The 129,872-nt window shown below is 38.5% G+C and overlaps 1 protein-coding gene across 3 annotated transcripts; it reads right to left on the bottom strand.

Annotated features, from left to right (window-relative positions):
* Positions 1-25,224: 25,224 nt before the first annotated feature.
* LOC5569925 (short-chain dehydrogenase/reductase family 16C member 6) lies at positions 25,225-129,020 on the bottom strand. 3 transcript variants are annotated; one of them, XM_021840187.1, is made up of 5 exons: positions 128,420-129,020; positions 97,715-97,825; positions 26,280-26,582; positions 26,033-26,210; positions 25,225-25,970 (listed from the first exon to the last, which is right to left on the bottom strand). In XM_021840187.1, exons 1-5 carry the CDS (start codon positions 128,476-128,478, stop codon positions 25,527-25,529), a joined length of 1,095 nt encoding a protein of 364 aa, XP_021695879.1. In that variant the 5' UTR covers positions 128,479-129,020; the 3' UTR covers positions 25,225-25,526. The 3 variants fall into 3 exon arrangements, with proteins under 3 accessions (XP_021695879.1, XP_021695873.1, XP_021695890.1); XM_021840181.1 differs by lacking the exons at positions 25,225-25,970; positions 26,033-26,210; positions 26,280-26,582 and adding exons at positions 53,716-54,257; positions 54,326-54,503; positions 54,564-54,872 and having other exon boundaries at positions 128,420-128,944; XM_021840198.1 differs by lacking the exons at positions 25,225-25,970; positions 26,033-26,210; positions 26,280-26,582; positions 97,715-97,825; positions 128,420-129,020 and adding exons at positions 53,716-54,257; positions 54,326-54,503; positions 54,564-54,872; positions 71,525-72,236.
* Between the last annotated feature and the right edge of the window lie 852 nt (positions 129,021-129,872).

The raw sequence follows: 129,872 nt of genomic DNA, 5'->3' as shown, positions 1-129,872 counted from the left end.
ACATCATTTTTGATGACCAGTGTAAATCGACTCAGCTCCTCATTTGACAGATGCTTTTGTTTAATTCTGGATGTGGTGTAAAGACGACTGCATCGAATTTAAAGTTCATTCTAAAATACCGTACCGTAATTTCGGGTGAAATTGATCATTTTTCACGATTTTTCTAGTCTGTTTTCTATAATTTTAACAATGCCAAACAACTAAATGCAGGAAAACAAGTACGAAGGTGAGCCTCATCGACTTATGTTCAGAAATTTTCTAACAAATGTCATTTTAGTGTGAACAAATATCTCTAAAATAAAAAATCAGAGGATCTCATTTCGGGGTGAAATTGATCACTTGTCAATGCCATTATTGTTAGTTTTCAAAACAACTCTACATGATAAATTTGAGCTCCCTGAATCCGAATATGCTTGTCAAATTTCTCACAATGCAATATTTATATATATAACGAATAGCTAAATTTCAAGAATTACGCGGAAAACGCCTAAATGTATGCAATTTCCTAAGGAATTCAATGATATCTGACAGAAATTCAATTATTTAAACCATATGAGCAAATTGGTACGAGTTTTAGTGATGAAATCTTGTTTGGGGATATATCTCAAGCATCCTCACAAACTTTCAGGTTTATACCATGTTCAAATCCTTGCTTATAAATAGAAGTTCATAGGTATTTGTCAATACTGCACCGTGCATGATTTTGAAATTTTATGTTATTTTCATAGTAATAAACATTTTTTAACGCAAAAAACTTCACAACACACAATTTGACAATAGTTACGACAAACAACGTTCATTTACTGCAGCTTACATTGATGTTTGTTCTCCTTTACGAATAAATAAAATCGTGTGATACGATGATCAATTTCACCCTTCTGATCAATTACACCCGATTTTACGGTACCTTAATTTCACTTTGCTTTCATCTATCAAAACTGCTACAACTTTATTTCACGCATATCATTTGAAAAATCCTCTTATCTACCACGAACGATAAAAGTCATGCGTGTTGTGTAAATGCGGGCGCATAAAAGTGATAACATTATGGCTCATGTGGCAATGAGCCTATGCATGCTATAACATGTTTGACTTTTACTATGCGCCCTGTTTTTATGTTGCTCGTGAGAGAGAGCGAGACAGCACCAACACACGGCGCACAGAAATGAGAACAAAAGAATTTATGGCACGTACAGAGGCTCATGATCGTAAAATTTTCCTAAGCCTGAAATAACGTACACCCACAGAATAAGTTCCTTAACTTTAATTTGAGTAAACTGCATCTAGTTTTACCCTCAGTTGGATTGTTTTGCCTCTCTCGCAATAGCAATGTTGTCAAAAACAGAGAGAGACGCACCGACCCAGCGTCGAAGTTCAATGGATTAAGCCAAATTTGAGTTCTTTCGAGTTTACCTAAAGTTAAGTTGTTTTCACCCACTAGGGAGACTTCGAAAGCCAACGCTGGGTAGATTTGTTTGCACTGAGTTGTTATTTTTTCGCTGTTGTCATACAAAAACTACCTAATGAGAGGTATATGCCAGTTAACTCAAATTTGGGTTATCCCACGGAATAGCCGTATTGAGCCATAATGGATCATTGAAGGTAGTTTTTGCAAGTGCTCACCGCATCAAAACAAAGGCGCCACTGTATATGGGATTTAACATTGTGACAGCATTGCTGTTCTGTCAAACACATAAGGCTACGGTGGCGCTATCTATGCTTTCCATAGCGGCCGTTTTGGTTATTTTAATGATCCATTAGTCAAACATAGGTTGATTTGTAGCTCCTAGACATAAATTGTAGAACAGTACAAGAGCTAGGGCAGTGGTCCTCAGCCTAACGGACTATGCGGGCCATCTCAATGCATTCGAAGCATTGCGCGGGCCGCAAGCTTAGTAGGACTGCTACAAATATTAATTTTCTTTATTATCCGAAACAACTTGGAGTAAATCTCACCTTATTATTAAAAATAAATAAGGAACAAAAAAATAGAAATAAAAAGACGTTCATATATTGAGTTGTTATTTTATCTGTTTTTTCTCTCCTTTGAAATTATCGACTTTTCAAAGGGGGTTTGACATGAAATAAAAATAATGTGTGTTTCAGCCTCATGATTAGTATTACTGGCTCCAAATTAAATTGCTAAAATCTGTCTGAAAGAATCAAATTCGAGATCTTTGCATCCTTCAGCAAAGCCCTCTCCAGGGAGATATCATGGCCAAAATAGTGTAGAAAACTATGTTTCAAGCGGTCCATATAAAAATACAGAAGGCCTTAGTATTAGAAGAATTGATGAGAATCATAAACATTTTTTCACGCAATTGAACCGAGTCTTTAACCCCTCTACCGGCAACTTCATTTTTTTAAAGCTAAAAAAATATTCAAATCGCAATAATATTTTTGTTTCTCGATATTTTTGCACCATTTTTCACAAGACTTCTTAAAACTCTTCGAGTTTAAGAATCCGTGTCGATATTAATGATTGGTGATCTAGTTTTGAAGATATTCTTATGTTCCTTGGGGGAATTCCTATATCCCTTGTCCCGACATTCTCCATATCCATATCTCCATATATCAGCGAGTATTTGGTGGCCATTTTGTTTTTGTGTCAATTCATTAAAAAAAAATGTGAGCTTGTGAAAAAATGGTGCAAAAATATCGAGAAACAAAAAAGTTATCATGGTTTGAATATATTTTTAGCGGTAAAAAATAAAGCTGACGGTAGAGGGGTAAATAACCGTGGTATGTATCTCCCCTCCTGCTTTAAAAACGTTTTAAAGATTTGTTCAACTTAGAGAAAATTTCTATACAATGTGAACAAAGTCTAGTTTTTAAAATTAGAGCCCTAAAAAAGTCTGATGTATTAGAACTTCCCTACTAGAAGACTGAGACATTTCTTCAAATTTTGAGGACTGTCAAACAAAAGAGGAAGTTTAGAAGCCAAAAGGTTCCTGTTTGAATTCCAGAGTACTTGAGAATAATAAATTCACGCATGAACAATCTCAAGCGTGAGATATGAGAATTTGAGTTCCTCGCAACACTGCCTATTTGATTAAAACAATCTATTCTCCAGTAATTGTTATTGAAATGTCCGGCACTGATGACATTCAAATAAATTGGCTTTAGAAAATATTCGCTATGATTTTTACAATCAACTTTATACTAACATCAAGTGGGCCACATTATATGATAATTCAAAATTCGTTCGCGGGCCGCACAAAACCTTCTCGAGGGCCGCATTTTGGTGACCACTGAGCTAGGGTAACGTATATAATTTGGATATGCATATAATTTGGACAGGCTAACCGTTTTATGCTTATTTCCAATGAGATGGTGGAGTATACATGTACGGGAAATCATGTATTGTATTGTTAATACACTATGCTACTTATTAATGATGATCATTTTCATAACAATTACAAATTGGCTTCAAAAACATAAAAATTGTAAATTGTATCTACAGAACATGTGAAACCTACGAATACAAGAGGATGTGCATTTCAAGAACATACATTAAATGCAATAATAGCGCTCAGAATTAGCGTTCATAAAAAGTTTGAAAGTGGAAACATGATTAAATATGTCTAAAATTTAAGCTAAGTTTATCTAAAATCTTAACATGAGTATATGTGGCATAAATCAGGGGTTGTCCAAAATAGATTATGGTTTTTGTTCAGTTGATATAATTTGACCATCTGAAGAAACACACTGGAATGTCGCATGCATGCATACTTACAGGCGTTTTTTCGTGGATCTGATGATATTTGCTTACCTTAAATGAAATTATTGATTTTCACTAATTTACACATCCAATAAGCGAAAAAATGCATAAGTCACATGTAAACTCTTACAGTATTATGATATGATCGTCTTTTCAAGAAACCATTGCATGGATATTGAGATAACGCCTCTGTCCAAATTATATTCACATGAGGGTGTCCAAAATGTATATTAGGTGTCCGAAATGTATGTCAGACAGGCTGCCAAAAAACGTTATTTTGGAAGCTAATACTACAGTTTGTAAGCTTTTTCTCCCCAGAAATTCAAGGTACAATGGTACAATAAGCATATAAGCAACATTGCTTCATAAAATACTTAATTTACCCTATTCAGTAAAATGTTTGAAAATTCTCTCTAATTCGTAAATAGAATCTTCTGGAACTGTTTCACAGTGGAGGAAACATTACAACAGCAATTATTCGAAGTTGGAACATTATAACAGCATTAAACCAACATGCTCAATGAAGTATTGTTAGAGCATAGTTGTAGGCGAATCATTAGTACCAATTATGTGTCAATGTTGGATAGTCCTACACTGAGGCAAAAACCTCGCATGATTTTCATAAGATCACACTAATGAACGCGTTTTTTATTAGTTTTTTGTTGGTTCATAAGACGAGATTGAGATTCATACGACTAGTGTATTTTTTGACGTTGGATAACGTCTTACGGCAACATACTGGGGTACAATTTCGAAAAACGAAAAATCGCTCGCGTCACGAAAAGTGGTTAGATTTTGACTGTTAATAACTTACTAATGCCCGGATAGATTTTCTAGATTCTTGCACCAATCGATTGGAAATCTTTCTACGAATCTACTCCAACAATGAAAACTATTGATTCTCATGGCTAAACTATTGAAAAATTGAGAAATATCGAAGCATGTCTTATTTTTCGAAGAAAAGCACATTTTTCCTGTGTATTCCTGACACAGACATCATTTAGAGATATCTTAGCCACTTTCGTCATTCGAAGGGAAACGCCCCTTTCGGTCTTCTTCTTACTTCTCTTTATTATCTCGTGTTCAGTCAAAGCCAATCAAATTCCACTTCACGCGCACGCGCACGACCGCATTTTAATTCAATCGTCTTCGGTAATCTTTTGGAGTGTTTCTGTCTAAGAATGGAATGAAAACCCAGTTCGATGGATTGTGACTACCACCAACCGTCCTTATCAGGACGACAATTTAATTTTGAAGGAGAGTTATGAGAATTTTACACCGTGAAGAGCGACATTACTGGTGAATGAATGTGATGGATTCATATTTCGGTCAGTCATTTGTCGAAACCAAATAAGCGCATAGAGAAAACTGCAAAAATGCTACCGCCGCCCGACGGGAACCTAGCTAAAACTTTGTTTGCCGTTGAAAAACTAATCATCCGAAATTTAAATTGGCAATTAAATAAATTAATTAATTAATAATAGGTGAAATATCTTAAGCCGTAACTCTTTTACGTGGAATTCATTGTTGTGGCTCTGAAAAGGGCCGTTTTGCTTGAAATTGCGTCCTAATTCAATTTAAACTCGTTCGCCACGGATACGACGAGCCAGCTAGAAGGCCTTCGGCATGATGGTGACACGCTTGGCGTGGATCGCGCACATGTTAGTACCCTCAAAGATAGGCCTCGCTCGCTTCCTGCTGGGCCATGACGCCAAGCTGTGTAATCGCAAATCGCTCTTGAAGTCCTGAGCGATTTCACGGACCAGGCGCTGGAAATACAACTTGTCGATCAGCAGCTCCGTAGAATTCTGGTAGCGACGGATCTCACGCAGAGCGACCGTTCCTGGCCGATAGCAATACGGCTTCTTGACTCCTCCGGTGGCTGGGGCGCTCTTGCGAGCGACTTTCGTGACCGGCTGCTTGCGAGGGGCTGCTTTCCAGCCATCGTCGTAGTGGTGTTCTCTGGACGGATTGAAACAAACGAATGATTGAATTTGCGCGGCTGCCGGTCCCTTTTATGACCTTCTCTTGCGAGCGAGCGAGACGAACAGTGAACAGCGAGCGAGCAAGAAGAATTCATCCATCGCGTACCGCATAAAAGCAGCCGAGCCGGCGGCCGAGCATCAGTTTTGTTACAATCGTTGCCGAAGTTAGACCGGCCTCGGAAAAGGAAGCGCCAAGCGTGACAACATCCATTGCATCATCACCAAGCCCGCCATCCGCCGTCTGGCTCGCCGTGGCGACGTCAATCGTACCTCCGGTCTCATCTACGAGGAAACCCGCGGTGTGCTGAAGTCATCCAGAATTCTGTCGGCTACACTCTGAAGTGGCAGCTGTACGCTGTACAGATTTGGAAGCTAAATCGTCCCCATCACCGACAGCAAAACTACCACTGAATTCACAAAACCTGAGCATGAAATGGCGATCGACGATATCCTCACCCAACCGTCCTTTTCAGGACGACAATTTAATTTTGAAAGAGTTTCGAAAATATTTCACGCAACATTATTGGCAATAGTCACAGCAACAGAACTGTCGGTGAATCAAAAATAATAGTTTTGGTGAAATTTTTAGTGATTTGCGGTAAACATTTTACCAAAATCAGTAAAATTCCAACAATATCTACAAATTTTGTTTACCGAATGTTCCGCTGCTGAGTTATTATCAAAATTCGTAACTCACCCTTAGTGTGTGGACAAGAAAACCAGCATCAATAATTTACAATCATTAAGGTGAAGAAGAATCGAAGCCAAACCTCAAATTTTCAAGAGCACGGATCTGGAGAACCGAAAACCCGTTTGAGCTGAAAACTTAATCGATTGGTCACCACTAGCGAGTGACCAATCGATTAAGTTTTCAGCTTAAACGTATGTTTGGTTCTCCAGATCCGTGCTCTTGAAAATTTGAGGTTTGGCTTCGATTCATCTTCACCTTAAGCTGCTGCAAATCCAGTGTCCGGTTTGTGAAATCGCTGGCTACGAGATGGCTGAAGAAAATCAGCTCAAGCCGCTTGTTCAAGCGCCCATCATCATCGCCACCGCAAATCTTATCGGGCGAGGAGGATTTCAACCTGTTCGCTGGCAAAATGTGTCCGCGTTACTCGATTCTCACAGTTCAATCGGCCCTTTTCAGTGCCAACAAATGTGTCCTAAAGAGTTATTTGTGTAATATTTGCTAATGTGTTTACCATATTCTTACATTTATTCATCTCGTAGCATCATACAATATCTGATTAGTTATGAATAATTGACAAAACGACAAATCAAGAATGTTTCCGAGTCGTGCTGTCGGAATGCAATAAATATATTTTCTATTGTTAAGGAATGATTCAAATATTACATAACCCAAAATGTGCCAGTTCTAGACCCCTCCTTCCCCACGTAACAACTTTTGTATGGAAGATTTAAATTGTGTATAAGGGCTGTAACACTATGGAAGACCCTCTCCCTCCCCCTGTGACGGAACGATATATTTGAACGATAAGGCCTGATGTCGTCACTGCGTTCGCATGTTTTCCAATCTCCGTTGTGATGCGCCGTCATTGCCAAAGCCAAGATAAAATTTTCCTCAGTACCGCCAGATGCAATTTCTTCTTAGCAGACGCAAAAGTTATCTTCTTTTTTTGACGTTGGATAACGTCTTACGGCTACATACTGGGGTACAATTTCGAAAAACTAAAAATCGCTCGCGTCACGAAAAGTGGTTAGATTTTGACTGTTAATAACTTACTAACGCCCGCATGGATTTTCAAGATTCTTGCGCCAATCGATTGTAAATCTTTCTACGAATCTACTGCAATAATGAAAACTATTGATTTTCATGACTGAACTATTGAAAAATAGGTAAATATCGAGGCATGTCTTATTTTTCATAGAAAAGCACATTTTTCTTGCTGTTATAAGGTTTTGACGTTTTGTAGTTTACATGTACCGTAATCCGGGGTAACATTGATCATTTTTTTGAGAATTTCTTAAATTTTTCATTTCACAATACAAATGTTACAAGTTTTATATTTTTTAAACAAGTACTGGCACCCACCGCTCCTAACTATATACTTTAATTTGTTTTTCGAAAGATTAAAGCATGCTTAAATAAATGTTTTAAGTGATTTTTTGATTCAGGTGATATGGGGTAACATTGATCACCCAAGTAAACAACGTTCGGTAATATTCAAAATGTCGTTACCTACTAAAATCATGTCCCCTGAAGCCAAAAATGAAGACCAAACTCTTACAAGTCATTTACTTTTTGAGTTATTTCAAAATTAAAAACAACTTGAACCGCGGAATACGCCTAAAAGTAGGCAATTTCCTAAGGAAAGTCTACATTCTTAATAGTAATTAGTTGATGTTCCCTAAATGAATAAACTTATAAAAGATTTGACAACGGAATCGTTTTCAGCGATGCCATATTTTGTAACAAACGTATTTTTCTTGATCACATAGTCTGGAAACCTCATGCGAGACATGAATTTTCGATAGTGTCAGTGAAAACGATAAAAATCATTGTTTCAAAAAGTTGATAAATTTACGCATGAACTAAACGCAATTTTAGCAAAAACCTTAATTTACATAAGCTTATGGATATAAGAAAGAGAAGCACCATTCATGATTCGAAAATGTTTCATCAATAAATATTTATTTCAACTTTTAACCAGATGAGTCATTCCGATCAATGTTACCCCGCTGATCAATGTTACCCCGGATTACGGTACCGTGATTTCGGGTGAAATTGATCATTTTTCATGGTTTTTCTTGTCTGTTTTCAATTACATATGTTCAAAATGCCAAACAACTGAATGCAGGAAAACAAGTACGACGGTCAACTTCTTTGACTCATGTGCCAAAATTTTCTAACAAATGTGTTTTACGTTGGATAACATTCCTCGTACAATTCCAAAAAACGAAAAATTGAGCATGTAATGAAAAATGGTCAGGATGGACCGCCATTTATCGATAGATTTTCAATATTTATCAATCGATCGGAAAATTACCTACGCGTTGATTCAAATGGAGAACACTAATGATTATTAGCAACAAACTATTGAAAAATCGTAAAATGTTGACCCCTTTCTTATCTAACCAATTACGTTCTAGCACATTTTTAGTTTCCGCTTCCCACTACACGGAGCCAAAAATTACGTACGAATTCTATTAGAGAACGCTTGTGAATTGCTTTCTTGACTGGGTTTCCCTCTTTTATAAGATTCTTTTGAAACACAAAACGTCCGAATAATCACAAGAAATTCTTCTCGTTGTTATTAGCGATCTTATAAATATCTCTCTTTGCTTAAATTCAAAGAGCGATTCTCTTAACGTTCAACGCTCCGTCATCGTGATCATCGTCATCATCGAAACTTTAAAAGCAGTTTTTCTGTTCAAAACTGAAAATTATTCGATGAAAATGTGTTCACTTTGTTTCGGTTGGAGAATAGAATACAGTGAACACATTTTCCTGTAAATTTTCTTGATTTTGAACGAAAAAAACTGCCTTTGAAAATCCCGAAATCAATGACGGATCCTGCCTCCTTAATACATAATAATCCTAAAGAATTCCATAATTGAAATCCATGATCTTTCATAAGAGTATCTTATGATATTATACTCATTTGTATTATGAACGCAATGATCGATGGAACTTCACAAGTTTCTTATGAGTCTCATTAGCTGCTTCTTATGTCTTTATTCCATAAGAAATTCGTATGAAATTCCTACGTTTTGATAGGAAGTTGACTCTTTTTTACAAGTGTTACTAATCATTGTCATACGCACACTTATGAATCTCTATCAGTAATATTATTCACTGAGGAAATGGAACGTATGAGGTACATAAGATTTTCTTATGGATTTTCATTCGAGAATCTTATAATATCCCATAAAAGACTTATGAAACAATACTCATAACATAAACAGATATAATTTTATAAGAAACTCTTTTTGGTAATAATATGCATTGATCGTTGGCTTTCATAAGACAATCTAATGAAGTACGATTTTTGTAAAAAAAAATCATGCCTAAATCTTATGAATTACGAGGAGCGATGTCAATAACATAATATTATAAATAGATATTCATAAGTGTGCGTATGACAATGATTAGTAACACTTGTGAAAAAACTTTCTATCAAAAAACACGAAGGAGTTTCATACGAATTTCTAATGGAATAAAGACATAAGAAGCAGCTAATGGGACTCATAAGAAAAACTTGTGAACTTCCATCGATCATTGCGTTCATAATACAAAAGAGTGTAATATCATAAGATACTCTTACGAAGGATTATAGATTTCAATTATGGAATTCTTTAGGACTATTATGTATTTAGAGAATCGCTCTTTGAATTTAATAAAAGAGAGATTTTCATAAGATCTCTAATGACATCGACAAGAACTTCTTGTGATTACCGGACGTTATGTGTTTCATAAGAATCATTCATTATGAAAGAGGGAAACCAATTCAAGAAAGCAATTCACAAGCGTTCTCTTATGAAATTCGTACGTAATTTTTGGCTCCGTGTAGAGGGAAGCGGAAACCAAAAATGTACGAGGATCTAACGTTCAACCGTAATATTTGTATCAAGAGCAAAAGTTACCGCTCATGCTTCTTCTTCCGTCGGCTGGTTCTATTGTTGAAGTGTTAATCGAACCAAACAAACAATAACACAAAATGCCCATTATAGGCCAGAATTGACATGTAACAAATAGTGTGGAAATTGATTAGATTTTTAGCAGTAGAAATCTTTCATAGGTTCGTGACGGTCTCAAACCAGGAAATAGAAGAAACTAACGTTATCCAACGTGAGTTTGGCGGTCGTATCTCGGAAACAACCTCTTACTTTTTCATAACTCAATTGTCAATGTCATAAGAACGCTTATGAACCCCATTGCTCATCATTGTGAAAAACCACGTGGGACGATTTTTTACGTGGGGGTGGGAGGGGTCTAAAATTGACAAATTTCGCGTTACGTAATATTTGAATGAACTCTTACGTTTGATAGAAATTGAATTCAAACGGCTGTTTTAGTGTTATGAAATAGGGGTGTGCGTTTAGCCCCGCGAGTTGATCAAAGTTTGGGTTCTTCGGTGAGCTCTTTTAGGACAAATTTAACATATATTTCAAAAATGAACACATTGTTCGTCCAAATCGAGGGTGGCGCGATTTGCCCCCTATGGGCGAATTACCCCCAATTCCCCTACTTTTAAGTCACTCAAAATAAATCTATTCAGGAAGGATGGGGAATAGATTCACCAATAAGTCTATCAACGGGGTTCTTTAGATATTCCTCCAATTTTTTACCAAAAGTTCCTATTATTTTTTTTTAATTTGCTAAGAAACAATAAGAATTATTAAATGAATTCTATGAAATGTTTCCAAAACTTCTACAAGATATTTATAATGACACCACACATAATCCTTCGGGGCCTTCATTAGCGCTCTGTCCCAGTGGGGACGTTAATGCCAAGAAGAAGAACATATGGTGGGCGTTAAGTCAGAGTGGACCAAGTGACATTTATCATATTTTGAGAGAAATGGGCCTAAAGTCTAACGCTTTGTAATGTTTTAACTCCTTAACCTTCCAGTCGTCGCGCGGTTTGCCAGCGTTCCTTTGGTTCAATATTTATAAACAGCTTGGTGATACTTGCAAACAATATAATGTGAAGTGACAATCATTAAAAATCATAATCCAAACCTATGATAGAACGATTTTTGATGGACTTTGTGTACTTGGTCCACTCTGACTGAACTAAAGACCACCGTCCAGTGAGTTAGTTCTCTCTGACTGAACAATTTCTAGGAAAATAACATGGTCACACTAGGTGCATATCGCAAAGATAAACAGATTATCAAGACCCTTCGACACAAGTATCGTAAATTCTTCAATAATCCATATCGTCAATCCCAAATCAGTGGGATTATGATAGCTTGAAAGTTAAGGTTTTGCTGGGTCGGGCATTGAAGACCAGAGATGTTCAAATATCTGTTCAGTCAGAGTGGATTAAGTGAAAATCTTGAGTACCGACCAAATTCACTAGTCCAATAAGCGGGTACTATCGGAATCTGAAATCGACTCAAAAAATGCAATAATCAATCAGTCAATTGCTTTCCAACACTTGGTCAGCTCTGTCTGTACAGAAATTGTTGCAATTTCTGACCACCCATCCAAATATGGTAAAGGGTCAAACATCAAAATCAAATGCATCGAATTTAGTGATATTTATGAATTTCTATTGATGGATGAAAAGATAAATCATTCGATGTCGAACAATCTGACAAATCTCTTAAAATGTTGTTCATATCCTCGCATTCCTCAGCGCGCTGATCATTTTCGCTGTTATGGTAATAAGCACTTAGTCCACTCTGACTGCACACTTTTATCGATTTTTTTTTGATCATTCAAAGCAAATTTATGACATATCTCCCGCAGTTTACAATATTCATCAAATCTGGTCAAAGTGAAATGGAGATAAGGTAATTTTGCATCTAATGAAAGAATAATTCAATTTTCTCATGTTTTGTACTTGGTCCCCTCTGACTTATCGCCGACCATATAATCCTTAGATCTTCAACAACTTAAGAAAGTTACTTTATTAAGTTTTGCAATACTTTATGCAAAGATTCCTTCGAAACGTTTTATGATCCTTCAAACGATTCTTCCCAGTATTCGTCTTGCAATCATACACGCTGTAAACCAAACTATTGAAATTCATACATTTTTTGTTATGAAAGGTGGAATGGTTATTATAATACGAACGCTTCATGAATCGTTTTAGAATCACCTCACATCGAGGCGTACGCACGGGCCTATTGATCGCAAGATCTTTGGTTCGATTACAGGTTGCCGCGAAAACATTGAATGAGTTTTAACCCGATTTATTGTGGCGAATTTTCATAAGTGGTTGCTATGTATTTCGATAGTGCATTTGCCTGAGTGTACAAATTACATATTATTTACAATTTTTTTTCGAACTCGTCCCAAGAACAACATTTGGAGTTAAGTCAACAATATGTTTATATGTAGATGATTGCTAGCGATTATTTTTTAAGATATATTGCAAATTGCTCCTTGTTAATCGAGAACAACTGATTTAAAAATAATGTCCAGAAAATTGTGATGAAATGGATCCTCTGGTTCGCCATTTCGCCTAAAGAACGTCTATAATTAACCTCGAAAAAAAGAGAATTTTCAAAAATAATTTTCATTTTACTCCTGAAGTTTTCAAAAGTTTTCTGAAATACTTCACTAAATACCTTTACGAGGATGTTTCAATATTATTCTTTTTTTTTAATTAGGTCAGGGAACACCAATTTAATAAGGCCAAACACAATCGTAAAGCACCAAAACGGTTAAAAGGTTTTTAATAAAACTCAACAACAACTTCATCTCACGATAACTCATCTATTTGTTTACGTGTTTTGAAATAAATCCTAAAAAAAATCTATCATAGAAACCTTCAAGCCTTTCTGTAGGTAGGGATTTTCCAAGAATCAGGATGTTTTTAAAGTGTTCCGGCTTGAAATACTCTGGTTATTTGTGAAGTTATTGTTGCTAAAATGTATCTTTATGTTTTCAGGTGTCATCTTTTAAACTTCTGCAAAAATTATTTCTAGCACTCTCTTCACGATGTTTAATTTTCTTTTGAATGTAATTAAGCTTGCATCTTTTCGGGTTCATTCAGGAAATTCTCGATACATCTAAAGAGTTCAACTCAAAAAAATCGATGTAGGAATTTCTTTGAAGGATTCTCATCGATTACACAAGTTTTTTCTAAGAACTTTTCCTCCAGAAAAACATAAAGGAATTTCAAGAATTTGTTTTATTTCTAGTTTTTTCATGTTTTTGGATTCCATTAATTTGTTTGGAAGTTTCCTATCGGTATTATTCGAAAAATTTCGTCTCGATTTCATTCATAATGAATCTACCCCATTACACCGAATGCCATTTCCCCGAATGCACCATTACCCAGAATTACATCACATCGAATGTTATTTCTCCGAATATACAATAACCTTGACATGATGTCATTTATGGCATTTCTCCATGATGTTGGAATCTGGGTAATGTCATTCGGGGATATGGTATTCGGAGTAATGGTATTCGGGTTAATGTCATTCTTGGTAATGGCATTCGGGGTAATGGGGTAGAATACATTCAGAATTTATACCGACGTTTTACCGTAATTTTATGCAGAAGCCGAATTAATTCATCGATTTCCGTAGGAATTCATGGTACCGTAATCCGGGATAACATTGATCAGCTTTTTTTTATATTTATTAAAGATTTAATTTAAAAATGCAAATGTTGCAAGTTTTATATTTTTGAAACAAGTACTAGCACCCATCGTTCGTGACTACATGTTGTATTTTGTTTTTTGAACGATTTAAACATATTTAAAAAAATGTTTTGTGAGAATTTTTGATTAAGCTGCTATGGGGTAACATTGATCACCCAAGTAAACAATGATCGGTAATATTCAAAATGACGTTACTTACTAAAATCATGGCCAAAGCCGAATATGAAAGCCAAACACTGACAATTCATTTAGTTTTTAAGTCGTCGAAAAAATAAAAACACCTTTAACCCTATGGAAATTCTGCATTCGACATAGTAATTCGTCAATGTTGCTGATTTGAAAATACTTATGAAAAGTATGACAACGGAATCGTTTTTGGCGATGTTATAATTAGTAGAAACCAAATTTTCCTTGCTTACATAATATAAAGAACTCAAATGAGACATGAATTTTGCGTTGTGTCATCCATAATCATGGAAAGCATTGATTCAAAAAGTTTAAAAATTTACGCATGAACAAAACTCAATTTTTATAAGAAGCTTACTTTTTATTAGTTCATGAATATATGAAAGCGAGGCACCATACATGCGTTGAAAATTTTTCATCGATTAATTATGATTTGAATTTCTTACTAGGAGAGACATTCCGATCAATGTTACCCCGCTGATCAATGTTACCCCGGATTAGGGTACATTTTTTTTGATGATTTGAGATCAAAAAAAAAAAAATAAAGAAGAACAAGAAGAACAAACAGCGAAGGAGATTCTTGGATTTCATAAAACGTTGCTTAAGAAATTCTGGAGTTATTCTGAAATAAATTCCTTTAAAACCTCTCTATTTTTTCTAGGAGTTCTTGGGTAAATTCATGTGAAAATTGTTGTTTGGACTTAAGTACACTTAAGAGAATCTTCAGAGGCGCTTCTAAGCAAGTTCCTGTTAGTACCCTGAAAGACATTGAGCTTGAAGAAATTCTGGAAAAAATCACTGGAGAAATTTAAGAGACCTGAGAGGTTTATCACTAAAATAGTGACATGTGTTAATTCTAAAGAAAATCTTAAATGTACTGTAATTCGGGGTAACATTGATCAGCGGGGTAACATTGATCAGTGTGACCCTCCCGAGTAACACACATGTTATAATTGTGTATTATCAACTTATATATGACTAGTTTTGGTCATATATCAGTTTATAATACACAATTATAACATGTGTGTTGCTGGGGCTTCTTGTAAAAAGTTCGAATTATCATTTATTTATGGAATATTTTCAAATCATGAATGGTGCCTCTCCTTCTTACATTCATAAGCTAATATAAATTGAGGTTTTTGCGAAAATCGCTTTTCTTTTATGCGTAAATTTGTCAACTTTTTGAATTAATGAATTTTATCACTATGGAAGATTAATTATGAATTTTATCACTACCGAAGATTAATGTCTCACATGAGTTCTGCAAATGGTATGAGCATAGAAAATGCGGTTGTTGCTAAAAATGACAAAGCCGAAAACGATACCGTTGTCAAATTTTTAATAAGTATATTCAATTAAGCAACATTAACGAACCACCGTAATTTCGGGTGAAATTGATCACTTTTCACTGTTTTCTATGATGTTGCCCATTCCAAACAACTTAATGCAGGAAAACAAGTACGACGGTGAGCCTCATTGGTTTATATACTCAAATTTTCATACAGTTGTGATTTTAGTGCTGAAAATCGTCTCTAAAATAAAAAATCAAGGAATTCCATTTCGGGGTGAAATTGATCACCTGTGAAAACAATTATTGTTAGTTTTGAAAACAACTTTACTTATTTAATTTGAGCCTCCTGAATCCAAATATGCTTGCCAAATGTTTAACAATGCAAAATTTATGGAATTAATAAACAATTAATTTTCACCAATTCCAAAGAAAACACCTAAATGTAGGTAATTTCCGAAGGAATCTTTTGATATCTATAAAAAATTCCTTTATTACAACAAAATGAACAAATTGGTACGAATTCCGATGATAGATTCGTTTTGGGGATATATTTCAAGCATCCTTACAAATTTTCAGGTCTACACCATGTCCAAATCCTTGTTTAAAACTAAAAGTTTATTGATGTCTGTCAATACCACACAGAACACGATTATGGAATGTTCTATTATTTTCATAGAAATAAACTTCCTTAACACAAAAAGCTTCACAACATGCAATTCGACAATAGTTAAGACAAACAACGTTCATTTACATAGGTTGCATTGATTTCTGTGCTAGATTTCCTCTAATAGGAAAATACAATCGTGTGACACAGTGATCAATTTCACCCGTCCGAGATGAACAAGCCTCAGGCTGAAAGTCTCGTTAATAAAGATATTAATAATAATAAATTTTACCCGAATTTACGGTACTATTAAGAATGCAGAATTTCCTTAGGAAATTGCCTACCTTTAGGCGTATTACGCGGCTCAGTGATTTTATTTTTGAAATAACTCAAAAAGTAACTTACTTGTATGAGTTTGGTCTTCATATGTTCTGAACGACGAGAAATCAGCACCCCGGTGCGACAGGGTCACACGCGATCCACACACAGGAGAAATCCGTAGTGTATGATATCGACAGCACACATGTATGCGCACCAATCCGTCATGCATAATAAATAGAATCAAATTTGTTTGTTCCTACCTAGTTCATGCAGACACAAGAAGTAAAATTTGCTTACGGCTAGAACACAAAACATTGAATTGCTTAAATATATCCTGAAATTAGTAAAAGTTGAACTTAAAACTAGTGTAAAATTGTTGGGCAGTGGACAAGTTTGCTATTAAGGACTAGAAATGTAAGTAAAACTGATTTTCCATGCAAAATAAGATAATAATTCGTCTCTAATAAATTGCAGCTAAAAAGCTGATTCATGTACACCGTACTTACGATCTTCCGAAGCATCTTTCCGTAGCTGTCCCAACAAAACTTTTTAGATTTCTATGGTGAAATCGCCCGGAGATGTCGAGCTCTACAAATCTCCCCGGCGCTGGGGCACCGTCAACGACGCAGCAGCATCCAGATGGTGTAAACCCACAGCAGGAAGGCGTTCTTAACCTCAACTCCGGCTCTCATCCGGAAGGTTCCGACAAAGGTGTTAGGATGGACACACCCATTGCACCGTCTGTCGGTCGATCAAGACGAAGCCGTTCATCAAAGGTGAGCTCCTGTGCTTTACGCGCTTCGCTAGAACTCCAGCAGCTCGAGGAGCAAAAGCGGGTGGAAATGGAATTCATCGCCAAAAAGTTTGCTATTCTGCAGGCCCAACTGGAGGATGATGATGGAAGCAGTCGCAGCAGCAAGACTCGTCGATCTTCCCATGGCAGTTCGCAGAGAACTCACGACTGGGTTCAGAGCCAGGTAATCCCGACTACGTGTAGTACCACCGAATCCCAAACGATTCCCGTGATCACTCAGTCCCGGACTGGCACCATTCCCAAGGAGATTCCAGCAGTGAGCAATGTCATGGATGAATCGATTGCGCTTGCCATGCAGTCGTTGTCCATCAATCCGGTGGACCGAGTGGAATCAAACGCACCACCAACGGACAGCACCTCTTTCGCTCCAACACGTAGTCGGCTAGCCCATTTGCAGGCCCGAAACAAGGAGAAAACTGCTGTAATGAATAGCGCGACTGATGGCCTTGGGGCTGCAGGTGGATTCACAACGTTTTCCACAGATCACCAGGCGCTTCCGATTGCACCCAACTTTTCCATCTCACCGGAAAACTCGCCGTCGGCACTGATAGAGCAGCTGTGTGACCTACAAAAGCGTGCGGACAGACTCCAGCAGCAGTTGATGGTCGGAACAATCCGTCAGAGCCAAGATTTCGATCGAGTTCCGGAACGAACTCGGCAGTTCCAGCCGACCAAGTCATCGACAGTGGTTCGCATCGCCGCCAACAAGCCATCAGATGAGCAACGACCAGTGCGTAACGCTGCCTACGAGTTCCCAGTCAGCGATGGTAATACCAAGGTTACTAGTTCGGTAAGTCAACCGTGCTCTAGTTCCACCGTTACTTTTGCCCCACAATTAAATATTGTGAGCTCGGTCGATTCGTCACCACCGACCCGAGCTGATGAAATAAATAAAACGCCCCCTCCGAATACGGGACCATGCTTGCTTCCCCCTATTCTGCAATTCGTTCCGGCTCATATGAGAACACCACAAGCCCATTCCACTCCCCCCTCCGTGCACACAGTTTCCTCTCGATTGTCTTCAATCATGTCGTCGATGGTTCCTACATCTGCACCCGTCGTCGCAGCTGTGTCCGCTGCCAATGATGTTACTCGGCGGCAGCTTTTCGGTGGACCCAGCCCACAGCAACTCGCCGCCAGACAAGTCGTGCCCAGGGAGCTTCCTACTTTCTCCGGTGACCCTGTCACGTGGCCGTTGTTCCTGAGCTGCTTCCAAAATACCACCGAGATGTGCGGTTATTCCGATGGGGAAAATCTAATGCGGCTGCAACGGTGCTTGAAGGGGAATGCGTTGGAGGCAGTTCAGAGCTATCTGATGCAACCATCGTCCATACCATTGATCATCGACACGTTGAGAACGTTGTATGGTCGGCCAGAGCAAATCATCAACTCGCTTCTCGCCAAGGTACGGTCAACGCAAACTCCCAAGCCGGAACATCTGGAAAGCCTAGTTGGATTTGGTTTAGCGTGCAAAAACCTTTGCAGCCATCTCCAAGCTGCGGGTCTACACGATCATCTTTCGAATCCGTTGCTTCTTCAGGAGCTAATAAGCAAACTTCCAGCCACTCTCAAGCTCAACTGGTCTCTTTTCAAGCGTCAGCATGTCAACGTCGACCTTACCACGTTCGGCTGCTACATGGACCAAATCGTTTCAGCAGCTAGTGACGTGATCTTTGTCAACTATGCGGACGGACCTGGTGGCAAGCAGGAGAAACCAAAGGCGAAAGAGAAAACTTACATAAACACGCACGCTGTAGAGGAGAAAAGGGAGGAGAACGTTAACAGCGGCGATCGTAAGAACAAGTCTAAGCCCTGTGCCTCCTACCGGAAGGATGGTCACAAAATAAGAGATTGCTACGCCTTCCGCAAGATGACACTAGGAGATCGTTGGAAACTTGTTCGAGAGCAGTACCTGTGTCGTCGCTGCCTGGGTTCCCACGGAAAGTTCCCTTGTAAAGCAAGCATCTGTGGAGAGAACGGTTGTGAGGAGCGCCATCACAAACTTCTTCATCCTGGAAATCCACACACAGCGACCGATCCTCCGAAGACTACAAGCACGGTTACAGTTCATCGCCAATTCAAACAATTCGTTCTATTTAGGATACTTCCAGTTTCTTTACATGGGAACGGCAAAACCATCGAGACGTACGCGTTTCTGGACGACGGTTCCTCCCGGACGCTGGTGGAGACGAAGGTGGCAGAAGAGCTTGGAGTGGTTGGTGACGTCCATCCACTCTGCCTTCAGTGGACGAGTGGTATTGAACGGGTGGAAGACGAATCGCAGCTGATAAAGTTGCAAATTTCAGGTGTCGCAAACGGCACACGACATGACTTGAAGGAAGTTCACACCGTCAAGAGCCTGAACCTTCCAGTTCAATCGTTGGATTTCGGTGAGCTCTGCAAACAGTTTCCGCATCTTCAAGGCCTTCCGGTGCAAAGCTACACCAATGCTGTCCCCACGATGCTAATCGGGTTGGACAACTCGTTCGTCATGGCAACCCGGAAAAGCAGAGAAGGACCCAAGGGTAGCCCGATCGCTGCCAAAACTAGAATTGGATGGACGGTCTAAGGAAGTTCCGTAGCGGAAACTGGGCAGCCAAGCAGTCATCAGCTATTCCACATCTCGGTTCGTTCTCCTGATCAAGAGCTGCACGACCTCGTGAAGGAATTTTTCGCGCTAGAGAGTGTGGGGTCTGGATCTTCTACGATGGAAAGTGATGAAGACCGCCGTGCGAAGCAGATCCTCGAAACTACCACTGTGCGTACAGAGTCTGGCAGGTTTCAGACAGGCTTGCTGTGGAAATACGACAATGTGGAATTTCCGGACAGCAGACCCATGGTGGAAAAGCGATTCCGCTGCCTGGAACGTCGTCTAGCTTCGAAGCCCGAACTGTACGACAACGTAAAGAACCAGATAAATCAGTACCAGGTCAAAGGATACTCGCATAAATCGAGTCCTGATGAGCTAGCCAGTTTCAACCCAAAGCGGACTTGGTATCTCCCGTTGAACGTCGTCACGAACCCCAGGAAGCCGAACAAAGTACGACTGGTGTGGGATGCAGCTGCCAAGGTTCAAGGCCAGTCGTTCAATTCCGCCCTTCTTGCTGGGCCAGATCTTCTCGCTCCGCTGCCAGCAGTATTAAGTTCGTTTAGGCAGTTCGAGGTGGCCATCAGTGCAGATATATGCGAGATGTTCCACCAGATTACGATTAGACCAGAGGACCGGTCGGCACAGTTGTTCCTTTGAAGGGATGATCCGTCCAAACCTTTCGACGTCTTCGTGATGGACGTAGCCACGTTCGGATCCACCTGTTCGCCATCTGCGGCCCAATATGTGAAAAATCGGAATGCCGAGGAGTTTGCCGAACAGTTCCCACGAGCAGCAGAAGCGATCACAAAGCATCATTATGTGGACGATTTCCTATGCAGTTTCCACACGGAGGATGAAGCAGTGGAACTGGCCGAGCAAGTGAGGCTCGTGCACTCAAAGGCTGGATTCACCATTCGAAATTGGCTTTCGAATTCATCCAATGTTCTCACACGGGTCGGGGAACAGCAAACAGAATCGCCGAAAAAACTTCTGGTCGATATGTCGGCCGCATACGAACGTGTCCTGGGCATGATCTGGAAGCCAGAACATGATGTGTTTGTCTTCCAAGGTGTATTCCGGGAAGAACTTCAAGTGCTTTCTTACTCGATTCCGACGAAGAGGGAAGTTTTGCGTGTCGTAATGAGCGTCTTCGACCCCATCGGACTAGTAGCTGTTTTTGTCGTCCACGGAAAGGTGCTCGTTCAGCACATCTGGCGCTCTGGGCTTGGATGGGACGAGCGTATACCAGCCACACTGCTCGAGCAATGGAAGCGATGGATCAAGTTGTTGCAGCAGCTGGATTATGTCGAAATCCCGCGATGCTACTTTCCTGGCTACTCTCCTGAAGACTACCGTGCCGTAGAGCTGCACATTTTCGTGGACGCATCCGAAGAAGCATTTGCTGCGGTAGCGTACTTCCGCATCGTCGAAGGATCCCAAGTACGATGTTCCCTGGTGTCGGCAAAAACAAAGGTGGCGCCTTTAAAGCTGCTGTCTATACCAAGGCTGGAGCTATCGGCAGCTGTTCTCGGCGCAAGATTATCGAAAACCGTTGCCGAGAATCACACGATTCCAATTAGCTGCAAAGTCTTCTCGAGTGATTCGTGCACCTTCGTCTCTTGGTTGCGGTCAGATCCCAGGAAATATCGACAGTTCGTCGCATTCAGGCTAACAGAAATCCACGATCTAACACAGGTCAACGAGTGGCGGTGGGTACCATCCCGCTCGAACGTGGCGGACGAAGCCACAAAGTGGGGAAAAGGTCCCAACATCGCCTCTGACAGCCGCTGGTTCCAAGCACCGACGTTCCTGTACCAACATCCGGACCTTTGGCCTCAGCAAGCAACAAAAGGAGAAGAGAATCAGGAGGAACTTCGCCCAATCCACCTACATTGCGACGTAGTCAAGGAGTAGCTACTGCAGTTTGGAAGATTCTCCAAATGGGAACGTCTGGTCCGAGCTGTTGCGTATGTACACAGGTTCAACGACAATCTGCGATGCAAGGTCAAGAAGCAACCATTAGGTAAACGGGAATTGGTAAGTCGGGATGAGCTGGTCAAGGCGGAAGCAACCATCGACAAGCTGATCCAGCAAGATGCTGTCGGCGATGAACTCGTTATCCTCAAGATTAACCAAGACCTTCCAGTTGGGGAACAAAAGAGGATCGAGAAGACCAGCAAGATAATCAAGCTTTCTCCCTTCCTGGACGAGCAAGGTGTTATCCGGATGGATGGAAGGATTGCAAGCGCGCAGCAGGTCTCATTCGACTTCAAGTTTCCCGTCATTCTTCCCAAAGGACACGAAGGGACGAAACTTCTCGTAGATTGGTACCATCAGCTGTACAAGCATTGCAATGCTGAAACGGCAGTCAACGAGATGCGTCAAAGGTTCCACGTTCCGGAGATGAGAGTTGCCTTGAAGCAAGCCGGAAAGCTTTGTCAGTGGTGCAAGGTCTATAAGGCAGTTCCGGCGATCCCGAGAATGGCTCCACTGCCTGAAGCAAGGACTACATCACACGTTCGGCCGTTCACCTACGTTGGCTTGGACTACTTCGGGCCAATGCTGGTTAAGCAGGGGCGCAACGAAGTTAAGCGTTGGGTCGCGCTGTTTACCTGCTTGACCATACGCGCAGTGCATCTCGAGGTGGTGCACAACCTGACCACGGAGTCCTGCAAGATGGCGGTTAGGCGGTTCATTGCACGGAGGGGGGCGCCGAACGAAATATTCAGCGATCGGGGCACCAACTTTGTGGGGGCTAGCTGGGACTTGAAAGAGGAGATACAACGGATCACTACCAATCTCGCAAGTACGTTCACCAACACCGATACCCAGTGGCGTTTGAATCCACCCTACACGCCGCATATGGGAGGGTCTTGGGAACGCATGGTCCGGTCAGTGAAAAGCGCGCTGGCCTCGTTATCTACCAGCGGCAAGCCCGACGATGAAACACTTCGTACACTCCTGATCGAAGCAGAATCTATCGTGAATTCGAGGCCGCTTACGTACCTGCCGATTGATTCCGAGGAGCAGGAAGCACTCACCCCGAACTGCTTCTTGATGCTGAGCACCAGCGGAGTGAACCAACCGGCTAGAGAGCCGATCGACGAGAGAACAGCGGCACGCTGTAACTGGGACTTGTGCAAAGTCCTACTGGACAAGTTCTAGGCGCGATGGATCAAGGAGTATCTCCCAACAATCACTAAGCGCACGAAGTGGTTCAAGGATCGCAAGCCCATAGAAGTTGAAGATTTGGTGGTTGTGGTTGAGGACCGGATTCGGAACGGATGGCTGAGAGGACGAGTGCTTCGTGTGTTTCCAGGACGTGACGGCCGCGTACGGAATGTGGAAGTCCTGACAGCCAGTGCTGGAATGCTGGTTCGGTCAGTTGCGAAGCTCGCCGTTCTCGAAGTTGGTGGTACAGCTGAAGTAGACTTCAAGCAATACGGGTCGGGGGATGTTCTGAACGACGAGAAATCAGCACCCCGGTGCGACAGGGTCACACGCGATCCACACACAGGAGAAATCCGTAGTGTATGATATCGACAGCACACATGTATGCGCACCAATCCGTCATGCATAATAAATAGAATCAAATTTGTTTGTTCCTACCTAGTTCATGCAGACACAAGAAGTAAAATTTGCTTACGGCTAGAACACAAAACATTGAATTGCTTAAATATATCCTGAAATAAGTAAAAGTTGAACTTAAAACTAGTGTAAAATTGTTGGGCAGTGGACAAGTTTGCTATTAAGGACTAGAAATGTAAGTAAAACTGATTTTCCATGCAAAATAAGATAATAATTCGTCTCTAATAAATTGCAGCTAAAAAGCTGATGCATGTACACCGTACTTACGATCTTCCGAAGCATCTTTCCGTAGCTGTCCCAACATCATATTCGGCTTCAGGGGCCATGATTTAAGTAAGCAACGACATTTTCAACATTACCGAATGTTGTTTGCATGGGTGATCAACGTTACCCCATATAAGCTAAATCAAAAAATCACTTAAAACATTTATTTAAACTTACATAAATATTTTGAAAACTGAAATACAGTATACAGTCACGAGCGGTGGGTGCCAGTACTAAAAATATAAAACTTTCCACATTTGCATATTCAAATGAACAGTTGAAGAAATATCCCAAAAACTGATCAATGTTACCCCGGATTTCGGTACTCTCAAAGATGTAACTTCAGACTAAAGTTTGAATTTACTCTATAATGCAATCACTTGAGAAATTGCTAAGGACAGAGATCCAATAAGACATTAATGGAGCAAAATATCGTGTAAAAGACAAGTGTTATATGAATTTTCATGGATAGTCTTGAAACATTTTGCATTGATTCCTGATAATATACCATATGAGCAATTTTTCTGATATAATTCCTGAATAAAAAGATCCCTAACTGACGAGGGTAAAGTGTCGTTAATAAATAATAATAATAATATCAGATCCATGAAACAGTTTATGGAGGAATCTTTGCTAAAATTCCTCAAAAAAGTCATGAAATTGTTCTATTAATACCTCTGAGGGGATTCTTAGAGGTTTTTGTACCTAGAATAGCCGCAAATTCTTCCCTTGAAGAAATTTTTATAGGATGTCTGCAAAAATTCTGGAACTATTACTGGATGATACTTTGAAAGTTACTACTAAAGGTTGATTTCGGGACTTTTTTAAACCTTCCAAACCTCAAAGAATCTGTTACCTTGTCGAGAAATCTCATCAAGTCGCAAGTTGAGCTCCACTTTAGCCACTGTAACAACAGGAAAAGAGTTTATGGTTCATGCAAAAGTTCACTATAACTAGTCAACCGCAAACAAGAAATGCAAAAGGTGTCAAAAGGTGTCATATTTATAGAAACTGGCGAACAACAGCTTTGAGGTCGTTCGCCCCTCCCTGATTTAAATCCTTGCTACGCCCCTACGCCTATGTAAACCTTATGGAGCGCGGGACAAATATGCGTAGGACGGCAGTATTCCGTTCGATTCACATTTGTCGCTCATTGTTGTTGTCGTTCATAGCTATGACTCATTCGATCAACCCAAAGAACTATTTAAAAATATATATTAAACTGTTCGCTCATCTGTACCGGGATCTTTAACAAGTTCCATTCAATTTGTCTGTCTCGCTATTGCTATGACCCCGATGGGACGTAACATCAGAAAGAAACGATTGCTATGAGCATTGTTGGCATAAAATTTGAATGGTTGGCAAACCTTTGAGCAAATCGAAAGTGGGAATGCGTCGACCGTCATGTAACCTTAAATGCAATCGCATTTGACAGTGCTCGCATAGTAAGCCTAACAATAAACGAGGATAGGTTTCGGCAGCAATACGATACGGCTGCTGATTGAGTATAATGACGTGATTTTACTGATATTCCAAAAAAAAAAAGTATTGAGCTTCTCTTCGTCAAAGAATAATATGTATTTCATCATTCATCGTCGACTACTTCCTAAAAGTACAGTTCATTTACACTTCTCCTCACTATATATCGCTAGTCACTTACAAGTATATCTTTGTGCTGAGTGCTCTATACCTGATGACTCAAGAGTAAAGTAAAAGTTTGTTCAAAAGATCCTTAAAAGTACGACGCTTCTGCATAATGGGCAACTCTACTGCAATCATTGTAACAGGAAACAAATAAATTAGCATTCATCGAACGGATGCTGTGCATTAATGTGATGATGATCATCTATCGATATTCACAGATCGGACTCCACTCCGCTGTCCAGGAAATCCCTCAGCAAGTTGGCCGCCTTGAGCGGGAACAGCCGCACGAATGTGTTCAGATAGAGCAGATACTTTGGAATAGACACGTCGATCAGACCCCGTCGCTGAGCATCGATGATGGCGGCTGCGGCCTCTTCCGGCTTGACCAGTCGCATCAGATTGGGGAAGCGCATGTGCGGCCGCTTGCACAGTCCCGTATCAACCATGTACGGATAGACGCTGGTGAACTTGATGTCCGGTTTGCGGGCGTCCATGCGGATCTCCTCGTGGCAGGCTTCCATGATGCCTCGGACGGCATGCTTGCTGCCACAGTACGGAACGAGGTTGTTCAGACCCACCAGACCGGCGATCGACGAAAGAGCCACGACGAAACCGCGGTTCTTCTGAATCATATCCGGGAGATATGTTTGAAGCATCTGCGGGGGAGTTAGGAATAGGGTTATTGTAGGGATGAGCTGGGAAACGAACAGTAAATTACCCAAAAGTGAGCCATCACGTTGATTTCGAACGTCTTGCGGATCTCACCCTCGGTCTGTTTCAGCAGAGTATGGGTCGGCATGATTCCGGCGTTGTTAACCAGGATGGTAACGACGCCAACCTGCTCCTTGATCTTGGTGGCCGTCTCGATGATCTGCTCCCGGTTCGTCACGTCACACCTGTTCGAAACAAAAAGGGATGTAGATTGCGCGATTCTAGGGGTCCCGATCACAGACTCCGTAACTTACACATAACCAAAAGCGTTGCCCCGTTCCTTCTTGATGCTGGTTACCGTTTCCTGGTTCATCTTGTCGTTGATGTCCAAACAGACAACCGTCGCTCCCAGCTGTGCGTACTGCTGAGCCAAACAGCGTCCGATGCCATGGCCGGCTCCCGTTACCAGAACAACGTCCTTGGCGACGCTTTCCGGCTTCGGGGGCACGACGACCATGTAGAGAGCCTCCAGCGTGTAGAAGATCCATCGGACCAACATCACCAGGATGTCCACGATCAGGATCACCAGGTTGTAGATCTTGACGCCGGCATTAGCTCTGTGGGGAAGGGAAGAAATGGTTATTAGATTGGATCTTGTGCAGTAGTGTTCGGAGGAACACTTCAGAAGTTGTTTCGTCCATGTCCATTCGCATAGCTCGTCCTTGGTCTTATGTCAGGTGATTTTGTTGAGATTCAAATGTCAATATGTGCATGAATTCTTAAATTATTGGATGAGTTGTATCTCGGTCTGGCAGGATTCCTCAATTTTGTTTTGTAAGGCATCTCTAGAATACATGTACATTAGGGCGGTTCAAAATTTAAAAATGTTTGGGAATTCAATCTCCCATTAGTTCCTTACCATAAAAATAGTGTTCTGTGAAATTTTCAGCTTTCTAGGTGGTGATTTAAAGGTGGCCCAAAGACAATGTAGTTTTATATGGAAATTACTATGGAGAAATTTTGAGAAATGTTCCAAACACGCTAGTACTGTAATGCAAATACAAACTTATTATCTAATATTGAAAACTCATTTTTCAAACCATGATAAAGAAGTTTGATGAAGAGAGCAATTCAATCCGACAGATAGCAGAAGAGATATTCATGAGTTTGTTTGCTATTATTTAGTTTGATATGGGATTATAGCCCTGCAACCCTGTACAAAAATCCTAAACAAAATTAGCTCAAAAGGGATTGGTTTCTTCAGCAACATCCGTCATTAAGGTTTGAAGAATGATTTTTCAATATGGGATGATAGGTTTCTACTTACATTACAGTACTAGCGTGTTTGGAACATTTCTCAAAATTTCCTAGTAAATTTCACAGAACACTATTTTTATGGTAAGGATGGTAAGGACCATATGGGAGATTGGATTTTCAAACATTTTTAAAATTTGAATCGCCCTAATTTACATATATGATTGGTGAGGCCTCCACCCAGAAATGCCGAATAAAAGATGATTTCCCATTACAATCGATAATTCAAACTAGATCCAGTCGAACATACCGTACGTGAAAGGGCGTAATTTTTTCTAGAACTATTTTCGCGTATTTGCAGATGTTTTCGAGAAAAAGTCGCATGGATGAATCTGTTGTACAGCACTGGACTTCATAAAGTACGCGTTATCCGTTCATTCATTCATTCATTCATTCAAAATGATAAAGTTTGTACGTTAGGATATCGGCATCTTAAGCCCTGATTGACCTGAAATATTCAGTACATTTTTTAAAATCTTTAAATCAGCTCACTTAAAAATTCTCAGCTTTTCATTAAAAATACATTAGAATCATCGCAAATCTCAAATTATGACAAAAATACCAAAATTTTAAAAAGTATTCAAATGGAAGACATTGTTCCCTGCAAGTTATTGCCCTTCTCCAAGATTGTTTAATATGGTAAAAAACATTTTCCAATTATATTGATTCTTAAAAAAAATCAAATTTGATAAATGTAATTTTCGGCAAAAAAAATTGTACGGACTTAAAAACTTGTGTTTGTATCAATGTGCTTTTTTTGCTAACTGCAATTTATTTCATTTCAAAGATGTCGAGGAAATTTCAGGACAATCGGAACTCTAGAAACTGAGAACCAGATCTCTAAGCTTATTTTAGTTTCCTTAACTGCAAAACGATCCATTTCAAATATCTTAGGTTCAAATGAACTCTCAAAATATGCAACCACTGATCCAGGAAACTTCTTCCAGGGCTTTCATATAGTAACTCTACTGAATATTCTGAGCGTTGCCCTCAGGAATATTTAAGCTATTCCTGGAAGAATGGAAATGGATTACATACACTCTAATTAAGAAAGTAAGAATTTATCTGTCACTCCTATATTAAGAACTCCTCAATTCCCTGAGGGATTTTACCAAAAAAATGCAGCAGAGATTCCGAAAATGTCTTTAAAATTTCACCCAGGTATTTTCGTGAATTTTTTAAGAAGAATTATTCTAGGATTTTTTCAAGAGCCCAGACAAAAATTCCAGGCAGCTTTCCACAAGGGTACGCCAAGAAATCCCTTTGGGAGTTTCACAAGTATTCCTTTGTAAATAATTGCAGGATTTTTCCATGAATTATTAAAGTTATCTCAAATATCCTTCTTGAAAAAGAAAAAGGTTTTTTCTCCAATGCATTCAGGACTACACGCAATTTGAATTTCAAGAATTGGTCCAGCGATCTCACTAGATATTTTTCTAGAAATTGTTCCGAATATTTTTTGAAGAATCTTCCTTTTTTTATATTGGGTGCCCGTGGTTGCTACTCCAGTATCGCCAGATCAGCTGCATTTACACAAGGAACCAACCAGATGACTGCTTGGGATTAACAGACACACTCAGTGTATAAGTGCTGGTGATCTTCTATTTTTAGGCGACAATGGTGCCTGCCACGTCAGAATGCAGACCAATGAGGGGAAGGGGAAGGAGTTGATTATGCATTCAACTGGCTTCCACGGTAGACCGTATATACCACTGCGTCTACGCCAGTTTATGCAGGAAGGGTGGGGTAATTTTTATGGCAGAGATGCTTGCTGGTTTGGTTAGCAAACTGCATATGTAGCAGGCGTAAGGAAAGGCGAGCTATATTGATGAACGAATGGAAGTCTAGGGAAACGGTTTATTTCTGTCCGTCTCACGTTCTAGCTAATGCTATGGAACTATGATAGATCAACTGTGGTATATGAAGAGTGGTAGATAGAATGAAATGAAAGATACAACTATAAAGTACAAGGAAAGGGACGGGCCTGGGATTGAACCCATGACCTTCTGATTATGAAGCAGAAGCGGTAGCCATAAGACCACCAATCCCGTTATTTTTTTTTTTTTTTGAAGAGTCTTCCAAGAGTGACCAAAAGTTTTCGAAGTTTTTTGAAGGTACATAATTGTTCGGTAATAATAGACATGATTTTTTATAAGGCCTTGCTTTCTCAGCATAGAGTCACTGCATTAGTGGCTTGGTACAAATCTACTTTATTTAATTATGTATCTGATTTTTACGATTACGTTTGAAGGGCCCCCAAATTTGCCTCCGCACCGGGCCCCAAAAACTCTGGCTACGCCACTAGGTACGAGATATCTGGCAAGACATCAACATTCTTAGATTTTCAAAACCAGCTACTCCCCCTTTTTCAGGTTCATTAGTATTGCAGGAGGTTAAAGCTTCATACCCACAACGAAACATTTTTGCTGGACATCTTGAAAGTAAAAGCTGGAAGGCCGTTGTAGTGGAAATCTAGTTAGTAGAATCTTTTCCAACTATTTCCTACACATCGTGAAGAACTTCCTCTCCAACAGTTTCTTTAGAGTAGCCCAAAGCAATCTTCTTTTAAAACACCTGGATTTCAGTCATATCGTTTACTTTGTTCCTAATCGTGATAGACGACGTATTCTAATTCATTTAATTTTAAACTTAATTCAAAATTGTTAGAGTGTGATAAAAGATAGGACCACGGTCTTTCGTGTTGCCTCAACTCTGAGAAATTGCTGTTCAGCAATTTCAATGAATGTACTGCGAGTAAGGATTATTGAATCTACTAAGAGTTTCCAACAAACCATGTTCAGAGAGAATCTTTCTCGAAATTCTAATAAACGCTGTGCAGGTTTCTGACCACATTGATTGATCACCTAGCGAGAGTATAGTTCCACTCGATCTAAAAATGCATGCGCCTCAGGATCCATTAGAACTATCGGCTATTTTCGGCTTAATGATCGTTTCAGACTAACGGGATAGAACCCGGAATGTCGTTAGGCCAAAAATGGCCGATAGTTCTAATGGATCCTAGGGTGCATTAATAGATTATCTGCTTTGCTCTTGTCCACAGTTGTTTAGCAGAAGTTTTCTCATTTTTGACGTTGGATAACGTCTTACGGCAACATACTGGGGTACAATTTCGAAAAACGAAAAATCGCTCGCGTCACGAAAAGTGGTTAGATTTTGACTATTAATAACTCACTAACGCTCGTATAGATTTTCAAGATTCTTGCACCAATCGATTGGAAATCTTTCTACGAATTTACTCTATTAATGAAAACTATTGATTTTCATGACTTAACTATTGAAAAAATGGTAAATATCGAGGCATGTCTTATTTTTCATAGAAGAGCACATTTTTCTTGCTGTTATAAGGTTTTGACGTTTTGAAGTTTACATGTACCGTAATTTCGGATGAAATTGATAATTTTTCATGGTTTTTCTTGTCTGTTTTTAATAATGTTGAACACGCCAAACAACTGAATGCAGTAAAACAAGTACGACGGTCAGCCTCTTTGGCTTTATGTGCCAAAATTATCTAACAAATGTGTTTTTAGAGCTAAAAATCATCCTTTAAATAAAAATCAGGGAATCCCATTTCGGGGTGAAATTGATCACTTGCCTATGCGATTATTGTTATTTTTTAAAACGGCTCTACATAATGAATATGAGCTCCCTGAATCCGAATATGTTTGCTAAATTCCTAATAATGAAATATTTAAACAAATAATAAATAGTTATTTTCAAGAATTGCGATGAAAACGCCTAAATGTAGGCAATTTCCTAAGGAAATCCCTGGTATGTAAAATGTTGTTGTTTGAGAGGGACTTAAGATGAAGATGAATCGAAGCCAAACTTCAAATTTTCAAGAGCACGGATCTGAAGAACCAAACATCCGTTTAAGCTGAAAACTTAATCGATTGGTCCCTAGCTGGTGGTGAGCAATCGATTAGGTGTTCAGCTCAAACAGATGTTTGGTTCTCCAGATCCGTGCTCCTGAATATTTGAACTTTGGCTTCGATTCATATTCACCTTAAACCCGAAGGTCATTCGTCCCTCGGTATGTAAAAGAAATTTAATTATTTCAACCGTATGAGGTAATTGGTACGACTTTAGAAGATGAATTCGAGCTCGGGGATATATTTTAAGCATCCTTACAAACTTTACTTACTTTGAATAATGCCTTTGTAATCGTCGCTACCTTCATGTAAATGCACACAGAGAAGACTGCAAATATGCTACCGCCGCCCGACCCGATGAACGACGGGAACCTAGGTACCGTAATTTCGGGTGAAATTGATCATTTTCCACGGTTTTCCATATGTGGTTTCTATAAATTGGCAAGATTATAGCCAAACGACTGAATACAGGAAAACAAGTACGACGGTGAAGTCCATTGGCTCATGTGCCAAAGTTTTCTAACAAATGTGATTTTAGTGCTAAAAAACATGTTTAAAATAAAAAAAAAACCCAAGAAATCTTATTCCGGAGTGAAATTGATCTTTTGTCAATTCCACTAATGTTTGTTTTGAAAATAATTCTACATAACTTATTTGGGATCCCTGAATCCGATTATGCTTGCCAAATTCTAAACAACACTATATTTACTGAAATAATCAATAATTGAATTTAAAGAAAACCTCTGAAAACGCCTAAATGTACGGAATTTTCTAATATTTAACAGAAATTCAATTATTTATACAAAATTAGCAAACTGGTACGAATTTTGATTATGCAATCTGTATTGGGGATAAACTTTAAGCATCCTCACAAGCTTTCAGGCTGATACATGTCCAAATCCTTGTTTAGAATCAAAAGTTTATGGATGTCTGCCAATACCACACCGAACATAGTTCTGAAATTTTATAATATTTTTTATAGAAAAGATCATTCTGTAACACAAAAAACTTCACAGTACACAATTTGACAATAATTGAGACAAATAACGTTCATTTACCATAGGTTACATTGATATTGGTGCTCTATAAGTCAGAAAAAAAACGTGTTACATGGTGATCAATTTCACCCGAATTTACGGTACCTACTACTTTATTTGCCAATCATCTCCGTTGAAAACTATTCAAGCAAAATTATAATTGATAAATAAATAAATTTATTGATCAAATAATAGCAATAGATGATATGTCTCTGGTTGTAACTCTTTTACGTCGAATGCATTGTTGTGACCCAGCATGATGCTGACACGCTTGGCGTGGATCGCGCACAGGTTGGTATTCTCAAACAAACCGATCAGTTAGGCCAATAGAAATATTAGTAGTAGAACGCTAATGGCGGTGTTCCCACAAAACTGAATTAGTTTATTATCACTTTAAACTGTATCTTTTCATTGTTTGGTCGACGCTATGTTGTAGTGGATGATTTTAAAATTTATTTGATACTTTGAGGACCGGTACTCAAGCCGTCAGCGCGTGGCAAACTAGATGTTGGTAACACGAACAGCAACGACATTAGCATTCTTACTTAGGTTAATGCGTCTACTGTTAGGCCACTCGCTTCCTGCAGGACCATGACGGTCGAGCTCTGAAATCGTAGATTTGCCTCTACATTTCCCCTGATACCACGACGAAGCAGAAGAAGTTCTTCATGGTGCGGAACTTCTTCGAGTATCAAAAGGAGATCATGCCAATTATCGTGACTGGAAACTTTAACATCGATTTGAGCAAAGAGGGAACATGGAGCTCGCGGACTTCATGGAGAAGTACCATGCCCACACAGTTACGGATCACCCACAGTGACGGATCACTTTAGCGTTCAACATCGAATAACTTGCCCAAAACATAAACGTTTACGTAAAACATATTTTTCCCATGTTATACTATTTGTCTTCTACCATTTGTAATGTTAAGTACAACATTCAACCGCTAAATAACGGTGTATTTGACAAATGATTAGTTGGTACCACATAGCTATCACTATATGGTCGTTTTCTGTAAGAAGTGCCGTCAGCATTCATAAGCTCCCACAGGTGGTAAACGTCAAATGTTATAGCATAAAACATGCTTGTTCGCTTCGATTCAGTATGAATTCATCATTGGAAAACATTTTTCTTGATTGTTCATTCTAAATACCAAATATTAGCACTTCTAACTAGTGATCCATAATATGGACCAGGAAATGATTGTTTACCACGGTTATGGATCACATCCAAAGAATGTAGATTTCTGCCATTTTAAGCATTGGATTCGACATTTTTAGATGCATTGAGTTGAAAACCTCTTCATTTTGCGCACTGATCCGTAATATGTCACAATTTGATCCATAATATGAAAATTGATCCATAATATGGTTTTCAGAAACCGATACAATTTTTAATTTTTATGCAATCCTATGTAAATATTACACTCAAAACAGTTTACTATACGAAGATCCAATTTGAAACGATTCAATTCGTACTTTTAAATTACAATTATATGTTTTCCATGTCGTTTTATTGAATTTTATAGGTTGGACTCCACACTATTTGATCCATAACTGTGGGGTCATGGTACCTCAACCAAAATTGGCTTCGGAACCTACTGAAGCAACCAATCTAGGTAGATCATGCGTGAACCTAACGTTCGACCGGAGTAGAGTTACCGCTCATGCTTTTTCTTCCATTGACCGATTCTATCGGTGTTGAACCGAACCAACCAAATAAAAATACACAAAATTTCCATAATAGGTCAGAATTGACATACAACAAATAGTATGAAAATTGATTGGATTTTAGAAATAGTAGAAATCTTTCATAAATTCGTGACGGTCTCTAGCCAGGAAATAGAAGAAGCTAACGTTATCCAACGTCAACTTGGCGGTTGTATCTCGGAAACAACCTCTTACTTTTTTTGTATGAGGAAAGGCATCTAACTTCAAAAGTCACGCCTACCAAATATTTTTTCGATTAATGCATTTATTTTACGAGAAATTTGAAATTAGATGCCTTTCCCCATACAAAATAAAACGAGAAAACTTGTGCTTATCAACCATGGACAAGAGCAAAGCAGGTAATCCATTGTTAGGTCAGGATAATTTGATTAACCTAGAAGCCCACAATATCCGCTGTGATATATTACTAGAAAGACTCTACCCCATTACCCCAAATGCCATTACTCCGAATCCCATCACCCCGAATGCTACTTTCCCGAATTTACAGTTATCTTGACATGATGATATTGATGACATTTCTCCATTCCAATATTCGGGGTAATGTCATTCGGGGTGATGGATCGTTCGGGCATTTGGAATTCGGAGTAATGGCGTTCGGGTTAATGTCATTCGGGGTAAGGGGGTAGAATCTACTAGAAAGAACAGCCTTTGTCTAAAAGAAGGAAAAAAATACTGCTGAATGTGAAAAATGGTCAAATGTAATTTCGGCCCAACGGCACTCGGCCTAGCACCATTCGGCATAACGGCATTCAGCCTAACGACCTGCTATCTTCTGAAGCGCATCTAGTTCATCATTAGACGATATGTTTTGAAGATTGCAATTCGATGCAGTTAAGGATTTCCAGTGAATCAAATGAAGGATATCAAGAAAAATCTGCTAGGCATTTCCATTAATGTTCCCTGACATATAATGATAAAGTATTCAAGCATCTTCTCCGTGAGTTCGAAAACATTCTAACCTAAAAAAGAGGAGACAGCTGGCTTAGATTGCGAGCTCCCAAAAGTCAAAGGAACCTGTCACCAACTGTCACTGGAAAACTGCACATTCAAAAAGAGCAGGGCGTGAAAAACCGTCCAAATTCAAGATATTTTTCGATTATTTCACATTTCAAAAAAATGAATACCTAAACATAGTTGTATGTTGGCAAAAAGCTATTAATTTTTATATCATATCATATCATATCCATTTTACAGTGCACGGCAAGAAGTGAATATGAGTAGATGAAAAACCGAATTTAGTACTATACCATTTAATTCCACTAGAGTGGAATTAAATGGTATAGTACTAAATTCGGTTTTTCATCTACTTATAGGTATTCTACTAAACAGCTCGAAAATTTATTATCAAGTGAATATGATTACAACCAAAATAAGTTCATCTCATCGTTGTACACAACCCAAGAATTAAAGAAAGAAGTCAAAGAAGGCAAGAAATCATATCAACTTCAGTAAGCTGTCTCTACTCTCTCAGATTCTAATAAGGGAATCGAAAGTTAACGTGATTTGAAGTCTTTGCATTAGGAATTCAAAACAAGTAATATCCAAGCATCTTCTCTGAGAATTTGAAATCATTTTGTCAAGAAAATCAAAAGTTAAAGTGATTTTTTATATTTACGATTTGATATTCAATCCTCGACTGAGCAACTGAGCGCATGTCTGAGTGACAAAACTAAGCAACATGTCAAACGACAATGCTTAAGCTGTAACGCAGCTTTGCCTTAAGATGGAAATTCAAATTTAATTCAAATCTGTTAAGTTAATTTGTGTCGCAATGATGAAATGAAAGAATCTATGACATTAGTTCCCAAACTTTTCATGTACGCGACCCACCTAGCCATCTGGAGTATTCCTCGAACCCACCAGTAAAAAATTTGTGGAAAAAAAAATGATTTTTGTACTAAAATTTTCAAAATCTGTCGTTACTTTGTCAGGAAAGTGATAGTACATGCTTTCTATTATGTTCATGTTTGCATAGTCAAGGGAAGCGCCGCTGTAATTTTTAGTATACTTTCGTTATTGGAACGACAAGTAGGTGACGAATACATTTAGATTTTCTCCGCACAGGCATCTAGATGACGGTTACAAAGAACTTTCTACTATCGCAACATAGTATTGGAAATCATTCGCTGAAAAATTTAGTTAAAATACTGTAATTGTAAATGGTGCACATGTCGAACACATCGGGCTAGGCAGTATTTCGAAAGCTTGCGGAATTCTTCAATGTTTGATAGGTTTTCGTAGTTTAACAATTTTGAATGAAAAGACTTAATCCAGAATGTATTATGTGTGTGGTTATTAGTATTGGCAAGAAAATATTGTTTGATGGTAGAAATAATACTTTTTTAAAATTTCAAAATATGAGTGACTTTTAAAAATGCTTTTCATTGGCGATGTTCAGTAGTTTTTTCGACTAAAAATCATTTTACACTTATCGTTCTCCGTAACTCTTGTAACTATGATTGATGCTTTATTATAAATATGAAGCTAAAAATTTTCTTAAGTAAGATTTTTAGCAAATACATTTCGAATTACCGGTAAAATTAAGCTGCGTTTGTTTTTATCAAGTTTTTGCTCGACAAAATGCACAAAATTTGGTTTAATCCTTCAGAAAAATTACACAAAATACTTGGAATATACTTTTCAACATCCAATATGATTCCAGTTAGATTAGATCTCAAGCAAATTCAAAAATACAACTACACCCCAACCTCTTTTTACGACCGTTATCGGGGAGTCGTAAAAAAAATCGGTCGTAAAAAAATCAGGGTTATAATTATGTTTTTGAAAAATGCAACGTCTAGATGCGGAAATACTGATTCGAGATATTCGGCAAAGTTGAAGCATGGGTTGAGAACTTTCCAAAATGGCCGTTCAAGTTTTCATATTTTGGTAATAGATGGCAACACTGCTCGATTGTTATCAAAAGAGCCAATTTTATGGGGGTGTGATATGCAAATACCAAAAAATTTTAAAGATGACGATACCGAATGTTCACCAAAGTTGAAGGAAGTGTTGCGTGCCATACAGTCGGTCGAATCAAAAAAGTTCATGTGTCTGGCAACACTGTTTAAGAAGAATCAAGAAAAGATCAAAACCGTAGAATAAGATAGCGATGCAATAAATAGATATGAAAAATGATAAATTATGTTGAAATACTTTTCCTGGTGAAAGAATCATAAATCATCTTGAATTATAAACCCTCATGAATATGCCTTTACTCGGGAACGAAAACGGTCAATTATTCCTCCAATTTGTTTCTTCTTCATTGCTTCATTTTGCTTGCTTCTGATTGGTCGTAATAACTTGTTTTCTAATTGACCGTTTTCGTTCCCGAGTATAGGCATATTCATGAGGGTTTCTAATTCAAGATGATTTATAATTCTTCCACCAGGAAAAGTTTTTCAACATAATTTACCATTTTTCATATCTATTTATTGCATCGCTATCTTATTCTACAAAAACCATAAAACTTGAGCGGAACATAAAAATATAATGTTTAGCAACATAGCAATACTCTACAACTGTAATCCAGTTTTCATGAAGGGTTCAAAATTTCGTCGTAGCTGGCAACACTGCTTAAGTGAAATTACGCCACCAGGCAGTACAAGTGTGCATACAACTATTGTTTTGCGGATATCTCAGGATGACCACTTAGAAAGATGGCGTCTTCGGCAAAGTTGTTCAGTAGCTCAAGGAATATCATTATTCTAGCCAAGAGATTCAAGATTTTTCCACCAGGCGGCGCCAATGAGCATAGAATTTTTGTTTTGTGGGTAGCAGGGATGCCAAGTCAATTTTTCATAAATCTGGAAGATTTTGAAAATTTGTCTGGAAAAGTCTGGATTGCTTATCTCGTATATGGAGAACCTTACAAATTATTTACAAAACCTTACAAATTCGTTTCAAATTTTATCTGCATCTTCCAGATTTTTGTAAAATGGGGCCTCAAAAATCTGGAATATTCCAGACCAAGCTGGAAGGTTGGCAACGCTGGATATGAGTGAAATAAATCGTCACAATTCCTTGACCCTAGGGACTAAATTTTCCTTGTACAGTGTTATATAACTAGGAGATTCGCGGAAAAATTGTCATAATTACTTGATCTTATAATCCCCTATGGGCACAATTTTTTCATGACATGATAGTACTCAGTAAGGGAGAGTGGGTGAAAAATTATTCTTGTGGCATTGGGCGCAAATTCGTAAGATTCTATGTTTCATGAAACATGTATAGGAGGGCGCATTTTCACCTGAATGATATTTCTCAAAACTTAAATAAAAAATTGACAAAATTGTTAAACCATAGGGTCGCATTATTTGGTACATGATTCTACTGAATGAATATGTAGACAATACATATTTAAGGATTAAAGAACCTTTTGAGATGTGAATTAATAGAAATTTAATAATTATTGAACCACAGGGGCGCAATTCTGCGACAAAATATTACTCAATGAGGATATAGATCAATTGTCTTAATTTGTGCACCATGTGGCCGGAATTTTCATCACATGATATATTATGCGTGGCGTGAAAAATTCTCGCGTCGACTATTTTAAAAAACGCTTGTAGATCGCCGCAGGTACCTCAAATCGTTCTGGTGTCTTTTGAGGTTGTTTCCGAGATACGACCGCCAAATTCACGTTGGATAACGTTAATTTCTTCTATTTCCTGGATAGGAACCGTCACGAAACTATGAAAGATTTCTATTGTTAAGAATCAAATCAAATCAACAAATAGTGTTGTTGCATGTCAATTCTGACCTATTATGGACGTTTTGTGTTATTATTTGTTTGGTTCGGTTAACACTTCAACAATAGAACTGGTCGACGGAAGAAGAAGCATGAGCGGTAACTTTTGCTCTTGAAACAAATATTCTGGTTGCACGTTAGATCCACGCACATTTTTGGTTTCCGCTTCCCACTACACGGAGCCAAAAATTTCGTACGAATTCCATAAGAGAACGCTTGTGAATTGCTTTCTTGATTGGGTTTCTCTCTTTCATAAGATTCTTATGAAACATAAAACGTCCGATAATCACAATGTCGTTGTCATTAGAGATCTTATGAATGTTTCTCTTTTCTTAAATTCAAAGAGCGATTCTCTAAATATATAATGGTCCTAATGAATTTCATAATTGAAATCTATGGTCCTTCATAACATAAGAGTATCTTATGATGTTATACTCATTTGTATTATGAACGCAATTATCGATGGAAGTTCACAAGCATTACTTTTGAGTCTCATTAAGTGCTGCTTATGTCTTTATTCCATTATAAATTCGTATGAAATTTCTACGTATGATAGGAAGTTGACTCTTTTTTTTTTGTGTTACTAATCATTGTCATACGCACACTTATGAATCTCTTTCGATAATATAATGTTATTGACATCGCTCCTCGTAATTCACAAGATTTTCGTATGAAATTTTTACGAATATCGTACTCCATTAGATTGTCTTATGAAAGCCAACGATCAATACGTATGATTACCAAAAAGAATTTCTTATGAAATTATATCTGTTTATGCTATGAGTATTATTTAATAAGTTTTTTTTATGGAATATTATAAGATTCCTGAATGTAAAACAGAATACATCTGGAGTCGTTATTCCATAAGAAAATCGTATGTACCTCATACGTTCCATTTCCTCAGTGAATAACATAATATTATCGATAGGGATTCATAAGTGTGCGTACGACAATGATTAGTAACACTTGTGATCAAAAAACACGTAGGAATTTTATACGAAATTCTAATGGAATAAAGACATAAGAAGCAACTAATGAGACTCATAAGAAAAACTTGTGAACTTCCATCGATCAATGCGTTCATAATACAAATGAATATAATATCATAAGATACTTTTATGAAGGATCATAGATTTCAATTATGAAATTCTTTAGGATCATTATGCATTTAGAGAATCGCTCTTTGAATTGAAGAAAAAAGAGATTTTCATAAGATCTCTAATGACAACGATAAGATTTTCTTGTGATTATCGGACGTTTTGTGTTTTATAAGAATCTTATGAAAGAGGGAAACCCAGTCAAGAAAACAATTCACAAGCGTTCTCTCATGGAATTCGTACGAAATTTTTGGCACCGTGTAGTGGGAAGCGAAAACCAAAAATGTGCTTGAACGTGATTGGTTTGATAAGAAAGGGGTCAACATTATACGATTTTTCAATAGTTTGTTGCTAATAATCAAAAGTGGTCTCCATTTGAATCAACGCGTAGATCAATTTCCGATCGATTGATGGATAAATATCAAAAATCTATCGATAAATGGCTGAGTTATTGCGGTCGAAACCTGACCCTTTTTCGTTACATGCTCAACTTTTCGTTTTTTGGAATTGTACCCCTATATGTTGCCGAAGGACGTTATCCAGCGTCAAAACACATTTGTTAGAAAATTTTGGCACATTAGTCAAAGAGGCTGACCGTCGTACTTGTTTTCCTGCATACAGTTGTTTGGCATTTTCAACATGATGCATGTAAACTTCAATTCGTCAAAACCTTATAACAGCAAGAAAAATGTGCTTTTCTATGGAAAATAAGACATGCCTCGATATTTACCCATTAATCAATAGTTTAGTCATGAAAATCAATAGTTTTCATTATTGGAGTCGATTCGTAGAAAGATTTACAATCGATTGATGCAAGAATCTTGAAAACCTATCCGGGCGTTAGCATGCTATTAACAGTCAAAATCTAACCACTTTTCGTGACGCGAGCGATTTTCGTTTTTCTAAATTGTACCCCAGTATGTTGCCGTAAGACGTTATTCAACGTCATAAATATCATAATTCTTGAATCGAAAGGGCTAATTTTCTATTACACGGTTTTACTAAATATGGATGTGGGTCAACATTCTTCATAATTATTGAATAACAGAGGCGCAATTTTTATCACCTAATATTGATAATTAAAGAGGTTGGAGAATATGTTAATGATTTTCGAATAATGTGGGCGCAATTTTCACTCTATCATTAGGTCGGCGTTAAGTCAGAGGGGACCAAGTACAAAATTTTGAGAAAATTGGATTATTCTATCATTAGATGTGAAATTACCTTACCTTCGTTCCACTTTGATCAGATTTGATAAATGCTGTATATTGCAAGAGATATGCAACAAATTTACTTTGAATGATCAATAAAAATCGATAAAAGTGTGCAGTCAGAGTGGACCAAGTGCTTATTACCATATCAACGAAAATGATCAGCGCGCTAAAGAATGCGAGGTAATTAAAAACATTTCAAGAGATTTGTCAGATTTTTCGACATCGAATGATTCTTCTACTTATCTATCAATAGCAATTTATAAATATTACTTAATTCGATGCATTTGATTTTGATTTTTGACCATTTTCCATATTTGGATGGATAGTCAGAAATTGCAACAATTTCTGTGCAGACAGAGTAGACCAAGTGTTGAAGAGCAATAAACTGATTGATTATTGCATTTTTTTGAGTCAATTCCAGAATCCGATAGAAGTTTATGGTAGTTCTTTGGTGTATGCATGGAATGTGCTAGAACCCGCTTATTGGATCAGTTTATTTTGGTCGGTACTCAAGATTTTCACTTGAACCACTCTGACTGAACACATATTTGAATATTTTTGGCCTTCATACCCTAACCCTGCAAAACCTTAATTTTCAAGCTACTGTAATGCCACTGATTTCAGTATTGACGATATGGATTATTGAAGAATTTGGGATACTGGTGTCGAAGGGTCTTCATAATCTGCTTATCTAAGAGATATGCACCCAGTTTGACCTTGGGGACCGTCCATAAATGACGTACCGTAAAACGGGGTAACTTTGATAGTTTTTTCGAAGAAAACTTGAATATTTATGCATGCTGTTTCAAAGAATTTTAATTTGTATTTTTAATACAAGTACTGGCATTCTACCTATCGATTGCTTTTGATAGATTGCCAAAAGATTTATTTTGAATGGATATATAATTTTTCATATAATCGAAAGTCGGTTTTCTGTTTTGGGGTAACTTTGATAATGGAGTATGCATCGAACAAAATTGAATGAATTACGAACATTTGTAGGGCATTGAATACCTATAGGCGTTTAACGTTGTATGGAAATTTCTGTCTTAGATTACAAAAATGGTCCCAGTTTGTGAAAATGCTTTTCGCTAAGAGATTTGAGACCGTATTCAAGTTCTATGATGACTAGGCTGCCAAATATAAGTGGCCAACTATTCAAAAGTACATCAAATAGTGATCGTAGAACAGATTGTTTGTAAGCGTTTCAAAAATGCTAAAATTGTGTCAATTTTTAATATTCGTGTAAAAAGCCTCAAATGGTCTCGATTCAAATGAAAACAGCTTTTATATGGAGTGTCATACTAATATTCTTCAGTTTTGCATTCGTTTTGCTTACCCGATTAACAGAAATTATGATATTTCGTTTAGTATGTGGTGGGTTACGCACTATCAAAGTTACCCGCATTATCAAAGATACCCCGTTTTACGGTAGCTTTTTTTCACCGATTTTTTACACCCCCTCCCCCCTCGTAGCATTTCGTCACAAATGCTGATACTTCCCCCTTGGAAAATACGTAGCATATCAACAGTTGTCTTTATGTCTTGTTAACAAATGGGAAAACAATGTTCTCCAAGTCGTTAAAGCATTGATGTTTAATTAATTTATTGAACTTTTATTTTGTTTATTTAAAAGTAAGAGGTTGTTTCCGAGATACGACCGCCAAACTCACGTTGGATAACGTTAGTTTCTTCTATTTCCTGGTTTGAGACCGTCACGAACCTATGAAAGATTTCTACTGCTAAAAATCTAATCAATTTCCACACTATTTGTTACATGTCAATTCTGGCCTATAATGGGCATTTTGTGTTATTGTTTGTTTGGTTCGATTAACACTTCAACAATAGAACCAGCCGACGGAAGAAGAAGCATGAGCGGTAACTTTTGCTCTTGATACAAATATTACGGTTGAACGTTAGATCCTCGTACATTTTTGGTTTCCGCTTCCCTCTACACGGAGCCAAAAATTACGTACGAATTTCATAAGAGAACGCTTGTGAATTGCTTTCTTGAATTGGTTTCCCTCTTTCATAATGAATGATTCTTATGAAACACATAACGTCCGGTAATCACAAGAAGTTCTTGTCGATGTCATTAGAGATCTTATGAAAATCTCTCTTTTATTAAATTCAAAGAGCGATTCTCTAAATACATAATAGTCCTAAAGAATTCCATAATTGAAATCTATAATCCTTCGTAAGAGTATCTTATGATATTACACTCTTTTGTATTATGAACGCAATGATCGATGGAAGTTCACAAGTTTTTCTTATGAGTCCCATTAGCTGCTTCTTATGTCTTTATTCCATTAGAAATTCGTATGAAACTCCTTCGTGTTTTTTGATAGAAAGTTTTTTCACAAGTGTTACTAATCATTGTCATACGCACACTTATGAATATCTATTTATAATATTATGTTATTGACATCGCTCCTCGTAATTCATAAGATTTAGGCATGATTTTTTTTTACAAAAATCGTACTTCATTAGATTGTCTTATGAAAGCCAACGATCAATGCATATTATTACCAAAAAGAGTTTCTTATAAAATTATATCTGTTTATGTTATGAGTATTGTTTCATAAGTCTTTTATGGGATATTATAAGATTCTCGAATGAAAATCCATAAGAAAATCTTATGTACCTCATACGTTCCATTTCCTCAGTGAATAATATTACTGATAGAGATTCATAAGTGTGCGTATGACAATGATTAGTAACACTTGTAAAAAAGAGTCAACTTCCTATCAAAACGTAGGAATTTCATACGAATTTCTTATGGAATAAAGACATAAGAAGCAGCTAATGAGACTCATAAGAAACTTGTGAAGTTCCATCGATCATTGCGTTCATAATACAAATGAGTATAATATCATAAGATACTCTTATGAAAGATCATGGATTTCAATTATGGAATTCTTTAGGATTATTATGTATTAAGGAGGCAGGATCCGTCATTGATTTCGGGATTTTCAAAGGCAGTTTTTTTCGTTCAAAATCAAGAAAATTTACAGGAAAATGTGTTCACTGTATTCTATTCTCCAACCGAAACAAAGTGAACACATTTTCATCGAATAATTTTCAGTTTTGAACAGAAAAACTGCTTTTAAAGTTTCGATGATGACGATGATCACGATGACGGAGCGTTGAACGTTAAGAGAATCGCTCTTTGAATTTAAGCAAAGAGAGATATTTATAAGATCGCTAATAACAACGAGAAGAATTTCTTGTGATTATTCGGACGTTTTGTGTTTCAAAAGAATCTTATAAAAGAGGGAAACCCAGTCAAGAAAGCAATTCACAAGCGTTCTCTAATAGAATTCGTACGTAATTTTTGGCTCCGTGTAGTGGGAAGCGGAAACTAAAAATGTGCTAGAACGTAATTGGTTAGATAAGAAAGGGGTCAACATTTTACGATTTTTCAATAGTTTGTTGCTAATAATCATTAGTGTTCTCCATTTGAATCAACGCGTAGGTAATTTTCCGATCGATTGATAAATATTGAAAATCTATCGATAAATGGCGGTCCATCCTGACCATTTTTCATTACATGCTCAATTTTTCGTTTTTTGGAATTGTACGAGGAATGTTATCCAACGTAAAACACATTTGTTAGAAAATTTTGGCACATGAGTCAAAGAAGTTGACCGTCGTACTTGTTTTCCTGCATTCAGTTGTTTGGCATTTTGAACATATGTAATTGAAAACAGACAAGAAAAACCATGAAAAATGATCAATTTCACCCGAAATCACGGTACCGTAATCCGGGGTAACATTGATCAGCGGGGTAACATTGATCGGAATGACTCATCTGGTTAAAAGTTGAAATAAATATTTATTGATGAAACATTTTCGAATCATGAATGGTGCTTCTCTTTCTTATATCCATAAGCTTATGTAAATTAAGGTTTTTGCTAAAATTGCGTTTAGTTCATGCGTAAATTTATCAACTTTTTGAAACAATGATTTTTATCGTTTTCACTGACACTATCGAAAATTCATGTCTCGCATGAGGTTTCCAGACTATGTGATCAAGAAAAATACGTTTGTTACAAAATATGGCATCGCTGAAAACGATTCCGTTGTCAAATCTTTTATAAGTTTATTCATTTAGGGAACATCAACTAATTACTATTAAGAATGTAGACTTTCCTTAGGAAATTGCCTACTTTTAGGCGTATTCCGCGGTTCAAGTTGTTTTTAATTTTGAAATAACTCAAAAAGTAAATGACTTGTAAGAGTTTGGTCTTCATTTTTGGCTTCAGGGGACATGATTTTAGTAGGTAACGACATTTTGAATATTACCGAACGTTGTTTACTTGGGTGATCAATGTTACCCCATATCACCTGAATCAAAAAATCACTTAAAACATTTATTTAAGCATGCTTTAATCTTTCGAAAAACAAATTAAAGTATATAGTTAGGAGCGGTGGGTGCCAGTACTTGTTTAAAAAATATAAAACTTGTAACATTTGTATTGTGAAATGAAAAATTTAAGAAATTCTCAAAAAAATGATCAATGTTACCCCGGATTACGGTACATGTAAACTACAAAACGTCAAAACCTTATAACAGCAAGAAAAATGTGCTTTTCTATGAAAAATAAGACATGCCTCGATATTTACCTATTTTTCAATAGTTCAGTCATGAAAATCAATAGTTTTCATTATTGCAGTAGATTCGTAGAAAGATTTACAATCGATTGGCGCAAGAATCTTGAAAATCCATGCGGGCGTTAGTAAGTTATTAACAGTCAAAATCTAACCACTTTTCGTGACGCGAGCGATTTTTAGTTTTTCGAAATTGTACCCCAGTATGTAGCCGTAAGACGTTATCCAACGTCAAAAAAAGAAGATAACTTTTGCGTCTGCTAAGAAGAAATTGCATCTGGCGGTACTGAGGAAAATTTTATCTTGGCTTTGGCAATGACGGCGCATCACAACGGAGATTGGAAAACATGCGAACGCAGTGACGACATCAGGCCTTATCGTTCAAATATATCGTTCCGTCACAGGGGGAGGGAGAGGGTCTTCCATAGTGTTACAGCCCTTATACACAATTTAAATCTTCCATACAAAAGTTGTTACGTGGGGAAGGAGGGGTCTAGAACTGGCACATTTTGGGTTATGTAATATTTGAATCATTCCTTAACAATAGAAAATATATTTATTGCATTCCGACAGCACGACTCGGAAACATTCTTGATTTGTCGTTTTGTCAATTATTCATAACTAATCAGATATTGTATGATGCTACGAGATGAATAAATGTAAGAATATGGTAAACACATTAGCAAATATTACACAAATAACTCTTTAGGACACATTTGTTGGCACTGAAAAGGGCCGATTGAACTGTGAGAATCGAGTAACGCGGACACATTTTGCCAGCGAACAGGTTGAAATCCTCCTCGCCCGATAAGATTTGCGGTGGCGATGATGATGGGCGCTTGAACAAGCGGCTTGAGCTGATTTTCTTCAGCCATCTCGTAGCCAGCGATTTCACAAACCGGACACTGGATTTGCAGCAGCTTAAGGTGAAGATGAATCGAAGCCAAACCTCAAATTTTCAAGAGCACGGATCTGGAGAACCAAACATACGTTTAAGCTGAAAACTTAATCGATTGGTCACTCGCTAGTGGTGACCAATCGATTAAGTTTTCAGCTCAAACGGGTTTTCGGTTCTCCAGATCCGTGCTCTTGAAAATTTGAGGTTTGGCTTCGATTCTTCTTCACCTTAATGATTGTAAATTATTGATGCTGGTTTTCTTGTCCACACACTAAGGGTGAGTTACGAATTTTGATAATAACTCAGCAGCGGAACATTCGGTAAACAAAATTTGTAGATATTGTTGGAATTTTACTGATTTTGGTAAAATGTTTACCGCAAATCACTAAAAATTTCACCAAAACTATTATTTTTGATTCACCGACAGTTCTGTTGCTGTGACTATTGCCAATAATGTTGCGTGAAATATTTTCGAAACTCTTTCAAAATTAAATTGTCGTCCTGAAAAGGACGGTTGGGTGAGGATATCGTCGATCGCCATTTCATGCTCAGGTTTTGTGAATTCAGTGGTAGTTTTGCTGTCGGTGATGGGGACGATTTAGCTTCCAAATCTGTACAGCGTACAGCTGCCACTTCAGAGTGTAGCCGACAGAATTCTGGATGACTTCAGCACACCGCGGGTTTCCTCGTAGATGAGACCGGAGGTACGATTGACGTCGCCACGGCGAGCCAGACGGCGGATGGCGGGCTTGGTGATGATGCAATGGATGTTGTCACGCTTGGCGCTTCCTTTTCCGAGGCCGGTCTAACTTCGGCAACGATTGTAACAAAACTGATGCTCGGCCGCCGGCTCGGCTGCTTTTATGCGGTACGCGATGGATGAATTCTTCTTGCTCGCTCGCTGTTCACTGTTCGTCTCGCTCGCTCGCAAGAGAAGGTCATAAAAGGGACCGGCAGCCGCGCAAATTCAATCATTCGTTTGTTTCAATCCGTCCAGAGAACACCACTACGACGATGGCTGGAAAGCAGCCCCTCGCAAGCAGCCGGTCACGAAAGTCGCTCGCAAGAGCGCCCCAGCCACCGGAGGAGTCAAGAAGCCGTATTGCTATCGGCCAGGAACGGTCGCTCTGCGTGAGATCCGTCGCTACCAGAATTCTACGGAGCTGCTGATCGACAAGTTGTATTTCCAGCGCCTGGTCCGTGAAATCGCTCAGGACTTCAAGAGCGATTTGCGATTACACAGCTTGGCGTCATGGCCCAGCAGGAAGCGAGCGAGGCCTATCTTTGAGGGTACTAACATGTGCGCGATCCACGCCAAGCGTGTCACCATCATGCCGAAGGCCTTCTAGCTGGCTCGTCGTATCCGTGGCGAACGAGTTTAAATTGAATTAGGACGCAATTTCAAGCAAAACGGCCCTTTTCAGAGCCACAACAATGAATTCCACGTAAAAGAGTTACGGCTTAAGATATTTCACCTATTATTAATTAATTAATTTATTTAATTGCCAATTTAAATTTCGGATGATTAGTTTTTCAACGGCAAACAAAGTTTTAGCTAGGTTCCCGTCGGGCGGCGGTAGCATTTTTGCAGTTTTCTCTATGCGCTTATTTGGTTTCGACAAATGACTGACCGAAATATGAATCCATCACATTCATTCACCAGTAATGTCGCTCTTCACGGTGTAAAATTCTCATAACTCTCCTTCAAAATTAAATTGTCGTCCTGATAAGGACGGTTGGTGGTAGTCACAATCCATCGAACTGGGTTTTCATTCCATTCTTAGACAGAAACACTCCAAAAGATTACCGAAGACGATTGAATTAAAATGCGGTCGTGCGCGTGCGCGTGAAGTGGAATTTGATTGGCTTTGACTGAACACGAGATAATAAAGAGAAGTAAGAAGAAGACCGAAAGGGGCGTTTCCCTTCGAATGACGAAAGTGGCTAAGATATCTCTAAATGATGTCTGTGTCAGGAATACACAGGAAAAATGTGCTTTTCTTCGAAAAATAAGACATGCTTCGATATTTCTCAATTTTTCAATAGTTTAGCCATGAGAATCAATAGTTTTCATTGTTGGAGTAGATTCGTAGAAAGATTTCCAATCGATTGGTGCAAGAATCTAGAAAATCTATCCGGGCATTAGTAAGTTATTAACAGTCAAAATCTAACCACTTTTCGTGACGCGAGCGATTTTTCGTTTTTCGAAATTGTACCCCAGTATGTTGCCGTAAGACGTTATCCAACGTCAAAAAATCATTAAATTAGACACGAATATAATATAATATTCACATAATTCATAGAATTTGTTTGATTGTATTTACCAAGAAAATCTAAAATTTCATAAATTTTTTTCAATCATATGAATCTTTTGAAGCTCAATCATCATTTTATAACCCAAGTCTATAAGTCAACAAAAAAAAGTTCAATAAAAATAATTGTATGCCATTTTTTTCAGCGCCTGTTTTCACCGACATGATTCAAAATGCTACGTCCACTAGCTAGGACCCCTCCCTCCCCCTCGTCACACATCGTCACAAATTCGCGAAAATGTTTGCTGTTCCTGAATCATAAGGGCGCAATTATCTTTACATGAAAAAAATCTTCAAGGTGGTAGGCGAAAAGCAATGCACAGGAGCAACATTGATTACACGAATTCACTCATTTTGAAGGTTGACGGAAACATCAAAAGGTCATTAAAATAATTTCCATGCAATAAGACCCCCAAAGGGCGGAAAACAGTTCAATCACCCGAAACATCCTTGTAAATAATTGTATCCAATAAGGCATGGATCGCAAAGCGTTCCGCATAATATTACTGAAGACATAACTCTTCAATGAGGTAGGCGCTTTTTCCATTGTTCCTCAATCACAAGAGCGCAATTTTAATCAATTTATAAGTTATTTTTTTTCAATTTTGCAATGTTTTTTTAACAACTACCGAAAAGCTAAACATTACATATAATTTGCAATTGGATTAGATGGACAAATTGATGTGAAGATTTGCGAAAAAGTTACACGTCTTCTCAGTGAGAATCGAACTCACGACTCCCCGATCTCTAGTTGGGGCGCGTTAACCACTACGCCATGAGAGGACTCATGAACGCAGAAGTTAACCTGAATTCGATTTCAGCTCAATAATCACGTGGTCCTCTTTCGCAAAGTGCACCTCTTTCGGAAGAATTAGATGCCCATCCAAACACAACGCTTTCTATATATATCCAATGCCTAGCCCGAGAGCGCATTGTTTTTTAGGTATAGGAATAGCACACTACACTAGCCAGCAACTGCGCTGGCTGAGGTTTCTATTGTGTGGGCTTCCAATGGGTCGCGACGTTCTCAAACGACCGGTTACGGAACATGAGTCCGTTGCTCGATAAATACTTGTTTTAATTATGAATCGTGGTTTACGGCCAACCAGCCGAGTGGAAGTTTAACAACTACCGAAAAGCTAAACATTACATATAATTTGCAATTGGATTAGATGGACAAATTGATGTGAAGATTTGCGAAAAAGTTACACGTCTTCTCAGTGAGAATCGAACTCACGACTCCCCGATCTCTAGTTGGGGCGCGTTAACCACTACGCCATGAGAGGACTCATGAACGCAGAAGTTAACCTGAATTCGATTTCAGCTCAATAATCACGTGGTCCTCTTTCGCAAAGTGCACCTCTTTCGGAAGAATTAGATGCCCATCCAAACACAACGCTTTCTATATATATCCAATGCCTAGCCCGAGAGCGCATTGTTTTTTAGGTATAGGAATAGCACACTACACTAGCCAGCAACTGCGCTGGCTGAGGTTTCTATTGTGTGGGCTTCCAATGGGTCGCGACGTTCTCAAACGACCGGTTACGGAACATGAGTCCGTTGCTCGATAAATACTTGTTTTAATTATGAATCGTGGTTTACGGCCAACCAGCCGAGTGGAAGTTTAACAACTACCGAAAAGCTAAACATTACATATAATTTGCAATTGGATTAGATGGACAAATTGATGTGAAGATTTGCGAAAAAGTTACACGTCTTCTCAGTGAGAATCGAACTCACGACTCCCCGATCTCTAGTTGGGGCGCGTTAACCACTACGCCATGAGAGGACTCATGAACGCAGAAGTTAACCTGAATTCGATTTCAGCTCAATAATCACGTGGTCCTCTTTCGCAAAGTGCACCTCTTTCGGAAGAATTAGATGCCCATCCAAACACAACGCTTTCTATATATATCCAATGCCTAGCCCGAGAGCGCATTGTTTTTTAGGTATAGGAATAGCACACTACACTAGCCAGCAACTGCGCTGGCTGAGGTTTCTATTGTGTGGGCTTCCAATGGGTCGCGACGTTCTCAAACGACCGGTTACGGAACATGAGTCCGTTGCTCGATAAATACTTGTTTTAATTATGAATCGTGGTTTACGGCCAACCAGCCGAGTGGAAGTTTAACAACTACCGAAAAGCTAAACATTACATATAATTTGCAATTGGATTAGATGGACAAATTGATGTGAAGATTTGCGAAAAAGTTACACGTCTTCTCAGTGAGAATCGAACTCACGACTCCCCGATCTCTAGTTGGGGCGCGTTAACCACTACGCCATGAGAGGACTCATGAACGCAGAAGTTAACCTGAATTCGATTTCAGCTCAATAATCACGTGGTCCTCTTTCGCAAAGTGCACCTCTTTCGGAAGAATTAGATGCCCATCCAAACACAACGCTTTCTATATATATCCAATGCCTAGCCCGAGAGCGCATTGTTTTTTAGGTATAGGAATAGCACACTACACTAGCCAGCAACTGCGCTGGCTGAGGTTTCTATTGTGTGGGCTTCCAATGGGTCGCGACGTTCTCAAACGACCGGTTACGGAACATGAGTCCGTTGCTCGATAAATACTTGTTTTAATTATGAATCGTGGTTTACGGCCAACCAGCCGAGTGGAAGTTTAACAACTACCGAAAAGCTAAACATTACATATAATTTGCAATTGGATTAGATGGACAAATTGATGTGAAGATTTGCGAAAAAGTTACACGTCTTCTCAGTGAGAATCGAACTCACGACTCCCCGATCTCTAGTTGGGGCGCGTTAACCACTACGCCATGAGAGGACTCATGAACGCAGAAGTTAACCTGAATTCGATTTCAGCTCAATAATCACGTGGTCCTCTTTCGCAAAGTGCACCTCTTTCGGAAGAATTAGATGCCCATCCAAACACAACGCTTTCTATATATATCCAATGCCTAGCCCGAGAGCGCATTGTTTTTTAGGTATAGGAATAGCACACTACACTAGCCAGCAACTGCGCTGGCTGAGGTTTCTATTGTGTGGGCTTCCAATGGGTCGCGACGTTCTCAAACGACCGGTTACGGAACATGAGTCCGTTGCTCGATAAATACTTGTTTTAATTATGAATCGTGGTTTACGGCCAACCAGCCGAGTGGAAGTTTAACAACTACCGAAAAGCTAAACATTACATATAATTTGCAATTGGATTAGATGGACAAATTGATGTGAAGATTTGCGAAAAAGTTACACGTCTTCTCAGTGAGAATCGAACTCACGACTCCCCGATCTCTAGTTGGGGCGCGTTAACCACTACGCCATGAGAGGACTCATGAACGCAGAAGTTAACCTGAATTCGATTTCAGCTCAATAATCACGTGGTCCTCTTTCGCAAAGTGCACCTCTTTCGGAAGAATTAGATGCCCATCCAAACACAACGCTTTCTATATAGATAGTTGTTAAACTTCCACTCGGCTGGTTGGCCGTAAACCACGATTCATAATTAAAACAAGTATTTATCGAGCAACGGACTCATGTTCCGTAACCGGTCGTTTGAGAACGTCGCGACCCATTGGAAGCCCACACAATAGAAACCTCAGCCAGCGCAGTTGCTGGCTAGTGTAGTGTGCTATTCCTATACCTAAAAAACAATGCGCTCTCGGGCTAGGCATTGGATATATATAGAAAGCGTTGTGTTTGGATGGGCATCTAATTCTTCCGAAAGAGGTGCACTTTGCGAAAGAGGACCACGTGATTATTGAGCTGAAATCGAATTCAGGTTAACTTCTGCGTTCATGAGTCCTCTCATGGCGTAGTGGTTAACGCGCCCCAACTAGAGATCGGGGAGTCGTGAGTTCGATTCTCACTGAGAAGACGTGTAACTTTTTCGCAAATCTTCACATCAATTTGTCCATCTAATCCAATTGCAAATTATATGTAATGTTTAGCTTTTCGGTAGTTGTTAAACTTCCACTCGGCTGGTTGGCCGTAAACCACGATTCATAATTAAAACAAGAATGTTTTTTTGTTTACTGCGTGGAGCTGGTTACTTAGTGAGTAAATTGGAGTAACCACCACAAAACCTCGGCGTTTGTTCACCCGAATTTTTGTCATAGAAAGAATGCCACTTCAAAAATTTGGCAGATTGAAGTAAATCTTTTGTGGCGCATTCCATGTTTCGTGAGTTTCAGCACAGAAATTTCTGGGTTCTCTTCACGACTTTCTTGGCTCCGTATGACAAACATCTCGTTTCGGGTCGAATTTTTCAACTCGTCATGCTGTGTGTGCTAAATGGACTGCACTTGCAAGTCAGTCGCAAATTCAGCAAAAAACCCGTTTCGTTGATTGATGGAGTGTGAATTACACTTCAACAAAAAGTAAATGGTCAATAGTCGCTAATTTGTTAATTCGAATACGATCTCTGAAAAAAGCACCAAACAAACAAAACCCATAAGAATACCGATCGCAAAACAATCGGTAAGTCGCCGATCATCTTGAACTTGACCATCCGAAAGTATCGATCACCGAAATCGCTCGATCGATCGAATGGCGATGGTGATGATGATGATGTTGATTATGACTGGGGAATGGAAACGGCATTCGATCGCACATTATTGCGACCTCGCGCACCGGTCATCAATAGGCTTGTGCTTTTAAATCCGCCAACTCATCGCACATAGTTGTGGTCGTTCCGGCAGGGTTAATTTGTGACGCCGCGGCTAATTGCGGGCTCTCGCTGCCGGGCGAAGTAATTGTACAGGTTCCGAGGAAATCGACGTTCTTTTTTTGCGGCCGGATAAGCTCGGGCAAGTGGTATGGATTAAAGAGCACTCGAGTTGCTTTATGGCGGTGATGATTTACGTAGAGTATTAGACTTATCGGTTTGACGTCAAGTGTTTCCGTTGGAAAGAACTCATTTGCCAGGAATATTGGTTAACAAAAACGCACGTAGATTTATTTCACACAAATCGTCGCTGATTAGACACACTCATACAACTAAAATGGTAACTGTAACAAGTCCTTATCTACAAATCCGAGTTGACGCCGGTGTCTAGGAAATCGCCCAGCAGTTGTCCGTTCTTGAGCGGGAAGTTGCGCATGAAGGTGTTCAGATACAGCAGGTACATGGGAATGGAAGCCTCCACCAGTCCTCGTCGTTGGGCGTCGATGATCGCAGCGGCGGCGTCTTCCGGCTTAACCATCTTCATCAGCTCCGGGAAGCGGGTGTGAGGTCGCTTGCACAGACCGGTGTCAACCATGTAGGGGTAGATGCTGGTGAACTTGATGTTCGGTTTGCGAGGATCCGAGCGTATTTCTTCGGCCAAGGCTTCCATGATTCCACGTACGGCGAACTTGGTTCCGCAATAGGGAACCAGGTTCTTGAAACCCACCAGACCGGCGACGGATGACAGAGCGACGATGTGTCCACGATTCTTCTGGATCATGTCCGGCAGTAGGGTTTGGATGAGCTAAAATAGGGAGGTTGATTGAGAGTTAGAAATGGTTCGTTGAACACGATCGGAATCCGCTGCAATACCCAGAAGTGAGCCATCACGTTGATCTGGAAGGTCTTGGTGATCTCCTGCTCGGTTTGCTGCAGCAACGGGTGAGTTGGCATGATTCCAGCGTTGTTGACCAAGATCGTGACTACACCGACTTGTTGCTTGATCTTCTCAACCAATTCAACAATCTGCGTCCGGCTCGTTACGTCACAGCTGAAGAGATTGAAAAGTTTAGCAAAAGAACTCGAGGATCCCTAGAGTCCTATCACTTACACATATCCGAAGGCCTTGCCTCCCCGTTGCTTGATTTCCGCAACCGTTTCCGAGTTGGTTTTCTCATTGATGTCCACGCAGACTACGGTCGTTCCAAAGGCAGCGTACTGTAGCGATAGACACTTTCCCATGCCGTGACCGGCTCCGGTGATCAGCACGACATCCTGACTGATGTCGTCAGCTTCCGGAGGAGCTACCAGGTGAACCAAGCTCATCACAATGTTGTACGTTGCCTTGGCGAAGAACACCAGTATGTCGACCAGGATGAGCACTACATTGTATAGCTGAACGCCTGGATTGGCTGGTTGGCTGCGATTGCAATCATAGACAGTTATCATTAGTCTCGTTCAAGATCTTCCCAAAAAACTCCTCATATCTACCGGGATGCTTACACATGGAACCCAAACAGAGTGCGAAATGTGATCGTGACGGTGCAAACTAGGCCATGGTCGAGGACGGTCGGGTCACTCCGGTTGCTCTCTGCCGGTGACCCTGTTCATTATCTCTATTACGAAACACATACACTTAATGCACGCTATATTAGCTCTAAACCGCGAGGATGAGTACCAAACACATTAAACCGATTATACGATGGGGAGGTGTGACAGGGACGGACGGACGGACGGGCGAACGAACGGATGAATAATGTGGTAAGGTCAATGCCATTACAACGCCATGGACTGCCGCTTCATATGGTAGCTGTATGATCGTGTAGGTTTGATTGATTGCACGCGGAGGGGACAATAATGCTACTGAAATATGTGACATGAGGACGGCGATGCGGTGTGATGCGGTTAGTGCTCTGCCTTGCTCTTGAATTTGGACAAAGTGACGAAACAATGTCCGCAGAGATCATAGTGAGGTGTACTTAATGTGAGTCGTTAAACGGTGAGATGCATTATGGTCTGCGGGGGTTATGTGCCGAACTGGTGGGTTTTTATAGCAAAATAGTTCTAGCTCAGACTTTAGGGCAAGGCATGACACAATACTGATGTCCTTGGGCATTACCTTATTATATTCGTACTTAGTTGGAAGCAGTATGTCATACCTAATGGATGTAGGTAATTTCAATCAGTAAAAACGGCTCGTTTCACATACATTTATGATCATTGTTGATAGACTGTTTGGCATATGTACGTTTGCCTAAATGAACGATCTGGCATAAACAAGTTTTGCCGAATAAATGTTTGTAGAAAAATATATTACTGCGCCAAAAAAACAAAAGCCTTTCATTAGAAGAATGGAATGATTGTGATTGAAATTTTCTCAACTTTGTATCAATAATTTTAACTTTTAGACGTATAAGTCAAAAGAGTAGCCTATTATCATCGATATAAAATCCCAGTGTTGTCTGTCTGTCAGTAACACTTTGAAATGTTTCATTGAAAAGTTTCTATGAGCGCCACAACAGCAATTTGAGAGCACTGCAGCAGTCAATTCGAATGGTGGAACATTACAATGGAAAATTTTGGGTCGGTCGAACTTGAATCGGATTGGGATCGTACCTATATGTAATCCATAACAGGTTTCGCCAGTTACAATCTTTGTTCAAAAACGAATTCAACAACAACTGTTAGTACGTTAAATATCTGAGTTTCAGCGTTTATTTACAGTCATACTTCCATGAGTCGAATTAGACTCACGGAGGCACACTAAAAACAAAATATTATGCTTAATGTGCTGGTCCCTAAGACAGCTATCCGAAGCATTCCCGTTCCATGAGTCGATGGTCCCTTCAGTACAACTGTGATTTCGAAAGATGACAGTGAATCATAGAATACCATAACCGCTATTCAATGTTCGAGAATTTTCGATTATATTCTTCTTTCAAATTGATAGAATCTTCTTTCACAACATAAGGATCACTACAACAGTATGTATGGATGTGATTATTTCAGATTAGAACATTACAACAGCAATAATGCCACGTGCTCGATGGATTATTATTTGAGCATAAACTTAAGCTATTTTGTGATCATTAAGTAGCATGTTTGTCTAAGTCGGGTTATGTTAATAAAATTATAACCATTATCCTTTACTTCTTGACATAACATCTCCTCTGGGACGTTGTCTGTTTCTCATCTTAATATTCAGTATTTTCACAGGTTTCATGCTGATTGACTATGTAAAACGGTGTATAATTCACTATGGCTACAGCTGGCGTATGGCCAAAAACGGGTGTTTCTACCCCGAAAGTGCGCGGACATTTGGCTGTGTTCTCGAAGTGCAACAATGGCGAAACAAGTTTTCAAGACGGCGCAACAGAAAGCGAGCTTGATCGAATTCTGCAAACAAACGTATGTGTTGAAGTGGATGTTCCCGAAAGCTGTCTTAACTGATAAGCGCGTGTACCGATCCGCTGGCTTGGATATAGGAACGGAGCTTTTAGTGGGGGGCCAATAGAAGTGACATGACAACGAGGACAATATGATGGAAAGTTCATTCTCTTGTTTGATGCCAAAATTGCATCCGTCTGATGTTGTAAGCACCCTAATTGCGACGGAAATTGAAACAGTAGAGAAAGAAAAAAAACATTCTAAGGCAACATCATTGTCCTGAAGAAATGATGTAAATGCAAAAGGAAATGAATCTGAAATACTTCCGGCAAATTTCAGATTGACATTTTTAAAGGCCAATCACATGATCTTCATATCCTTGGCATGGATTTCAAATTATTTTACAACGACGAACAATTGTATGTTGCTGCTTCAGATGCGGAAATGAAGGTCTGTTTATCTAAGTTTCATTCTAAGCACGTCAATTGTTTGACCATACTCGAGTCCAGGTTATTGTTCCGGGAGACTACAAATAACCCTGACCTAAATCAAATGCAAAGTTTGTTGGAAAGTGACTTGGTGTAAATTCCAGTACCCAGCAATGGTCACTATTCTCTGGTGATGATTGACAACGTTCATTCAATTTTTCACTAGTTGGACTCTGAAAAGATGCTAAAAATCAGAAAGGAATTCTATTTCGAAAAGTTCAAGAAATCTTTGAAATATTTTTCGGAGCATCGTGGCCAATCTGCTACGCATTTATTGCTCAAGATATGGACACTGAGCTCTTTGGTCAGTGATAAACAAAATGATAATTTCAATTGTGGTATTTTCGTGACATTCAATATGCAGCGTGTAATGAATATTCACCAATTCAAAACTGATTTGGTTTCAGATAATGTCCAGTCGAAGCGCTATGAAATTCATGCGTTTGTACTCTAATACATGATTTTCCAGGCATTGGACATTAAATGGTGCCAGATATGTGGCATCGATGTTGAAGTTGTAGATAAGGATCCCTGCATTTGGTCAGAGTTTATTTGTAGAGATTGAATGGCGGTTATCAATGAGAAAGATATCGTCATCAAGCAGAACACGTCGAACAAAACGTGTTACAGATATATATTTAAAATTCCAGAGTTGTTAGTCTGCCAGTAACGCTTTGAAATGTTTCATTGAGCGCTACAACAACAGTTTAAAGACACTACAACAGTCAATGTGAATGCTAAAACATTGCAATTGAAATTGTAGAGCACTACAACCGTTATTTCAAAGAATATTTTGGAGTTTTCTGGAAAATTGTTCTTACCAATTCCTTGAATATTCTCGAACTTTCCATCATAGTCGTTTCCGTGTTTGTTGGTGATCAAAATGTAAACAAAGCAACTTCAATCAAATTGTAGTTCGGTCGAACTAAAATTAGGTTGGGGTTAGAGTGTTCATCCCGGGACAAAAAATCCCGGGATTTGACAAATTTCGGGATTTCCCGTTTCCCGGGATTCCCGAAATGTACGTAAAATTTGATGAAATCCACTAAATTTCAATGAAAAACAATGACATTTTTTCTCACTTATATCATAAAAAACGTCATGAAAAAGAGAATTCAAGAGTAATTATTTTCATGCAAAGACCAATTAACAAAGAAAGTTGTTTATCAAGTTGCAAAGTTTTATCGTTCAACGCTCCGTCATCGTAATCATCATCATCATCGAAAATTCAAAGGCAGCTTTTTCTGTTCAAAACTAAAAATTATTCGACGAAAATGTGTTCACTGTATTTCGTTTGGAGAACAGAATACAGTGAACACATTTTCTTGTTTTTGAACGAAAAACTGCTTTTAGAAATCAATGACGGATCCTGCCCCCTTAATGCTTTTCTCTTCAATATTACCCGTTTACGTAAGCCTAGGCTGAGAAAGTAAATTTGAAGGTACATCTATGCTTCAGTCCATAATTTTTAATTAACTTTTAACATGATATTCTACAATACCTTCAATGATCTCTAATCATTTCTTTTGTTCTCAAGTTTTGATGACTTTTTAAAAGTCTGAATTTGTAAAAATCCCTAGCAAACCTGTCAAGCTAAGTTTTGATATTTGTTATGTTACTTCATCAGAATAAGAAAGTTTTACATGAAATGTTATGAATTACAAATAACATATTACCTCGGAAGGTTATTATCCCTTTTTTTTCTGGAATTCCTTCTGATTTTTCTTCGGGAAATCCATTCCTTTCATTCCACTTGAAGCACCATCATAAATTTACCTGGGTGTTCGAGGAAATTTTTTTAATGAACTCTAGGTATTCCATTCAACTTTCCTTCAGGAATCTCTCAACCATTCGTCAGTGAATTTCAACTATAATTATTTCAAAAATTCTTCCAGGAATACTTTAGAAAGTTTTCTAAGAATTCATCAAGACATACTCCGTAAATACTCTTCAAAAATTTCCACCTGGAATTTTTCCACCGTTCTCGAAGGAAAGTTCTCCTAGAATTGCCTGGACAATTTCTCCAATTGTTCCGTTTCTCGAAAAGGAGAAATCCATAGATGATTTCGAATGAACTTCCCGAAGGAGCTTCCTGAAGAAACTTTCCGAAGAAATTCCTCAAAGGAACTTCCTGAAAGAGCTTCCCGAAGGAACTTCCTGAAAAAGCTTCCTGAATGAACTTCTCGAAGGAACTTCCGGAAGAAATTTCCCGGATGAATTTCCTTAAAGAGCTTCCCAAGGAAAATTCCTGAAAAAAACTTTTATACCAAGAAACCAAAAGCATTTTCACGAAGAAACTTCCTGGAGAAAACTCTCAAAGGATCGTTCTTCGCTATAAGAAAGAACTTCTTGAGAATTATAGAGGAACTTTCGGATGGAACCACCAGGACGGACTTTTCCGATGAACATCTGGAAAGTGGTGGCAGAGTGTACGTTGTTTTTCTCTGAGTTTTACAGCCACATCTACCATTGAGCGTGATGACCACTAACCTTCCATAAGTTCTTCCATAGGCTTATCTGGAAATTCCTCCAAGAATTTCTCTGGAAACGTCTCAAAGGATTATCCCAGGATTTCATATAGCGATAAAAGTTTTTGCAGGGATTTTCTTTAAATCTTCCAGAAATTCATATGCAATCAATTCGAAAACAAGCCCGTTAATTACTCCAGGGTTTCTACAAAAAATCCTCCGAAAATATCTCAGGAAATAATTCCAAGGATTCATCCGGGATTTTTTCCCGACAATTCCTACCACGGTCTTCCCGGAACTCTTACGGAAATCTCTCCTGGAATCCCTCCAGGAGTTTCTCCAAAAATGTGTATAGAAATATCTCTTGGAATTACTCCAGGATCTTCACTGGGGGTTTTCCCAAACACTCCTCCGGACTTTCTCCAGGGAAAATTCTATTTCAGGGAAATGATAAGCATATTTTTCAAGAAAGATTCCGTGAATTTTTTCAGAGCACAGAAAGCTCTAGAAATTTTTTCAGGGCATACTCGGGTGATTCTTCAAGGAATGTTCTCTTTATTCTAGGAATTCTTCGAGAGTTTATCTATGAATGTTTTTAAAAGATAGCTAGGAAGTTACATAAACAAAATATAAGGAGTTTTATGTGTAAATTCTTATGTACAGCTAATTTCTTAAGAATTTCTGTAACAATTAGTCAAGGAATTATTTGAAAAGTTCCTACATAGTTTTTCAATGAATTTATCCTGAGAATTTTTCCAGTAATTCCTTCAGGATTTCCTCACTGGAATATTTTAAAGATTTTCAGGACATAACATAAAAGATTCCTCCGAAAACTATTTTAGGAGTTCCTCTAGATATTCACACCAGAAGATTTTCAGGAAATTGTTTTTATCCAGGAATATTTGAGTGTTTTTTTTAAGAATAGCCAAGGTGCATCCTTCAGAAATTCTTCCAAGATTCCACTAGGAAGCCGTCACGATATTCTCGAAGGAATGTTTTAGGGAATCCCTCCACTGTAAAAGCGTTCTTGAATTCGCTTACAAATTCTTTCGCGAATTTCCCTTGAATTTTGCACAAGCATTCACCTGAAATTGTTCAAAATACCTGGAGAAATTCTAAGAAGAAATTATGGAAATAATTCTAAAGTAATCTATGAAGCATTCTCCAGATAAATTGATGCAATCATTAGAATTATATTATGGTATAATATATTATAACGTCATTCTTCGTATTCTGAAGGAAATCCGCAGAGAAAATCTTTAGGAATTTTAAGAGGAACATCCGGAAGAATTTCTAGGGAAATGCCAAAGAACTCCTAGAGGAATTTCCAAACACATTCCTAGAGGAACATCCCCAGGAAATCATAGAGCAGTAATCCTTTCATAAGAACTCCTAGATTAACTTCTGGGTTAGCTTTGGAAGGAACTCCTGGGAAATCTTGTGGAGCTTCGGGGGGAACTCCAAGCAGAACATCCGGAGGAGTAGTTTCTGCGGAGGAAATCCTAGAGAAGGTTCCAAGGGGATTTCAGGAGAAACTTCCGGAGGAACTACCATAAAAGGTTTAAGTGGAACTTCTGGAGAAATACCTACATAAACTTCCGGAAAATCTCCTAGCAAAATTTTCGGAGCAATTCCTAGTGAAAGATATCCTAAAGAAGCTTCCAAAGGAATAACTAAGAGAGTTTCCTGAAGTATTGCGGAACTCAGAGGAATTTTAAGCAGAGCTTCTACTAGAACTTCCGGAGGTATTTCTGCAGTAACTTCTAGAGTAGCTTCCGGAAGAATTTGCGGAGTGATTAATAGAGGAGCTTCCGAAGAAATTCCAGAATAAACTCTCGGAAGAATTCAAGGAGAAATTTCTGGAGGAACTACTTTTGGAGCTTCCGATGTAACTCCTAGCGGACATTCTGGACAAAAAATAGGGGAAATACTGAAGGAACTCCTAACGGAACTTCCGGAGAAATTCCTAGCAGAACTTTCGGAGGAACTCCTGGGAAAATTTGCGGAGCAATTATTACTTTCGGAGGAACTCCTGGGAAAATTTGCGGAGCAATTATTAGGAAAACTTGCGGAAGAACTCATAGAGGAACTCCTAGACGAACTTCCCAAAGACAACAGCCGTCACTAAACTGCGGCTCTCGGGCTCAAAGTGTTGAGCCCATCTGATGGAGGTTGCAAGAAAAATCTGAACAATTACCCAAGATCAATGCTGGTCATATAATAAAATTTAGTTCTCACAAGACATTCGTAGTCGAAGCTGTAAAAAGAAGTTTAGTTGGAGCCAGATTTATACCGATTAGTTGGCTGAATATTGACAGAAATGAATGTTAAGGTCATTTTTATCAGATCTGTTCTCGAAATATTAGGCATCGATATGACTTCATAAGAATAAAAAAATCTGAAATGGAAGCTTTTTATACTTAAGTTTGGATACAGGAATTATTGGCGGACCTGGCAAACGTTGTCATTAATGTATGACTAGTGATTCTTCTAGTTCAGTAGGAACCAGTTTTCCCGTGAACTTTGGATTTTGCAATAGATATCAGCTTAGGATTCACCACTAAACTGCTGTGTCATGCAAGTAACCCTCCCGGTGGGCAGTTTTTGATTGCAAAGATAAAAATTAATGATTCCAAGTTCAAAGTTTCGCCGTTATCTTGGTATAAAACGTCTTATCACCAAGGTAGATTCTAGCTGGATCGTGCGTGCGGTTACCTTTAATCTAATCACCAGCCCGTCCAAAGCTATTATTATTGCAGGCTTTACAACAACAAAAACATGTTAAACCAGCCCGTGGAAACAAAAAGATCCGAGTATCAACCACAATGGACCACTGACTGTCGGGGTACCTCATAATGGTAGCACTTTCGTTCATTGCTCGGTTCAAGGTCAATGGGCTTTACAACACGGGCCGAACGAGACCTGACCATCGCAACAAAGAACATCAACGAAGTTGCGCGCGTTCGGATGCTTCCGAAGCCATTCCATGCGCACATGTATGCCGGTTCTTGTTCTGCTTTGTGAACGCACAAGGAGTGCGACATTTACTTCCGCGTTTCCATACAGATTGTCATACGAATGCGTTGAGTGGAACACATGCATCAACGCACGGCGACATTTGGATGTTTTTGAGGTTCGCTTATTCCATCTAACGAAAAATGATCCTCTGTCTCGACAAAAAAAACTGCAAACTCGAATCGTGAAACGTGAATGACATATCAAAACAAAAACGAACAAAAAAATGTATTCATAAGCAGTCCCGTTTTTTTTGAAAAAGGGGTAGAACTGGTTTTACTGAGATCTGCGACCATCAACGTTCTATAAATAGACGCAGACAATAGTTCATGACACTTTGAATCCACTGAGCTAAGGGGTGGTTCATTAATTACGTAAGGGTTTATGGTGGGAGGGGGGGTTTGAGATTTCTTACGCGCCATATAAATAATTTTTAATTTCATACAAAAAATCTTATTATGGGGGAGGGGGGGGGTCAAAAAACCGCCAAAATTGTCTCACGTAATTAATGGACAGCCCCTAAGAATAAAAATATGTCAATAAAAAAGGATATCCAAAAATGAATATTCGGAGCATTAGCCCAGAAACCTATTCAGTTCCAGTCTGATCGTCCTTCGAATTGATTGCAAAAAAAACTTGTTTGACGTTGAAAGAAACGCCCTTCTTAAGACAAGAACATGTTCGAACGATTTCTCAAGGAGATAAAAATAGCTTGACAGAGTGTTGGTCTGAACAGCATTAAATTTTCTTTTGCCGTCATTCCGGGTTGATTGACTTCTTCGTTAGTTCGACCCATTCATGCTCATTGTGAGGTTACCGAAGTCCTTCACCATTCAACGGCAAGTTGGGCGCAACTTATCTACGCTATGGGATGTTCTTGACCCTTGATGGTTCTTCACAAACTTATTCGGTAATTAAAAAATTAGATTAATTTTGTAAACTCATAGAGTAGATTAGTTCGAAAAACTAAGAAATTTGGGAAGGAACAAGATGTTTTGTTTAGGATAGCAGGATGAAGAAAAAAGAATGTTAAATAAACGATAAGGCCAATTGGTCTTATGGATGGGCTTTGAACTGAAGCACTTACAAAATACAAACTTGAATTTTATGGTTTAATGTTGCATTTTCAGGGAAGCAGCTTCTTCTCCACTACCCAATGAATAGTCCGACAAAAAGCAGAAAAAAATGCATTGGTCTAATATTACTCAGGATTATTTAGAGTACTGCTCAGGATTAGATTAGTATCTAACTCTCATTCATCAAAAATCATGCCCTGAGCTCTATAAGAGTGATTTTCAGCATTATATACGAACTCTACTCAAGATTTTGTCAGTTTTCAATGTGGAATTATGTCTATTGTAAATTAAAAATCCACCCCAGGCTTCTGTGAGGAGCGTCCTGCCCAATAATTTGCAAGAATTCAACAATAGATTCAGAGGAGGTTTGAGAGAACCGTAACAACATTCTGTGAGAACCCTGCTTTACAGCCTTCCTGCATTTGCTTGATTCCATTTTTGCACATCAAATAAATTAAATAGTCATTACAAAAAATTCTACTCAGATACTTAATAAACTAATTACTCAGAATATTAGAAAGGTTTTCTCAGAAGCTTTGGAAGCTTCTTCCCATGTGCCTACAAAGCTTCCTAAAATATGCTTAGCAAGTTGCTCCTCGTATGCTTGTAAAAATCCATTTTAGAGGGTGTCGGGCCATTTGGCCGAATGCCGTTTGACCGAACGCCATTTGACCAAATGCCGTTTGGCCGAATTACGAACAAACAAATAATCAAATTACTACAATGCTGATGTGTAGGATTCATAAGTGATCAGCTAATTAATTAGATAATTTTTATGTGATGGGACGCCATGTTTGTCTATAGAGAAATGATAAAATCAACCAGTTGATTCAGGACGAATTCGTGAGCTCCCCATGTCGTGTCAAGACTCTAAGCTGATGGTGATGGTATGCTAGGGCTTCAAGTGTTTTTATAATGATTTAATCAGAAATGTTTTCTTCTTTTAAACATAGGCTCATACTACTATACAAGTATAAGTTATACTGCAAGTACTTTACAAGTTATACTGCTTCCATTATGATTGGCAAAAATTTAGCTTATAACTTGATATGGAACTTTACCTCCTTTAAATCATCGACAGTTCTTCGTCATTATACTATAGTGATTATTTGCATTATTGTAAGAAATTTTTTCTTCTAGTGATTATAAGCTATTCTTTCGAGAAAAAAGTATTTTTGAAAATTTTTAGAATTAAGGCTTACAATACGTTCATAAGGACTATTATTCAAAACATATTTTTATATCAAGTGTTACCTTAGGCAAGATTTCATTCCCCTAAGATTGTGAACTAAACTCTACACCATTCCTTGCGTATAGCAGTAAACCTTGGTGAACACCTATGTCAAAGTAGCTCACTGTTTCTCCGTTATGAAAAGAAGAAGCTTTAACTTGTGATTCCTAGAACTATGAAATCACTTACTTAATACGTTTCGAGGTATCAAAGCAAACCAATCCTGCAGAAGAACGAATTAGTCGTCGAAAGTTACTGCCAAAAGCTGACTACAAACGCAATGTTGGCAGCTATTACCGTTAGCAGAAAAGTGAAAAATTGCTTACATTTAGGATGTTCTACGATGGGGACGGACCTGGTGTAGTGGTTAGAACACTTGCCTCTCACGCCGAGGATCTGGGATCGAATCCCATCCCCGACATAGTCACTTTTGACGTAAAAAGTTATAGTGACGACTTCCTTCGGAAGGGGATGTAAAGCCGTTGGTCCCGAGATGAACTAGCCCAGGGCTAAAAATCTCGTTAATAAAGTCAAACCAACCAACCAAACCTAGGATGTTCTAAATAATTGAAATAACAGTGAAGAGCTAATCTTTCGTAAATCAATGATTATTTATTGAATAAGCTGAAATGGAAATTCATTACAAAGTTCACATTTATTTTCAATTTCGGTCAAATGAACCGGAACCTTTAAGAGAATTTCTTTATTACCTTGGAATGCTTCACCACAGAAATATGGACAGCTTACCCTAAGAAGTCTTAGGAAAAAATGTCCTCGAAAGTTTGGAACCTTCTTCTCTGAAGCTTGGAAGCTTTGCTTCAGAAGTCTCGACTCAGATAATTGAAAATTTTGTCGCTTCTCACAGAACTTTGGGGTGGGTTTCTTCTCAGGAGCTTGGAAGCTTCTCCTCAGAAGCTTGCAAGCTTCTTCTCACAAGCTTGGAAGCTTCTCCTCAGAAGCTTGGAAGCTTCTCCTCAGAAGCTTGGAAGCTTCTCCTCAGAAGCTTGCAAGCTTCTTTTCGGAAGCTTGGAAGCTTCTTCTCGGAAGCTTGGAAGCTTCTTCTCGGAAGCTTGGAAGCTTCTTCTCGGAAGCTTGGAAGCTTCTTCTCGGAAGCTTGGAAGCTTCTTCTCGGAAGCTTGGAAGCTTCTTCTCGGAAGCTTGGAAGCTTCTTCTCGGAAGCTTGGAAGCTTCTTCTCGGAAGCTTGGAAGCTTCTTCTCGGAAGCTTGGAAGCTTCTTCTCGGAAGCTTGGAAGCTTCTTCTCGGAAGCTTGGAAGCTTCTTCTCGGAAGCTTGGAAGCTTCTTCTCAGAAGTTTGGAAGCTTCTTCTCAGAAGCTTGGAAGCTTCTTCTCAGAAGCTTGGAAGCTTCTTCTCGGAAGCTTGGAAGCTTCTTCTCGGAAGCTTGGAAGCTTCTTCTCGGAAGCTTGGAAGCTTCTTCTCGGAAGCTTGGAAGCTTCTTCTCGGAAGCTTGGAAGCTTCTTCTCGGAAGCTTGGAAGCTTCTTCTCGGAAGCTTGGAAGCTTCTTCTCGGAAGCTTGGAAGCTTCTTCTCGGAAGCTTGGAAGCTTCTTCTCGGAAGCTTGGAAGCTTCTTCTCGGAAGCTTGGAAGCTTCTTCTCGGAAGCTTGGAAGCTTCTTCTCGGAAGCTTGGAAGCTTCTTCTCGGAAGCTTGGAAGCTTCTTCTCGGAAGCTTGGAAGCTTCTTCTCGGAAGCTTGGAAGCTTCTTCTCGGAAGCTTGGAAGCTTCTTCTCGGAAGCTTGGAAGCTTCTTCTCGGAAGCTTGGAAGCTTCTTCTCGGAAGCTTGGAAGCTTCTTCTCGGAAGCTTGGAAGCTTCTTCTCGGAAGCTTGGAAGCTTCTTCTCGGAAGCTTGGAAGCTTCTTCTCGGAAGCTTGGAAGCTTCTTCTCGGAAGCTTGGAAGCTTCTTCTCGGAAGCTTGGAAGCTTCTTCTCGGAAGCTTGGAAGCTTCTTCTCGGAAGCTTGGAAGCTTCTTCTCGGAAGCTTGGAAGCTTCTTCTCGGAAGCTTGGAAGCTTCTTCTCGGAAGCTTGGAAGCTTCTTCTCGGAAGCTTGGAAGCTTCTTCTCGGAAGCTTGGAAGCTTCTTCTCGGAAGCTTGGAAGCTTCTTCTCGGAAGCTTGGAAGCTTCTTCTCGGAAGCTTGGAAGCTTCTTCTCGGAAGCTTGGAAGCTTCTTCTCGGAAGCTTGGAAGCTTCTTCTCGGAAGCTTGGAAGCTTCTTCTCGGAAGCTTGGAAGCTTCTTCTCGGAAGCTTGGAAGCTTCTTCTCGGAAGCTTGGAAGCTTCTTCTCGGAAGCTTGGAAGCTTCTTCTCGGAAGCTTGGAAGCTTCTTCTCGGAAGCTTGGAAGCTTCTTCTCGGAAGCTGAGCTTCTCGGAAGCTTGACTTCTTCTCGGAAGCTTGGAAGCTTCTTCTCGGAAGCTTGGAAGCTTCTTCTCGGAAGCTTGGAAGCTTCTTCTCGGAAGCTTGGAAGCTTCTTCTCGGAAGCTTGGAAGCTTCTTCTCGGAAGCTTGGAAGCTTCTTCTCGGAAGCTTGGAAGCTTCTTCTCGGAAGCTTGGAAGCTTCTTCTCGGAAGCTTGGAAGCTTCTTCTCGGAAGCTTGGAAGCTTCTTCTCGGAAGCTTGGAAGCTTCTTCTCAGAAGCTTGGAAGCTTCTTCTCAGAAGCTTGGAAGCTTCTTCTCAGAAGCTTGGAAGCTTCTTCTCAGAAGCTTGGAAGCTTCTTCTCAGAAGCTTGGAAGCTTCTTCTCAGAAGCTTGGAAGCTTCTTCTCAGAAGCTTGGAAGCTTCTTCTCAGAAGCTTGGAAGCTTCTTCTCAGAAGCTTGGAAGCTTCTTCTCAGAAGCTTGGAAGCTTCTTCTCAGAAGCTTGGAAGCTTCTTCTCAGAAGCTTGGAAGCTTCTTCTCAGAAGCTTGGAAGCTTCTTCTCAGAAGCTTGGAAGCTTCTTCTCAGAAGCTTGGAAGCTTCTTCTCAGAAGCTTGGAAGCTTCTTCTCAGAAGCTTGGAAGCTTCTTCTCGGAAGCTTGGAAGCTTCTTCTCGGAAGCTTGGAAGCTTCTTCTCGGAAGCTTGGAAGCTTCTTCTCGGAAGCTTGGAAGCTTCTTCTCGGAAGCTTGGAAGCTTCTTCTCGGAAGCTTGGAAGCTTCTTCTCGGAAGCTTGGAAGCTTCTTCTCGGAAGCTTGGAAGCTTCTTCTCGGAAGCTTGGAAGCTTCTTCTCGGAAGCTTGGAAGCTTCTTCTCGGAAGCTTGGAAGCTTCTTCTCGGAAGCTTGGAAGCTTCTTCTCGGAAGCTTGGAAGCTTCTTCTCGGAAGCTTGGAAGCTTCTTCTCGGAAGCTTGGAAGCTTCTTCTCGGAAGCTTGGAAGCTTCTTCTCGGAAGCTTGGAAGCTTCTTCTCGGAAGCTTGGAAGCTTCTTCTCGGAAGCTTGGAAGCTTCTTCTCGGAAGCTTGGAAGCTTCTTCTCGGAAGCTTGGAAGCTTCTTCTCGGAAGCTTGGAAGCTTCTTCTCGGAAGCTTGGAAGCTTCTTCTCGGAAGCTTGGAAGCTTCTTCTCGGAAGCTTGGAAGCTTCTTCTCGGAAGCTTGGAAGCTTCTTCTCGGAAGCTTGGAAGCTTCTTCTCGGAAGCTTGGAAGCTTCTTCTCAGAAGCTTGGAAGCTTCTTCTCAGAAGCTTGGAAGCTTCTTCTCAGAAGCTTGGAAGCTTCTTCTCAGAAGCTTGGAAGCTTCTTCTCAGAAGCTTGGAAGCTTCTTCTCAGAAGCTTGGAAGCTTCGTCTCTCTTGGTAGCTGAGAAAGCTCAAACTCATACGCTTAGAATGCTTCAATTGAAAAGCTGGCATAGGTCAGTCAGAAGATTAATGTTCTTTCTATCAGAAGCTTGGAAGCTTCTGTTACGAAGCTTCCAAGCTTCTTTTTAGCTTTCTTTGAAGTTTTAAAGCTGCCGCTCAGAAGCTAGTAAATTTTTTTTTCTCAGATCCAGGCTTCTCATCAATTTTCTGGAAACTGACCTTCTGATGCTTGAAGTGGTTCTTCGCCAGAGCACCTCAACTTTTTGTCGAAAGCTCGGATAGCTTCTTCTCGGAAGTTGAGAAAGCTTTTACTCAATAGCTAGAAATGATTCCCCGGAAAGGTTCTTCTCAGAAGAATACAGTGCTTTTTCTAGAAGCATGAAAGCACCTTCTTTCTAGATGCATAAAAAATCTTTTAAGAAGCTTGAAAGCTTCTTCATCGAAGTCGTATTGCAATTTTTAAGTTGAAAGTTTTCATTTTATGGCCTCGGGCTGCAAATCTCGTTAATAAAGATAATAATAATAATAATTTTTCTTTTCAGATGCGTGAAAGCTTCTTGTCAGAAAATTGCAAGCTTCGAATAGAATTATAATCGGAAACGAATTGAGTTATTTTCAGAAGCTTCTTTTCAGAAACTTGACAAAAGTTTCTTTAGAAGCTTGGATGAGTTTTCTTAAAAGCCTGATAAGCTTTTCTGTAATAACTTGGAAACCTTCTCCTCAGATATTTCTCGTCGCCGGTTTGGAAAGCTTCTACTTAAGAGTTTGGGAAAGTTTCTATTCAGAAATATGGATAGCTGCTTCTCAGAAGTTTGGAAAGCTACTCTTCAAAATCGTGGAAGGCTTCTTCTCAGAAGATGAGCAAGAAAAGCTTCACACAGAAGTTGCAAAGGTTTTTCTCAAAAGTTTGGAAGGTTTCTTCTCACAAGCTTGAATTGTATCTGTTCTGAAGCTGGGAGGGCTTTCCCGCAGAAAATTGATAGCTTATTTTTACAAGCTCTTCAGCTTTTTTTTCCAGAAGCCTAGGGCATAGAACGCTTTTTCTTATAAAGAAGAACTACTACTTCTAAAATGAATTTATTCATCATCTTTCTGTTGTTGTTAGAGCAGTCCAGTATAGCACTGACGAAAGATGCGAAATCATATGATGATTTCGATGGAACACAGACGTAAACTAAAGGAGCGACGTAAGTGCCATTGAATTTCATCATGTTTTTATCTCCATAAGGGTTTTGTAATATTCAAATTGAGTGTTGGAATATTTGTAATTCAAATCCATACTTCAGACGAATAGTCTACAGCAGAAAAAACATATTCTGAGCTCTTGTAGTACCCAGCTGAACGTCTCGTCCATCTTAAGCATCAGCAATTCTCAGTGCTGCTTAGTACTTGACGCTCGAGAACTTCGCTGATACTGTTAGACACATTCATCAGCTACAATTTTGCCTAAGACCGTTTGCAAATCGGGTGTCTCAATAAATAAGGGCTTGTGCAGCCTCAGTTTTGATCCAAATGAGGCCCAATTTTGGGAGGGATTTAGATCTAGAATTAGATCTAGAATCGAATGAACGGTGCGAAGTAAAAACGATATTTTGGACCTTCCTAGTGTAGAGTCTTTTTCTCGTTTTGCAGTATTGCACTGGAAGCTTTCGTGATGCACGCCTGGTGATAAGGGAGAGAGAATGTTTTTCAAAAGATCCAGCCAATTTGTTTGCTTCGCCGAGGATTTGAACGCTGTAGCATGGATCGAAGAGTAAAGTAAAAGGGTGGATCGACAGTGTGAATCACATTAGATTAGATTAGATTAGATTATCAATGGAAAATTACTCTAATATATTGATCATTTCGAGTCATTTAACACAAAGTTTCAGTTGGGATACTTTTATTCGAGTTATTGTTCTCGAATAAAAGTATCCCAACAGAAACTTTGTGTTTTTTAATCACAAAACTTCTTTAGATTTTAAAATTCTCAAAGGGTATACAAGTTGTATCGTCCAAGGCCAAAACGTTTCCAAATTCTACAGTGTAACCTTACGTAATATTTGAAGACCGCAATAAAATGACTAACTATTCAAAATTTTAAACTGGTGAAATCATTGGGAAATGGATTATTCCACATTTGTTATGTCACATACTGAAAACACCATTTCTTCTTTAAAAAACTGACATCAAATCACTCTAAAACCCGTTTGAACCAACTTTTTTTTATCAGCACTTATGATGTTCTGTTCAAATATGAATACGCTGAACACAACAGCTATGTGAACGATGCTTCTCCCTCCGGCTATTTCCAGTCATCAGCGTTCGTGGCACGCAAAGCAAGACACACTTTTTTTTTTGCAATTGTTATTTCCATCGTCCCGATGATTTCTTATCACAAAATGCTCTACGGTAAATAAATGAGATGAGATTGTGCGCCCTCCAATCGGTATTCGTTTTGGAGTGTTTTTTCATAATGGTTTTGCTTTTTTTCTGTTACATGTAATGGACAAATGCAAGGTGCAACGAAATGCTTCACTAGTGAGATCATTCCACATCCCAATGATTAAACTATCAACGTACAGGAACCAAATGCACACATTTATCGTAAACCAAAAACCGTTGGTTAAAAATAGCTCAACGAAAATGCACTTACTCTTCTTGGGGCATTTTGCGGGCGGTTCTTCTGCTGTTCACTTCGATCAAACGACACTTTTGATGACTGCTGCCCAAAAATGGGAATCTATCCGAACCGGTCAAGAATTACAACTCAACTGGACTGTGGAAACTGATTGTGAAGAACTCTCTCTCACAATTTGCTGCAAATCGTCTTATCAGTTTTGGCCTGCGGATTACCTCCGCCGTTTTAGTTGCTCTTGTATTGTAACTTGAGGTACACCGTAAGAAATTCACCGATTGTTTCACTTATGAAGGCTTGAAATAAAACTAAGAGCAGGTTCCGTTCTCGGCAACGACTCGCGGACTTCGATCAAATTGGCGCTGCCTGGCACTGCCCTAACCCTAATCCTACCCCCTCGTGTCTTCGTATCGGTAGTTGATGCACAGTGCGACCCCAAAGGTAGCAATTTTCTCTCCAACAAAATTACAGCACGTGTGCAGGGCAAGTGTGTGCGCTATGTTCGCTAGAACGTCACTGACTTGCAATTAACTGTCGGTTAACTCGGCTCGGCTCGCGCAAATAGCTCCTAACGATTCTCGTTTTCAACAAATACTCAACTGGGGTGACGACAATTTGTGTTCCCCCCTCAAGTGCGTTGTTCTCTTCGCGTGGATTCCTGATCCTGAAGCTGTGGAAAATTCGCGACGCGACCTCGCGCTTTGACCCGATTAAGCCGCTAGTATCTAGTGAACTGAAGCGTCGTCGCACGAGATGCCGGTCTCTTATAGACAGAAGACGCCCCGTACTGGAAACCCGAAGAGATGGTGTGCAGCACACATTGCATTGCAGCAAAGAACGCCAGAATGGAACCCGAGCGCAGAACATACACGTAGCTACTTACCTACTTTACTCTGTATCATCCATTCGATAGGCCTCTGGTATCCGAGCATACCTCTAGCTACTTGCCCGCATATGAAGCACATGCGGTACATATGAAGTGCACGCTGAAGAACGGGGAGCCACCGCAATATGCGACAACAAACGGGGCCTGGTGACAAGACGCACTCAGAATTCTGGACCAAGCGAGGCGACGACGAAGACACAGTGGGCAAAATCGAGCCGTAAAACGGATTTTTTTGTTGGGCCGATGGCTTTAGTTCATGAGGTGGACTGTTTTTGACTGTTAAACTTGTGCCACGGTGTGTCTGAAACTGTCATTAACGAAACAAATGGTCCAAGAAGTTTGCACCCGACATTTGAAAGGAATACTATTTTAGCATCTTCTCTGTGAATTTGAAAATATTTCAACGAGGGAATCGAAAGTAATCGTAATTTGAAGGTTGAATAAGGTATCTGCCTTACGCCGATCTGCACTACGCGGCCAATTTTGTATTGTAACGCCCGATTTTGTATATTCGGCCCGAAAAATTTGATACTTTCGCAAAAAAAGCTCCTCAAAATAATTCTTTATTGCTTAAGGAATTTCTATAGAGATTCTTACAGAAATTCATAATTGAATTTATTAAAGAATTCCTCTATGTATGTCTATCTGGACTTCAGTAATTTCTACATCAATTCCATCTTCAAACCTTCCAGAGATTCTTCAGGGATTTATCCTAGAATACCTACACAGATTGAACTCTTTCAGAATTTCTTGCACGAATTCTTTCAGATATTACTTCAAAATGCCTTTAAGACCAGCAATTACTCTATCGATGGTTATAAAGATTCCTTTAGTAATCACTCTACGGACCTCAAAAGATTCATCGATACAAATCAATTGAAAGTTCTCCAAGTGTTCCTCCATTATACTACCTAATAGTATTGACGACGTGTACATGCGAAAGGTTTATCACAAAAAAATAGGCATCACCAAATCTTTCACCATTCGAAAATATAGATTTTAGCTTTCATTTGACGTATTCCCCAAAAAAAAAATCCACCGAGGGATCCCGAAAATTTTTTTTATTTTAAATTTTCGTTCTTTATAATACATTATTTTTAAATGTAATCATTGTGAAAGACAGTTAAATTGATCTTTAGCTTAATAATAGCTTCTATTCCAAATAAAAGTTCATAAAATAAATACATGTTGGGTTTTATTTAGTGAAAAAACAAAACTGTCCTATGTGATTTTGAGGATTTAATGAGCCATAGGACACTTATTCGATTAGATATGTTGAAAGTTCGACTGTTGAACATTTATTTATACTGCGGAAGTATATTGATCCGCTGTTTCCTTTCATGGTTAGAATACATTAAAAGTTCTTCTTTTTCTTCTTCTGTGATCGTGTGGTCTATGAGTGTGATCTTGTTAGTCTATTTTTGTGCTGGGATGAGTTATCTGAGAATTCTCTCGCGACACTGCGCGATAAAACTATTATGAGGTTCATAAGAAGTATAATCGATCATCATTACAACAGCCTGCGAAAGGAATCGAAATATGCTTAAACGCTACAGGCTTCAGCAAAAAACTTCAAAAATGCTCTTTGAATATATTATTGAGGCACCTCGCAGATTTTCCTGATAGTATTGATAGCATAACAGCAATGACACAATCTTCACAATTACTGTAATAATTGAAACACGTAAGCAGCTTAAAAATATGGTTAATTATGTGGTTAATGGTAAATACTATGAGGTGGATCAACAGAGTAGGGTTATTGCAATTTAATGTAGATTTTCAAGACTTCCTTCCAAGAGTTTCAATATCTCAAAAATATACCCTCCCATTCGTGCGCCCATCAGCAAACATGCTATCACAAGGTGATTGATTCATTAGATTTTGAAAATATTATATTTGGTTGAAAAACATTTATTGGAATATGTATCTGAATTACTTACTTATACGTTTCACTTGCCCTAGGCTATCATCTACTAGCACATCAACCATTATAGAAAATAAAAAAAAAAACACAGTTTTCAACAGACTGTAGAATTTATCTCTTATCACTTATTTTCTCACTACAAAATTAGTAAATCAAGCATCTTCGTGTATCATATTAATTGTGAAAAAGATGAAAATATGAACACAGCAGCAAGTTTTATTGATGTGTAAAAATGGTTCATAAGATCAATGTTTCGTCTCAATCGTTTTCAGCTTGAATTTGTACGGAATTATCCACTGAAATATGTAGGTGAAGAAAAAGCTACGTGAAATTGTTATGAATTACGTTTTTTCAGGAAGGTTGGTTCGATCTCACCAGCCGAGAATATTTTTCTTACACACAATCCGTGCTGGAAAAGTTCGCATCACGAAGCAGCTCGCGAGTGTATACCAACGCATAACAAACATCACAGACTCGGGAACTGGCTAGGTGTGAGTGCACCCGCACCCGTCTACTCGGGAGAACATGACAAAAGAAGTAGCAACAAGCTCGGGAGCGTTTACTCGCGAATAACCGAGCAAGGTGTGATTTATTATGGTTTTGACAGACAAATTAATTGTATAACCACCATATCGATAGTAAACTACTAGTTTGTAGTCGAAAGCCCTTGGAAACCATAAATCTCGGATGGGAAGCAGCTTTTTTCCCAAAAGAACAATATGACCCTGAACAGCTCGAACACGTTCGCGAATCACTTTTAGCTTCAGTTACTCGGGAGCCGACAGATGCGAGTAAACCAGCGCTCTGACGCTCGGGAGCGTTTGGTTTTGTTTTTGTTCCAACTCAGAAGAAATGTTCGCCACTTTCCATCACTGCATACAATATACAAACACATTAATGAACGATTGACGAAGAAAATTCTCAGTTAATAAGTATCCAAAGAACTCTGAGGAGCTGGCTTTGTCCCAATAGGGGTGTAATTCCAAGCAGAAGAAGAAGAAAGTTCATGTATTCTAACCATGAAAAGAAACAGTTATATGCTAGAATCAAATACACACTTAAACCAGAAAGCCGATCTCAGCTATTCAAATCTTGGTTAGAGGTCGTTTGCTGACATCTCAACAAAAGTGACGTTTGATGTCAGCGGCACTCAAATGTGCTGCTTTAAATGAACTTTTTTAACTTACATATCAGTTGAAATTCATTTGCTGAACGCTGATCTTGGTAAAAACATGAAAATTAGCCGAACTCAACTGATTGTGTACTTCCACTGTACGAATAAGTGTCCTATGGCTTATTAAATCCACAAGATCACATAGGACAGTTTTGTCCATTATAATATAATACCTTATATATTTTAGTTCTATCAACTCTTATTTGAAATTTAGGTTACCATCGAGTTTGAGAGAAAAAAAACTGCCTTTTACCATGTTTACATATAAAAATAGTGTACTCCAAGGAACAAAAATTTAATATTAAAAAAATGTTCGAGATCCCTCGGTGGATTTTTTTGGGGAACACTTTGCTCATTAAATAACATGATAACCAAGTCACCAACTGGTTCAGTTATTCACCCCTGCTCGAGTTTCAGTTATTTAACATTGATATGCGTAATTGTTAGTTTTGATTTGGATGTCCTTTTTAAGTATTGTTATCTTATGTTACATGTGTTTTTTGGGGAAAAAATGGTGTGCTAATAGGTGTTACGCCCACTGTAGATATTCCTCTTAGTGCTCCTTCAGAATTTTCATAACGCTTTCCGCAAATTCATCTCTTCACCTTTCAAATGTATAAGAAAAATTTCGCCTATGATACCGCATGCAAATTTGTTCAAAAATGATCATGATGCACTAGTTCATGAACTACTCTACTTTAATTCTTCCAAAAACAAAAAAAACTTCGATTTATTTCTTCAAAAGTTTTTCCAAGTATTGTTCATTTTTTTTCCATCCTAAGTAATCCTCAATCATTTTTTAGGGATACTTCAATAAACTTGTTTGGGTACTACTTCAGGAGTTCTTTCAGAAATTGCTCAAAGCGTTTCTTCAGAAATTCATTCAAACGCTCTTGAGATTCAGTAACGGCATTTCCTCTAAGATTTGCTCTTAGGATTCATCCCAGAACTCTTTCAGTAATATACCCAATATTTTTGTCTTGTATTTCTGAAGGGGTGTTGAGATATTTTCTCGAAATAAATCGAAACTTCTCTTGGTGGATGGTTTAAAGATAATTTTATTTAGTCATATTTCGTCAGGTTTTTTATAGTGAACATAATATTCTATCGATGCTTATATAAGTTCAGTACTAGCTTCTGCGTAGTTCATATGCAAGATAGCACACATTGATATAATCAATGAAGGGGGTCGCATGCAAGCTGCAAAGCTATATGTTCCCCTTAAAGCTCTCCATGCAACATTGCATACAAGCTTATATACTACACTGTGTTGAATCCAAGTTAAAGCTAGCAGATGTCTTGTTTTTAATTATGAATCGTTGTTTACGGCTGACCAGCCGAGTGGAAGTTTAACAACTACCGAAAGCTAAACATTACATAATCTGCAATTGGATTAAATGGACAATTTGATGTTAAGTTTCTGCGTTCATGGGTCCTCTCATGGCGTAGTGGTAACGCGCCCTAACTAGAGATCAGGGAGTCGTGAGTTCGATTCTCATTGAGAAGACGTGTAACTTTTTCGCAAAACTTCACATCAATTTGTCCATTTAATCCAATTGCAAAATATATGTAATGTTTAGCTTTCGGTAATTGTTAGCAGATGTCGTTTATGATGTCAGTAGTAGTCAGTCAGATGATTAATGAATGGCAAATTGTTATTGTATACATTTCACTCTTCAGTTATGATCGACTAATTACCGAGTGAAATGTTATTCTCAACAAGAGGTTCCTCCAAAGTTTTCTCCAGAATATAGGGTAACCAATATATTTTGGAGCCCCTGGGCCATTTTCCTGCAAATTTCTCAGTTTAAATCGAAAGACCAACTCAATTGGCATGCCATTTGGAAAGATAGGACTATTTCGCACTTGCATCAACCATTTGTACATAAAAAAAAGTGTTTATTTTATCTGAAATTAATTTAATTTAAGGTGACGATGAATCGAAGCCAAACTTCAAATTTTCAAGAGCACGGATCTGGAGAACCGAACACCCATTTGAGCTGAAAACTTTATCGATTGGTCACCACCAGCTTGTGATCAATCGATTAAGTTTTCAGCCTGAACGGATGTTCGGTTCTCCAGATTCGTGCTCTTGAAAATTTGAGGTTTGGCTTCGATTCATCGTCACCTTAATCGGTTCATCCATGCAACCGTTACAACACGTTACACACAGAAATTGAATCCGTCAGAAATTTTTCAAATGTAAACAAAAATGTTTTTCAAATTTATGCACTAAAAGCGTAGAATATCTTCGGATTTCCATTGTCAATGGATTGGTTAGACTATGGGCAAGCATATAATACAACCAGTGTCGTAGACTTTGTCGCCAAACGGTAAAAAATGCCGGGGGTCCAAAAGATATACTTTGAGGGTCTAAAATGTATTGGTGTGTCCAAAATAATGAAAAAACAGTGCTTCACAATTCAATTATTTTCGACATTTTTTAGATCCTCCATGATCGTCGTGTCATTTTTATCTCGTAGGGGAAGTTTTTCTCTACATTTTGGCATGTTCTTTGACTTGGTTACGCTGTGCAATTAATTAGTTGGGACATAAAACTAAAATCACTTCCTCAGGGGGTTCAAAATACGACCGTTGCCCTATTCCAAGCAAGTCAATATAATAACATTTATTGCTGGTATAATTTTTGAAAAATTCTTGTTTTTTCAGTATTTCTTCTAGAATTTCTTCCATCATTAGTGCAAGGATTCTTCGAAGAGTTCTCCCAATAGTCCAGCGAAACATTTCCGGTTGATTTTACAGTGGTATAAAAATGTCCCAAGTAATTGAATAAAACGATGTATCATTATGTCATCATATTCTGTGGGATATAATAAAAAAATCGCTAGTCCCTTACACGAGCTGATTGCATGCAGAGTTAAAACGATGTACACGTCGAAAAAAATTTAAGAGGGGATTTATTTCAGTCTTAGAAGACAAATTATATTTTTTTCAATCGATTTTCGCAAAACCGTAGAGAGTAACTTAAGCCGATTTGAAAAAAAGTAATCGAGAAATATCCCGAGCAGCAGAAAATAACTACTGAATATCAAACTAAGGTATTCCATACCAGATAATTGCACACAATCATGCAAGCTCATATGTTGCATACATATGAACGTTTGTTCATATGTTCAGATGGGTGAAAAATGCACCGTTGGGGTAAAACGTGCCACCCTCGGTTTGAATAAACGACGTCCTTTGGAACACTGATTGTTTTCCTGCCAAAAATCGGGTGAAAATCAAAAAAACGTTTTTCGCTGTTTTCGTTGCAATTTTGTGTTATTTTCTAGGTCATTTTGGAGGTCGATAAACAACAAACCCTTTGAAACTATTACCGATAACCGCCTTGTGCACTCCCATAGTTTGTATTCTATGCGAAAACAGTGTTGAATTTATCCCTGAAAAGCGTATTGAAGGGCTCAAACTTTAATCAACTCGTGAAGCAAAACGGCCACTCCTATTTCGTAACACCAAAACAGCCGTTTGAATTCAAATTCCAGCAAACGTAATGCCACGCTGTGTTACGTTCCAATTTGAACCTTTCAATTGCACATTTTTCAAATCAACATGTATACTATAATTGAACAATGAGCCTATGCATGCTATAAAACGTTTGACTTTTACTGTGTGCTCTGTTTTCAAGTTGCCCGTGAGAGAGAGCGAGACAGCATCAACACACGGCGCACAGTAAAAGTCAAAAGAACAAAAGAATTTATAGCACGTACAAAGGCTCATAACATCTGCTTAAATGCCCTTATGTATGCAACGTATATACAAGCATGATTGCGCATGCGTACCTACGCGCGTACGGCTAACGCTGAGCTCAGGTGGCGCGTTTTACCCCGCAAAAAAAAGTGCAGATAAGCAAGCATTTTTTTTAAATGAATTAACTCTAGAAAAATGATAATGAATGGCTGTTACTATTCGATAGAAAACATGTTTGTCTATCAGATAATGATTAAAAAAGAGCTTATAATAATGTACTTCATAGCTAAAATCGCTTGCTTCTTTAGACGGCGCGTTATGCCCCCAGTTACCCTAATAGTATACATGCTAATGGGAAAAATGTACATTTGTAAGGTTCCAATTTGCGCATAACTTCAAGAAGCCGTTTATAAATTACGTAATGGGCAATGGGGGAAGGGGGAGTTTGAAATTTCCACCGGTACTTATGCGAAGCCGCCATCTTTTCGAACCCAACACACTTAATCTCAGAATTTCATTTTGGTAAAGTTAAATGACGAATACACTCGGTAAAGCTTAGTTTACTGAAATCTCGTTTAATTTTGACAGATAAATAAAACTTCAAAATTCAAATTGACGAATTTCGGTAATTCACATATAGAACCAATTAATTTGCCATATTAATCAGCAAAAGATTGATTTCTCCGAATTTCGGCAAAGAACAACTGTCAAAATCGAAAAAAAACGCTGCTTATATTGAAAATACATTAACACGTTGAACGCATTAACACTCCTTGAAGTTCTATGTGCAAACTTGAGATTTATTATTCGTAGGTTGATATCAAGTAAGTAATTTACTTTTTATTTGATAATCAGCAAAATTGATCGTGCGTATAAATGACCTATCCAGTTCCTTAGAGATTCATAGCTTGTTTTTATTTTCAGTTAATGTTCTGGAGCATCTCGTCGTATCAAAGAAGAACGGCAATCAGTGGCCAGTGGACCATTATCCAAGGATTTGTGTAAATGACAATAAAAAAGACAATTGAAACCTTGGATGAATTGTAACCTCCTGAATAAAATTTTAAAATATGATTTAATACACTTATGGTGGTAAGCTCCATCGAAGTTAATACGCGATTGGCGTATTAACTTCGATGGAGCTTACCACCATTAATGTATTATGCCACCCTCATCATTAGTTTTAGTTCTGGTTCTTCTTTTTTCTTTTTGCCTCCATAAAAAACCGAAAATATTTTGCTGAATTTCGGTAACAAGTGCCGAGATTTTCGGCAACGGATTACAGATCTATTAGTAAAATTTTGACAGCTGAGCTGGTCTCCTCATTTCGCAGTATAGGCAGTGTAGCATAGCGGTAGAGGACCGGTGCATACACGAGGCTGTCATTTTCATAGAAGAACTGTCAAAGAGCTTCCCGATCAGCTGTTTTGGAACGTCATGTGAATAGGCCTATAGTCGGCACTTTGAACTTTTAGGTTTTTATTTTGGGCAATTTTTAATAACAGTAGCTGAATTTTTATATATTATGACACTGAAGAATTTTGTGCAAATAAATACTGATATCCTAATTTTAATCGCCATTATTTTGTCTGTAATAAACTGATAGCAATGAAATTTTGCTGATAATATTATTTCTTTGTAACAGATTAAATACTTCACAAACTGAAGCTCAAAAAGATCCATGTTTTAACCAGTTTTTGCCCACTGTGCAGTGATGGAAGGATAGGACGGGGAGCGGTGATACAAATGGCACTATACTACGCTGATGTTGCAGCAGCTGGTAGTTAGAACGCCCGAGAACTACATACAACCAACCAGCCAACCACTCTCGGTGCGGTTCGGTTCTCTTCAGAGCAGGCTCCGGTTTTTGGGGTGAACGGTGCCCAACTACTCACTCACTGCATGCAAGCAGGGAAAGTAGGTATTAATCGCGCCATTGGAATATCTTCTAGATAAAAGGTATTTAAGATAAATTATATTATTCCATACAATATCTCTATCAATTTTAACGCCTTTTACAATTGAAAAATAAAAATAATTCAAAAACGATTTTGGAAACCTTGGGCGCAAAGGATGTAGGGCAGAATGCGCTATACTTAATGGTTAATTTACATACAAAGGTATCGACCGTGATAACTATATTTTGAATTTGTTTATCGGCATATCGGTCTATTTTGCTCGAAGTAAGAGGAAGCATGGATAAGAAAGTAATGAATACTAGATGGATAGGTACCGTAAGGGAACGGCGAGAGAAATTGTATTAGATGTTGAAGAGGGCATATCATATGAAACAGTATTACTTGAAACGTCCTTCCTTGTGGCTAACGTCCCCTATGGGAACGGCTTGGGTGTGTTTTGAGAATGACACTACCAAGGCAGCCAAGGCTGTCTTAATCATTAACTATCGGGGAAATTGAAATTATGTCGCAAAAGCACAAGCTCAATCCTCAATCCAATGACTGTTTCTAGTAATTGCGGTTTCCCTTTGTATCCAAATTGAGTTTTGCCTTACGGGCGCATATTACTCCGTCTTCCCCTAATAAGCAGTAAGGATGTGAAGTACACCGCGAATGTTTACGATATGACGCGCAATTATGGGAGAAAACTGGTTTCCTCGAAGTGGTTCGCTCGAGAACAATTGACTCCTCCGGGGGGAACGTTGCTTCCTTCTGCCAATCACGTAGATTTTTATTTTATTTTTATATTTTCAGAGTTGAAGAAGTGTTGAATATTCTAGTAGTTTTAGCAGGAATTGATATTTAAATGAAAGTGATGCAAGCATTACCATACCAGTTGCCAAAGTCGTACAGTCACCCATTGCCAGTGCAAGCACGCTGGTGCTGTGTAGCACTAGCGAGCTTTTTTCACGAATGTTGCGAAACATGCAACATAATGTTAAAAGAACAACGTGTCTCCAATATTGACCATCCATAGCTTCATTATCGACCAATGTAACAATTCCTCTGTTCAATTAGAGAATCATCTTGTGACAATAATGGTACAAAAAAAAAACTGGTGCCTGAAAAATGCTTCCAAAAATCATTAAAGTTTCTGGCAAGTAGCTTCGAATGTTTCTAACAAGTAGATAATTTCGAATCGATATCAAATCGAAATCGAATCTAAATCGAATCGAAATCGAATCGCAATTGAATTGATAGTCCATCTCAAGCTTTTTAGAGCTCAAACACGTGTCGGCTGGAAATAAACCAGACTGGTAGACGCCACCTCCAATCAGCTATACTTATGCATATGAATCGAGGAAGTAGTCTTATCCATACGTAATCTACATGGAAGCTGTTATCCGACGAATGACCAACACAAAATATCACTCGCGATCAGCATCACGCACGTTTGAAATCATTATCTGATCAGTGGAGGCATTAGGAATTATCACTGCTGACAAAGCCGAAAGAACAAATTGAGCCATACGGTTTATCGGATTTGTTTCCATTGTGAGTCATTCCAACTAGTTTCTGCTGTAAACCAGACCAACATTCGGATGGAAATTCACGTGTCTGCAGGAGATTTAAGAAACAAACCCGAAATTTTAAATGCAGCATCGGTCACAAAGATTATTGCTTGTCATTTTGGTGGCTTTAACGTGTTGTATTTGGATTATGATGTATATAATTAAGATTAACGAGAACAATCCATGGGGACCAGATTTGGGAAAAAAGATACGGCAGGCTTTTTCCATTTGAATCAAACTTGTACTGCAAGACCTGTTACGGGTTCAACAATCAATACATTTTTGTACCTCTTGCTAATTTTTCTAAGGGCTTTAGTTTAGATTTTCTTACATTTTCTTATTTCTACTCGTTTATGATCAACATTTTGATGTCTGTTATCTAAAAGCTTCATTTTACACAGAATCATCTCGGGATTCTCATAACTATCCTCTCAGGGTTCTCATCAGAATCCTCTCAGGACTTGTATCAGAATCATCTCAAGATTTTCATCAGAATCCACTCAGAATTTTTATCAGAACCCTCTCAGAATTCTCATCAGAATTTTCTCAGGATTATCTGAGTCCTCTCAGCATTCTCATCAGAATCACCTCAGCTTATAAGAATCCTCTCAGGATTCTCATCAGAATCCTCTAAGGACAGGCATCATAAGCCTTTTAAGAATCTCATCAGAATCCACTCAAAATTTTCATTAGAATCCTCTCAGGTTTCTCTTCAGAATCCTATCGGGATTCTCATCAGAATCATCTCATAATTCTCATCAGAATTCTCTCAGGATTCTCATCATAATCTTCTCAGGATTCTCATAAGAATCCTCTCAGAATTCTCCTCAGAATCCTCTCAGGATTCTTATCTGAATTTTCTCAGGATTCTAATTAGAGCCCTCTCGGAATTTTCATCAGAAATTCCCCAGGATTTTTTTTTTTTGAGAATTGCTGGAAGTTTTTCACTCATTGCGCGGTACCTTGGAACAATTCTTGAAACAATTTCTAGTGACTGTTGAAAAAACCAGAAATTGATACGGTTTTTCTGATTCAAATTTTGACCAATAAAACACATATCTCTGCTCATAAGGTTGAGAAAATGCGTTCCATCAACATGCACCTTAGCCCTCACCTTCAAATTGGTCGCCTCAAACCTTAACCTACTCAATATCCGGCGAACAAGAAATCCGCGCAGCCACAAATACGCTACCGTTCCATCGAAAGATATCCCCGAGAACAACTTGCTAAGCATATCACCATAAATGCAGAAAGTGCCCGGCATAAAGGCCACAGAACCGGCGCAAACAACTCCCGGCGACCGATAATTAGCCACGAGGGTCAGCCCAATAAATTCTCACCTCTTCAACTTGACCGTGCGTCGTCGCAAGTCGCAAGCTCGCCGCCTCCGTCCGACCGGATCCACCAATTATGGTGCGGATAGGGTTGCCACATTTAGTTAATAGTTTATATACGAAATTGGGAAGTCGAATCTTTACACTGAAACCTGAAATGTTAGAATGATCGAAATTTCATCCTCATGTTATACTGTGCGAAAATATGTAAGAGGACTGATCTGAACTAACTAGTGAAATTGAACAATCCGACTTGGATTTTTTTTTTTGCAGAATTCGTTCATATTTAATTTTAAATTAAGCGAAGAAAAACATCACATCTGATCCATGATCAGTAATGTTTCGCATTGTAACAAGCGTGATAAATAAGAACAGCGAACGAGAGTCCCAAAGAGAGCAATGATTAACCGTTGAGGAGACAACGCAGTGAACTGGACTATCGAAATTCATAAATTTTGCCTTAAGAAAGATGGAATTATTATTGCAATTCGAATGCTTTATGTATCGTTTTGGTATCCCCCTATATCAAGGCGTCGATAGGCGCAGGGTGTACGTACGAGCCTTTCGATCGCAAAGTCCATGGTTCGATTCCAGGTTGCCGCGAAAAAATATTTTTGTTTTCATAAGGTAAATATATGAATTTCAACCCGATTTCTTGTGGCGAATTTTTATCAGGGGTTCCCTATGTTTAACGATAGTCTAATAGCCTGAGTGTAGATGCTTTATTACAGGCGTGAAAAAAGAGAACAGTTGATCCAGTTTTGCAACAATTAATAGTAAACATTTTAAAAGGCGAAAAAAGTACAAGTACCGCTGAAAGAGTACGTATGGTAACCCTACCGTAGAGAGCAACAGTTTTCACTCCCTTGCCTATACCTTCGCGGCTGCGCAGTACAAGAATCCGGCGAACTTGTGCAAGGTCCTGTCAAGATCGCTGCTAACTTGCGTGCCGGCATGAATGTCGAGGTCAGACGGTTTAATATGCGCACTCGGCCCGGTGGGGTTCACCATCATAAACGCGGGCAGAAGGAAAGCGTCTAGCTTGGTTGGTTCTCATAAGTGGCTGACGAGAGTTGACCCCGAAGGGTCATGAAGGCACACACGAGAGTAAATTGAAGCTTAAAGTCAAAAAAAAATACTGGCTCTGATTCTGATGAGAATCATAAGAGGAATCCGATGAAAATTGTTAGAGAATTCTGCTGAGAATCCGGAGAGGTTTTCATGAGAATCCTGAAAGGATTCTGATGGGAATCCTGAGAGGATTCTGATGGGAATCCTGTGAGGATTCTTATTAGAATCGTGAGAGTATTTTGATAATAAACCTAAAAGGATTCTGATGAGAATCCTGAGAGAATTCTAATGAAAATACTGAAAGGATTCCGATGATAATCCTGAGAGGATTCCGATGAGAATCCTGAGAGGATTCTAATGAGAATCCTGAGAAGATTCTGATGAGAACCTTGAGAGGATTCTGATGAGAATACTGAGTGGTTTCTGATGAGAATCCTGAGAGGATTCTTGGAGGGTTTTGATGAGAGTCCTGAGAAGGTTTTGATGAAAATCATGAGAGCATTCTGATAACAATCCTGAGAGAGATCTGATGAGAATTCCTGAGAGGATTCTGATGAGAATCTTGGTTTTGATGAAAATCATGAGAGCATTCCGATAACAATCCTGAGAGAGATCTGATGAGAATTCCTGAGAGGATTCTGATGAGAATCTTGGAAGATTTTTTATGAGAATCCTAAGAGGATTCTGATAAAAATTCTTAGCGAGTTCTGCTGAGAATCCTGAGACGATTCTGATGAGAATCCTGAGAGGAATCTGATGATAATCCTGAGAGGATTCTTATGAGAATCCTGAAAGGTTTCCGATGAGAATCTTGAGAGGATTTTAATGGGAATCCTGACAAGATTCTGATGAAAATCTTGAGAGGATTCTGATGAGTATACTGAGAGGTTTCTGATGAGCATCCTAAGAGGATTCTTAGAAGGTATTGATGATAATCCTGAGAGGGTTTTGATGAAAATCATAAGAGGATTCTGATAATAATGCTGAGAGGGATCTGATGAGAGAATTCTGATGAGGATCTCAGAATCATTTTAATGAGAATACTAAGAGGATTCTGATGAAAATTCTTAGTGAGTTCTGCTGAGAATCCTGAGAGGATTCTGATGAGAATCCTGAGAGGTTTCCATAAGAATCCTGAATGAATTCTGATAAGAGTCCTGAAAGGATTGTGATAACAATCCTGAGAGAGATCTGATGAGAATTCCTGAGAGGATTCTGATGAGAATCTGGAAGGATTTTATATGAGAATCCTAAGAGGATTCTGATGAAAATTCTTAGCGAGTTCTGCTGAGAATCCTGAGACGATTCTGATGAAAATCCTGAGAGGAATCTGATGATAATCCTGAGAGGATTCTTATGAGAATCCTGAAAGGTTTCCGATGAGAATCTTGAGAGGATTCTAATGAGAATTCTAAGAAGATTCTGATGAAAATCTTGAGAGGATTCTGATGAGAATACTGAGAGGTTTCTGATGAGCATCCTGAGAGGATTCTTAGAAGGTATTGATGATAATCCTGAGAGGGTTTTGATGAAAATCATAAGAGGATTCTGATAACAATGCTGAGAGGGATCTGATGAGAGAATTCTGATGAGGATCTCAGAATCATTTTGATGAGAATACTAAGAGGATTCTGATGAAAATTCTTAGTGAGTTCTGCTGAGAATCCTGAGAGGATTCTGATGAGAATCCTGAGAGGTTTTCATGTGAATCCTGAATGAATTCTGATAAGAGTCCTGAAAGGATTGTGATGAGAATCCTGAGAGGATTCTGTCGAGAATCCTGTGGAAGTTCTGAAAAGAATCCAGAGATGATTCCAATGAGAATCCTGAGAAGATTCTGATGGGAATCCTCAAAAGAATATGATGAGAATCCAATGAGGTTTCTGATGAGAATTCAAAGAGGATTCTGATGAGAATTCAAAGAGGATTGTGATGAGAATCCTAAGAGGATTCTGATGAAAATCCTGAAAGGATTGTGATGCGAACCCTGAAAGGATTCTAATGAGAATCCTGAGAGGTTTCTGATGAGAATCCTGAGAGGATTCTTAGAGGGGTTTGATGAGAGTCCAGAGTGGGTTTTGATGAAAATCATGAGAGCATTCTGATAACAATCCTGAGAGAGATCTGATAAGAATTCCTGAGAGGATTCTGATGAGAATCTTGGAAGATTTTTTATGAGAACCCTAAGAGGACACTGATGAAAATTCTTAGCGAGTTCTGCTGAGAATCCTGAGACGATTCTGATGAGAATCCTGAGAGGAATCTGATGATAATTCTGAGAGGATTCTTATGAGAATCCTGAAAGGTTTCTGATGAGAATCCTGAAAGGGTTCTGATGAGAATCTTGAGAGGATTCTAATGAGAATCCTGAGAAGATTCTGATGAAAATCTTGAAAGGATTCTGATGAAAATACTGAGAGGTTTCTGATGAGCATCCTGAGAGGATTCTTAAAAGGTATTGATGATAATCCTGAGAAGGTTTTGATGAAAATCATAAGAGAATTCTAATAACAATGCTGAGAGGGATCTGATGAGAGAATTCTGATGAGGATCTCAGAAAAATTTCGATGAGAATACTAAGAGGATTCTGATGAAAATTCTTAGTGAGTTTTGCTGAGAATCCTGAGAGGTTTTCATGAGAATTCTGAATGAATTCTAATAAGAGTCCTGAAAGGATTGTGATGAGAATCCTGAGAGGATTCTGTCGAGAATCTTGTGGAAGTTCTGAAAAGAATCCAGAGATGATTCCAATGAGAATCCTGAGAAGATTCTGATGGGAATCCTCAAAAGAATATGATGAGAATCCAAAGAGGTTTCTGATGAGAATTCTAAGAGAATTCTGATGAGAATTCAAAGAGGATTGTGATGAGAATCCTAAGAGGATTCTGATGAGAATCCTGAAAGGATTGTGATGAGAACCCTGAAAGAATTCTTATGAGAATCCTGAGAAGATTCTGATGAGTATCTTGAGAGGAATCTGATGAGAATACTGAGAGATTTCTGATGAGAATATTAGAAGATTTTTGATGAGAATCCTAAGAGGATTCTGATAAAAATTCTTAGCGCGTTCTGCTGAGAATCCTGAGACGATTCTGATGAGAATCCTGAGACGATTCTGATGAGAATCCTGAGAGGTTTTCATGAGAATCCTGAAATAATTCTGATGAGAATCCTGAGAGGAATCTGATGAGAATCTTGAGCTGATATTGATAAGAATCCTGTGAGGATTCTGAGAATAATCCTGAGAGGATTCTTAAAAGTATCCTGAGAGGATTGTGATGAGAATCCTGAGAGGATTCCAATGAGAATTCTGAGAAGATTCTGTTGGGGATCCTTAAAAGGTTATGATGAGAATCCTGAGTGGTTTCTGAAAAGAATCCTCAGATGATTCTGATGAATAACCCTAGGAATAACCTGAGATGATTCTGATAAGAATCCAGAGTAGAAATTCTGAGAGGATTTTGATGAAAATCCAGAGAGGATTCTGATGAGAGGATTTTGATTAGAATTTTGAGATGATTCCGATGAGAATCCTATGTGGATTCTGATGAGTATCCTGTAAAGATTCTGATGTGAATCTTGAGAGGATTATGATTAGAATCCTTAGATGATTCTGATGAGAAGCCAGAGAGGATTTTGATGAGCATTCTGGAAGAGAATCCTGAGAGAAATCTGATGAGAATCATGAGAATATTATGATGACAATTTTCTTCTTCTGATGACGATCATGAGACAATTCTGATGAGAGGATTCCTATAAGAATTTCGAGATCGCTGTGATGAAAATCCTAAGAGGATTCTGATGAAAACCATGAGAGGATTCTGATGGGAATCCTGAATATATTTGGATGGGAATTTCCAGAGGTTACTGATGAGAATTCTGAGAGGATTCTGATGACGATCCTGTTAAGAGTCTGATGAGAATGTTGAGAGGATTTAGATGAGAATTCTGAGAGGACTCTGTTAGAAGGCTGAAAGTATTCTGATAATAATGCTGCAGTGATTCTGAAGAAACATAGAAACCTTGCAGAACCTACGCTACAAGAATTGTAAAAAATCCTATGAAACAATACTTGATAAAATTCTCCAGAAGCAGTCATTGGAAGACTTTCTGTGAAAATCAGCATCCACCTAAGAAGCCTTCTTTTGTGGAAATCCTGATCGGCCGTCTGAAAGCGGACTGACATCTTGACCCTCCTCTGAGCAAACGCTCAACTGTACCCGGATTAACACGGCAATCGACAAAAACGGCTATGAACAAATGGACCTCTCTTGGACTGAGAAAAGCATCCCTGCGTGCTCTCCGATCTACCTGCGAAAAGTAGAGAGCGCAAAGAAAGAGCGTAGCATCAGATCCAAAAATAGATTAAGTAAGAGAATAGTGTGAATTTAAGCGTTGTGCTCTAGTACAACAGTCGAATTGATCCTCGCTCTAGTGATGCCCAATGGCGAAATGAGCTACAAATTAGAATATAAGTAAATTGAGAAAAAAAGTTGTGTTCGCCTTTAAAAAAAGTCTTATGGAATGAATTGAAGAAATTGCTAGACTTTTCTACTAGTTTGCGCAAGCTATCTCTGGGAATATTATTTGAGAAACATTTGGAAGAATACATGGAAAGATCCCATCATACGTTTTTATAAAAAGTACCCGAAAGAATCCCTAAACGATTTCCTTTAAAATCACCTAGGAAACAGTTGTGGGTTTCCCTAGAAGAATTCTCGGAAAAAACTCATACAGATGCGCCCGTAGATGTTGGCAATTTGTCTAAACCGACTGCTAGGTATAGCCTGAGAAACAGAATTGCTACCGAAGAAGTGAAAAGAAGGGAGTTGAATTGTGAGAACTTTGCCATTCTGAATGCGGCCTACAAAGTGTTAATTTTCTTCTATAACCTATAGTCAAAAAATTTTGAAGCCGGCTTCATTGACAACCGACCCTACCTGTGATATCCTTCAAATTGGGTTCCATCAAATAACTTGTTTTTTATACCACAAGGCCCTATTTAGACATACTATCTCGCGCACTCTGCCGACTTCTCCTGGCATCATTCTAAGACTGCCGCACACGCCTACACACTGATACTCTGGGTACTGCGAACGGACTCGATATGCTTATCAACCGAGAGCCAAACATTCGAGATTGTGGTTAGGTTACTTGGGATAATAGGTGAGAATGCATACTGTATACTTCACGTTAAAGATGGGTTAACCAACGTGCGAAGTTGGATTTTTGATATACTTTGCCGCGTCGCAACTCGCTTCGCTATAGTGCGCATCTATGCCCACCACCGTGAGCATCTTGCGCAGTATTCAAACTTGAGTTGCGACACGGCGAAGTTGGTCAAAAATCTAGAGATGGGCATAACAGATCTTCTTAGTGAGCGGATCCGATCCAAATCACTCACTCCAGTGAATCGGATCTTTTGAACGGTTCAGTGGCTCAGCGGCTCGTAAAGAAAGAGTGAACTGAACCGAGCGAACGGATCCAACGGTTCATTCCATGTCACACTATTCTCGTGCTTTTGCTTACTCATTCTTCGTAATTCTTCTACTGAAAATCACGATTCGACCGGATACGATCACGAATACTAATTATCGGCCAAATTCCCTGAACCAAACAAGAGATGCAAAACTATGCGCTTTACCGTTCAGGTGGGTACTTTCTCTCTATCTTTCGTTTGCCCTCAATACAAGTGGGCGGGGAAAATTTATCTGTCAGTGGTGAAAGCGCTAAGAGCACGAAGTAGTAGCAAACTGTGGTTGTATGTGTGGCGTGGCGCGCAAATCAAGACACGCGACAAGCGTTATTATAAAGCCAAGATACGGACGAAAAAGAATTGATGACAAATAGTTCGTTCTTCAAAAGGGCCGTCCATTTATTACGTAAGGGTTTATGGGGGAGGGGGGTTTGACATTTCTTACGCGCCATATAATATTTTTTTTATTTTCATACAAACAATCTTATCATGGGAGGAGAGGGAGTTAAAAAATCCCGAAAACTGCCTTACGTCATAAATGGACTGCCCCTAACGGGTAACTTTTTATCGGATACGTTGTGTGACTGCTGATCGAATGAACCGACTCTTGTCAAAAAAGAGCCACGTATCACTCGTTCAATTGAGTGATTAGGTTCTTTTGAACGGCTCCGATCCATTTTGCCCATCTCTACAAAAATCGAATTTTGCACAATGATTAATCCATTTTTCAGCGCAAAGCAGTATATTGTGATCTCATGAGAAAGTATTGTAATCTCAGAGATAAAAATTGTATTTGTTTTTAATATATAATCTTCCACATCAGTAGCTTTATCTATGAAATCTACGTTTGTGATGAAATAGAGTAGCAATGAATAAAGTGAAAGCGTTAGAGATGCTGACTCCATCATAATCTTTGCTTTCGGTGTTATTCGGTTTGATTCTAGGAATAGATTTCTAAAAAAAAAAAAAAAAAATTATCCCCCTTGTTGATTGAGGGAATATGTTACGGGTGGAATAATCCATCCCACCATGCGTGGGTCAGTCGTCAAGGTCATCATTATCACTTTAGCCCAGTGCTGTTAACATTCGACACTTTGCGTGACGTTCGTTTCGTTGTCATGGTCAGCAATCACAGCACGAGCTTTAGAAAGAACGCCGACAAACACAAAAAAGTGTCAATTGAATGTCGTCTGATACGATGACATTAGCATAAATCATAAGATTTGCATAAATCATAAGTTTTGCATGGAATTCAAACACTGGATCATAAACAATATGATCTGTTGAATGTGACACACATACAGTGAAAGCAGAACAGAAACAATCAAAACCGAAACGCTTCCTAGCGAAGAGAATCGTGGTCAGTGGCATTCAATTGACATTTTTCTTTTCAACATTCGGTTGATCGCTCGTGTTGTGAATGTTTAAGGGAAGCACTGCCGAATATATCAGCGAAAACGTGTCGACTACCGTGATTGCTTACAACACTGCTTTAGCCGCATGGAGTAGAAAATAACATCCATTGGTAAACAATAGAAGTTAAGCTCTGATCCTTCAAGGTGTTTCTTCGACAACCTTTGAACGGACATTGCATTGTGATCCACATTGTCACATAAAAATGGAATAGATCCACGCACTTGTCACAAACCGACTACTAGCCGATTGCAAAATAGATTGAACACACTTTGAGAAAGTCATGCGAGCTAGAATGCATTCAAGCTCTTCTTCTTCTTTCTGGCGTTACGTCCCCACTGGGACAGAGCCTGCTTCTCAGCTTAGTGTTCTTATGAGCACTTCAACAGTTATTACCTGAGAGCTTACTATGCCAATAACCATTTTTGCATGTGTATATCGTGTGGCAGGTACGAAGATACTCTATGCCCTGGGAAGTCGAGAAAATTTCCAACCTGAAAAGATCCTCGACCGGTGGGATTCGAACCCACGACCCTCAGCTTGGTCTTGCTGAATAGCTGCGCGTTTACCGCTACGGCTATCTGAACCCCAGGCATTCAAGTTCTTCTGAAACCAAATTCTTCACAAGAAACATGTTTCAAAATTTGCTTAAGAATATAGAATGGTTCAGTTTGCAGCACCCAGCTGTTACTAGTATGCCATACAACCCTTCAACTATGGAAGATCATGGATGCAAACAGCTTTCCCGGGAATCTAACTAGATTGATAAGATCATCAATAGATTGTTGAATAATGCAAACAAAAAAGATGTCAGCCTTCCTTAGCCGAGTGGTTAGAGTCCGCGGCTACAAAGCAAAGCCATGCTGAAGGGGTCTGGGTTCGATTCCCGGTCGGTCCAGAATCTTTTCATAATGGAAATTTCTTTGACTTCCCTGGGCATAGAGTATCATCGTACCTGCCACACGATATACGAATGCGAAACTTTGACAGAGAAAGCTCTCAGTTAATTACTGTAGAAGTGCTCATAAGAACACTAAGCTGAGAAGCAGGCTCTATCCCAGTGAAGACGTCAAGCCAAGAAGAATGTTATGCGCAGAGCTGTGTGTGACAGCCAAGGAACAATTTTCAAAAGATCCAGTCAATTTGATTGCTTCACGGATGATATTAACATAATCGGCCGAGTATTTGAAAAGATGACATTATGTGCGAACTTAGCCAACGAAGTATACGATGGGCATAACAATTCGCAATTATGCCGGACTGCGAAGTAATTCAGTAAAACCATTAAAAAACGAAAATTCCCTACAGTTAAATTCGTTATGATCGCTGCGCTACAAATTTAGCAACTTCCATGCTTGAATCGAACAATTTGTTCGGCCACACCTCAGAGGTATGACAATCAATTAGAGCCCGCTACTACCACTTAATACTGCCCAGCAAGTAGTGTTTACCATCGCAGCGCACTTCGCCGGAAGATTTGTTTGCGCCAACCAGTTCAACAACAGGTTGTACTTGACATCCGTTGGCCGTCTTTGTGCAATTATGTACCCACGTACTTACGCCCCCTTCTGGCCCCCATCCCCCCTCCTCACTTGACCCGAAGCATCTCGTGGAAAACATCCACCATCTAACAGATAAAGTTTCGATATTAACCGTCACCGATCGGATTGGTGGACTAGAATTCTAGTCATGCGATAACTGGTTTCTCGTAGACTGCAATTAGACAGCTTCCATGCGCTGGATTAGGCGCTGCCCAACGCTGTATCACGCTGTATGCTGCACTCGCAGTAGGTCAAACCGATTGTGGCTTGGCTTCTAGAAGGTTCTGAAGTTCATGATCATGATCATCGGTGCGTTGCATTTCTCTCTGCGACAAGTTCTACGAGTTGTGTGCCACGCACTTCTCAGTCGCCCGTTCAAAAGTTGTTTGTGCAGTCAACGGGCACAAATGCCAATAAAGTGAACTTGTTTTACTACTTTCGGTTTTCAGCGATCAACGATTAATTGATGTGCACAGACTTAGCACGTTCCATGTCTCAGTAGCATCTTCACTTTCATACAATCACGGAGCAAGGAACTGATGACCATACTCACGATATTAATTGACCTAAACACATTCACAGAGGAGTCAATTGAGCAGCAAATTGAGCAAACGATTGACCGACCGACCCCCATCATCAAGTCAGTGGTCCATTTACGGCTTAACTAAATCAGAATGACACGCACTGGACGTATCGCCTAACCAGTTTGCGTGCTCTCCATTTATCAAAGTGTCGTTCATTCAATTTGTAATGCAGGCTTGTGCCACACGGTTCGTCGACCAAGATCAAGACAAAGTGGCAGCAATTGTGATATTTTTAGCACCCAACGATATTCATTGGAGTCGCTGACAATTGTTGACAGGTCATCATGCGTTTACCAATCAGATTGGATCTCGATTTCGATTCGATTTCGATTCGATTTCGATTCGATTTCGATTCGATTTCGATTCGATTTCGATTCGATTTCGATTCGATTTCGATTCGATTTCGATTCGATTTCGATTCGATTTCGATTCGATTTCGATTCGATTTCGATTCGATTTCGATTCGATTTCGATTCGATTTCGATTCGATTTCGATTCGATTTCGATTCGATTTCGATTCGATTTCGATTCGATTTCGATTCGATTTCGATTCGATTTCGATTCGATTTCGATTCGATTTCGATTCGATTTCGATTCGATTTCGATTCGATTTCGATTCGATTTCGATTCGATTTCGATTCGATTTCGATTCGATTTCGATTCGATTTCGATTTCTATTAGTAGCTATCTCAGCGTTTTTCATAGTTATCGTGTTAACGAAAGATGACTGGCGACAATCAACGGTTATTGTGTCTGTTGTACAAATTATATCTTTTTTCTCATATGTATACAAAGAATGCGTGTTCCTCTCAGCAATCAAGCATGTTTTACGACACTTCAAATTTACTATTCCCATTACAGGCATTCTCACGCAAGGTCATTCTGAAATGTAAAGTCATGATGATTTACGTGGATGTACGTTCTATTTCTTGACTATCAACATTTGGAATCGTAGTTTTCTATTCACCCGTTCTATTAACCGGTAATTGCAAAGGTTCTGCCAACATTCGGTTGGCTTTGGCATAATTCGGTTATTCTCGACAACTAGAACATTACTATCAAATTGGCAAAATTCTTCATAAAAACATTTCATTATGTATTAGATAGATAATATTTTTTCTGTTTCATGATTTTTGTGAATCGTTTTTTGGAATAGGAATATTTGTTTTTTCAACAAAATTGAATTAATTGCATTATGAAAATTTAGCATTGCATACCTTTAGGCGTTTAACGTTATAATATATCGTTCAACGCCTAAGGGTGTGCAATGATATATTTTCTTTAAATAATTCATTCGATTTTGTGGGAAAACTATTTGTTTCTATTCCAAAAACGATTGATTTTTGTTGTAGTCAAGTCAATATCGAAACAAACAAATAAATCAATGTCTAAGATATATAATATTATATAACTTTTCATATAAATATTTTGGATTTCATACAAAATATCAAATTCCCCCTAAAACCGAAAAAAAAAATCGTCATGAAAAAAGTATAGAAAAAAATCGTTATGATAAATTTGAATAATTATCACATTTTCTTCCAAAAATTATCAAAGTTACCCCGTTTCACGGTACTCGTACGTCGGATCTTAGAATTTGAGCCTGAATGAAGTCTTCATATACCGATCAAAGAGTACCATACCATACCATAGCTTTCGTGACCGTACTTAAAGCAAACAACTACCGAATTCCGCGCTTCTCCCTTCACTATTCTTGGTCTTGGCACAACTGCTTAAAGAGGCAATCCAAAAATGATGTTTATTACCGTCATCAGTACGCATCATGAGTATCATCAACTCCTCGAACCGCGTGCGCCTCTTCCCTGACCGGCGGATAACCGGTTGAATCGCGACCAGGAAAACGTATCAAAATTATATAATAAGGTACCGCGGGGCAAGTGGGAACGAAAAAAACGATAGTTCAAACAAATTGTTCAATCAAATTTTCAAATGTCAATATTTTTCAAATCCAACAACACAATCACGTTTTGGCAACATATTTGCTGGTGTGTGCATGAAACTAATCGAATAATTTCGAAATTGTGAAAACCTTGGAAGAAAGTTTTAGAATGAGCCAATGGTCCCACTTGCCTCGCTAAGCGGGGCAAGTGGGACACATCCAGTTTCATGCGTCAATCCACATCAGTAAGTCAACCATTACAATAATAGGATTGATAATTCATAGATTTTTAATTTTCAGTACATATTTGATGTACATAAGAGATCAACCATAAAATACGTTACGTTTTAGGAAGAAACCCTTTATTTAATAGTATGTCACCTCACATGTAATATTAACTGAAAATTCCTCAATAAAAGCGTAAAGAGGTATTAAACATGTTCAAAATATACCATTTATAAGTTGTTAATTAAAATGTTGAACATAAACAATCAATAATTAACGAAATTATAAACATGTTTTGTTATTATTTATATGCATGGCAGAAAACCACCTTATGGGGTGGAATTGTTTTCCATCTCTACTTAATTTTGTAGAAATAACAAATAAAGTTCAAATAAAATAGAAAAGTAATCGTTCTCATGATGCATTTCAAATTTCAGCTGTGTGTTTGTTCAATTTTGAAGTCGTATGTCAAAAATAAAAAACAAATTTAAAAATAAAGAATAATAACACTTTTCTTCTCCCTCCTATACAATTACGTAATTTGAGGTTGATCTTTTTTGATAAAAATCATTTGTTTGAATGTTTTAGTGCTACTCTCTAGGAGAATGTATGAAACGTGTACGAAAAGTTTTGATTCTGGTTTATGTTTTGATAGGTCCCACTTACCCCAGTTACAAATATATTCTGGGGTAAGATAGACCATCGAAAATTTCATATGAAATGAAAACAAAATACTGGTTTATCGTTAGCAGCTTGTAATAATACTCAAAATTATAGCATACTGATGGAAATTCGATTTAAAACACATTTATTTTTTGCGAGTCAATGCAAGACGTGGAACGTGTCACAATTTGTCATGCAAGTTGAAAATGGCGCTGAACTGACAACTGTTACATGAACCACATGGTAATAAAAATAACAATATGTTTAGTACTAAATACATTCCTTGTCATTGTACCTTCAACTTTCTAGAAGAATACCCCCATGAAAAACTTTTCCTAGTTGAGCTATGACGAAACGCCCCACTTACCCCGTATTCTCACTTGCCCCGCAGTACCTTAAGTGTTTCATTGACTGAATTTATTTCAAAGCACATGATGTTACAAGGAGTTACATAAAATCTTGTTATAATTCAGTTATTTTAACATCATTCTAGATGTAGGATTTGTAACAACCATTGCTTACTAATCGTTACTAGATCATCAAGTTATAATTCTGCTAGTTTCAGCCACTCGGCACAGCAAAGACGATCCACAGTGGTCATAATTGCTTGAGCCAATTTGCCATTTCACGGTCAAGGTATTTACGCAATGCGCATATCGTTTGTTTTTCGGTTGGTTCGAATTTGGATTTTGAAGAACTTTTCAGCACAAACACCGGGTTGGACGGTTGACGTAATAGGTAAGTATTGGTGGTTTGTTTGTCCGAAGATGTCGGTCGGACCATAACTGGAATGATCGGTGTCGGATTGAAAGAAGGTGGAAGCGTGAAGAGGTTACTTACGGTTTTGGTCGACCTTCTGGAACGCTCTTGGCAGTGGCGGGCGGCGCATCGTCGTTGTTTCGCTTGTTCGGTCGCGGGGGTATCCGGATTTGGGATTCGTCGAGGAATTGTCTGGAATGGGGGAATAGAATGAATCCGTTTGAGTACATGGTAAACACTTTTCTTTCTCGTTGGACCATTGTGTTACTGAGCTAGATTTTTATATTGTAGATATGATATCATGTTCTTCTTTTATCAAACGGAATCTACTGAAGTTGAAATAGAGCGAAAGAGATGATCTTTGGGCAACAGGCTTGCCAACGAGTGAAGGATAACGATTGAAATGTCGGAGCTTGAAACGCCAGCGGAATATCGATGTTAAAAGGGCAGCTAACCAGGAAATGCAAACATAAAGTTGGCCAGCAATGTCCATCGCATTCTCGAAACAAATAAACTGACTGGTGCTGTTGAAAATCGTTCTTCGGCGTAACCTTTGTCTTGACTCTCATTGCCTGCGCTCTCAACACCATTCAAATGTTCAATTAAGTTCGTCTCCCACATTTCAACCACTATCTGTAAAGTTATTCCCACCTTTTTTCAATTAATTTTGGCTCGTAACAAGAAGTTTTAAAATAGGTATGGCCTTTTTTTTAATTTGCTGCCTTTTTTATGTGGATGATACGTTGACCGGCGTCGACGACGATGGAGAAGGATCTGAACTTTGTAGTCAATCGTTGGAGCTACTACAATCGGCTGGTTTCAGTCTTCAAAAGTGGATTTCTTATTCGTCCACGTTTCTCTAGAAAATTCCTATCGAACTACAGGACGAGCAGTCTTCCTTTGCTTTGGACTCCTTATCTTACCCGATTAAAACGCTCGGAATACAATGGAATCCATTAACCGAGCTTAGAAGACATTACATCCATTTCCATTTCGCAATGGGTAGCATTCGCCCATAATCCTATCCTGACAGAGTTGCATTGATTCTGCGATGCTTCAGGAAACGCATCCCCGATTGACTAATGGCTACCAAATTGAAGATAGCCCCAGTCTCACTCCAATCATGGTTGACGGAATTCTCCGTGTTAGATCCGAGGATATGAAGCATCCTATGATCCTTCCAGCACGGCACAAGCTAACAGAACTTGTTCTGGTTCACTACCACCTGAATAATCTTCACGCTAGCACACAGTTTTTGGTAGCCTATGTTCGGTAGTAATTCTGGCCTTTGCGAGTTCGTAATCTGGTTCAAAAGGTGGTGCACTCCTGTGTGAACTGCTTTCGCTGTAAACCCACAAATCTCGAGCAGCTATTAAAGGACTTAGCTACGGAGAATGTCACGACTATGCTGTTTTTTAACAGTGGCGTAGATTTGTATGGAGCGTTCTAGATTCGCAAGCTGCCTAGGGCCCCTCCAGAGCAGTGTTTCGTGGCTTTTTATGTTTCTCTTATCACTAAGGCAGCCCACGTAGAGTTCGTTTACGACCTTAGCAACACCGCTTTTCTCGCGGCATTGCATCGATTCGTCACTCGCATAGGTAAGCCCAGGCTTTTCGAGTGCGACAACGCCTAAAATTTCAAGGGAGCAGCAAGAGACTATTCTACGAAAACTATTCTACGATCAACAACATCAGGCAGAAATAGTTGCCAGCTGCGCAGACCACGGTACTGAATTCAGGTTCATCCCGCCCCGCAATCCCAATTTTGAAGACTTATGGGAAGTGGCGGTGAAATCATTCGAAAAGCATTTGCGGCCTACCATAGGAAATTCGGTGCTTTCTCAGGACGAGTTTGTTACGAGTGTGTTGACTCCGGAAGTTTTCTTGTCCATCTCCCGCTTACATAATTTCTGGAGCCTTATCTGTCCGAGGTTCAAGAAAACCGTCTCGATCGCTAGCAGGCGAACACAGAATTCCTCCGGCGCATTTGGAAGCGTTGGATTACTGACAACTCAACAGGCCTCCATCCTCGAATAAAATGGACTCAGCAACGCAAAAATGTTGAGGTCGATACCCTGGTGTTGATCAAGGACGACAACCTTCCACCCGTGTCGTTCACATCAGTCGAGGCTCGGACAACAACATCCGTGTAGTCGTCGTCGGGTCAGGGAGTGTACCCGATCGATTTTAAGATTGAAGATATGAACGGCTACGAACGGTAGTTGAACTCAAACCTTGTTGGAAAATATGATGATGAGCCTATATGAGTATAAATGTTAAATGTTGTTCATAATCCTTCAAGCTATCACTAGTTACGTTTGTAGATCTGAAGACCTGTACTTGTAAAGGGTTTGGATATTCTGAATAGTCATGGAACTCAAAACATGATACAGCTTAACTATGCGAGCCTATATGAATTTGCAAGATTATGAAAGATAACTAGCTACACTCGTAGATCTGAGACCTGTTCTCCAAGTAGTTCTTAGGTAATGTTGAATAGTCGTTGAACTAAAATTCTGGTAGCGTTTAATTATATACAGGGTGATTACTAATTCCTGTCAGTAAAGTAAATGTTCGTAGATAAGAGATGTATGTATGAATTTTAATTTCCGGTGTTCATCCTGTTTTGCACATCTATAAAGTTTGTTTTGACAAAGTAAAGATTAAATCTTTTTTCATTTACCTTAGTTTTTAGTCATATGTGTTGTTTTAAAGGCATTGCACCTGGCACGCACGTTTTCCACAGATATGTATTTTTGACAAAACTTCGCTGAAAAAATTGCCTGATTGAAACAGCATGTTACCACAATCTTTTAGACTTACTAGGGAATATAATGAGACTGATTATGGAAAATTTTAGCGAAAAAAATATGTATTTTTTGGTTAAAATATATGCTTTTGAATAACGTGCGTGTTAACTGTAATGCTTCTGAAACAATGCTTGTGGCTGGAAATTGAGGTAAAAAAAAATAATTTGTTATCTATGTATAGCAAAGACAAATATTATAGATGTCCTAAACTGGATATGCACTGGTAATTAAAATTCATTTAACCATTTTTTTTTCTATGATTACTTATTTTACTGACAGGATATAGTAATCACCCTGTAAATCCATATAGCTTTCAATCTTATTGCAAATCCTCGCGAAGGTCACTGGTTACGCTTGTAGATCTGAAGCCCTGTACTCAAAGAAGTTCTTGTATAACCTTGAACAGTAGTTTAACCCAAAACATGGTGGAATATATGTTCATGAGCCCATATGAGTTTTTCATAAACCTACGAAAGAACACTATTTACGCTTGTAGATCTAAGGACCTGTACCCAAAGGAAATTTGGATAACCTTTCGTTGAATTCAAAACATGGTACATCCTCACTATATGATCCAGTATAGAAATGATTATTGTTTGCAAGATTCTTCAAGATTGTTCATGAGCCTATATGAGTATCAATGTTGTTCATCAACCTTCAAGATACCACTAATTCGTTCGTAGATCTGAAGATCTGTCTTGAGTATATGAGGTTTGGATAACCTTAAATAGATGTAGGGTTGTGAAGGAGAATATGGGGTCGTGACGAACTTTGGTTCAGGTTGGCCGATTGCGCTGCAGAATCGTTACCCTATCAAAAATTCAAATAAATAATAAAGTTTACGCAAAAATTTTGCTCCTATGCACCAATAGTTGCCGTCGTGTTCCAGTAGTGGATCAACGGATGGAAGCAGTTTTTAAAATGAAGAAAAATTTCAGAGATGATCTTCAACAGCTCAATAACAACAAGGCCGCTGGCAATGATGGTATCAGAGCCAAACTCATCAAGATGGGCCCGGACAGGTTGGCCGCTTATCTGAATCGACTGATAGTCAGAATCTGGGAAACGGAACAGCTACCGGAGCAGTGGAAGCAAGGCTTTATATGCCCTATCTACAAAAAGGGTGACAAACTGGAGTGTGAAAATTATCGTGCAATCACTATCCTAAACGCCGCCTACAAAGTGCTATCCCAGATTCTCTTCCGTCGTCTATCACCTATTGCAAACGAGTTCGTGAGAAGTTAACAAGCAGGTTTCATCGACGGCCGCTCGACAATGGACCAGATCTTTTCCGTGCGGCAAATCCTCCAGAAATGCCGAGAGTACCAGTTCCCTACGCACCATTTGCTCATCGATTTCAAGGCGGTATACGACAATATTGACCGTGTAGAGCTATGGAAGATCATGGACGAGAACAGCTTTCCCGGGAAGCTCACAAGATTGATTAAAGAGCAACGGTGGACGGTGTGCAAAACTGCGTGAAGATCTCGAGCGAACACTCCAGTTCGTTCGAGTCTCGGCGGGGACTACGACAGGGCGACGGACTTTCGTGCCTGTTGTTCAATATTGCGCTTGAAGGTGTCATGCGGAGAGCCGAACTTAACAGTCGAGGCACGATTTTCACGAGATCCGGACAATTTGTTTGCTTCGCGAACGACATGGATATTATTGGGAGAAAATTTGAAACGGTGGCAGATTTGTTCACCCGCCTAAAACGCGAAGCAACAAGAGTCGGGCTAATGGTGAATGAGTCGAAAACAAAGTTCATGCTGGTTGGCGGAGCTGAGCGCAACAGGGCCCGCCTAGGAAGCAGTGTTACGATAGACGGGGATACCTTCGAGGTGATGGACGAGTTCGTCTACCTTGGATCCTTGTTGACGGCTGACAACAATGTTAGTCGGGAAATACGAAGGCGCATCATCAGCGGAAGTCGTGCCTACTATGGGCTCCAGAAGAAACTGCGGTCAAGAAAGATTCACCCCCGCACCAAATGCACGATGTACAAAACGCTCGTAAGACCAGTAGTCCGTGAAGGATGAGCCACGAGCTCACTCAACTCTACGGCGAACCCAGTATCGTGAAGGTACCTAAAGCTGGAAGGATACGCTGGGCAGGGCATGTTGCAAGAATGCCGGACAACAACCCCGTAAAGGTAGTGTTCGCTACGAAACCGGTCGGAACAAGAAGGCGTGGGGCACAGCGAACTAGGTGGATTGACCAGGTGCACCAGGACCTGGAGAGCGTGGGTCGCAGTCGAGGATGGCGAGATGTGGCCATGAACCGAGTGAATTGGCAAAATATTGTTGGCGAGGCTTTATCAAGAAAACTGATGTAAAGCCAAATAAGTAGGTGATTAAGTTTGCCACTGCATCTCCACAAAGTTTACTGGGAGCCATGTTTGTTGATGGGAAGGTTTGTTGGGTCACATGATTCACTTTGATAAGCGATTAGACAATGGTAAATAATTATTTTTGAGATATAAACATGCTTATATGTAAATATAATATTTTAATTTGATGTGAACAATTTCTATGTAGAGGAAAATTATGCCGACACTTGAGGTGACGAACCATTCAAAGTTTGTTGAACAAATACCGAAATGTAGCATTCCTTTTATATTTAACTTATTTGAAAAGTAACAAAAAACTCGATTGGCTCGAACATCATAGAACTCTCTTATTCTTATGCCGACACTTACAGTGGCAAACCATCCAAAGTTTGTTGAATGAAGTAAACCTTTTGCAAGTCTACACTTGTAGTGTCGAACCATTCATAGTTTTTTTTTAATAACAAAAATAAAGGTAAACAGAAAGGGGTGTTTTGAAATAAAAAAATGTTAAACATAAATAATTCATCAATCAGAGTTTATGTCAACACTCACAGTGACGAACCATTCATAGTTTGTTGATAAGTCATATTTACGTCCCACCGTTGTAACGATTAAAATTGCAGTCATACATATTTTATAGATTAGAAATAGTAGCATGAAACGAGCTCACCAACTGATCCGACATCCTTGACTGAGCAGCAACAACCTCTTTCAGCTTCACTTGTTTGCTCGGCTATATAAAACCACTCAGAGAAAATAGGCACGCGACCCGAGAGGGAAAACAGCCGACGACTGCTCGGGCTTTCTTGACGCACTGCCCAGGAGCAAGCGACATGTTCGATCCTGCCCTCATCGCCCGCCCCCGCAGGAGCAAGCGTCAAGGTCGAAGGATCAAACACTACTCACTCACGTGCCTATACAGACGCGAAACACTTCTAACGAAAAATTTCAATGGCTGAAGCGGGAATCGAACCCACATCCCATGACACGATGCGCTCACTGCCTGACGACACTAATCGCTCGGCCACGAAGCCCACAAATCCTCAATATTTTCAACGCTCACGCTTTTAGATCCTTTGTCCTATTTTTCACGGAGTCTAGAATATCGGTACTCGTCTATGAAATATTGCTCAAGGGTCTATATTAGAACCATATTAGATTTTGTACTCATTAGGTTACCAAAACGGGGACCATTTTTGGAAATATAACAATCATATAAATAGTGATATCAATGACATACTTAGCATACTGAAAAGCATTGTGCTTCTTGCTGTAATAAAAACGTAATCGAAAGAATCTTAGCAGCATCTATTGAAGCAACTTCTTGAGGAGTTCAAGAAAAGTATTTTTATGGTTTATATGTAGTTTGAATTTGTTCGTAAAATGAATTATTCGTAAAAAGAGGGAGCTTGGTTCGTGAATCGAAGTTTCGCGTTTTGAAGTCTGCTAGTAAGTAAGCAGACTGCAAAAAGCAAAACTTCGATTCACGAACCAAGTTCCCATTTTTTACGAATAATTCATTTTACGAACAAATTCAAACTACATATAAACTATAAAAATACTTTTCTTGAGCTCCTCAAAAAGTTGCTTCAATAGATGCAGCTAAGATTCTTTCGATATTGGAAATTTTCAAATTTACTAATCTAGTATTCGTTTTCTTCAATTTCTAGAAAAAATGCTAAGGCTTCCTGTCTCTGTGAGATATCTCGAAGCGATCTCAATTTTCTCAGGATTCAGTCCCTGCTTCAGATACTTCTTTACTAAGAAGATGCTTGGGAGGACGGATTTCACGTCAACTCGACAAAGGGATTGGCAGTACCCCTTCAAAATTCAATGAAACTTTCTGGGTGTGAAGACTATGTGAAACTAAGATACTTTACATACTTTGTTTTTTCAAAATCGATCTAGACTAACATTTGGAAAGGGTCAAAGTTTTTTTTTACTTTTTTTATAAACCCGTATAACTCGAAAACGATAAGACCTACAAAAAAGTGTTGTATTTCACACACTTTTGACATCCAGAAAGTTTCATTGAATTCTGAAGGGGTGCTGCCAATCACGTGTCGAGTGTGGCGTGAAATCCGTCGGAGATTACTAAAATTTCTTTCATATTTTGGTGGATTATTAGGATTTCTCCAAAATTAGTACCGTTTTGATTCTAAATCCGGACACCTAAGCACCTAGACAGCTTCAACCCAATATATATCAATGAATTTAATTTAATTTATTAATTTCATATTAAGGGATGAAATATTTTGTTGTTGCATAAAGCACAAACAGCCGGTCAAGCTGAAAACTTAATCGATTGGTCACCACTAGCGTGTGACCAATCCATTAAATTTTCAGCTCAAACCACTGTCTGGATCTCTTGATTTGTGCTCTTGAAAATTTGAAGTTTGGCTTCGATGCATCTTCACCTTAAATATAACAAGTAATAGGATATGAACCACTAAAAATATATTAAATATGTGGCATGTCTTGCTTCGATACCCGGACACTGATTAATGTATGCTTTGAATCCCGGACATTTTTGCTTAAAAATCCGGACACTAAGAAACATTTATATAAATCCTTTGAATTTTATGGATTCATGCTAGAAATTTATCTGGCACGTTACACGAACAATCAAAGAAAAACAAAATAAAGATTAATAGATTTGATACAATTATAAAAAAGCAATTGAATATACTGCAAAATCCAATAAAAAAAACTTCAGACAAGAATGAAAGCTTAAATCCTCTACAATACAGTAATTTGAATCTGATCAGTTGACGCTTAGAAATGAATAAGATATGATTGAAGCTCAAATTGATTATAGTATAATGAGTACTATTTCTATGCTGTAAGCATTCCAAGAAGCGTTCAAGTTTATGAAAAGATTTACATCTTCTGTTTTTAATAGAATTAGTTAAACTGATGCGCGAATTGAATTCCATAAGTTGAAGCTATATTTTGTTTCCTCCACTGGACTGCTTAATAGCACTTTTTTAATATTCACTCCTTACCTGTTTTTACTTAGCATGGATTTAGTTACTTTCAATTAAAAAAATATGAGTCTAAGATCAACAGCTAACTAAAACTAAAACACCCATTTAGGTTGAATCACACACTCGTTCACTCACAGTCCATCACTTTTCCATGCTTTATAAAGTTATCAGCCACTGTAAAACAGTCATTAAACTTTTATTTTTATCTTTTTCATCTTTTTCCAAAAATCACTAGGTATGCATGGAATGTTTGAAGCATGGTGTGTCCGGTTTTCGAGTCAGTAGAATTTCATGCTTCATAACCCGGACTTTTCTCAAATATTGAAAAATTATGCAGATTTTATCACTTTTCACCATTCGCGAACATCACAGGAAACAAGAATAATGCTCTATTATGCTTAATATCACTTCAATGTGCTTCAATACTTTGAAATGTCGCACTAGTAGCAAATCTAAAGCTTCGATTTAAACAGCACGAAAACTAACGTTCAATATGACACGACTTTGTTTTTTTCAGTTTTTAACAATCATTTTACCAGGTTGCTATGATGAAAATTATAACATTATGTAGAACTGAAATCTAGGAATCGATTCGTATATAACTATTTAAAATTAAGGTGCACATGTAAAAAAAGCTAAAATTGCACTGAGCGTCCGGCTTTCGAAGCGTCCGGGAGTTCGTTGCAAAACGGTATCTATAATTCCCATTATTTCAGGTTTTATCCTATGTTGTATCTCTGAACGTTTTTTTTTTGTAGGAATCCTAGAAAATATTGTTATCGAGAATCGAGTTCTATGGGCTCCAAAAGTACCTGCGGTAAAAAAAGATTTACTGCGGCAGCAATTGTACCATGAACAAAACGCTTATAATACCTGTAGTCATGTACGGACATAAAACGTAAACTACTCTCGAAGATGACTTGCAAGTCATGAATCTTGAGTCTTGCAAGTCAGGATTACTTTTTTTGAATGTTCGATGGCCGGGCTCTTAGGACGAAAAACGAAATTGAATTGTTGATTCAGTGTTATCTGTTTAGATGTTGACGAACGAAACACAGCAGAATAATAATAATCTTTTCACGTATCTTATATTATGTGTTATATTATGTGTCTCTAGTAGATTTGAGATTACTCAATGCATTGCCACTTTCAGTAATGTTCAAGCACGTCACAATTTGTTGCTACAGGTCGTCAAAATAGCAAACACTGGTTGTATTCATCTTTGAAATTTAAACTATGTTTTATCTTATTTTGGTGATTCAATTCACCAAGAATGCAACACGTCTGTATGAGATATGATTTGATTGAAATGTCTTGATTTAATATCGGTTCAATCGAATTTTTGAACATGCTTGCAGGCTCCATACAAGATTCGATATTTTTTTATGTGGCGAGCAGTGATAGAAAGTGGTGAACATGTCTACTGAACCGAAACAAAACAAAATGCTCGCGAGCATCAGAGTGCTGAATTACTCGCATCTGTCGTGCTCGCCAATAAACGGAGCTTAAGTGAATCGTAAACTTGTTTGAAGCTATTGATAGGCAATTGCGCGTTTAGGATTGAAGCTATTTCCTCTCCGAGAAATTCAAAAATTGTGGATGAGTATGTCTACCGCGGACCTTTGTTGACGGCGTCTCACCTACTATTAGCTCGAGAGGAAGCTGCGGTCGAGAAAGATTCGCCCCTATCAAATATACCATGTACAAATAGCTAGACCGGTAGTCACATTGCATTCTCTTGTCATTTTCTCCTGCTAGGGATTATATTGATGAAATAATCATTAAACACTATTTCCAGGTTGAAACGTATATCCAGAAAAAAAGAATGTTGAAAAACTGGTCAGAAATCTTGCGAAAACCACTTTTGTAACGACTGACGCAAACATCATTATTCTTACTCAAACGCTCCAGTCCAGGCATTAACCTAATGAGTTTCAACCCTTTCCGATACCATCAATCACCTTTTACATCACCATGCATGATTGCCTATCGACTAAAACGATTCTCGCGTGACCATTCTCAGACTACCAACAATAATGCGAAAATGACGCTTGTTTTTACCGAAAATCGTAAAATTCCCAACTTTGTAACCATTCTGTCATTCAACAACCCCCCCTCTGGGGCACAGGACGTACTGCATGACTGGCCAAATTAGAATTCCACGATCGTTCCGGCCCAACTACAATCCAAGTGTATCTATCTACCCTACTCCGGTATCACGACTCACGACGATATCCATTTCAATAATCACCCTCATGCTAGTTTACTTGCCGGCGACCGACTGTCCAGTAGCGGTTCCTAGCGTGTCGATGGCGACGGTGGTGGACAACAGTGGGGGCGTCATCATTGACAAGGTCTCCGGAGGAAAACACGATATCATCTGTCGCGGTGGTTGCCAATCTTGTTTGAAGTTGCGGCCCCTTTCGAGTTCTTACAAACCCTTTTTTTTTTTTTTCAGAAAACCAACTATGACCTTTAAAAGAATCAGTCATGTAATTTATCCTGTCAGTTTTTTCGGGAATCGTAACGAATAAAATATCACAACATTTTCAAGATTGCTCAGATTTCCTTAGGCTATCACTTATAGTGTATAACTTCTTGAATCTACAAATTTTCTAATAAAGTTCTTAAAAACTCACTATGGGTATTTGAAAGAATATGTAAAAACAAAGCAAGAACTCCCCGAGAACCTTGTCAATATCCCGTCAAAACTCTCGGAGAATCTTTACTTCAGATGTTTGCCAGGGATCTTGTCAGTAGATCTCCTTGGGTAATAAAAAATCCTATAAGAATCTGCGGTAAGACACTAGACTACCAAGGGTCCGCGGATCACCGCCGGTTGGGAAGCCCTGATAATCTATCGGGTATGGGGTATGGGTAGAGTCGGGCAATTGTAGGTGCACTACAGTTGCATCATAATGGCAGCAGTAACGACGCGGAGATCAATCAAGTATGGCAGCTGAGCCGTGGAGAACAAGAGCGGAACATCATTTTTTCTGTTTCGATGGGAATGTGCACCGAATAATTTGCGATAAAATGAGTTAAGCCCTATGCCCAATTTGTTTTGTGCATGCATTAATAACTATCAAATATGACATTTCCCATCAAAACTCCGCTAAATTTTCCAGAATACTAAAGTAGTCTATGAACAATTTTTAGAACTAAGAACAACGAAAATTTGTATGCAAAAATTGTACACGCCCGTTTGAGTTTAAAAGTTATTAAAGTCTTTGGAATAATTTTTTTAAGGTAGGTATTTAATTGAAGTTATAAAATGATACATCTTTTATTTTTTGATATAATATACAATTTATTTTATCCTTCGTCAAAAGACATATTTAATGTTTGCCCGAATCAGAGATATTCATAATCGAAGTAGGTGTGTTTACGAAAGAACAACAATAATTGTTCCCAAACGGAAAGAGATAGCGAGCCTCTTCACTCACCAAATTACGCATTTTTTCAAAGGTCTAAAAGTTATTCATAAATGACTTTGATGAGATATAAGAATTGAGGGCGCTGGACCACCCCATGTCACTATAGGAAATAAAGCTCCAAATCGGTCAATGCAAAATGGCCCTAAATCAATTATGCAAAATTGCTTTAAATCGAAAGGTCTACAACTTTACTGAAGCAGGTATACTATAATTTCTACAAATAAGAAAGTTAGCTTTACTATTTCTATGAAAATGTGGACCAACCTAATATTCATTAACACCAATCAAAGGGACTACCTCTAATACAATCAAATTTGTTTGAGGCTTTTTTTGTGAAATGTTTCATTCTAAGGCTCAAAATGCATTTTTCCACGTTAAACTGTTTTCTGAACCATAGTGCAGCATTCAAAATGTGAAAGGCAGCTCACTGTTTAAAACTCCAGTCTTGCAACTAAAAAGCCGGTACAGGTTGCCAATGCCCCCCGGGACAGCAGCTAACTAGTCAATTTTTATATTGCTATTTCTTCGAGCGATACATCACCAGTGTCAAAATTTCTGGGACAATAGCACTAGTTCAGTGAAAGCAGTTGAGCAACGGCAAACCATGCATCCAGTGGATGATTTGGGAACACGTTTACGAATCGACTCTGCAAGCACGTGCCTATTTCACGATCTGAACAGAATGCTGTTCGATTGGTTTATTCAAATATCTTGATTTTCTAGAAGAATGAGTAGGTAGTGAGGAGGCCCATTTTTATTTGGAGCAAATAAAATCGAAAAAAAAATGTGTTACACCCATATATATGTTCAGTTTGACTCTAAAAAGCTACCATGGAAGTTTGTGGAATTTTTTTTATGTCTAAGGGTAGGAAAGGGGTTTTGGTCTCAATGAATTTGAAGTCTGAATAGAGAATATCGGTCGAATGTATGGAATAGACTTTTCTTTTTACATTTTCGGTCATAGGGCAGGTGTGCCAGTTATGGTTCCCTTTTTCGTCATAAGTGATTACTTTAATGTCTTAAAATTTTGAAAATTTGTGTGTGTTGTAGTAGTTAGATTTAACGTATATCTTGATGTTAAAACTATCAAAAAGATTTAAAATGTGAAAGTTATCAAAATTTCCCATATGGCCAAATGGGGAACCACTATGGCCATAACTGGTACACTTTCCCTAGGTGGCGCTGAAATGGATAAATTTATTTTGATTTTATTTTGAAGTTTCTCCAATCAATGCAGAAGAGACTGATTTTTTTTTCTGTCTTTATTAACGAGATTTTTAGCCCTGGGCTAGTTCATCTCGGGACCAACGGCTTTACTTCCTTTCCGAAGGAAGTCGTCACTACTGAAATTTTTAGTTACTATCTCGGGGATGGGATTCGATCCCAGGTCCTCGGCGTGAGAGGCGTGTGCTCTAACCCCTACACCAGGTCCGTCCCACTTTGCTGATTATGGGCCTCCCAAGGGCTTTAGGACATTTCGTCGAATGACATTTGGTCGAAGTACGTTTGGTCGAATTACATTTAGTCGAAAGCACATTTGGTCGAAAGAACATTTGGTCGAATGGACATTTGGTCGAATTGGTTTGGAATATTTATTTTGGTCGAATGATGTTTTGTTGAACGGAAATTTTGTTGAAAGTTTATTTTCAACAAAATTTCCGTTTTATGGCAGATCATTTGGTAAAATTGATTATTGTTCTCTAAGTTTTGCGAAGATGGTAAGAAAACGTATTCTTTTGAATAATCTGAATATTTGACTGTTGTTGAATAAAAACGCGGCATTTTATGTAGTCTTATTTTTAAATTCCAAACATATTTTTAATTGCAATTTGAAGTTATGTCAAAATCAAAGATTTCGATGATTATTCAGATGAACTTTTGAGACGTAAGTTTTTTGTTTATTGACTGAAATATTCAGCTCTAGTGAATTTATTATTCTTTAAAAATATCATCATTCTTTGAAAAACTGCTCAACAAGTTATTTTATTACTCAACGATGTGAATATAATATTTTTATTATTTACTATTCTTTTGAAATCTCATCGTTCTTCGTAAACTGCTGATCTTCTTCTGTTGGAAGCATTTAGAGAGAGTGATCGGGATTTTTATTTGAATTCCGGGTCTTGCAGCTTACTGACGTGGGTAAGATTTTTGAATGCGGAAATCAGAATTAAAGCGGCAGGAAACACTTGCTTCAAAGAAAACCTTTATAGCGAAGTGAATGTAGGTGTCAGTAACTCTACTTATGGCCAATTCGGTTATTGTGACTTCCAGCTAGAGTTAGTGTGCACGTGCTGTAGCCTTAGGTTCAGGAGCCTCATTGCTTGCAAGCGCACGGGCGCGCTGTACATTGTGAGACCTTTCTTGGCGCGCCTCATTTTTCTTGAGATGTGTCTTACTGCAGTCTCATGTGCTACGTCACACGTGCTGTTTAAAAGTCAGCGCAATAATTGAAGTGATTACAAAAAGTTTTCAACGAGGATCGAAATTGTAACTCTAGAATCGAGAGTCTTCGACCATATCATATAGACCATCTAGAAACCTGCATAATAAGACGAAAATAGTTGTAGAAGCTCTTCGTCACTAAGGGGCCGTCCATAAATGACGTAGCATTTTTTCACTGATTTTTTACACCCCCCTTCCCCCTCGTAGCATTTTGTCACAAATTCTGATACCCCCCCTTAAAAAATACGTAGCATATCAAGCACCCCCCCCCACCTCTTTTTAATTTTGTTTTTCTCAGTGATTGGGCTAAACCGAAACATTAAAGTCCATTGATATTATTAACTGACTAAAACCTTAAAACCTCATGATAATCTGACGAATAATAGTTTGATATACCGTTGTGGTCAAAATTCCCTTGGAAAACGGTTTAAACAATTCATAAAAAGAAGTAAAAACCTCAATGCGGATTGATAAAGCCAACAGTAATGAGTAAGAGTGAAATATAATTCATAATATATCGAACCGGAATTTCGTTATATTATTTTTTTATTATTCGTGCTTAACAAACTGATTTCAGTGAATATGATTAAAACAATATTCTGAAATGTTCTTACACAACTCATAATAAAACAAAAACATAATAAAAAGCCATTTCCCTGAAGTACCGAGTGATTTAGAAAGCTGAATAGGACAATTTTGAGAACACTCAAATTTTGTGTCCTTATTATTATCGAGGCTATTCCATCAAGAGGATTGATATACAAAAAAACTGTGTTCATTGAGTAGATATCTCCTGCAAAATTGAACGCATAATTCAATACATAAATATCTTGTTCTACTATAGTAAAGTTAATATTTGTTTAAATAAGCATATTGTATTATTTTGTAGAAATAAAGCTTCGATAGAAAATGCGAATAAAACTAAAATGGTTGATTTTATTTATTGTTAACAAATTGGAAAGCAATGTTTTCCATGTCGATAAAGCATTGATTTTTAATTAACTTATTAAATGATTAGTTTATTTAGAAATAAATTAAACAAATTAGTTTAGACTTGAATATAATAGAATATTCATATATCCATTAAAAGCTTTATAAAATATGTGCGATTACCTTATAACGAAAATTTAAAATAAGGAAATTTTGAATCTTGCCATATTAATGTTTTCAAGCTGAATCATCATTGAATAACCCAAGTTTGATAAGTAAAACAAAGGAGTTTAAAATTATATCTGTTTGTAATTTATTTTCAACACAATATTTATTTTCATACTCTTATCAACGACATGATTCAAAATGCTAGGTCCATTACTTGGGACCCCTCCCTCCCCCTCGTCACACATCGTCACAAATTCGTAAAGCCCCCCTCCCCCCTAAAATGCTACGTCATTTATGGACGACCCCTAATCAGTTGCTTGCAACTTGGATACCGATGGCGAACAGCGCATGAGACGAGTCTTCCCGAGAGCACATCACCTAGCACGCGCTTTTAGAATAATTTTCGTGAGCCTCCGTTCAGCGCAGCACACTAGGATTCCGATGAGCTGGGAGACGGTTTGGTGGGAGGCTCGTCAGTACATTTATGTGCTCCTTACAAATATGTAACTCTACTTCCAGCTTAATAACATTCCTCAAGCAAACAAATGCCTTTCCTGACCGTGTTGTAAGAAACAGCTTTTGCAGTAAAAGCTTTGAATAATAAAAAAACAAAATGGTACTAAATCTATGTATCGGGAAAGGGAGTTGACTGTAGGGAGTAGCAGCATGAAACGCAATAGGTTGATCAATATGTTGGGGGAGCGTCCATTAAATTGAAAAACAAAATTTTGCTTATCGCATATAGATTGTTGGTAAAATGACGGATACCCTTTCAATTATTCAATCACTCTTGTATTAGCGACAAAATGCTATTCTCGACTAAAGTCAGACTAAACGTAAACCTTTGTTTACATACTATTTAGATTGGACCACTATCCTTCTCACAAATATGCTTTCTGCTGCAACTAAACCTTTTCGACCAAATGTCCATTCGACGAAATGTCCGTTCGATCAAATGTACTTTCGACCAAACGTCATTCGACTAAATGTCATTCGACCAAATGTCTTTCGACCAAATGTCTTTCGACCAAATGTCATAGATTCCTCCCAAGAGGGTAGTCACTCGTAATTAAAAATTAAAACTGATATTGTGTGTGTTCCTTTAGTAGAGGGTACCCTACGATAGCACTATCGACTTTTTTAGGTTGTTTTTCTATTTCAATGTTCATGTTTTTAAGGTGAAGATAAATCGAAGCCAAACTTCAAATTTTCAAGAGTATGGATCTGGAGAACCAAACTTCCGTTTGAGTTGAAAACTTAATCGATTGGTCACTAGCTGGTGGTTTTCAGCTCAAACGGATGTTTGGTTCTCCAGATCCGTGCTCTTGAAAATTTGAATTTTGGCTTCGATTCATCTTCACCTTGAGTTCAATGTTTCTAAAGGCTCAACTTTCCCATATGGAAAGAGTAGACACAGAAACGCATCAAATATAAAGATTGTCCTCTCATATAAATGTTTATAATTTTCTGATATATTTTAGCCTGTCGTATTCATTTGTCGTTGTCTTGCACTTTGCTAGTCGTGTCTGTTTTGTACTCTCGTTTATGCAGGAGATTTAAGCTGTTTTCGTCATTAGCTGAGATTTTTTTTGAATTTGTTTAATCCGTCTTGTGATGGATACACATTGGGCTGAAAGTAGATTGACATACCAACGAGCGAGTGAACATTTCTTGGTTTCGTTTTTGACGGTCATCTCTGACCGCCAAAGCTTTCTATTTTATACTGTCCCCAAACGCAACGTCATCAAATCATCTGAGCGAAGGTTCAGCCATCTATACTTGAAAGCAGTAAGCATCGCTGGAGAGATAGGGTTTGCCGATCGGTTCGAACCGCAAAATGGCAAATCTATATACCGCATGTAAAGCTGAATTTTGCGCCGAAGATATAGTAGTATGCTGTGAGATTTGTGATAATCTTCCTCATTTCCACGCAAAATGTGTTGGATTAACCTACGGCGAGGACTGCGCATGCTTACAACAAAATATATTTTGGATTTGTGATACTTGCAGACATTATATTGATAATGGTCGTTTCCGCAATAAAAAGTTGAGACAAAATCAGATGGTATCGCAATGAAAGTTGAAATAGAGCGAATAAGCCAGATTCTATCCGAAACGTCATCACACTATCCTGAACCGAGCAGAATTTCAATTATGGCTGATCCAACTAAAAATCCATCTCAATTGTCGTCGACAAAATTAGCCGCATCTGATCAAGCCGTGTGTGAAGATTCCAAAGAAGATACCAATCTGGAGCTGTACGTTTCTAATATCGCAGTCGATGTACCCGAGAATGCAGTCATTGAAATGGTGTGCAAATCTTTAGGAGCGAGAGAAGTTCTTGGTGTCAAGTGTTTAGTTTCTGCCGGAACAAATATTTCAGAACTGGACTACGTGTCTTACAAAATTACCGTCGACTCTAGATTCCGAAGTTATGCTATGAGGCAATATGGCCAGATGGAGTTCGATGCCGTGAATTTAGAAGCAGCACTAAAACAGTTTGGAGACCTGAATGTCAAGGAGACCTGATCAAAGAATAATTGGATAATCCAGTCCAGTAATGAAATGTTCTGTTTTCAATTGCTTTGTAAAAGTCTGTACAGCACTTAGCGAATATATGTTTTGATTTGTTAATTCAGTATATAAGGAAGCAGTATGTGCGACATAGTCGAAGATGAACAAACAAATAAATTTTGCGCTACCGCATAGATAACTCATTTTGCTACTATTCATTAGCAAAAAAAAATATAAATTTGAACATAATTCAAGTTTGGCAGTTGCTATTTGGGATTACAGCTCATATAAAGACCGTTATGCTTTTATTTTTCAATATGGGACTACACTAACTTCATATTTTTCCACTGAATTTTCAAAAAAAGTTTGTTACTCTTTATATGCGTAATAAATTATATGTTGAAACATGAATGTTACGATCAAAACAAGTGTTGTTTTGAAAATCCATATGAGATAGTTATGCTTTCATGGGCAGTTCAGGAGTCATCAATCTAAGTACCATTGATTTTGTAAAAAAAGTGATCTAAATAAATAGTTTGAATTAAAATTTAAGCTCCCTCACACATATGGTAGCGCAATTGTACCTATGTAACACTACTAGAAGAAATTATTTTGAATCAAACTAAACAAAAGAAGATTTAGGAATGTTGTTCTATAAATCGAAAAATTTTGATGTAGTCTTTATAGGAAAAGTATGAAAGTTCTGAAGCTGGTGTTACTGTAGGAATAGATATTAGCAGTAGTGGTGTCCGGCCTTTTGGTGAGCAACACCGGGACGAATATTATTTGATCCACTTATACCGCCTTCAGGAAGATTGACAAGTACCATCACGAGATGCATCCCCATGACGCTAAAGGAAATAAATTTCTGTAATACTTTCCGAAGACAGTAATCAATGAAAGTCAGATGGTAACCTGAAGCTATCTAAAGTGTTTCAGTGCGATAGAAAGGGGGAAACTAACAGGATCGACCCTACCTGATGCATTTAAAGTATAGAGTATCCATAGCAAAAGTTCAGAAGCTATAGATACTCCTACAGTCAATCATGGATTGCAAAAAGTACCGCTCGGAAAAGCGTGGAGTTACACTACATTGTTTTGCAACAGTCCTGAATTTTGTACACAACAAGGAACTGCTGTGGCAAATGTGCTGTTCAATACTGAATTCGAGTGTGCCATTGGGAAACGTCCAATTCGGGGGAATGGATGTCTAAGGAATGTCCCAATCGTACTAACCCAAAGTCTTCAATGACATTGTGCCTACCGGCACCCGAGGAAGAAAGAATAACTCGCCAATAACTTATGCCTACCATATTTTGGTATCATACCAGAATTAGGTATTGTTCAGTTATCAATACCTCATTTTGGTATTATAATGGTATTTGAAAAAAAATTTAAAACAATTAAAAATACTTCATTTTGGTATTCGACAGCTATTGAGGACTGCTGGAGGTATTGAACTAGTATTGAAAAAAATCACTTTTATATGAAAATCCATCAAGTATTATTTAGGTATTACAATACCTGATCTTATTATCAGCTTGGTATTTGTAGAATATGCAGAAGGTATTATTTGAGGTATTTTACCTCTTATGCAGAGCTCATTCATACCTCATTCAGGTGGTAAGTATTGGAAATTATCTGGTATGGAATACCTCAATTTGGTATTCAGTAGTTATTTTCTTCTGCTCGGGCAGCCTTCTGGTTGGTGAAACCAATATCGTAGTATCCCATCTACTGTACCGGCTAATTAATAGGGTGATGTGCTAGTATCCATTGTATAAAGCATTGATCAGTGAGAACTGCAATTTTCCCAGTATTGCAGTGAATGATGCTGATACAAACCGATGCCAAACAATTCTTTCTCAAAACGACTTTAGCATTGTACAATAAGATTTTGATAAATCTTGATCTCTTTTTGGAACTAATGCAAGGAAAATGCATCTTGCCGTATTCTCTATCTGTCGTATCGTTTTCGTTTCTGTCGCAATTAGTTTCCAGATTTGTCTCACAACTTACGGCTCACTGGGAAATATTGAGTGGTCAAAACACAACATATCAACGCTATAATAAAATGTTTACTAGAAAATATAGATCTACGGTCGTCTCCCTCCATTCCTTCAGCATGATGGAATATACTAATTTCTTTTTACCGAACAATTATGGCATTTGCTCACAGTGCAGCGAAAACAACACAATCAAAGGAACTTCATTTTTACGTCGAGTATCGAGCACACATTGCTGCGCACAAGCTTTTTTTTCTCAGTACGATGGATTGAACTTTTTACATTCTCAATTTTACGCGGTCGTTGAGAAAATTTCATAAAATTTCGTGAATTATAGAACTTTTACGGCGTATGATTGGAATGAAATCCTTCAGCAAAGAAGTACCTACGAAGATTTTTCATAGTGAAAATAAGTACCGTAAAACGGGGTATCTTTGATAATGCGGGTAACTTTGATAGTGCGTAACCCACCACATACTAAACGACACATCATAATTTCTGTTAATCGGTTAAGCAAAACAAATGCAAAACTGAAGAATATTAGTATGACACTTTATGTAAGAGCTATTTTCATATGAATCAAGAGCATTTGAGGCTTTTTATACGGATATTAAAAATTTACACAATTTTAGCATTTTCAAAACGCTTACAAACAATCTGTTATACGATCACTATTTTATGTAGTTTTGAATAGTTGGCTACTTATCTTTGACAGCCTAGTAATCATAGAACTTGAATACGGTCTCAAATCTCTTAGCGAAAAGTATTTTCACAAACTGGGACCATTTTTGTAATCTAAGTCAGAAATTTCCATATAACGGTCAACGCCTAGAGGTATGCCATGCCCTACAAATGTTCGTAATTCATTCAATTTTGTTCGATTCATACTCCATTATCAAAGTTACCCCAAAACAGAAAACCGACTTTCGATTATATGAAAAATTATATATCCATTCAAAATAAATCTTTTTGCAATCTATCAACTGCAATCGATAGCTAGGATGCCAGTACTTGTTTTAAAAATATAATTTATAATTCTTTGAAACAGCATGCATAAATATTCCAGTTTTCTTCGAAAAAAAACTATCAAAGTTACCCCGTTTTACGGTACCCGGTGTAGTGAATCACACAGTGGGCGGGAAGAATCCTGTATCGTAAAGTGGTGTGACTAGTGTCTATTCTTAAGCATTTCTTTCAAATCGTGTTCGTCCATGCGATTTCGGTGAAAAAGTGGATACCGTCGTGCGGGGTGACATTGGTCCATAAGGGTGACTTTGAGCTAATATTTTTACAGCAAGCTAATGCCAGAATAATGAAGACAATGTGGCAAGTTGCAAGAATACGTTATAAATAGCCAATAGATGGTCATAGATTAGTTTTTTGGCGCTCCTACTAATCATGAGATACATCGAAAGAGGCGGTCAAAGTCACCCCCTAGGCCCAATGTCACTTCGCACGACGGTACGTGAAGTTATATAACGAAATACAGTAGTTTTATTGAATTTTGGTGTACAAGTGTACAAACCATGACCGCTTTCACAAAAATACACTTGGAAAATAAATCTATGTTGCAGGTAAGTTGAAATATCTGCCGTAGTTGAACATTTTAAGTTTGATACGACGAATAATAGCGCCTGCGACGAAGTAGAATGAAACCCTACAAGCGATTACATAATAGGCACATAATCCCTCTAGACTGCTATCCCGCCGTACAGTACGCGACCGGATCAACGCTGTCAGTTGTAGTGTTCAAGACAGATCCAACAAGTATGGGACCTGAAGTGGCGTTTCAAATCCTGAATTCAAGTTGTTGTGCCATAATGAATAAAACTATGAACTCATCGATTAATTAAAGCGTAACAATATTAAACTTTCAAAGTCCCGTCCATAAATCATAAGGTCATTTTTTTTTGGTTCCCAGACCCACCTCTTCGCTCTCGTGATCATTCAAGGTAAAGATGAATCGAAGCCAAACTTCAAATTTTCAAGAGTACAAATCTGCAGAGCCGAACACCAGTTCAAGCTGAAAACTTAATCGATTGGTCACTATCAGCTAGTAACCAATCAATTGAGTTTCTTCAGATTTGTGCTCTTGCAAATTTGAGGTTTGGCTTCGATTCATCTTCACCTTTACCATAAACAAATTAAAAAATTTGTATGAACTGTGGTCATTGACCAGATCTACCCTCCCTGAATTATCACGTCGTTTATGCACGACCCCAAATATAATCAAGAAAGAGCTTGATGTGAAAAAAAAGTCTGGATGCAAGTGATCATATATATGAGAAACGCTGTAATTTAGACTGTAGTTTTCATCTGAAGCTTATTACATTAGAGCTGTGCTTGGAAGACATCGATGCTTTAGAAGCAACACGTTATTCATTAGTATACGAGCTTAGAAACAAACAATCTGTGTGGTTGGCACCTATCTTAATGATCGGTAAAAGGCATGTTTCATTTTACACCTCATACGAACAATGTATAGTCTAAGATCAGCTCGATTACTGAATTATGTTTGTTCAGTTGGAGACTTGTTTTGTACGTCTAGTGCGACTTTAATCGAACAGTAGACAGGATATTCCGGGACTGTGAACTTGTTCGTTTCGCTGTCTCTACTCGTCTAGTGGATTATGAATAATCATTTCACTTATTTCACTCCGGCATTCAGCGGTTCATCCACCTAGAAGCTCACACCAAACCGAGTTGCACTTTTTCACACTGTCGTATACAATACTACATTAGGGCAGTTCAAAATTCAAAAAAGTTTGAAAATCCAATATCCCATATCTGCATTACCATCCTTACCATCAAAAATAGCGTTCTGTGAAACTTTCAGCTTTTAAGGTGGCGATTCAAAGGTGCATACCTATCTTTAATCATCGAAGTCGTACCTCTCACTGCAGAACACCGGAATTGACTTTGTTCTGCCAACTCTCCACTTTTTTTATTCGCTCTCGGATTACACTCTATAGGGTAACGGTCGTATTTTTGACCCCCTAAGGAAGTAATTTTAGTTTACTGTCGCAATTAATTAATTTCACAGCGTAACCAAGTCAAAGAACATGCCAAAATGTAGAGAAAAATTTCCTCCACGAGATAAAATTGCCCATTCAATCATGTAGGATCCAAAAAACGTCGAAAATAATTGAATTGTGAAGCACTGTTTTCCATTATTTTGGACACACCAATACATTTTGGACCCTCAAAGTATATATTTTGGACCCCCGGCATTTTTTATCGTTTGGTGACAAAATCCACAACACTGGTTGTATAATATGCTTGCCCATAGTCTAATCAATCGATTGACCATGGAAAATCACAGAAATTCTACGCTTTTAGTTCAGAAATTTGAAAAATGTTTTTGTTTACATTTGAAAAATTTCTGACGTCTTCAATTTCTGTGTGTAACGTGTTGTAACGGTTGCATTCGATTTAAACTGGGAAATTTGCAGGAAAATGCCCCTGGGGGTCCAAAATATATAGAGTTCCAAAATATATTTGTTACCCTACTCATTTGATTCACTCTTTATTCAACTAGAAAGCTTTTTATTCCTACCCTCATCTCTATCTGAAATCGTTCCTGACCTATTCTCGATTGATTTTTGATTGAAATTCAAGACGAAGTTTTCGACCTTTCATAGATTCACTCTAGAATTTCTCTTTTTCTGATCTATTCTCGCCTTACTCTTTATTCTTTTTTGACTGAGCTTCGGCTCTATTGGCTCTCGTCACATCTCGGACCTACCTCTCACTAACACACCTCTCGAGTCACTCCTGGCTAAATATCGTCTGAATTTTGGCTAACTCTTAACTCAGATTGAATATACTACATCGTTTCAATCTCAATGTAAATCACCCTTCAAGTACTACCAGTTAACTATTGAATTATTTGAACTGACTTTTCGACTTCTTCTTCTTCTTTCTGGCGTTACGTCCCCACTGGGACAGAGCCTGCTTTCTCAGCTTAGTGTTCTTTATGAGCACTTCCACAGTTATTAACTGAGATGCTTACTATGCCAATGACCATTTTTGCATGCGTATATCGTGTGGCAGGTACGATGATACTTTATGCCCTGGGAAGTCGAGAAAATTTCCAACCCGAAAAGATCCTCGACCGGTGGGATTCGAACCCACGACCCTCAGCTTGGTCTTGCTGAATAGCTGCGCGTTTACCGCTACGGCTATCTTGGACTTTTCGACTTATTCGCAACTTAATTCTGATTGTATTCTGGGTATTGTGTACATAGGGTGCAGAGCTACTTGGGCACTTCCATGATTCACTTTGGCATGGGGGTTTTTTCTCGACCGAATTGTCTGAAACTTCGCACTTCAATAGGACGCATATTGTGGCCAAATATGAGCTCAGTAGCTTTCAAAAAACTCCACTACCGAAGTGAATCAAAAGTGCCAAGAATATGGCTCCCTACTCGATTGCTTTTTAAAAAGCTCTTAATCATCGATGAGTCCAGTTGATCTATTTTTGTTTTTCAAATGTTCTCGTCAACCCTGGGCGTAAAGTATTATGGTGATAAGTATTTGCACATGATATAGGGTAGATGTACCAATAGTGGAGGTACTAAGCACTATTGAACTTCATTTAACCGCCTAAATTCAAGAAGCGCAATTAATGCACATGTTAGTGTTGTAACGGGAAGTAACGACCAATGGCTTAATGAGAAAAAATATTTCATCGCAGTAATCCACGGCATGTCAGTGAAAAATAATACCTCCACTATTGGTTCACTGTTCCTTAAGTTGCGGTATATTTTTAATTTGCGTTCCTATAGTTGCGGTATCCGTGGTTTTCTTATGACATCCTCCACTATAGGAACACTTTACCGCAACTATTGGTACAAGCAATAACAGTTTTAGTAATTTTAGTGATATTTCATCAGTTTTAAAGCAATTTGAACGCTCTTTTCAACTATTTCGTGTATCAACTAGCCAATACGTCAATTGGCAGTGTCGGTTCTGTGTCTAATTTAATGAAATCAGTGAAAACGGCACTACCGCAACTATAGGAACACCCACAACTAAGGGAACACTTACTCTATTCCAAATCTTATAGACTGTAACTGTTTGAATTTGTATATATTAGGATAAGAAGCATATATTTTCCATGTTCACACTCGAGTAATTCTTGACCGACGTTCTTTGTTTCATGCTTTAGAACATATTTATTTAGAAATATACAGTGCTAAATCTAGGAACAATTTTCGGTCTTCTAAATGTTTTTTTCCCTTCACACCAATGTTTCAGACATAAAAGAAAATCAAAGAAATCAAATTAGCCCCAAACATTTGAAAGAACGAATTTTGACACGCATATATGGAAAACAAGTTAACTTTGCTCTTTGATTATTTTCCTCTTTAAATTACATTGCTTCAAACGGTTTAAGGACAACAAATTGAAAACAAAACACCAAATATCAAAATTTGGAATATCAAAACTTCGAAAGCAGTCATCAGCAGTTTGCAGCGATTTGAAATTTCCTTCCAGTTTTCATTTTTTACATTGTATTTGATTAGATATGCTGAGAGTGACGTTTAGCACATACCATTTTGTCTCAAATTCTGAACAGACTTATATTCCAAGCTAGGATTTTGAATGGAGATTTGCTCGAAATATCTCACTGAAATAAAGATTCTTAGTACGGACACTTAATACCTCTTTAAAGTAGTAGTCATCAAAAAGTAAACCAGTCGGTATGGCAATTCAGCGTTATCCAGCTATCAATAGACTCACCATTCGAATGGTAAGTCAAAGATCATATATCCACAACTTGAATAAACTTAAATAAATTGAAATGTGTGATCTTTTCTTATTCCGGACATCACCTCATTTTTGCTTCTTATTTCGGATGCATTGATTCAAATTTCGGACAGCACGTGAAAAACACACTCATCCGTTAGAAAAATGTCAAAACTAGTTGATAATTGTAAATTTTAATGGGTTGCCATGGAACACGCTTATTAAAACGACTCTCCGAATTGGGAGCTTTTGGACGACAAATTTTGAATATTCGAAATTTTGCTACTAGGCAGCGCCGAGCATGCAATTTTTGTTTTGCGTTTATCTCAGGATCCTGACCACTTATAAAGAAGGCGTCTTCGGCAAAATTGTTTTAATAGCACAAGGACTACCATTATTTAAGCTATGAAATTCAATATTTTGCCACCCGGTGGTGCTAGTGAGCTTGAAACTTAGAACTGACTACTTAGGAATATGGCGTCTTTGGCAAAGTTGTTCAGTAGCTCAAGCGCTAACCAAGTAATGATAGTCCTCGAGCATTTGAACAACTTTGCCTTGTGGCAAAATTTCGAATCTCATGTTTCTTCTAATAATAGTCCTTGAGCTATTGATTAACTTTGCGGAAGACGCCATCTTCCTAAGTGGTCAGGATCCTGGCATAGCCGCAAAACAAAAATTTCACGCTCACTAGCCCTGCCTAATGGCAAAGTTTTAAATCTCATGGCTTCTATAATGATAGCGCTTGAGCTACTAAACAACTTTGCCGAAGACGCCATCTTCATAAGTGGTCAGGATCTAGAGATATCCGTTAAACAAAAGCTACTTCTAATTCTAAACCGTGTTTCCAGACACATGAACATTTGTGTTTCTGCAAACTGTATGGCTCGCAACACTACCTTCAACTTTGGGGAAAATTCTGTATTATCTTCAAAATGTATTGGTATTTGCATATAACACCCCCATACAATTGGCTCTTTTGATATCAATCGAGCAGTGTTGCCATCAATAATCAGAATATGAAATTTTTAATGACCATTTTGGAAATGCTTCAACTTTGCGGAAAATCTCGGATCACTATTTTCACATCTAGATGTTGTATTTTTCAAAAACATAATAATAACTCTGATTTTTTTACGACCCGCCGATAACGGTTGTAAAAAGAGATTGGGGTGTATTATATATTTGGGAGTTGTTCGAGTTCAGTCAAACCAGTTTAGGTGAATTTATTTGCGATATTATTCATTTGAATATGATTAGTTCGTGCTGTTCGGAATTTGAACCAAGGTGTTCGGGATGTGAGACAGAATGAGCACAGTGTTCGACATTTGAAGAAATTTGTTGTTGCATACTTTTTCTTAAAATAAAACTTGAAGATAATACCGTCCTGTCTCAAATTCCGAACGCTCAATTTCGTATGACGGGTTTGGTGAAAGATTTCACTGAAATGTGACGTTATATTTACAGGGTGATTACTAATTCCTGTCAGTAAAGTAAATGTTCGTAGATAAAAGATGTATGTATGAATTTTAATTTCCGGTGTACATCCTGTTTTGCACATCTATAAAGTTTGTTTTGACAAAGTAAAGATTAAATCTTTTTTCCTTTACCTTAGTTTTTAATCATATGTGTTGTTTTAAAGGCATTGCACCTGGCACGCACGTTTTCCACAGATATGTATTTTTGACTAAACTTCGCTGAAAAAATTGCCTGATTGAAACAGTATGTTACCACAATCTTTTAGACTTACTAGGGAATAGAATGAGACTGATTATGGAAAATTTTAGCGAAAAAAATATGTATTTTTTGGTTAACATATATGCTTTTGAATAACATGCGTGTTAACTGTAATGCTTCTGAAACAATGCTTGTGGCTGGAAATTGAGGTAAAAAAATTAATATGTTTTCTATGTATAGCAAAGACAAATGTTATAGATGTCCTAAACTGGATATGCACTGGTAATTAAAATTCATTTCACCATTTTTTTCTATGATTACTTATTTTACTGACAGGATATAGTAATAACCCTGTATAGCAAATGATGATCAATTACAACTCAATTTAAATGTATTCAAAGATTTTGTAGATACTGGAAGTTGTGAAGATTTTTTAGATCGAAGCCTCAGATGAATTTATCTGTGAAATTACTTAAAAAAAAGACACCGACACGTTAATGATTCCAGTGGACGATTTTCCCTTTGAAGGAAGCACCACACTAGACAACGGATTAGCATGCAACGCCAAATGGCACAGTCGAAATACGTTCCTGACGAAAAGTTTTCCGGACTGAAGCGGGAATCGAACCCACACTCCTTGACACGATGCGGCTAAATGCTTGGTAACACTAACTGCACCGCCACGAAGCCCACAACACATTACTTATTTTTATACTAACTATGCTGTTCGGAATTTGCATCAAGGTGTTCGGAATATGAGCTAAAACAATAAATATTTGTTTTTATCTGGTGACTCAATGGTTTTCATTCGAATTTTGCAGAGAAATATATTATTCAAAAATAAACAGCAAATAACATTAACTTCTTCATTTGGCATGGTAAAGATGGATCAATCATGAGTGAAATTATGAAAAAAAAAATCCACTTGCTCAGGTTAGATTAGAATCCACAACTCTTGTATGCAAGACGAGTGCTTTGCCAACTAAGCTGATGATCCATTAACTCAGAAGGTTACTGGTTCGAGTTCATAGACCATAGGCCGTGCACAGAGCAAGTGCGATTTCAAGTTTTTGGATGTATTTGAGTAAAGCTAATAAAAGCCTATTAGATGTACTTGAAGTCACTGTTGGCCTTAAGTGTGAGTGAAAACGTTAATCATTCTCACAAAAAAAGATTGTTTGGTTCACATTTACTCCTTTCGACGTTTTGAAAGACTACCGTTTGGTATCAAATTCCAAACATTCGACTTTTTATGGTGTTTTTTTTTCAAGAAACCCACTTAAAATTTTTCACAGGATGATCATTTTTTTTAATTCAAGTCCTCTACATAAAAAAGTTTTGAAAATATTATTTTGCACCTTTGGAATCACCACTGTGACCGCGAAAATGGGGTTCTGTGAAGCTCAAATCCGAATTCTCCTGAGCAGATCGCAACTTTCGATTAACGAGTGCGAATCAGCTAAAAGCTGGAATTCATGTTCGTGATTATTCTAATATATGTTCTCATTTAGATTTAGCAATACTTACATAAACCGGTCTTAGCCGGTATTTTAAAAATCATCCACAAATAACCGTATGAATTCGCTGATTCATTAGAATTACTAATTTATAGAAATTTAGGTAACTTACTGTGATACATTCTGTGATTTGTCGGATAGTTTAACTTTTCTCAAATTGTAGGCATTTTTACCATGAGATCTAAGCTAATTTAATTTGTAATTTGAACTTTATTATAAACGATAATCTGTTAGTTGAACTTTACATCGGGTCAAGGAAACGAAACAAATTATATCAATTATATAATTGAATTTTAACGGCATTACAACCTCATCAGCTTCAATTCACTCAACTAGTTTAATTTGACATCTCTCCTCTCATTCATTTTCTTGAATGACAATGTCATTCTGATGATACGGCCTAGCACAGCAGTGTTGGCTCAACAACCACTGTTCGGAATATTTCGGACAAAACGGTAGTAACTGTTTCGTATTAAACTATCTCAGTTTTCTACAATTTTTATTGAATTCACTTAACATTAGTTCAAAAGAACAAAACCCTTAAGCATATTATCAAAAAAGCATAGAATAATGAACGTATAAACACAAAACATTAAAACGTCAACTGGATTGTTGTTCTGTTCTAACCTTATGCCACAATGATAGGTAAGAGTTGTTAAAAGGATAACAACAACAATTATTCCGAATTTAGCGAAGCTTCATCCGAAAGACAGAACTTAGAAAGCTTCCCAATATATATAAAAATGTCTAAAATAAGAGAAAATCCGGATAGGAATGACCAAATAGGTGCAAAGACCGGTTGCAATTTGTTTTATATTGGAATCATTTGAAACATTACAATCATTTTTTATATCTTGGTGTTCTCTCATCCTAATGTTGTCAAACTGAATTAGGCTGTTATGAACGTTTTTTTAGCAACATGATACATTTGAGGGGCCTAAATGCAATGGGGAATAAGTGACAGTTTGACCGGGTTTTAGTCAAGTATAATGAAAAATTTTCCACCCAACAAAAAAAAAGTAATTCGTAGAAGTTTGACTTGTTTTTAGGCTCACACAGTTTGCATGAAATGAAAAAAAAAATCTGAAAAAAACTTTAAAGTCGATCTTTTTAAAGCTAGGTTTTTGTGACTTGAAGGTTTCAAATACAAAGCATTTGGTTAAAGTGGGATTGTTATAAGTAGAGTTTTGGAGGCATTGAGAGGATTAATATATATTTGCAGGCAAAAAGAAAAAAAACATGCGAACTGTTTTTCAATCTACTAAAGATCACACTTGTTCTTCGTCTATGGGCGGAGAGGCCTGTGTTATCCACAAACAAAGATTTTTTACATCCTTGAGGTAACTCAGATAAGTCAATTAAGAAAATATAGTACAATGCTGCCCAGAATGCTGCTTTGAGAAACATTAGCTCTGACAGGAAGTTTTTTAGACTTGGAGTTCTGATAATTAACCTGAAGTGTATGATTTAACAGATAACTTTAGATTATTCTAACAATAAAATGTTTTTTTTTATTATTTTACAACCAAACATTCATGCCAAACACTGTCAAATGTTTGTCCAGGTCTAGAAGATAAAAACCAGTTGAATAGCCTTCAGATTTGTTGTAACGAATCAAATTTGTAAAACGTAAAAGTGGTCGAATGTCCATGGCGGAATCCAAACTGTTCATTATCATTCATTTTTGATAATGAACGCTGATCATTCTTTCAAAATGACTTTGTCAAAAAGTTTGTTGATGGAGGAAAGCAAACTGATTGGACGATAGCTAGAAGCTTAGGTTTGTTGCTATTTAATTATTTTCTTCACAGTGTAACGTTTCAAAAAGGGTTTGTACTTGGGAGACATCAATGCTTTAGAAGCAACTCTTTGTCCATTCGTTTACGAGCTTAGAAACAAATTATCTATGTGATCGCCTTCTCGCTGGGTAATTGGTAAGAGGCACTCTCTATGTTATACCTCATACCAACAATGTAATCTAAGATCAGCTCGATTACTGAATCATGTTTGATCAACTTGTTTTGTAGCTTCAATGCTCCGCAATAGCAGACAGTAGACAGGAAACTCGAGGATAATCGATTCACTGTCTCTACTCGTCTAGGGGATTATAAATAATCGTTCCACTAGATTCACTCTGACATTCATCAACTCAACCACCTAGACGCTCACATCACACAGAGTTGCACTTTTTCACACCTATCCAATAACCGGAAACGTACCTCTCGCTGCGGAACACCGAAATTGCGTTGTCGATGTTGGAATCCTGCAGGCAATTCATTTTCTCCCAACTATTCTGCTACCGACTTGGACTTAGAGTTTCCACTAAAAATGGTCACAGGGTCAACTCTCCGAAGCTTTTGCGATAGTTTGCTCGGCGGGTGGGTGCCCTCTTTTTCCAATCACGTCCGATTTGTGACACACACTCGAAAAAAGAGGGTAATTTAAAATCCACGACCGTCCGCTCTGTACAACGCCAATGACCACGACGACGAGGCACTGCAAATTTCGAAACTCGAAGCCGCGCGGTAAACTATCGGATTGGACCGCACAGGTCGTGACCACCTCGCGAACAAATAACCGGCGCCGCACTCTAATTGGTTTATCCCCGAAAACCGAATTCACGACTCTCTCTCTCTCTGTTGGATGGAACACTCGAGAATGGCAACAACTGGCTGATTGACTGATTGATGTGCGAAAATTTGGATTCGCTATTGGAAGCTTCCACGCCCGCAAACGGTTAGAACGCGACTGAACTCTTCTATGTCCGATGAGTCGTTATCGACCGGCTGCCAGCACCGCGTATGGAGACCAAACAACCGAACCAAACCACCAAACGCCGCCACCGCCGCCGCATACGGATGGATGGATGGATGCATGGATGGATAGTTATTAGTTGGATAGTTTGGATCGCCACCGTTGTACAGTGGCAGCACTCCGTATGAAAGTTGGCCAAAAGTACGAATCAAGCTCAAACCGTTTAAACAATCTTAGCTTATTGACAAAACATGAATTTTGAGAATAATTTGATGGAAATTATTACCGAAAAGATACATTTGGAAGAATCGATGTAGGAAGACCATATCTCGTCAATTTAGTTTAAAGCTCAATTCCAACATCAAATTATACTGAATTGTAATGATTTATACACTGATGGTTCCGTAATCCGGAGGAAAATTGATCACTGGGGAAAATTTAATCGGGTCTCTACGAAAAGCTTTTTCTCAAGGATGCAGAATGTTTCGATGGCATCATTGAAATTCTATGTTGTTTTGCTTATAGATGTTATATGATTATTTCGATCTTTTTCATGTTTATTAAGGTTAGTTTTGTATACTTATTTTCTTAGTTTTTTAGGGTGTAAATAAGCAATAGTAATACTGTTGGAAATGTCGATGCTATTCAAACCGCTGGTACTAACATGCTAACTTTGATTGTTGAAAATGTTGTGTAAGCTTAGCTGTGAACTACTAAACTTATTTTTCAAATCATACAGTATAACAAATATAGGTTTTAGTAAAGTAGTGATCAATTTTCCTCCAGATTACGGAATCTACGTTTTACCTTGATGCCTGCAGCCTACTTCATAGCGTCACGCCATTGCACTATGGTTTTACGCGGAAAGATGCATTTTGAGCATTAGAATGAAACATTAGACGCATTTTTTTTGTCAAA

Source organism: Aedes aegypti, chromosome 1 (assembly GCF_002204515.2).
Source record: "Aedes aegypti strain LVP_AGWG chromosome 1, AaegL5.0 Primary Assembly, whole genome shotgun sequence".
In the NCBI taxonomy this organism is placed as follows: Eukaryota; Metazoa; Arthropoda; class Insecta; order Diptera; family Culicidae; genus Aedes; species Aedes aegypti.
Note: the sequence above shows the minus strand (reverse complement) of the source record. Positions and strands in the feature narration are given on the sequence as shown.

Coding starts and splice junctions, on each gene's coding strand:
- LOC5569925 (XM_021840181.1), bottom strand. CDS start 128,478: ATGAATTGCCTGCAGGATTCCAACATCGACAACGCAATTTCGGTGTTC. Junction 54,873..97,714: donor CCAGAAGGTCGACCAAAACC/GTAAGTAACCTC, acceptor TTGCAATCGCAG/CCAACCAGCCAATCCAGGCG. Junction 54,258..54,325: donor ACGTGATGGCTCACTTCTGG/GTATTGCAGCGG, acceptor TCCCTATTTTAG/CTCATCCAAACCCTACTGCC.